The sequence below is a fragment of the Triturus cristatus genome, chromosome 4_2, assembly GCF_964204655.1.
Source record: "Triturus cristatus chromosome 4_2, aTriCri1.1, whole genome shotgun sequence".
NCBI lineage: Eukaryota > Metazoa > Chordata > Amphibia > Caudata > Salamandridae > Triturus > Triturus cristatus.
Genome location: NC_140586.1, coordinates 196,125,756 through 196,269,934, shown reverse-complemented (window position 1 = coordinate 196,269,934; position 144,179 = coordinate 196,125,756). Strand labels below are relative to the sequence as shown.

Genomic DNA, 144,179 nt, shown 5'->3' with positions numbered 1-144,179 from the left:
ATCGGGATAGAAGCCCCACAGCTGGGGGGCGGAGCTAGCTGGCGACAATGGCGGACGCGTGAGAGCGGAGCTCCTCGCCTTAGCCCTCGCAAGATCCGTCCAACGATCCTTACACGCTGAGCCGCCTGGCTGGAAACTCGGGGGAATCTTCCCTCTGCCGAGCGGAGCTATCTGTGGGACCCTACCGACAGGTTGGGGGGCCGTGAGAGCTGCCGTGGGGACCGGAGCTGAGACTGCCTGACAGGGCCGGCATCCCCGGCCTGCCCTGGGGGCGTACCCGACGTGCGTGCCGCGACGTGCGGCGAGAGAAGTGGAAGTGGTCCCGCGGGGCCGGGCCTGCTCCCGGACGCCCTGCCGGGCGAAGCTATCGTGGAGCGTTCGGCTCCGTAGGACTGCGCTGCCCTGGCGACACTGGCTGCGGTGGACCCTGGACCTGGCACGGGCAGTGGCAGGCGACCTGAGATCGGCGTGGTGGGGCCGCCTCGGGCGCTTGGGAGATCTGACCTGGGAGCTATCGTCTGAGGCGAGTGGCTGTTTGGCGCCTTGGCTCCTGGCAGTGGACGGCGCAGCGCCTTGAAGAGGGGCTCCCTGGATAGGTTGTGAGCACTTGAGCCGCGCGGGCGGCCCCGGGGAGCCTTTTGGACAGGGAGGTGGTCGTGCCCACGTGCTTGATTTACCGCCGAGCGTGATACGGGAAGACCGGAGGTGGTGCTGGCTTCGGAGCCACTGCCCGGAATAGCCCTGGCGGGCGTACCCCTGCCCGGATAAACGGCGTGCTGGTGGCCGGCGACCTGCGGGGACCTGCCTGGGCGTTGTGGAGAGGCCCGGCCCGGGGGGCGAAACAGTGCGCCAGGGACTGGTGCGCTCTACGACGCTGTGGGCACTGCTGTGGACGAGGCCGGCCGGCTGCAGGCATCTCCCCCCAGCGGCACGGGCAGGAACCCAGAGGTGAGGCCCAATTGCGGGGTTGCTGAGGCGGTGAACCGGGGGCCGCCCGGATTGCTCCTGGGAACTGCCGGAGGTGCTCTGTTCTGGGGCGCGCCGGATTCGGACTGCAGCCATGGGAAAGGGCGACAAGACGCAACCCAAGCTATCCTTTGACCCCCGCAGGGCGAAGGGGCCGGGGGCGGAGGCGCCGGAGGCTACGGCGAGTGGCTCTGCCTCGGGGGGCGCCGCGGGAGCGGACCTCAGGGACATGCTGGTGGCGATGGAGAAGGGCCTACAGAGCAGTTTGACATCAATTGACACCAAGCTGGACGCGCCCACCTACCGAATGGACCGCATGTCGGAGCGGGTGGACAAGAACTCGGAGCGCCTGGACATGGCGGAGAAGAGGGTGTCGCGCCTTGAGGACGCGCAAACGGAGTGGGACGCGGACAGGAAGCAAATCAGTCGGCTACTCCAAGTCATCCAGGACAAGGCAGAAGATTTGGAGGCCCGCTCGAGGAGATTGAATATCCGCATCACGGGGGTTGCGGAGACGACGCAAACCGGGAAGATGGAACTTTTCGTTGAGAAGCTTCTGCGCACCCTGTTGGGGGAGGACGTGTTCTCCCCCATGTTCGTGGTTGAAAGAGCGCACCACTCGCTCGGCTCTCGCCCTAAACCGGGAGCACCTGCGAGGCCCATCATTGCAAAGTTGCTGAATTACAGAGACCGAGATGCGGCCCTGAGGGTGGCCAGGGAAAAGGGCAAGCTTCAATTCGAAGGTATGGACATATCCATTTTCCCCGACTTCACTGCCAGGGTACAGGAAGAGCGAAGGCAGTTTGCTCCATATAAAAAACAACTCCGTGATCTGGGTCTGGACTATGCAATGCTATACCCTGCGAGACTGCGGATCAACAGGCAGGGCCGTTCCCACTTCTTTACCGATCCAAAGGAGCTGCAGCGTTCTTTGAAGGACTGGTCAAGAGAACAGCGGAGCAGCCCGCGGAGCCAAAACGGCGCTACGGAGGAGACGTCGCGCCTGGAGGAGCAGGACTAGCCTAAGGTGGACGGTCGGACTTAGTGTGCGGAGGAGCTGGTCGGTCTTGTTTGCTGGGCGGGGGGTGATTGATGCCCTGGCACTGGATGGGGCATTGGAGCTGCCCGACGTGCTGTCACTGATGCGGCTGCACATGGGGACTACGCCGCTGCTCTCTGGTGAGACTTTTCTGATATATTGGACAAGTAGGCACTCTGGGGGCCCCGTGACCTAGTAATAACTGGTGGAAAATACATTGAGCCCGCATAAAGGCTGGAATAAGTAGCTTGACTTCTGGGCGCCTTGGGTCCCCCACCCCCCCCCCCCCCCTTTTGGGATGCTGTATGATGTTTGCTTATCAGAATTGGTCCTGAGTTTGCCCGGGTAGTGGGTGGGCGGGTACCGGGGGCCTATTGGGGGCAGCGGACTTGATACATAGGGCGTCTGGCCCGGTCCCACAGGGGAGTGGTTTGGGTTCTTCCCCCCCTTGACCCAGCGGAGGCGGAGGTGGGGTGGCCCACGTTGGGAGATGCTCGAGGGCAAGGCGGGGAGGGTACATTACTACCCGGAGGTGCAACATAGTAGGGAGTGACAGGTGCCTGGTAGTCTCTGCCCCCGCGCTGCTGCTCTACGAGGTCCCTGTTGGGACTGATCTGGGAAATGTCAACGAGAGTTGTGTGTGGTTTTGAGGGGTGGGGGGTGGGAGTGGGGTCCTGTCTGGCCAGGTTGGGGGAGGTCGGCTGTGGGTGGGGGGGGAATGCAGTTGGGTGGGGTTTTTGGAATGTGGGGTGGTTGGGAGCACGACGCACTGCGAGGCATGTGTTTTGGTTAGTCTTGGACGTTTTGGATGTGGATGCCCGGTATCGCTCAGTAAGTGGCATCCTGCGTAAAATTCCTCCTGGGGGCGCGAATGGAATGTGGATGTTGCGATGGCAGACCCTAGAGTGGTGAATGGTGAAAGCAATACTAGCACACTAAGAGCACTCACGTGGAATGTTCGGGGACTAAATGACTTTCGTAAGCTCCGGAAAGTGCTGAACTATTTTCACAGGCACCACATTGACCTAGCCCTAATACAGGAAACACACCTTCCCCCAGGGAGTAAAATGCTCTCTGCACGAGGCTTGGCGGGCACTAGCGTGGCGGCCGGCTTTACAACTCACTCCCGGGGTGTGGTCACGTGGGTAAACCCGACCTCCAAATTGAAGCTGACGGCGCTTGAGGCTGATCCGCACGGGCGCTACTCGATTGCGAGGTGTACGGGAAAGGGCCATGACCTGATGGTAGTTAACGTGTATGGTCCAAATATTGACGATCCAGGGTTCTACGTCACGCTGGCTGCACTTTGTCGACAGTACGAACACGCGAGAATGGTGTGGGGGGTGACTTCAACTTCATATTCGACCCGTCGGTGGACCGCTCATCGGGGTCGGTGAGGCGCCCGGCGGCAGCTGCCTTGCGCATGCAGGCGGAGATGACTAGACTCGATCTGGTTGACGCCTGGAGGCACGGACACTCGGGGAAAGGAGGTTACACGCACTATTCTGCACACCATGACGTGCACACTAGAATCGACTATTGGTTGATATCGCGCTCCCTACTGGCGGCGGTTAAGGAGTGCATGGTCCTCCCGCGTACGCTTTCGGACCACTCCCCTCTTCTGCTGACACTAGACTCCCCGACCAGGCGGATCCCGCCATTCACCTGGCGACTCCCGCCCTACTCGTTGCTGGACGAGGCTTTCAGGGGGGAGTTGGCGGACGACATAGAATCTTTCTTTGATATGAACCTGGGCTCGGTACAGAGTTTCCACACGATATGGGACTCATTCAAAGCTTACATACGCGGCATGGCTATGGCCAAACACTCTAGTGTCCTTAAGTGCATCCGACAGCGTATGCGGACCATAGAAACGCTGTTAGCGCAGCTAGAAAAGCAATTACTGCGGTCCCCGACGGACGGGGTTGAAGCTAGGATTTGCGAGTTGGTCGCGGAATACAATAGCGAGGCAGACAGAGAAGTGCAGCACATGGGCAAGTACGCAACTGCCCGTACGTATGGGGAGGGTGAGCGCCCGGGCGCCTTGCTGGCGAAGATATTGCGTAATAGCAGACAGCCCCTGGTAATAGAGGAGCTTGTCACCCCCGCAGGCACAGTGATCACAGAGTCGGAGGAGATTGCGGCGGAATTCAGGGAGTACTATGCAGACCTCTATTCATCTAAGTCAGCGCAGATGGAGGAGGAAATGGACGACTACCTCAGCTATATTAAAATGCCCTTCTTGTCTAACTCACAGAGGGAGTTTCTGATGCTGCCCATACAACAGGATGAGATCCTGGAGGCATTGGGGGGCATGAGGTCGGACAGTGCGCCGGGCGCTGATGGGCTGACAGTGGCTTTCTACAAGGCCTTCAAGGACGTGCTCCTCCCGCACCTGATCACGCTATTTGATGAGATATGCCAGGAAGGTTATATGCTGGATACCATGAGAGAGGCTCTACTGGTCACTGTACTGAAACCTGGGAAACCCCCTAACATATGCGGGTCCTACCGGCCGCTCTCATTGCTTAACGTGGACGCCAAGCTGTATGCTAAGGTCTTGGCCACGCGTCTGGCACTGCTGGTGCCGGAACTGGTGGCCCCGGAGCAGGCGGGCTTTATCCCATCAAGAAACCTCACATATAATATCCGTACTGTGTTGGGTGCCATGCAACATGTGCGTCCGGAATGCAAGGCCTTGGCGCTTTTTCTGGACATGGAAAAGGCATTTGACTCTGTAGAGTGGCCATTCATGGTGCGGGTGCTTCGCAAGTTCGGGCTGGTTGAACCCTTTCTGCAGATGTTGGGTGCCTTGTATTACCGCCCCACAGCTCGGCTGCGGATCGGAGATCGAGTCACGGACGCCTTTGACATAGGAAGGGGCACCAGACAGGGTTGCCCCCTTTCCCCTCTCCTATATGCCCTGGTGGCCGAGCCATTGGCCTGCGCCATTAGGGAATACCATAGATATGAGGGCATCAGCTTTCCCACTTATAAGATTGGCATTTTGACCTATGCCGATGACACCCTGCTGTATGTGAGGGACCCGGAGGCGAATCTCCCCTCTATTCTTAGGGAGGTGGTCAGGTTTGGGGTGCTGTCTGGCCTTAAGGTGAACTGGGGCAAGTCGTTGGCGTTCCCGTTGTCACCGGTGACGCTGCCGTTCCAAATGGAATACCCCCTGCAGTGGACAACGGATTCGGTACGGTACTTGGGGATTCAGCTGCACAGGGACCCGGAGGTGCTCCTACGGGAAAACTACGGAGTGGCATACACTAAGTTAGTTGAGGATGTGGAGACGTGGAATCGGCTCCCCCTGACATTGCTGGGCAGAATCGCCGTCATGAAAATGGTAGTCTTGCCGAGGTTCCTATTCCTGTTCAATAATATCCCGGTCGTGCTGTCTAGGGCCTTTTTCAAGCAGCTAAACCAAACGCTAGTCACCCTGGCCTGGGGTGGCAAGCAGCCCAGGGTTCGATGGGAGGTGTTGACACTGCCGTACGAACTGGGGGGGCTGGGTGCTCCGGACCTGGAAAGGTACTACAGAATCGCGCAGGCGGCACACCTGCACACGTGAATTCATGCTGACCCGGGGGTTCCCCATGTGATCCTAGAGAAATTGTTCGCGGACCCACTTCCTTTACCGGCAATCGCCTTTCAGCCAGTAGATCGTAGGGTGGGAAGCTTAGACTCCCTTAAGGCCACGAATCATGCTTGGCGGGAGTTAGCGAAGGCCCGGGGCTGCGCGATCCTGTACTCCCCGTTACTGCCGGTGGAGTGGGCGGTGTGGCTCCCCCCGCTGAGAGAAAAGAGTGTGATACGGGCGCTGAGTCAGCTGGGCATTTTACGGATGGAGGATTTGTTCGTAGACGGAGTAGCCAGGACGTGGGACCAGATTGGATCGGCGTTGCCGGCTCCCACGCCCCTACAGCGCTTTCAGTTCCATAGAGTACGCGGTGCGCTCTCGGCCCTCTTGGGGCCGGATATGGCGGACCCCCCGGAGGTGCTGGAACTCACGTATGTAATAAAGACCACGGCGTCAGCCAAGCTGGTCACGACACTCAAAAGACTGGGGGACCAGCGTATGGCGTACCGGTGCGACGCGGCGAGAACGGCATGGCAGACGGATCTTAATATGGAGATCACAGATGAGGTGTGGAAATACTGCTGCGCCAGTACCAAGACGGTATCATTAAACGGCCGACACAGATTGGTGCATTTTAAATTCTTGCAGCGTGTATATTATACCCCGGAGCGATTGCATAGGTACGGGCTGCGCCAATCCGCGGAGTGCGAGCGCTGCCACTACCCAGTGGCGGATTTCATGCACATGGCCTGGTACTGTCCGGGGGTTGCCAGGTACTGGGCGGAGGTATTCCGCGAGCTTAGTAAGATACTGGAGGTGGAGATTCTCCCTAGCCCAGCTTTGGCGTTGTTGGGGTACTCCAGACCCCTCCCGCCGGCATTGCGCCGACTGGCGGACATTGCACTGTTGATAGCCAGGAGAGTCGTGGCGATCTGCTGGATGAGAGGACCACTACCCACTAAAAAGTGATGGGCCAGCGACATGTTGTATTGCAGCACGCAGGCTGAGATATACAGTGAACTGCTACCACCTAAAAGCCGTCCCAAGAACTTTTGGGGGCTGTACAGAGCGACGCTGGCACCTGGGGACCCTGAGTTGGATGATCAGGGGGGGACACAGCGTGTCGAACCCTGTGGACACGCAACAGCGGTGGGGGACCCTGGACATGATCAGGGCACCGCGGAAGTGCGCCTTTGAGGCTCCCCGGCACACAGAGTGGGAGAGGGGGCTGCATGCGGAGTGTGCGGATAGATAAGTTCCTGGTTTGACTGGGTTGGCCCCGCGAATGGCTCACGTTGGGGTGTGTGGGCTGCCAGGATAAATGTGGACCGACTGAGGGAGGACGTTTGGACTGGGGACGCCGGGATGGCGAGATGATGGAAGCGGGCGGATACTGCAGAGCCATGGGAGAAGACAGTGCGTGGGTGGGGTGGGTGGGGGGGTTAGCGATAAGGTTGGAACATACAGGGGAGATGGCAGATCGGCGGAATGAGACTGGCGCATGGGAGCTCCTGACCAGCGCGCGCGCGCTCCTCTAGGGTATGGGGGTAGACGCGGCGCTGGCCGGCGTAGTGACCATGCTGGGGGTTTCTTTCAATTCGGTTTGTAGTAATGCCGCCGGTCCCCTGGGATGTCGGCTAAATGGCTGTGTGAGAGCGCCCTCAACTGCCTGCGCGAGGAGCTGTGCCTTCGCATTGGGAGGGCAATTCTGCCTGTATTGTTCCTTTATGTTAATAAAGGTTTTGGAAACGGAAAAAAAAAAAAAAAAAAAAGAAGCCCCACAGGTGTACGCTGCTCAAGAAACAATACACAAACCTATATTAGGATGGATCCCTAGTTAGGTTGGAGGCAGAGAGGAACACTATGAGGGAGTACACCCTCCCGTGGATAAACACTAAGGGCCTTATGTAGGTGGGCTGGCATTTACCACTTCATAAATACCGAATCATACCGATTCGGTATTTATGAAGTGGTAAATGCTATGTAGGTAATTGGTCGGTAAATATTACCGATTCGGAAAAATTCGGTAATTACCGAATCGGTATTTACCGATTCGGTAATGAGGCATACCTTCCCATTGATGGGAAGGTATGCCTCATTACCGAATCGGTAAATACCGATTCGGTAATGGGGGAGCACATGCAAGGGTGGCAGGGTGTCACATTGACACCCTGTTGCACCCCTGATTCGGCCATGTGTGCACATGTGGCACACATACATGCCCTGAGGGCATGTGTGTCTGCCACATTGCACACATCTACGGGCAAAAGATTGCATTTACACACATATTCGTCATTTACCACCAACTATTAGTTGGTGGTAAATAACGAATCCCCACACACACCACACAGTCCCCGTACATCTCATTTCTGTATTCGGAATTTACCGAATCGGTAAAATTACCGAATCGGTAATTTTACCGAATCGGTAATTTTACCGATTCGGTAAATTCCGAATACAGAAATTCTCCCCCTACATCTCAAAAGCCAAAATACCGGTCGGTAACGGTATAATTACCGAAAATCGGCCGTTACCGACCGGTATTTGGCTACCTACATGAGGCCCTAAATCACTATAAGTCCTCCCGCAATGGACCAGTCAGCAGTAGAAACTCTGCTACTAGCTCAGGTGTTGGTATGCCCTGTTTGAAGTAAATAACACCACCTAGGCGTGGGGAAGGAGGCAAGTCCTTTTGTTAATATTTTCCCTCACACACCCTAGTGGTGTCATGCTTCATCATTGGGACACCCTGACGTCTAAACGTCAGGGTGGGCTCGACCAATATTTCAGGGAGCTCTTGGTGAGATGATTTTTGGCCAGGGGGTATAAAGATTAAAAATCGGCGTCAAACCCCAGTTTCCCTTTATTCTTGGGTTTGGCACTGATGTTAAAAGATAAAGTAAAAGGGATGCTAGGGGTATTATGGTCCTAGGACCCTATTGCCAACATGTTTCTGTCCTTAATGCCCCATAAAGGGTGCACGGACATTCATCAGGGCTTGTGCCCCCTGTGGGTAGGGAAAGAAGAAACAGAAGTTCCCTATACTATTATGCAGTAAGGGCAGATAGCTGCTCCTTATTAAAATGTCATTCCGTATTTGAAATCACTCCATCTGTGAAGAACAAAAAATGACAAACAACATATATAGCGCGTCAGTTCTTTTTGGCAAGGAGACATATCAACATAGGCAATGTGTACGTCTCGGTTCATTCCACATCATCATACGTGAAATCCAAAAGAAAATAGAATGTGCGCGTGATTAAGGCATAACCACTCATTATGTGTGACACACAGCATTTTGGTGTGTATCTAGTTTTTTTGTGTGGCGGAATTTTCCGCATTCTATTTGCACTTATAATTGTGGTGTCAGATTCTTAAGGTGGCGGTTCTGTACCGCATCCTAATTTCACACATCCATTTGAGTGTGTCTACAAAATCACATTTTTTCAAGTCAAACTTCCAATATGCAAACACAAGTTTAAAACAAACCACTCCTTACTCGTACACACGTCATGAATATAATTTCACTCTAGTTTGTAAATTCACTCTAGTTGTATAGTTATGCTTACCCCAATTTAGGAGAGGATAAACGTCTAGTGGGACCGCTACATGTGGGGTAGCCCTGTAGTCACACACTATGTATTCGTATAAAACAATTCATAACATTCAGATTGGTAGGTTCACGGTCAAATACCAGAGGTGTAGGAAATTTCGCCGAAAAATGAGGAGGGAATCCAGCCCCACACACAATGGCCGAAATATGTAAGGGAAACAAAGAGGAAAACAAAAATGAGGTGCGGAGGTCACGCATACGTTCGCAAAAGTGCTACATCACAGCTCGCTCTCCCGTATTCACCCACTACACATTTCAGAGTTACTCACGACACCAAGGGTCCTGCCCCGTATGAGCACCTATTCGGTATGGGTTCCCACCGCTCGGAATCCTTGCCGTAACTGTAGCCATGACTTTTAAGCTTGCCTTGCTTGATGGTTCCGTTGTTTTCCGGAGACTCGTGACCACTCCATACACGGAAGTAAACCCTGCGCATGCGCCGTTATGATCAACATGGGATTTGTAGTTTAGATGCTGACCGGGAGTAGTTTTGAAATGTAGGCTCGTTATTTCGAGTATTACTTATTCTGATCAGCGTTAGAGGTTTTTTAAGGGGGACGATACTCCATCCTAGATGTGAATGGTTCGTTTTTCGGTGATTACTGACAATATCACTAAGAACTACTGCAAGCTCTCGTTCGTAGAAGCGGAGAAGGAGTGTAGGAATCTGCTTGGGTGTCTGGAGAGTGGATCTCCTGAGTACAGTGCAATAACTCAATCCCATTAGATGGCAAAGTGACCATGTTCCCAGGGGTGCATATACACAATTATATATATATATATATATATATATATAAATATATATATATATACACATCTACGCACGGATGTATGAATAATGCATACTTTCCAAAATCGCTAAGTATAAACAGGGGCTCAATCTATATAGAGTTCCTAAGAGTGCCAGTAGCGGATTACGAAGCCTGAATCAACTGCATAGCATCATGTAAGGTTGTTATCATTAGGACCCAAATATGGACATAGTGGTGGGGACATTTTTATCATAGCTTATAGAGCAGTCTGGACTAACGATTTTTAGTCAGTTGGTTCCAAGGAATATGGTCGTTAAGACCAATTATGTGGGTTTTTAATCTGTGGACCCATCTTTGTTCTCGTTGTAAGAGGGCCTTAGACATATTCCCATCCCCTTTGACTTTCTCAATTACTGACCACCAGAGATCACTATCTGAGTGTTTTTTCTCTACGTAATGTGCCGTGAGTCTGGTTGCTGTTATGGATCTTCTGATGGTACTTCTATGTTCATTAATACGAACTTTTATTTTTCTCCCTGTCATACCTATGTATAAAAGTTGGCATGGACATTTAATGACATAGATTACTCTTTCCGAGTTACAATTGGTATGAGATCTCTGTTCCCATTTGTACTCCATACCCAAATCGATCTCTTTTGTGTGTTCCGTGAATGCACATGACCCACATGGATAGTGGCCCACAACGGATGGTTGATTCCATAAAGTACTTTGGTGGGTGGTTTTTACTTTTTGTAAATCCGTATGGATCAATGTATCCCTCAGGCTTTTATTCCTTCTGAAAGAAAACATAGGTTTTTCAAATTTTAATTTACTCGAAGTTAGTATTGGCCATTTCTTGTTGATAATTTTCTTGACCTCGTTGGATGATGCATTAAAGGTAGTTAGGCATATGAGGGTGTTGGGCTCATCCCTTTTATGAGTCTCCAGTAGGACTTCCCGCTGAGTATTCCGGGATCGTTTTTGTGCCTTTTCAATGATTCTTTTTGGATATGCTCTTTCTGCTAGTTTTTTAGTCAGGACTTGAGCCTCCAGTTTGTATTCTGTCAAGTCTGTACAGTTCCTGCGAATTCGTAGGAACTGACCTACTGGTAGATTTTCTCTCAACGCACGCGGATGGGCGCTGTTAAAAGGTAACAAACTGTTTTTGTCTGTCGGTTTAGTGTATAAAGAGCTGACAATACCATTGTTCCTGGCACTGATTGTGAAGTCAAGAAAGGAAAAACGGTCTTGGTCATGGGTCATTGTGAACTTCAGATGTGGATTGAGGTTGTTGAGCCATGTATGAAACTGTCCTAATGTAGTTGTATCTCCTTCCCATATAACCAGGACGTCATCTATGTACCGCCAGCATTTTGTTATGTTGGCTGAGAATGGATTGGGGGTCCATATGTGTTCATCTTCAAAATGCCCCATGTATAGGCATGCTATGCTCGGCGCACACGTGCTGCCCGTGGAAGTTCCGTGGACCTGTAAATAGAGCTGGTCATCAAATCTAAAGAAATTCTCCTTCAGTGCCAAACGTAAAAGGGTGATGACCCAATTCACTGGAGCTTCCCAGGTCCAGTTCTCTTTGTTAAGGACAGTCTGAATCACCTCGATGCTTTCTTCTTGAGGGATGCTGGTATATAGGGCTTCTACGTCTAGACACACTAGTGTATTTTTCTCTGGGTTGTATGGTACATCTTGGAGGATGTTCAAAAGATGTTTGGTGTCTTGTATATACGACCGGATCCTTGTGACTAGGGGTCGTAGAAACCAGTCTGTATACTTAGAGAGAGGTTCTAGAAGGGACCCGATACCAGACACAATAGGTCTACCCGGAGGGGGGGACCTATTCTTGTGTATCTTGGGTATGGTGTAGAAAATAGGGGTTCTAGGGTCCTCACAGTTCAGGACGCGTGTTCCTTGTTGTTGATCCATCCTTCTCCCAATGCTTCCGCTGTTATGGAGTTTATAGTTTTCTTCAGCCGTGTGGTTGGATCTCTAGCGAGAGGTTGGTAGAATTTAGTGTCAGCCAGGAGGTTCAGGCATGTTGTGCGGTAGGCTGTGGTGCTCTGGATAACTGTTGCCCCGCCCTTGTCTGCAGGTTTTATTATGATGTCTTTTCTTGAACTTAGATTTTTCAAAGCTTCTCTCTCTTTTTTAGTCATATTGTTGTATGTGTCTTTCCTGATGGGAAGTTCCTCGATCTCCTTGGTGACGCTCTCTTCAAAAGCCAGTATTTCTGGAGGCATTAGGGACGTTGGAGGAAAGAAATTTGATTTTAACCTCAATGTTGTGTATGTGTTATTCTCATCAGGTTTTTCTTTGTCCATAAAGAAGGCTTTTACACGTATCTTGCGAAAGAATTCACGGAGTTCGCATCTCATCTGGAATTTGTCTATATAGGTTGTTGGTACAAAACCCAGGCCTTTGTTGAGAATATCTGTTTCTTCTTTCGTCAGATGAATATCTGTGAGGTTAACTACTAGTCCCGTTGACTGCTTGTTCCTGCACTGGGTCCCTTCGACGTGCTCCGTGTACTCACTGGTATGTTGCTGTCCTCCCATTGGACTTGTTTGTTTGTATTGTTTCTCCTGCCGCGTCTCCCTCTCCTTCCGCCCTGTCCTAAAAAACGATTCTGGTTGAAGCTTGGTTGGAAGAAAGGTCCCGGCTGAAAAAGTTGTTGTCCTTGAAATGGAGGTGGTGGACCCTGAAAGGATATCGGTCCATATGGTCCTGGCCAAGGGTACATTTGTGGGTGTTGATAGCCACGGTTGAAATTGCCTCTCCTTGGTCTTCTCGATTTTCCTCTCCAGCTTTTTTCTGATCCATCACTAGACCAACTGTCTTGTTCCGGTTCCGAATGACTAGAATCACTTTGATAAGACGAACCGGAATCTGTCTTTTCCTGATGCACGTAGTTCTCTCTAATGTAGGGGTACACCTTCTCATGTGCAAATTTCTTCAAGTCCTTTTGTAATTTGCTGATCTTACTTTGCATCAAAAAGTCTTTATGTTCGTTAATTTCCTTATTGACCTCTTCTAGTTTCTTAAGGTATAAGGTAATTTTGATTTCTGTCATTAATGCATCCTCGCTCGTTTTTATTTTAACCAGGATGGCATCTGGCAGTCTTTTTGCGGTGTTGATGATCAATATAAGCCAATCGCGGGTACATCGCCACGCGATTAGAGACCACTCCTTTTTAAATAATTGGTCATCAAGGAAGATCCTAGGGGCATTATTCACCAGAAGTCCTCTTGGTGCCGCATTACCTCTTAAATATTCAGTAAGGATGGCACCATGTAGGAGAATCTTCATTTGTGTTCGTTTGAGTTCTTTTAATTCGTCCCAATTTTGGGCCTGATTCAAACTTTGGTTTATATTTGTTTCTGGTAGTAAAGATGGTCCTGCCAGAATCGAAGCTGCCATGTCGTCAGTGTATCCCAAACCCAGGGCCTCTGACATGGAGAGTTGGTCTGTCATCTCCCTATCCCTCAAAAGATGGAAATAGGAGGAAGAAAAAAAGGTTTTTTGGTACTAGAGAGGTGGAGTAGGAGAAGGTACGTAGTTCTCAGTGTGTGTTAGGAAGTTGACTGTGGATCGTTGGTGCACTACTATGAATCAAAAATCAGGGATCAAAGATCACTGATCAGACATCCGGAGGAATTGCCCACGGGTTTATTTGTGTGTGCTACCAGTATATATCGGGATAGAAGCCCCACAGCTGTACGCTGCTCAAGACACAATACACAAACCGATATTAGGATGGATCCCTAGTTAGGTTGGGGGCAGAGAGGAACACTATGAGGGAGTACACCCTCCCGTGGATAAACACTAAATCACTATAAGTCCTCCCGCAATGGACCAGTCAGCAGTAGAAACTCTACTACTAGCTCAGGTGTTGGTATGCCCTGTTTGAAGTAAATAACACCACCTAGGCGTGGGGAAGGAGGCAAGTCCTTTTGTTAATATTTTCCCTCACACACCCTAGTGGTGTCATGCTTCATCATTGGGACACCCTGACGTCTAAACGTCAGGGTGGGCTCGACCAATATTTCAGGGAGCTCTTGGTGAGATGATTTTTGGCCAGGGGATATAAAGATTAAAAATCGGCGTCAAACCCCAGTTTCCCTTTATTCTTGGGTTTGGCACTGATGTTAAAAGATAAAGTAAAAGGGATGCTAGGGGTATTATGGTCCTAGGACCCTATTGCCAACATGTTTCTGTCCTTAATGCCCCATAAAGGGTGCACGGACATTCATCAGGGCTTGTGCCCCCTGTGGGTAGGGAAAGAAGAAACAGAAGTTCCCTATACTATTATGCAGTAAGGGCAGATAGCTGCTCCTTATTAAAATGTCATTCCGTATTTGAAATCACTCCATCTGTGAAGAACAAAAAATGACAAACAACATATATAGCGCGTCAGTTCTTTTTGGCAAGGAGACATATCAACATAGGCAATGTGTACGTCTCGGTTCATTCCACATCATCATACGTGAAATCCAAAAGAAAATAGAATGTGCGCGTGATTAAAGGCATAACCACTCATTATGTGTGACACACAGCATTTTGGTGTGTATCTAGTTTTTTTGTGTGGCGGAATTTTCCGCATTCTATTTGCACTCATAATTGTGGTGTCAGATTCTTAAGGTGGCGGTTCTGTACCGCATCCTAATTTCACACATCCATTTGAGTGTGTCTACAAAATCACATTTTTTCAAGTCAAACTTCCAATATGCAAACACGAGTTTAAAACAAACCACTCCTTACTCGTACACACATCATGAATATAAATTCACTCTAGTTTGTAAATTCACTCTAGTTGTATAGTTATGCTTACCCCAATTTAGGAGAGGATAAACGTCTAGTGGGACCGCTACATGTGGGGTAGCCCTGTAGTCACACACTATGTATTCATATAAAACAATTCATAACATTCAGATTGGTAGGTTCACGGTCAAATACCAGAGGTGTAGGAAATTTCGCCGAAAAATGAGGAGGGAATCCAGCCCCACACACAATGGCCGAAATATGTAAGGGAAACAAAGAGGAAAACAAAAATGAGGTGCGGAGGTCACGCATACGTTCGCAAAATTGCTACATCACAGCTCGCTCTCCCGTATTCACCCACTACACATTTCAGAGTTACTCACGACACCAAGGGTCCTGCCCCGTATGAGCACCTATTCGGTATGGGTTCCCACCGCTCGGAATCCTTGCCGTAACTGTAGCCATGACTTTTAAGCTTGCCTTGCTTGATGGTTCCGTTGTTTTCCGGAGACTCGTGACCACTCCATACACGGAAGTAAACCCTGCGCATGCGCCGTTATGATCAACATGGGATTTGTAGTTTAGATGCTGACCGGGGGTAGTTTTGAAATGTAGGCTCGTTATTTCGAGTATTACTTATTCTGATCAGCGTTAGAGGTTTTTTAAGGGGGACGATACTCCATCCTAGATGTGAATGGTTCGTTTTTCGGTGATTACTGACAATATCACTGAGAACTACTGCAAGCTCTCGTTCGAAGAAGCGGAGAAGGAGTGTAGGAATCTGCTTGGGTGTCTGGAGAGTGGATCTCCTGAGTACAGTGCAATAACTCAATCCCATTAGATGGCAAAGTGACCATGTTCCCAGGGGTGCATATACACAATTATATATATATATATATAAATATATATACACATCTACGCACGGATGTATGAATAATGCATACTTTCCAAAATCGCTAAGTATAAACAGGGGCTCAATCTATATAGAGTTCCTAAGAGTGCCAGTAGCAGATTACGAAGCCTGAATCAACTGCATAACATCATGTAAGGTTGTTATCATTAGGACCCAAATATGGACATAGTGGTGGGGATGTTTTTATCATAGCTTATAGAGCAGTCTGGACTAACGATTTTTATTCAGTTGGTTCCAAGGAATATGGTCGTTAAGACCAATTATGTGGGTTTTTAATCTGTGGACCCATCTTTGTTCTCGTTGTAAGAGGGCCTTAGACATATTCCCATCCCCTTTGACTTTCTCAATTACTGACCACCAGAGATCACTATCTGAGTGTTTTTTCTCTACGTAATGTGCCGTGAGTCTGGTTGCTGTTATGGATCTTCTGATGGTACTTCTATGTTCATTAATACGAACTTTTATTTTTCTCCCTGTCATACCTATGTATAAAAGTTGACATGGACATTTAATGACATAGATTACTCTTTCCGAGTTACAATTGGTATGAGATCTCTGTTCCCATTTGTACTGCATACCCAAATCGATCTCTTTTGTGTGTTCCGTGAATGCACATGACCCACATCGATAGTGGCCCACAACGGATGGTTGATTCCATAAAGTACTTTGGTGGGTGGTTTTTACTTTTTGTAAATCCGTATGGATCAATGTATCCCTCAGGCTTTTATTCCTTCTGAAAGAAAACATAGGTTTTTCAAATTTTAATTTACTCGAAGTTAGTATTGGCCATTTCTTGTTGATAATTTTCTTGACCTCGTTGGATGATGCATTAAAGGTAGTTAGGCATATGAGGGTGTTGGGCTCATCCCTTTTATGAGTCTCCAGTAGGACTTCCCGCGGAGTATTCCGGGATCGTTTTTGTGCCTTTTCAATGATTCTTTTTGGATATTCTCTTTCTGCTAGTTTTTTAGTCAGGACTTGAGCCTCCAGTTTGTATTCTGTCAAGTCTGTACAGTTCCTGCGTATTCGTAGGAACTGACCTACTGGTAGATTTTCTCTCAACGCACGCGGATGGGCGCTGTTAAAAGGTAACAAACTGTTTTTGTCTGTCGGTTTAGTGTATAAAGAGCTGACAATACCATTGTTCCTGGCACTGATTGTGACGTCAAGAAAGGAAATACGGTCTTGGTCATGGGTCATTGTGAACTTCAGATGTGGATTGAGGTTGTTGAACCATGTATGAAACTGTCCTAATGTAGTTGTATCTCCTTCCCATATAACCAGGACGTCATCTATGTACCGCCAGCATTTTGTTATGTTGGCTGAGAATGGATTGGGGGTCCATATGTGTTCATCTTCAAAATGCCCCATGTATAGGCATGCTATGCTCGGCGCACACGTGCTGCCTGTGGAAGTTCCGTGGACCTGTAAATAGAGCTGGTCATCAAATCTAAAGAAATTCTCCTTCAGTGCCAAACGTAAAAGGGTGATGACCCAATTCACTGGAGCTTCCCAGGTCCAGTTCTCTTTGTTAAGGACAGTCTGAATCACCTCGATGCTTTCTTCTTGAGGGATGCTGGTATATAGGGCTTCTACGTCTAGACACACTAGTGTGTTTTTCTCTGGGTTGTATGGTACATCTTGGAGGATGTTCAAAAGATGTTTGGTGTCTTGTATATACGACCGGATCCTTGTGACTAAGGGTCGTAGAAACCAGTCTGTATACTTAGAGAGAGGTTCTAGAAGGGACCCAATAGGTCTACCCGGAGGGGGGGACCTATTCTTGTGTATCTTGGGTATGGTATAGAAAATAGGGGTTCTAGGGTCCTCACAGTTCAGAAACGCGTGTTCCTTGTTGTTGATCCATCCTTCTCCCAATGCTTCCGCTGTTATGGAGTTTATAGTTTTCTTCAGCCGTGTGGTTGGATCTCTAGCAAGAGGTTGGTAGAATTTAGTGTCAGCCAGGAGGTTCAGGCATGTTGTGCGGTAGGCTGTGGTTCTCTGGATAACTGTTGCCCCGCCCTTGTCTGCAGGTTTTATTATGATGTCTTTTCTTGAACATGGATTTTTTAAAACTTCTCTCTCTTTTTTAGTCATATTGTTGTATGTGTCTTTCCTGATGGGAAGTTCCTCGATCTCCTTGGTGACGCTCTCTTCAAAAGCCAGTATTTCTGGAGGCATTAGGGACGTTGGAGGAAAGAAATTTGATTTTAACCTCAATGTTGTGTATGTGTCATTCTCATCAGGTTTTTCTTTGTCCATAAAGAAGGCTTTTACACTTATCTTGCGAAAGAATTCACTGAGTTCGCATCTCATCTGGAATTTGTCTATATAGGTTGTTGGTACAAAACCCAGGCCTTTGTTGAGAATATCTGTTTCTTCTTTCGTCAGATGAATATCTGTGAGGCTAACTACTAGTCCCGTTGATTGCTTGTTCCTGCACTGGGTCCCTTCGACGTGCTCCGTGTACTCACTGGTATGTGGGTGTCCTCCCATTGGACTTGTTTGTTTGTATTGTTTCTCCTGCCGCGTCTCCCTCTCCTTCCGCCCTGTCCTAAAAAACGATTCTGGTTGAAGCTTGGTTGGAAGAAAGGTCCCGGCTGAAAAAGTTGTTGTCCTTGAAATGGAGGTGGTGGACCCTGAAAGGATATCGGTCCATATGGTCCTAGCCAAGGGTACATTTGTGGGTGTTGATAGCCACAGTTGAAATTGCCTCTCCTTGGTCTTCTCGATTTTCCTCTCCAGCTTTTTTCTGATCCATCACTAGACCAACTGTCTTGTTCCGGTTCCGAACGACTAGAATCACTTTGATAAGACGAACCGGAATCTGTCTTTTCCTGATGCACGTAGTCCTCTCTAATGTAGGGGTACACCTTCTCATGTGCAAATTTCTTCAAGTCCTTTTGTAATTTGCTGATCTTGCTATGCATCAAAAAGTCTTTATGTTCGTTAATTTCCTTATTGACCTCTTCTAGTTTCTTAAGGTATAAGGTAATTTTGATTTCTGTCATTAATGCATCCTCGCTCGTTTTTATTTTAACCAGGATGGCATCTGACAGTCTTTTTGCGGTGTTGATGATCAATATAAGCCAATCGCGGGTACATCGCCACGCGATTAGAGACCACTCCTTTTTAAATAATTGGTCATCAAGGAAGATCCTAGGGGCATTATTCACCAGTCCTCTTGGTGCCGCATTACCTCTTAAATATTCAGTAAGGATGGCACCATGTAGGAGAATCTTCATTTGTGTTTGTTTGAGTTCTTTTAATTCATCCCAATTTTGGGCCTGATTCAAACTTTGGTTTATATTTGTATCTGGTAGTAAAGATGGTCCTGCCAGAATCGAAGCTGCCATGTCGTCAGTGTATCCCAAAGCCAGGGCCTCTGACATGGAGAGTTGGTCTGTCATCTCCCTATCCCTCAAAAGATGGAAATAGGAGGAAGAAAAAAAGGTTTTTTGGTACTAGAGAGGTAGAGTAGGAGAAGGTACGTAGTTCTCAGTGTGTGAGTTAGGAAGTTGACTGTGGATCGTTGGTGCACTACTATGAATCAAAAATCAGGGATCAAAGATCACTGATCAGACATCCGGAGGAATTGCCCACGGGTTTATTTGTGTGTGCTACCAGTATATATCGGGATAGAAGCCCCACAGCTGTACGCTGCTCAAGACACAATACACAAACCTATATTAGGATGGATCCCTAGTTAGGTTGGGGGCAGAGAGGAACACTATGAGGGAGTACACCCTCCCGTGGATAAACACTAAATCACTATAAGTCCTCCCGCAATGGACCAGTCAGCAGTAGAAACTCTGCTACTAGCTCAGGTGTTGGTATGCCCTGTTTGAAGTAAATAATACCACCTAGGCGTGGGGAAGGAGGCAAGTCCTTTTGTTAATATTTTCCCTCACACACCCTAGTGGTGTCATGCTTCATCATTGGGACACCCTGACGTCTAAAGGTCAGGGTGGGCTCGACCAATATTTCAGGGAGCTCTTGGTGAGATGATTTTTGGCCAGGGGGTATAAAGATTAAAAATCGGCGTCAAACCCCAGTTTCCCTTTATTCTTGGGTTTGGCACTGATGCTAAAAGATAAAGTAAAAGGGATGCTAGGGGTATTAAGGTCCTAGGATCCTATTGCCAACATGTTTCTGTCCTTAATGCCCCATAAAGGGTGCACGGACATTCATCAGGGCTTGTGCCCCCTGTGGGTAGGGAAAGAAGAAACAGAAGTTCCCTATACTATTATGCAGTAAGGGCAGATAGCTGCTCCTTATTAAAATGTCATTCCGTATTTGAAATCACTCCATCTGTGAAGAACAAAAAATGACAAACAACATATATAGCGCGTCAGTTCTTTTTGGCAAGGAGACATATCAACATAGGCAATGTGTACGTCTCGGTTCATTCCACATCATCATACGTGAAATCCAAAAGAAAATAGAATGTGCGCGTGATTAAGGCATAACCACTCATTATGTGTGACACACAGCATTTTGGTGTGTATCTAGTTTTTTTGTGTGGCGGAATTTTCCGCATTCTATTTGCACTTATAATTGTGGTGTCAGATTCTTAAGGTGGCGGTTCTGTACCGCATCCTAATTTCACACATCCATTTGAGTGTGTCTACAAAATCACATTTTTTCAAGTCAAACTTCCAATATGCAAACACAAGTTTAAAACAAACCACTCCTTACTCGTACACACGTCATGAATATAATTTCACTCTAGTTTGTAAATTCACTCTAGTTGTATAGTTATGCTTACCCCAATTTAGGAGAGGATAAACGTCTAGTGGGACCGCTACATGTGGGGTAGCCCTGTAGTCACACACTATGTATTCGTATAAAACAATTCATAACATTCAGATTGGTAGGTTCACGGTCAAATACCAGAGGTGTAGGAAATTTCGCCGAAAAATGAGGAGGGAATCCAGCCCCACACACAATGGCCGAAATATGTAAGGGAAACAAAGAGGAAAACAAAAATGAGGTGCGGAGGTCACGCATACGTTCGCAAAAGTGCTACATCACAGCTCGCTCTCCCGTATTCACCCACTACACATTTCAGAGTTACTCACGACACCAAGGGTCCTGCCCCGTATGAGCACCTATTCGGTATGGGTTCCCACCGCTCGGAATCCTTGCCGTAACTGTAGCCATGACTTTTAAGCTTGCCTTGCTTGATGGTTCCGTTGTTTTCCGGAGACTCGTGACCACTCCATACACGGAAGTAAACCCTGCGCATGCGCCGTTATGATCAACATGGGATTTGTAGTTTAGATGCTGACCGGGAGTAGTTTTGAAATGTAGGCTCGTTATTTCGAGTATTACTTATTCTGATCAGCGTTAGAGGTTTTTTAAGGGGGACGATACTCCATCCTAGATGTGAATGGTTCGTTTTTCGGTGATTACTGACAATATCACTAAGAACTACTGCAAGCTCTCGTTCGTAGAAGCGGAGAAGGAGTGTAGGAATCTGCTTGGGTGTCTGGAGAGTGGATCTCCTGAGTACAGTGCAATAACTCAATCCCATTAGATGGCAAAGTGACCATGTTCCCAGGGGTGCATATACACAATTATATATATATATATATATATATATATAAATATATATATATATACACATCTACGCACGGATGTATGAATAATGCATACTTTCCAAAATCGCTAAGTATAAACAGGGGCTCAATCTATATAGAGTTCCTAAGAGTGCCAGTAGCGGATTACGAAGCCTGAATCAACTGCATAGCATCATGTAAGGTTGTTATCATTAGGACCCAAATATGGACATAGTGGTGGGGACATTTTTATCATAGCTTATAGAGCAGTCTGGACTAACGATTTTTAGTCAGTTGGTTCCAAGGAATATGGTCGTTAAGACCAATTATGTGGGTTTTTAATCTGTGGACCCATCTTTGTTCTCGTTGTAAGAGGGCCTTAGACATATTCCCATCCCCTTTGACTTTCTCAATTACTGACCACCAGAGATCACTATCTGAGTGTTTTTTCTCTACGTAATGTGCCGTGAGTCTGGTTGCTGTTATGGATCTTCTGATGGTACTTCTATGTTCATTAATACGAACTTTTATTTTTCTCCCTGTCATACCTATGTATAAAAGTTGGCATGGACATTTAATGACATAGATTACTCTTTCCGAGTTACAATTGGTATGAGATCTCTGTTCCCATTTGTACTCCATACCCAAATCGATCTCTTTTGTGTGTTCCGTGAATGCACATGACCCACATGGATAGTGGCCCACAACGGATGGTTGATTCCATAAAGTACTTTGGTGGGTGGTTTTTACTTTTTGTAAATCCGTATGGATCAATGTATCCCTCAGGCTTTTATTCCTTCTGAAAGAAAACATAGGTTTTTCAAATTTTAATTTACTCGAAGTTAGTATTGGCCATTTCTTGTTGATAATTTTCTTGACCTCGTTGGATGATGCATTAAAGGTAGTTAGGCATATGAGGGTGTTGGGCTCATCCCTTTTATGAGTCTCCAGTAGGACTTCCCGCTGAGTATTCCGGGATCGTTTTTGTGCCTTTTCAATGATTCTTTTTGGATATGCTCTTTCTGCTAGTTTTTTAGTCAGGACTTGAGCCTCCAGTTTGTATTCTGTCAAGTCTGTACAGTTCCTGCGAATTCGTAGGAACTGACCTACTGGTAGATTTTCTCTCAACGCACGCGGATGGGCGCTGTTAAAAGGTAACAAACTGTTTTTGTCTGTCGGTTTAGTGTATAAAGAGCTGACAATACCATTGTTCCTGGCACTGATTGTGAAGTCAAGAAAGGAAAAACGGTCTTGGTCATGGGTCATTGTGAACTTCAGATGTGGATTGAGGTTGTTGAGCCATGTATGAAACTGTCCTAATGTAGTTGTATCTCCTTCCCATATAACCAGGACGTCATCTATGTACCGCCAGCATTTTGTTATGTTGGCTGAGAATGGATTGGGGGTCCATATGTGTTCATCTTCAAAATGCCCCATGTATAGGCATGCTATGCTCGGCGCACACGTGCTGCCCGTGGAAGTTCCGTGGACCTGTAAATAGAGCTGGTCATCAAATCTAAAGAAATTCTCCTTCAGTGCCAAACGTAAAAGGGTGATGACCCAATTCACTGGAGCTTCCCAGGTCCAGTTCTCTTTGTTAAGGACAGTCTGAATCACCTCGATGCTTTCTTCTTGAGGGATGCTGGTATATAGGGCTTCTACGTCTAGACACACTAGTGTATTTTTCTCTGGGTTGTATGGTACATCTTGGAGGATGTTCAAAAGATGTTTGGTGTCTTGTATATACGACCGGATCCTTGTGACTAGGGGTCGTAGAAACCAGTCTGTATACTTAGAGAGAGGTTCTAGAAGGGACCCGATACCAGACACAATAGGTCTACCCGGAGGGGGGGACCTATTCTTGTGTATCTTGGGTATGGTGTAGAAAATAGGGGTTCTAGGGTCCTCACAGTTCAGGACGCGTGTTCCTTGTTGTTGATCCATCCTTCTCCCAATGCTTCCGCTGTTATGGAGTTTATAGTTTTCTTCAGCCGTGTGGTTGGATCTCTAGCGAGAGGTTGGTAGAATTTAGTGTCAGCCAGGAGGTTCAGGCATGTTGTGCGGTAGGCTGTGGTGCTCTGGATAACTGTTGCCCCGCCCTTGTCTGCAGGTTTTATTATGATGTCTTTTCTTGAACTTAGATTTTTCAAAGCTTCTCTCTCTTTTTTAGTCATATTGTTGTATGTGTCTTTCCTGATGGGAAGTTCCTCGATCTCCTTGGTGACGCTCTCTTCAAAAGCCAGTATTTCTGGAGGCATTAGGGACGTTGGAGGAAAGAAATTTGATTTTAACCTCAATGTTGTGTATGTGTTATTCTCATCAGGTTTTTCTTTGTCCATAAAGAAGGCTTTTACACGTATCTTGCGAAAGAATTCACGGAGTTCGCATCTCATCTGGAATTTGTCTATATAGGTTGTTGGTACAAAACCCAGGCCTTTGTTGAGAATATCTGTTTCTTCTTTCGTCAGATGAATATCTGTGAGGTTAACTACTAGTCCCGTTGACTGCTTGTTCCTGCACTGGGTCCCTTCGACGTGCTCCGTGTACTCACTGGTATGTTGCTGTCCTCCCATTGGACTTGTTTGTTTGTATTGTTTCTCCTGCCGCGTCTCCCTCTCCTTCCGCCCTGTCCTAAAAAACGATTCTGGTTGAAGCTTGGTTGGAAGAAAGGTCCCGGCTGAAAAAGTTGTTGTCCTTGAAATGGAGGTGGTGGACCCTGAAAGGATATCGGTCCATATGGTCCTGGCCAAGGGTACATTTGTGGGTGTTGATAGCCACGGTTGAAATTGCCTCTCCTTGGTCTTCTCGATTTTCCTCTCCAGCTTTTTTCTGATCCATCACTAGACCAACTGTCTTGTTCCGGTTCCGAATGACTAGAATCACTTTGATAAGACGAACCGGAATCTGTCTTTTCCTGATGCACGTAGTTCTCTCTAATGTAGGGGTACACCTTCTCATGTGCAAATTTCTTCAAGTCCTTTTGTAATTTGCTGATCTTACTTTGCATCAAAAAGTCTTTATGTTCGTTAATTTCCTTATTGACCTCTTCTAGTTTCTTAAGGTATAAGGTAATTTTGATTTCTGTCATTAATGCATCCTCGCTCGTTTTTATTTTAACCAGGATGGCATCTGGCAGTCTTTTTGCGGTGTTGATGATCAATATAAGCCAATCGCGGGTACATCGCCACGCGATTAGAGACCACTCCTTTTTAAATAATTGGTCATCAAGGAAGATCCTAGGGGCATTATTCACCAGAAGTCCTCTTGGTGCCGCATTACCTCTTAAATATTCAGTAAGGATGGCACCATGTAGGAGAATCTTCATTTGTGTTCGTTTGAGTTCTTTTAATTCGTCCCAATTTTGGGCCTGATTCAAACTTTGGTTTATATTTGTTTCTGGTAGTAAAGATGGTCCTGCCAGAATCGAAGCTGCCATGTCGTCAGTGTATCCCAAACCCAGGGCCTCTGACATGGAGAGTTGGTCTGTCATCTCCCTATCCCTCAAAAGATGGAAATAGGAGGAAGAAAAAAAGGTTTTTTGGTACTAGAGAGGTGGAGTAGGAGAAGGTACGTAGTTCTCAGTGTGTGTTAGGAAGTTGACTGTGGATCGTTGGTGCACTACTATGAATCAAAAATCAGGGATCAAAGATCACTGATCAGACATCCGGAGGAATTGCCCACGGGTTTATTTGTGTGTGCTACCAGTATATATCGGGATAGAAGCCCCACAGCTGTACGCTGCTCAAGACACAATACACAAACCGATATTAGGATGGATCCCTAGTTAGGTTGGGGGCAGAGAGGAACACTATGAGGGAGTACACCCTCCCGTGGATAAACACTAAATCACTATAAGTCCTCCCGCAATGGACCAGTCAGCAGTAGAAACTCTACTACTAGCTCAGGTGTTGGTATGCCCTGTTTGAAGTAAATAACACCACCTAGGCGTGGGGAAGGAGGCAAGTCCTTTTGTTAATATTTTCCCTCACACACCCTAGTGGTGTCATGCTTCATCATTGGGACACCCTGACGTCTAAACGTCAGGGTGGGCTCGACCAATATTTCAGGGAGCTCTTGGTGAGATGATTTTTGGCCAGGGGATATAAAGATTAAAAATCGGCGTCAACCCCCAGTTTCCCTTTATTCTTGGGTTTGGCACTGATGTTAAAAGATAAAGTAAAAGGGATGCTAGGGGTATTATGGTCCTAGGACCCTATTGCCAACATGTTTCTGTCCTTAATGCCCCATAAAGGGTGCACGGACATTCATCAGGGCTTGTGCCCCCTGTGGGTAGGGAAAGAAGAAACAGAAGTTCCCTATACTATTATGCAGTAAGGGCAGATAGCTGCTCCTTATTAAAATGTCATTCCGTATTTGAAATCACTCCATCTGTGAAGAACAAAAAATGACAAACAACATATATAGCGCGTCAGTTCTTTTTGGCAAGGAGACATATCAACATAGGCAATGTGTACGTCTCGGTTCATTCCACATCATCATACGTGAAATCCAAAAGAAAATAGAATGTGCGCGTGATTAAAGGCATAACCACTCATTATGTGTGACACACAGCATTTTGGTGTGTATCTAGTTTTTTTGTGTGGCGGAATTTTCCGCATTCTATTTGCACTCATAATTGTGGTGTCAGATTCTTAAGGTGGCGGTTCTGTACCGCATCCTAATTTCACACATCCATTTGAGTGTGTCTACAAAATCACATTTTTTCAAGTCAAACTTCCAATATGCAAACACGAGTTTAAAACAAACCACTCCTTACTCGTACACACATCATGAATATAAATTCACTCTAGTTTGTAAATTCACTCTAGTTGTATAGTTATGCTTACCCCAATTTAGGAGAGGATAAACGTCTAGTGGGACCGCTACATGTGGGGTAGCCCTGTAGTCACACACTATGTATTCATATAAAACAATTCATAACATTCAGATTGGTAGGTTCACGGTCAAATACCAGAGGTGTAGGAAATTTCGCCGAAAAATGAGGAGGGAATCCAGCCCCACACACAATGGCCGAAATATGTAAGGGAAACAAAGAGGAAAACAAAAATGAGGTGCGGAGGTCACGCATACGTTCGCAAAATTGCTACATCACAGCTCGCTCTCCCGTATTCACCCACTACACATTTCAGAGTTACTCACGACACCAAGGGTCCTGCCCCGTATGAGCACCTATTCGGTATGGGTTCCCACCGCTCGGAATCCTTGCCGTAACTGTAGCCATGACTTTTAAGCTTGCCTTGCTTGATGGTTCCGTTGTTTTCCGGAGACTCGTGACCACTCCATACACGGAAGTAAACCCTGCGCATGCGCCGTTATGATCAACATGGGATTTGTAGTTTAGATGCTGACCGGGGGTAGTTTTGAAATGTAGGCTCGTTATTTCGAGTATTACTTATTCTGATCAGCGTTAGAGGTTTTTTAAGGGGGACGATACTCCATCCTAGATGTGAATGGTTCGTTTTTCGGTGATTACTGACAATATCACTGAGAACTACTGCAAGCTCTCGTTCGAAGAAGCGGAGAAGGAGTGTAGGAATCTGCTTGGGTGTCTGGAGAGTGGATCTCCTGAGTACAGTGCAATAACTCAATCCCATTAGATGGCAAAGTGACCATGTTCCCAGGGGTGCATATACACAATTATATATATATATATATAAATATATATACACATCTACGCACGGATGTATGAATAATGCATACTTTCCAAAATCGCTAAGTATAAACAGGGGCTCAATCTATATAGAGTTCCTAAGAGTGCCAGTAGCAGATTACGAAGCCTGAATCAACTGCATAACATCATGTAAGGTTGTTATCATTAGGACCCAAATATGGACATAGTGGTGGGGATGTTTTTATCATAGCTTATAGAGCAGTCTGGACTAACGATTTTTATTCAGTTGGTTCCAAGGAATATGGTCGTTAAGACCAATTATGTGGGTTTTTAATCTGTGGACCCATCTTTGTTCTCGTTGTAAGAGGGCCTTAGACATATTCCCATCCCCTTTGACTTTCTCAATTACTGACCACCAGAGATCACTATCTGAGTGTTTTTTCTCTACGTAATGTGCCGTGAGTCTGGTTGCTGTTATGGATCTTCTGATGGTACTTCTATGTTCATTAATACGAACTTTTATTTTTCTCCCTGTCATACCTATGTATAAAAGTTGACATGGACATTTAATGACATAGATTACTCTTTCCGAGTTACAATTGGTATGAGATCTCTGTTCCCATTTGTACTGCATACCCAAATCGATCTCTTTTGTGTGTTCCGTGAATGCACATGACCCACATCGATAGTGGCCCACAACGGATGGTTGATTCCATAAAGTACTTTGGTGGGTGGTTTTTACTTTTTGTAAATCCGTATGGATCAATGTATCCCTCAGGCTTTTATTCCTTCTGAAAGAAAACATAGGTTTTTCAAATTTTAATTTACTCGAAGTTAGTATTGGCCATTTCTTGTTGATAATTTTCTTGACCTCGTTGGATGATGCATTAAAGGTAGTTAGGCATATGAGGGTGTTGGGCTCATCCCTTTTATGAGTCTCCAGTAGGACTTCCCGCGGAGTATTCCGGGATCGTTTTTGTGCCTTTTCAATGATTCTTTTTGGATATTCTCTTTCTGCTAGTTTTTTAGTCAGGACTTGAGCCTCCAGTTTGTATTCTGTCAAGTCTGTACAGTTCCTGCGTATTCGTAGGAACTGACCTACTGGTAGATTTTCTCTCAACGCACGCGGATGGGCGCTGTTAAAAGGTAACAAACTGTTTTTGTCTGTCGGTTTAGTGTATAAAGAGCTGACAATACCATTGTTCCTGGCACTGATTGTGACGTCAAGAAAGGAAATACGGTCTTGGTCATGGGTCATTGTGAACTTCAGATGTGGATTGAGGTTGTTGAACCATGTATGAAACTGTCCTAATGTAGTTGTATCTCCTTCCCATATAACCAGGACGTCATCTATGTACCGCCAGCATTTTGTTATGTTGGCTGAGAATGGATTGGGGGTCCATATGTGTTCATCTTCAAAATGCCCCATGTATAGGCATGCTATGCTCGGCGCACACGTGCTGCCTGTGGAAGTTCCGTGGACCTGTAAATAGAGCTGGTCATCAAATCTAAAGAAATTCTCCTTCAGTGCCAAACGTAAAAGGGTGATGACCCAATTCACTGGAGCTTCCCAGGTCCAGTTCTCTTTGTTAAGGACAGTCTGAATCACCTCGATGCTTTCTTCTTGAGGGATGCTGGTATATAGGGCTTCTACGTCTAGACACACTAGTGTGTTTTTCTCTGGGTTGTATGGTACATCTTGGAGGATGTTCAAAAGATGTTTGGTGTCTTGTATATACGACCGGATCCTTGTGACTAAGGGTCGTAGAAACCAGTCTGTATACTTAGAGAGAGGTTCTAGAAGGGACCCAATAGGTCTACCCGGAGGGGGGGACCTATTCTTGTGTATCTTGGGTATGGTATAGAAAATAGGGGTTCTAGGGTCCTCACAGTTCAGAAACGCGTGTTCCTTGTTGTTGATCCATCCTTCTCCCAATGCTTCCGCTGTTATGGAGTTTATAGTTTTCTTCAGCCGTGTGGTTGGATCTCTAGCAAGAGGTTGGTAGAATTTAGTGTCAGCCAGGAGGTTCAGGCATGTTGTGCGGTAGGCTGTGGTTCTCTGGATAACTGTTGCCCCGCCCTTGTCTGCAGGTTTTATTATGATGTCTTTTCTTGAACATGGATTTTTTAAAACTTCTCTCTCTTTTTTAGTCATATTGTTGTATGTGTCTTTCCTGATGGGAAGTTCCTCGATCTCCTTGGTGACGCTCTCTTCAAAAGCCAGTATTTCTGGAGGCATTAGGGACGTTGGAGGAAAGAAATTTGATTTTAACCTCAATGTTGTGTATGTGTCATTCTCATCAGGTTTTTCTTTGTCCATAAAGAAGGCTTTTACACTTATCTTGCGAAAGAATTCACTGAGTTCGCATCTCATCTGGAATTTGTCTATATAGGTTGTTGGTACAAAACCCAGGCCTTTGTTGAGAATATCTGTTTCTTCTTTCGTCAGATGAATATCTGTGAGGCTAACTACTAGTCCCGTTGATTGCTTGTTCCTGCACTGGGTCCCTTCGACGTGCTCCGTGTACTCACTGGTATGTGGGTGTCCTCCCATTGGACTTGTTTGTTTGTATTGTTTCTCCTGCCGCGTCTCCCTCTCCTTCCGCCCTGTCCTAAAAAACGATTCTGGTTGAAGCTTGGTTGGAAGAAAGGTCCCGGCTGAAAAAGTTGTTGTCCTTGAAATGGAGGTGGTGGACCCTGAAAGGATATCGGTCCATATGGTCCTAGCCAAGGGTACATTTGTGGGTGTTGATAGCCACAGTTGAAATTGCCTCTCCTTGGTCTTCTCGATTTTCCTCTCCAGCTTTTTTCTGATCCATCACTAGACCAACTGTCTTGTTCCGGTTCCGAACGACTAGAATCACTTTGATAAGACGAACCGGAATCTGTCTTTTCCTGATGCACGTAGTCCTCTCTAATGTAGGGGTACACCTTCTCATGTGCAAATTTCTTCAAGTCCTTTTGTAATTTGCTGATCTTGCTATGCATCAAAAAGTCTTTATGTTCGTTAATTTCCTTATTGACCTCTTCTAGTTTCTTAAGGTATAAGGTAATTTTGATTTCTGTCATTAATGCATCCTCGCTCGTTTTTATTTTAACCAGGATGGCATCTGACAGTCTTTTTGCGGTGTTGATGATCAATATAAGCCAATCGCGGGTACATCGCCACGCGATTAGAGACCACTCCTTTTTAAATAATTGGTCATCAAGGAAGATCCTAGGGGCATTATTCACCAGTCCTCTTGGTGCCGCATTACCTCTTAAATATTCAGTAAGGATGGCACCATGTAGGAGAATCTTCATTTGTGTTTGTTTGAGTTCTTTTAATTCATCCCAATTTTGGGCCTGATTCAAACTTTGGTTTATATTTGTATCTGGTAGTAAAGATGGTCCTGCCAGAATCGAAGCTGCCATGTCGTCAGTGTATCCCAAAGCCAGGGCCTCTGACATGGAGAGTTGGTCTGTCATCTCCCTATCCCTCAAAAGATGGAAATAGGAGGAAGAAAAAAAGGTTTTTTGGTACTAGAGAGGTAGAGTAGGAGAAGGTACGTAGTTCTCAGTGTGTGAGTTAGGAAGTTGACTGTGGATCGTTGGTGCACTACTATGAATCAAAAATCAGGGATCAAAGATCACTGATCAGACATCCGGAGGAATTGCCCACGGGTTTATTTGTGTGTGCTACCAGTATATATCGGGATAGAAGCCCCACAGCTGTACGCTGCTCAAGACACAATACACAAACCTATATTAGGATGGATCCCTAGTTAGGTTGGGGGCAGAGAGGAACACTATGAGGGAGTACACCCTCCCGTGGATAAACACTAAATCACTATAAGTCCTCCCGCAATGGACCAGTCAGCAGTAGAAACTCTGCTACTAGCTCAGGTGTTGGTATGCCCTGTTTGAAGTAAATAATACCACCTAGGCGTGGGGAAGGAGGCAAGTCCTTTTGTTAATATTTTCCCTCACACACCCTAGTGGTGTCATGCTTCATCATTGGGACACCCTGACGTCTAAAGGTCAGGGTGGGCTCGACCAATATTTCAGGGAGCTCTTGGTGAGATGATTTTTGGCCAGGGGGTATAAAGATTAAAAATCGGCGTCAAACCCCAGTTTCCCTTTATTCTTGGGTTTGGCACTGATGCTAAAAGATAAAGTAAAAGGGATGCTAGGGGTATTAAGGTCCTAGGATCCTATTGCCAACATGTTTCTGTCCTTAATGCCCCATAAAGGGTGCACGGACATTCATCAGTGCTTGTGCCCCCTGTGGGTAGGGAAAGAAGAAACAGAAGTTCCCTATACTATTATGCAGTAAGGGCAGATAGCTGCTCCTTATTAAAATGTCATTCCGTATTTGAAATCACTCCATCTGTGAAGAACAAAAAATGACAAACAACATGTATAGCGCGTCAGTTCTTTTTGGCAAGGAGACATATCAACATAGGCAATGTGTACGTCTCGGTTCATTCCACATCATCATACGTGAAATCCAAAAGAAAATAGAATGTGCGCGTGATTAAGGCATAACCACTCATTATGTGTGACACACAGCATTTTGGTGTGTATCTAGTTTTTTTGTGTGGCGGAATTTTCCGCATTCTATTTGCACTCATAATTGTGGTGTCAGATTCTTAAGGTGGCGGTTCTGTACCGCATCCTAATTTCACACATCCATTTGAGTGTGTCTACAAAATCACACTTTTTCAAGTCAAACTTCCAATATGCAAACACGAGTTTAAAACAAACCACTCCTTACTCGTACACGTCATGAATATAAATTCACTCTAGTTTGTAAATTCACTCTAGTTGTATAGTTATGCTTACCCCAATTTAGGAGAGGATAAACGTCTAGTGGGACCGCTACATGTGGGCTAGCCCTGTAGTCACACACTATGTATTCCTATAAAACAATTCGTAACATTCAGATTGGTAGGTTCACGGTCAAATACCAGAGGTGTAGGAAATTTCGCCGAAAAATGAGGAGGGAATCCAGCCCCACACACAATGGCCGAAATATGTAAGGGAAACAAAGAGGAAAACAAAATGAGGTGCGGAGGTCACGCATATGTTTTCCTCTTTATTTCCCTTACATATTTCGGCCATTGTGTGTGGGGCTGGATTCCCTCCTCATTTTTCGGCGAAATTTCCTACACCTCTGGTATTTGACCGTGAACCTACCAATCTGAATGTTACGAATTGTTTTATACGAATACATAGTGTGTGACTACAGGTCTACCCCACATGTAGCGGTCCCACTAAACGTTTATCCGCTCCTAAATTGGGGTAAGCATAACTATACAACTAGAGTGAATTTACAAACTAGAGTGAATTTATATTCATGACGTGTGTACGAGTAAGGAGTGGTTTGTTTTAAACTCGTGTTTGCATATTGGAAGTTTGACTTGAAAAAATGTGATTTTGTAGACACACACAAATGGATGTGTGAAATTAGGATGCGGTACAGAACCGCCACCTTAAGAATCTGACACCACAATTATGAGTGCAAATAGAATGCGGAAAATTCCGCCACACAAAAAAACTAGATACACACCAAAATGCTGTGTGTCACACATAATGAGTGGTTATGCCTTAATCACGCGCACATTCTATTTTCTTTTGGATTTCACGTATGATGATGTGGAAAAAACCGAGACGTACATATTGCCTATGTTGATATGTCTCCTTGCCAAAAAGAACTGACGCGCTATACATGTTGTTTGTCATTTTTTGTTCTTCACAGATGGAGTGATTTCAAATACGGAATGACATTTTAATAAGGAGCAGCTATCTGCCCTTACTGCATAATAGTATAGGGAACTTCTGTTTCTTCTTTCCCTACCCACAGGGGGCACAAGCCCTGATGAATGTCCGTGCACCCTTTATGGGGCATTAAGGACAGAAACATGTTGGCAATAGGGTCCTAGGACCATAATACCCCTAGCATCCCTTTTACTTTATCTTTTAACATCAGTGCCAAACCCAAGAATAAAGGGAAACTGGGGTTTGACGCCGATTTTTAATCTTTATACCCCCTGGCCAAAAATCATCTCACCAAGAGCTCCCTGAAATATTGGTCGAGCCCACCCTGACCTTTAGACGTCAGGGTGTCCCAATGATGAAGCATGACACCACTAGGGTGTGTGAGGGAAAATATTAACAAAGGGATTTGCCTCCTTCCCCACGCCTAGGTGGTGTTATTTACTTCAAACAGGGCATACCAACAACTGAGCTAGTAGCAGAGTTTATACTGCTGACTGGTCCATTGCCGGAGTACTTATAGTGATTTAGCTAAATGTCATCGCCAACCAAACAGTGGACACACAAGAATTGATTTTTTGCCACCCTGTTTCCTTCTTTATCTATACTTGTGATACATTTTCCGATGGTTTATTCGGCAATATTTTCCAATGGTTCGTTCGGGAACCATTGTTCCCAAATCGCATAGAGCAGAGGCTTCCTTTGGTCTTCGGCTTGACACTGCTGTTCATACCGCTTTGCTATCTGTTTCTTTAAATCTTAATTTTGAAAACTTACTTCGATGTTCTTTGCCTCTTTTAGTTCGAGTGTACGAGAAGCCATGCATTGTTTACTTTTAGGATTTCAAATTTGGAGAGTCTTCCGCATGTTTTTACCAGCAAATAATACTTTCAGTTTATTCCAGTACCATTCCAAGATGGCGGCCGCATTGAGTTCGATATTATTGGGCTCTTTTGCGTGTTAAGCCTCGCTCTACAGGCGCGGAGCTTGCGCGCTCTGTATTGGCTACGAGGAACCGGAAAACGCCGCGTGGCCCGGAAATACTCGTTGGCCGTTGGTGAGGAGACACACAGAAAGCTCCCCGGTTTCGGAGCTGTGATCTTCTAGTGCCGACATGGCCGACCTGTCCCTGGATGACCTGATTAGGAAGCGGGGGGTAGCTGCTCCGGGCAGGTGAGCACGAAGCCTTCGCAGTGCACGAATGGCCAGTGGTTTACGCAGCGCATGCCCCGCCCACAACCTAAAACCTAGTTCCTTTTAGCGGCTGTACCACAGGTGTTCCCCCTGCTCGGCCTGGAGGAGCTGTCAGTCAACGAACAGACAAGAGGGATACACCATAAAATAAACCCCTGGTGTAAAGCGGGAGCGCAGGAGATCCATGGAGAGGAAAAGGGCTGGTTAATTCTCGGAGGGAGTAGTGAAGCAGAGGATCCTGGGGATGGATGCCAGACATGAACAGAAGAGAGTCGAAGGAGTGGAACGGACAAGTGTCCCTCCTGATTGATGAGGGTGGCAGCCATATGTATGTGATTAAGGTGGCAGAAGTATAAAAGGGACTGTTGGGTAATGGAAGGAAACGTTGTAGGTCGTGGCAGGGAGGTCCTTCGGGTATCTGGGTCGATGGGGAGAATGAGGTTTCTATTACTATTAATAAAATACTGGAAGTAGGTCAGATAATATCAATACAGTAAAGCAAGAGGAGGGCAGATAATTCAGAAGGACAGATAAGGTATTTTCATTGGGAGTAAGCGGACAGTTTTGTCTTTAAAAGCTTTCAAGGAAGATTAATCGAACTAATAAGAGGGAGTTCCCTGGCTGTTCGTGAGAGAGGCGACTCATAATTTCATTCGATAGGGCCCTAGAATAGAGAATTGCATGAATGGGTTTCTGATCGTTCCTTTTTTGGAAAAGGGAACCCTGTTTTGTCAGCCCTTTGCATGTGGGAGGGCCCCATTTCCCCATGTATTGTATTGCAGCATTTGTATAGCGCTTTGCTACCCCTCTGTGGAGGCCTGAACTACTTATCCATGCAGGTATCTCGTAACACTATGTATGTGTGTGGTTGAAAGTGTGTTATCTTTGGTTTGGGCCTATGTGGGAAGTGTTAACGTGTCATGCATTATGACCAGCGAGGTGTGATTTCCATGTTATGGGGCTCATTATTTTACTGAGTGATTGATGAAAAAGTGTGAGAGATTGATGTGGATATTTAGAATTTGTGTATGCTGACAGTGCAGATTAACTCTGCAGTTCCCTTTATCGTAGTTTAGCTTTTGTCTCCTAAATCAGATTTCTTATGGTGGGTATAGTAGGATGTTATCATTTTTGTAATCTTGTAGATTTGGAAGAGGTAACCCGTGTGAAGAGTGTGGGTGTAGGCGATCTTCCTAAGTACACAGTGTTACTGTCCTCGTTTAGATGGCTGCTTTTAGACGTCCAGTAATGAGATTTGCCTAGATGCACTGTTTGATTATTATCTTTTTTGTTATAAGAGGGTATCAGTGCTCAGAGTACAGGACTATTTGGGACATTCAGAGTCTGTTAGTCTTCTGATGACCAGTGAAATGTAGCAGATTTCTTTGGATGTGGTTAGTATTGTATTATTTTATTTATATAGCGCTTGCCATCTCTGTGGGTTAATTACATTCTTGCCCACATGGGCAGCATGCTACTAGTGCAAGGAGTGTGTTTGGAAGGGTGTCGTCTTTGTTTTGATCCTATGTGGAAGTGTTTCCATGTTGTGGGTGAGGACCACTGAAGGTCAGTTATAGTGTTATGGGACTCGGAGCGTAGCAGTGTGATGGTTTAAGAAGTGTGGGAGATAGGCACACAGTTAATAGTTTTTAATAAGCTGACAGTCCTTCAGATCTCTTTATGGTATTTCTTATCGTAATCTAAATAGCCAGTTAATGTACTCGGTTGTTCATTTTGATTTTATTGTTTTGTTTAAAGTTTATGGTCTTGAGAAGGCAAAAGAGGGAGGACGAAACGTTGAATAATTTATTAAGTCGGCCTGTATAGCCTTTTATCTGTTCCGTCTTGTTTCCATGAAAGTTCCATAGGTCCTTTCTTATGTTATCTGCCTCTCCAGTTGATGAGGGATCAGGTAGTTAACTGGTATATGATATACGGTGACATGGATTATATCAAATCGATACCGGGAAGGCCGTCATGTAGACTAGAGTAATTGTCCTACATCTTGTGGTTACAGCTAGGAAGTAGGGTAGACGTTGTTTACTATGTTAATAAAGTGCGGGTACAGAGGGATATATGGTTGGAGTCTTGCATGTCATTTAGCAGATTGCTGGTCTTCTGGCGAAGAGTGGCAGCGTGTACTTCTAGAACTGATTTGAGATGCATATTTCTTGGTTGGGATGGTGGAGTTATTCTATTCCATCAGTATGCCACAGTCGTTGCACCTTTATGTTGGATGGAGCTCCCCAGTATGGGTCGGTGCCTGTTTGTCGTCTGAACATAATGTACTGGTTGGGATTGTTCCATACCTGAGGACTGTGCTTGAACTTATGTGAAGTTATTGTTCATTGTTCTTTCTCTGCATCAGCAGTTGATGTAATTATCATGACAACAACCACGTTTACATTCGTCTTCTGAACTTTAAAGTCTCCTGGATTCTTCGAATCTTGTCTGGCAATACGTTTCAGGGCTTGGTGGTTTATACGGAGAATGCTGTTTTGTCTGTGGATTTCTTATTGTGAGGTACTATGTCGATCCCTGGTACTCGCCTGGAGTACAGTGTTTGTTTATGTGTATTGTTAAAAATGTAATTTGTGGACATAGTGGCCCTTTTACTCTGGTTGTTCTGTGGACTATACTAAGTTCTTTAAACATTGACCATCTAGCTACAGGCAGCCAGTGTGAGTGGGTGCAGTAAGGTATTGTTATCTGTGTTTAAGGCATAGGAGGAGTCTTGTTGCAGTGTTTCATATTAATTGCATTTTTCATATGATGAAACGGGTAGTGCCAAGATATAGGTTCTTGGTATAATTTATTTGGAGATCGCAAGAGTGAGGATAGTAAGGTGAGTCCCCTATTGGGCCCCCTATAGTTCTCTCCTATGTTAGCCTAACTGCACACGCTGTAGGCTGCTTTTGCTTTGCACATGTTACAAAGTAACATGTTTGTTTTTGTGCCACACTGTTATTCTAGAAGTAGGCTGCATACGTTTTGTTTGTTAAGCTCTTCTGCTGGGATTCAGTCTGAACATTTCGTACAAGGTCAAACAACACTGTGCCCTGTTTTTCTCTATGCCGGACACTAACACCTATACATAATAGAGAGACCCAGCTGCTGTTTTTGAGCATGGCATTTGTCATCCTATAAGCCAAGGCTTGCGTTTTGGAACCCGAGAGGAGAATTACTAGCAGAGGATAGATCCCGGGACGAGCGTACCAGCTCTGTGCAATCTGAGATGCAGACTAGCTAACGACAGGCGCCAGGTATGGAGCCTAGTATCACTCCCAGAGATTACTGACCTATCATTGTGTTTATGTAGTGAGGCTAGGCTTAGGCAGATATACCGTTGACATGATAGGGCTTTTCATTGTGTACAGTTTATTAGTAATGCTATTCACACTGTTAAGTTTTGTATGTTTTCTAGTTGCAGCACAGTTGCTTCATAATAGAGCGCAAAAGTTTAAATATTGTAAACTGTTCTTGTCTCATTTCTGTTTAATATGGACATGCATGAGTGAGAAAACGAAAGGTGATGACCTGTTACTGCTGTTCCCCTGGAGGACTACAGTGTTTTGTTCTGGGTGCTTTTATACTTGTTAGTCTGGGAAGTTTAGGAGGGTGGGTTAGTCAGAATTTGTGCCCTTATGTACTGATGTGGTATGGTGACTTAGTCCCTACATACTGACTTTCTGTGATCCCAGGCATACTTTTCCCAAGCAGAATCCCTTCAACAATAGCTTGTTTTGGTGATATCCAAAAGTGTCAGTGTTTTCATTGTGTAGCAGTTGCTCCTTGACATATGGTATCTGGGTTCGACCTGGATCCATACGTACATCTAGGTTTCTCACTTTCCTGATTTACTTGGTAGGGCATGTTTCTTGGTCATATGGCAATATGGTGGTTTTTGTGCCATTGTGCACAGATAGTGATCTGTCTTAGCAGTATTGAGCTTTAAATTGTTTATCATTATCATCTAAGGCACATGGCATTCACCAAGTCTTGACTTGTAAAGGTTTTCTGGGCTATCCAGTTTTAGAATGATTTTGCATATTTGTATCCTGTAACATGAACAATCTCAACAGGTCTGGTGAGGGAGTTAGTTAGCTAGCTGTTGGAACGTAGAAATGATTGACCTGCTCAGGGATGGCACAGTGTTGGCTGTGAGAAGCAGATATGAAAGGTGGTAGGAAAACCTAGCTCTCTTTGTCTTTGAGTTATGGGGCATTTTCACTGATTCCAAGGTGATAGTCTGTGTAGTAGTGTATCTTGGTTAACAGTGTCAAATACTGCTTGTAAGTTCAGAAGCAGGTAGGCAGCCACTCTTCTCTTGTACACACTGTGGTTTCGACCATCCTATATAATTACAGAGGCAGACTCTTTGGTCCTGCCTCGTTGTATTCAGGTAAGTGATGTCATTTTCCTTAGTAAAATTGGAGAGCTAAGTAAAACCGCTCTTTCAAATAGTTTACCTACGAATTAATGTTCTGGAAATTGGGCTGTAGTTTGCTGGATTGATTGGTTTGAGGTAGTTCTTCTTGGGCAGGTATCTAATATTTTAGAGATTTTCAGCTGGGGTGGGAAAGATCCTAGTTCTAAAGACTTAATAGGCCAACAAAGGTTGTGTCCATCTAGCCATCATGGACTTAAACCTGTGTTTTGATACTGTGGACCGTCCTGATATATGGTTAATAGCTAGGTATTGATAGTGCAGTTATCTTTCTTCTTTGTAGACTACATGCATGCACGACAGCCGGTGTTCATTCTAGCAGCAATGGAGACCTCACCGAAGAATTCCCATCAGTAACAGGAGTCAGGCATGGGTGTGTTTTAGTACCAGTTCTCTTTCTAATTTACATTAATTCCCCATGAGAGCACTTGGTGAGGGCTGGAAAAGATATACCAAAGGTCCACGCACGAGAAATTCCTGTATTAATTTATTTAGATGACGCTATTCTCATTGCTTGAACAGCTAATAGCCTTCAGTCCCAGATAGGTGCTTTTAACAGTTTTATGAATAGTTTAAGACTAAAGACAAACCGCACCAAGTCCTATGTAATGAAATGTGGGCCCAAACTATCGAAGACCAGAAGAGTTATGCTTAGTGGTGAAGAAATTATGAAAACTCCCCATTTCACGTATTTGGGAGTTCCCATTGATATAGATTTTAATTGCCAGTTTTTTTTTTTTTTTTTGAAACCGTTTATTACAGAATCCAAAAGATATACAAAGATGGGCCTACAACCTTCAGGCCGGCCGCTAGCAAACAGAAAGAGCATATAATACAAACAGTAGAACACACGCTGCGGCAGAAGAGAGATCACAGGAGTTGAAAGAAGCGTTGGCAGCCACACCATCCGGACCCCACACAACGGTTTCATTTTTATATAAATAACGAAGAAACAAGTCAACCCACAATCGGAAACAATAGCATGTGCTCCCCTGGGGGGGACCCTACCGATCCACAGGAATATCAAGGGGGGGGATAGGTCGGGACGGAGACAAAGTGAACTCAATGCCCAGAACCAGGAAGACATGCAGGCTAAGGAGACGGGGCCGGTGACGGATCAGGCATCAGCGGCGGGGTACAGATTCCCCGACGGTAGGCGTTCCAGGGGCCCCACACTTTCACCCATTTCCCAGGCTTACCTCTCGCAACATACACCACCTTTTCCCGAAACATACACCAATCCATGTTGTCCTTCCACACCGAGACAGTCGGTGACCTCTGGGAACCCCACAATTGCGCAATATCACGCTTGGCCACCATATATCCCAGAGTCACCCACCACGTCTGCGGCACTGAGTAGTCGGTTGGCTCCCACACATTCAGGAGACATCTCCTCGCCTCGGGCAGCAGCGGCACATGCGTAACTGCCTGCAAAACCTCGTGCACACCACGCCAGAATCGCGCCACCTCCGGGCATTCCCACAATATATGGAGAAAGGACCCCAAAGAACCACACCCACGCTTACACAACCCGTCCACAGCATAGCCCATACGCATCAGACTTGGCCCTGTTACATAGACCCTATGGAGTATCTTGAGCTGGACGAAGCGAAGGCGAGCCGGTATGGCCACCTCTTTCGGGGAGGCCACCGCAGACACCCAGCCCTCGTCATCCAGCTCCAATCCATCAGCCCCCCACGCCTCACGAAGGCCAGTCAGCAGTCCCGAGCGATCATTGATGAGTTTTTTGTAAATTAAGGAAATCGTGCCGTCCGGTACATGCCCATCTAGCACTCTATCCTCCAGAGGGGAGTACTCCGGGATGGAGGCAACGTCCGGGAATACGGAGCACAACGCATGACGGATCTGCATATATCGAAAGTACTCCCTGTCCTGCAACTGGAATTCCGTCTGCAGCACGTCGAACGTTTTGAATCCCCCCCTCGTCCAGAGATCGCCCACCCTGCTGATGCCTATCATGTCCCACTTCTCAAAGCCTTTCGAGGTCCACAGGGAGCCCAGCCGCTCAGATGCGTATAGTGGCGTCGCCCGGGTCAAACGATCCTTCCACCCCATCGCCAAGTTAGCCGCTTGCCACACTCGCACCATGACCCGCGTGGGGCCCGTCAGACGTGCGTCGAGCGAGCTAGAATAAAGCGCCCGATTATAGTCGCCGCCCGGCAGTAACATTTTATCCATCTCAAAGGCCGGGTTTAGAGCGGGCCCGTAAAGGCCGTGATTTATCGCAGCCAGCTGGGAGGCCCAGTAATATCGCTTGATGTCTGGGAGGGCAACCCCCCCCCCCCCGTCGTACCACGGGAGCGTCAGCTTCGCCAGGGCGATACGCGGTCTACCCTCCCAGAACAGGCGGCGCTGCAAACTCTCCACCTCGCGAAAGTAGCGCGCCGGGACAACGTCCATTGTGCTCTGTAAGGCGTACAGGAAACGTGGCAGCGACATCATCTTAAACAATGCCGAGCGGCGAGAGCGGCAAGCGCCTCCAACGCGCGACATCATCCTTCAGGCGCTGGAGGGGGGGAAGCAAGTTCTGTTTATACCGGGCCTCCGCATCCAGGGTAATGAAGATACCCAGGTACCTAAATCCCCCCGGGGCAATCTGGATAGGACAACCCCGCGGAAGGATAGGAGCCTCCCCAGAGAGGACATACACACAAGATTTAGCCCAATTGATGACTAGGCCGGAGTTGAGGCCAAATGAGTGCAATACATTAACCAGTACTATCAGCGATTTACGCGGGGAAGCCAGGTACAAAAGAATATCATCAGCGTAAAGAGATACGCGGTCCTCATACTCGGGGGTCCATCGGAGACCACGGATAGAAGGATGCCACCGCAGCCACTCCGCCAGGGGCTCCAATGCAAGCGCGAAGAGGAGCGGCGATAACGGGCAGCCCTGCCGCGTGCCCCTGCCCAGCTCAAACGGAGCCGACACTCTACCGTTTACAGCCACCTGCGCCAGCGGTCCGGAATACAACAATTTCACCCAACCGATGAATCCCGGGCCAAACCCAAACTTCGCCAGCGTCGCCCAAATATATGGCCACTCAAGTGTGTCAAACGCCATAGTGGCGTCCAGGGACGCCAAAATGGCCGGCTCCCGTATGAACGGGACACGCGCGAGCACCCCATGCAAGCGCCGCAGGTTGAGCGCAGTGTTGCGATGAGGGATAAAACCGGACTGATCCTGGTGAATCAGATCGCACACCACGCCAACCAGCCGATTGGCCAACACCTTGGCGAGAATTTTGGGTTCCGGATTCAGCAGCGAAATAGGCCTGTAGGACGTGACCCGGCCCCGCGGCCTCCCCTCCTTGTGAATAACCACGATAGTAGCCAGACGCTGGTCTAGCGGGAGGGAACCCGCCGAACGGGCCGCGAGGAACATAGCACGGAGATGCGGCGCCAGCGTATCCGGTCGCAGCTTGTACAATTCGATAGGAAGACCATTAGGACCCATGGCCTTGCCGGAAGCGACCGAACGTATGGCGAGGGCAATTTCCTCAGATGTTGGGGCGGCGTCCAACGACACTCTGTCCTCCTCCGAAAGGGAAGGCAGCGCGATATCCCTGAGCAGGTCATGGGAATCCTCTTCCGAGCGGGAGGACACCGGGGAATACACCCCACGGAAATATTCAGCGAAGCAATCAACAATTTCTCCCGGTTCAGTGACACACACACCATCCAGTTTCTCAATCGACGGGACAACTCGACTCGCTCTCTCCTTTTTATCCAGCCACGCAATCAATTTCCCAGCCTTATCACCCACATCATACAGTCTCCCCTGTTGCTCTCTACTGAGGCCCCTGGCCGCCTCCGTAACGAGGGCCTTATAGGCCGCCTGCTTGAGTCGGAGAACATGTAATTTGTCATCCGTCACCCCCCATTCTAGATCACCCTCCAACTCGGTTATCTCAGTTTCAACACGGGTCACCTCCTCCCGCTCGCGCTTCCGGGAATGGGAAATAAGGGACAGGGCCTCCCCCCGGAGTACCGTCTTGAACGCCTCCCACAGAGAGACCGCCGATGACACAGACCCCACATTATCGTCAAAATATCGCGTAAGGGATTTAACCAACTCTGCGCGAATGGTAGGGTCACGCAGGTACCAGGGATTAATCGGGACCACCCTACCCTCCCCCCTCGGGAGAATGTCGAAGTGCAACAGGAGCGGGGAGTGGTCCGAAATGCCCCGCGCCAAATGGCGCACCTCCCCGATCCTCCCCGCATGCGCCGCCGGCACCAGGACATAATCTAGCCTTGAGAGACTGCCATGGGCCCCGGAATGAAAGGTGTACTGTTTCTGTGTAGAGTGTTTCAAACGCCAACAATCCACCAGCCCCAAGGTATCCAAGAGGCCAGACAACCACGCTTGGGCACGGGGGAGATCCCTAGGGGGGTGACGGTCCTCAATTCCGGAAACCACAGCGTTAAAATCCCCCCCAACCACTAGAATCCCCTCCGGAAGGCCAAGGAGGAGGCGCCCCAGATCCGCAAAAGTAGTCGTTTGCAACCCTGGCGGGACATAGACAGAAACAAAAACAATCACTCTGCCCTCCATTCTACCCACCAGAACCGTGTAACGTCCCCTGTCATCATGGAGCACCTCATCAACTTCCAACGGGAGCGAGGTTTTAGCCATAATGCCCACACCCCTTGAACCAGACGTGAAGCCCGAATGGGCCAGAAGGCGGTAGCCCCGTCGATTCATAGCACGAAAGGAGTTGCCAATGAGGTGTGTCTCCTGCAGAAAAACTATATCAGGTGAAATTCGTTTCAGGAACTGCAGGACCACACCCCGTTTTATCCTGTCCCCCAGTCCATTAACATTCCAGGACAAAAGACTCAGTCCCCTACCCCCCATCATAGCCGAATGCGATCAATCGTCCCCCCGAGAGCACTTTAGGAATAGCACAACAATACTTTTGCCTTGTGGTACAAATGAACAATACCCCAACCCAACCGCCCCAACAAAACTCCCCCCTCCCTGCACCCCTGCATGAGCCCAGACAGCCCCCCCAACTTGCAGTGTGCCTGTCGCCCCTATATAATTGGAACTAGTTAGACCCCCTAGAGGAGGAAAGAGTACCCCCTCAAGACCCCGCACTGCCTCCAAAGGAGGGAAGACGAGTACAACAAACAAAAGACCCTAAGCTTGGCCGAAAGTGGCAGCATCATCCGTAGTGAGCCCCGGCATCAGAACCTCAGACCCGGTCCGGTGGGCAGTCTCCTCCCGCAGCCCCCCCCCCCCCCCCTGCCCTCCCGAACATGACCCCCAGACAAAGTGTCCAGCCAGTCCCCGGCCGTTTCAGGACGGTCAAAAAAGTGAGTGCGACCATCCACCTCCACCCGCAGCCTGGCCGGGAAGAGCATGGCGTATTTTAAGTTCATGCCTCGAAGCCGCCGCTTGACGCCCAGGAAACTCAGTCTCTGCTTCTGGACCGCTTGGGTGAAGTCAGGATAAAAGTTCACCTCCATGTTCTCCAGCTTAATCGGCCCTTGCAGTCTGGAAGCTTGCAAAATCGCATCCGTGTCCCGAAAGTTAAAGATACGGGCAATAAGAGGCCGCGGAGGGGCTCCAACCTTCGGTCTGCCCCCGGGAACTCTATGGGCCCTCTCCACGGCAAAGAATTTACTCAGTCCTCGAGGCTGGAGATGGGTAGTGATCAGGTCCTCCACAAAGAGATCCGCCGCCGACTCCTCCCGTCCCTCGGGCACTCCGATGATGCGGATATTATTCCTCCGGGCCCGGCTCTCGGAGTCCTCCAGGCGCCGATCCATGAGCGCACTCGCCTGACGGAGCCGGTGCACCTCCGTTTGAAGGGCCGCCACCTCAGTCGTGAGGCTCGACGCGGTGTGGGCCAAAGAATCGACCCGGTCGTTAGTCTTGGAGAGATCAGCTCTCACAAGGTTGACATCAATGAGGACCGCGTCGATTTTGTGCGCTAAAGTGTCGAACTGCTGGCCCACCGAGGCCTTCATTTCAGCAATGGCGCTCATGACGTCTTGCAGAGACAGATCCGTGGGCAAATCCGGGGCATCCGGGGGGCACTCCGAGTACTTGTGCGATCCGCCGGGAGACCCCTTCGGGAGGGTGTAGCGGTCCATGATGTTGGCCTGATGTGCGGCGCCACGCCGGGTTGACTTGGCCTTTAACCGATCCCCATCCTGCTTCGTGGCCACCGTCGCGGGTCTCACACCCGCACCAGCCACGCAGTGGAGAGCAAGCAATCAAGGCCACGAGCTCCGGGGGGCCACCCCAGGACGGCAGAGCGGGCCGCAGCAGGCAGGCAGGCTCTCCCAGCGAGGCCACCCCAACACAAAGAGCGCCGTGATCCCACTTGCGAAAACGGCAAGGGGGCGTGAAAGTGTGGGGTACGCGACTCGCCAGGCCCAGCCCGCCGTTGTTGTTCACTTTGCCACTGGGTCGCCCCCAAACGCGAATCCGGGGTCAGGAGAGAAGTAGGCCGCAAACTTCAAACGGTGCTCACTCCGGCACCCGAGGTCCAATTCGAAAACGGGAAACGGATACCACCTCGGCTCAGGCTCACCGACACAGTCCCCTCAACCGATGCAGGATGAAGACAGGATAAACGTAGGAGGTTGCGGAGGTCCTCTGGAGCCTCGCACCTACGCGGCCATCTTGGTTGCGCGCTAGGCTCCTCCCCCTAACTGCCAGTTTTTAGTGAATATGTGTTATGCAATTTCAAAGGGCAATTGATGCAGTTTTTTGTTTTTCCAAAAAGCTGGGACACAAACCAATCGGTGAGCTGCTTTGCGTTTTTTTTAAAGTAGGTGTGAGTCTGTTGCCTCATAGGGTGTGGGTATCTGGGGTATGCTCATTGTAAATCTTGACATATTGTGGAAAATACGTTTATAAGAAGGCTACTGGCTGTCCCACATTGTACGGCAACGTCTTTTTGCAATGAAGATGTTGGGCTGAACCAAATTGCATTGCAACCCCCATTATTATGCCACAGAATTTGGAAAAATCCAGAAGCCCACTTATGTAGAACCATTTTACTAGACTGCATGAATTGGGATAACTGCCTAGATATTCTATGGCTCAAATACATTAACACAACAAGATGATGGACGGAGTGCTGAAACTTTTTCAAACACTCACTATCAGTCACAGATCTGGGTTTAATCCATCGTTTTTTTTACCCACCATGCCATCCCAGTTGGGACCCTGCCATATGCAGTTCAGTCTTGACCCTGCGCCCAATGGGAACAGTCCAGCCCAAACTGCCAAGCCAAGTCCTCCCTAGACTGGAAACGAGCATCCTTGGACCGGTTTTCAGGGGTGGGGAATTCCTATCTCCCGACGCCCGAGACATCTAGATTTCTTACAAGGGCAAGAGGTTTTAATTTCTAACTTGTCCAAAGGACAAGTAGACAGGCTTACGGTAATCTGATACACAGCAGTTTAACCCTCTTGGTCACAGCCAGTTAATAAGGAGCTCTGAGCAGTTCATTGGCAGTGAAAGGGTCAATTCAAAAGCTGGGGCCTGCACTTAAATTTCACCAGAGCAGAACAACAACATGATTGAGCTGAGCTCAAAGTTGCAGCTCCATATAAAACATGGACAGCACTGTCAGGTAAGAGTCATTTTGCTTTGTCCCCGAGGCTTCCAGGCCCTCCTCTGGCCCTTTCCTTTTCTTCCAGCATAAGATGCAGCTCCAGAACACTCACATCACTGGAATGTAAGAGGCTCGGCCTCTTGGCTCATGCTCTGACTTTAACCTTGTGACCCCCTGCCTTTTATTCTGTGCTTCACCCTTCGGCCTCAAATCGGCCCAAAGATCCCTCCTGTCCTCGCCTCCGGGGGCCTACAGTAAAGCCCATGCTTTCTCTTCTCTTGCAGCCCCTGCACAACCCTCCTTTGCACTGTGCCTTTCCTGTGCACCTTATGTTTCACCCAGTGCCTGTACTTGCTAACCCTTCTCCCCTTGGCCTCTCATATCTTACCTCATCCAGGGCTTACATTAAAGCTCATTAGTTTACCCATGGGGAATTCATGCAATCCTCAGGCGCACCCTAATTTCTCTCCTTGCACTGGGCCTCGCCTTTCACTTTGTGCATGCACCAGGGGCATCTGAACACGCCGCTGTAGCTAACAGCAGCTGTGGAGTTCTTGATGGGCCTCTTCTTTCTACAGTTCCAGACAAAGGTTCATAATTTACTTGAAAAGGGTTGATGGATATATACATGGATGGATGGATGAGTGAAAGGATGGATGGATGAGTGAAAGGATGGATGGATGAGTGAAAGGATGGATGGATGAGTGAAAGGATGGATGGATGAGTGAAAGGATGGATGAGTGCAAGGGTGAATGGATGGATGTGGTGAAAGTGGATAGATGTGTGTGGATGTATGAGTGAAAGGGTGAATGGATGAATGGATGGGGTGAAAGTGGATGGATGAGTGAAAGGATGGATGGTTAAATGAAAGGGTGGATTAATGGATGAGAGAGAGTGAGTGAAAGGATGGATGGTTGAATGAAAGGATGGATGGATGAGAGTGAGTGAAAGGATGGATGGTTGAATAAAAGGGTGGATTAATGGATGAGAGAGAGAGAGAAAGGGTGAATGGATGGGGTGAAAGTGAATGGATGGATGGCTGGGTGGATGTGAAGATTGATTGATGGGTGGGTGGAAGGATGTGAAGATTCGTGGGTGGGTGGAAGGATGTGAAGATGGGTGGGTGGAAGGATGTGAATATTGATGGGTGGGTGGAAGGATGAGTCAAACGGTGAATGGATGGATTTGAGTGAAAGGGTGGATGGATTTGAGTGAAAGATGGAAGAGCAAAAGGATGGATGAATGGAGGGATGAGTAAAAGGGTGGATGGATTTGAGTGAAAAGGAGGATGATGAGGTGAAAGATGGAAGAGCAAAAGGATGAATGGTGGGATGAGTGAAAGGGTGAATGGATTTGAGTGGGATGGAGGAGTGAAAGATGGAAGAGCACAAGGATGGCTGGATGGAGGGATGAGTGAAAGAGTGGATGGATATGAGTGAAAAGGTGGATGGAGGGGGTGAAAGTGGATGAATGGATGAGCGAAAGGATGGATGGATGAGTGGAAGGAGGGATGGCTAAGTTTGAATGATAGATTTGGAGCTGGAAGGAAAGGTTTGGCCAGGGGTGTTGTGAACCACTCGCTTTAGCAGCTACAGCGGGGTGGAGCTCTTGATGAGCCTCTTCTGTCTGGAGCTCGGCAGACAAAAGCCCATAATTAACGTGTAAGGATGAGTAAGTGAAAGGATGGATGTGAGTGAAAGGGTGGATGAGTGACAGGGATGTTGGATGAACGATGGATGTGTTGAAGAAGGAAAGGATGAAAAGATAGATGGGTTGCAGGGTGGATGGATCAGTAAGCGAAAAGATGGATGAGTGGAAGGATGGATGAGTGAAAGGGTAAATTGATGGATGAGAGGAAGAATGGGTGAGCGAAAAGATGGACAGATGGATGGCTATGTTTGGGGATGGATGGGTATATTTGGATATGGATGGGCGGATGGATGGATGGATTGACAAGCAGAATGGTGAAAGGCTGATTAAAGAATGAATGGAAGCTAATGTAAAGGTGAAATGTTAGATATCAGTGGGTGAATGAAAGGATAAATGTGTAGGTCTGCAGAAAAGAGGCAAAATACGGAAATCACTAGTTTTCAAATCTTTCTATACTATGAGCCTGACATAACCAGAGAGGCTATTATCCGAGCTCTTCTATAATGAGTGCTGCCATTATTTGACGGTGCACATCAAGGCACCAAAGGGACAACTGGATTTTATACAGGACATGTAGAATTATGAAGCTACCTGTCCCATGGACAAGTAGATATTTTACTGAATTCCACACCCCTGGGTTTTGGGGTATTACCCCTCATCAGCCAGGCTAGCTTGAATCCAGTGGCACAGTGCACAAGGGATCCACATCTAGACATACCCTGGCCATTTAGGGGGAACATAGCAACGCAACAAGATGATGGATGGAGTGCTGAAACTTTACACTAACCCTCATTCACAGATCTGGGTTTAGTCCATCGTTCTTTTGCTCACCATGCCTTCCCAGTTCTGACTCAGCCATATGCAAATCAGTCGTTCCCCTGCTCCCCATGGGAACAGTCCAGCCTGAACTGTATTGGGGCTAATGTTTGAAATTGTTTTGTTGCAGGGATTCTGCTCTTGCACAGAACTATGCGCAGGAAACCAGGACCTCAGTGAATTGCGGTGTACCAAAAACTCACCTCAGTACCCAGAACCCCTATCCGACTAGCATCAGTGTCTCATTCGTTCTCCGTATCATCTCGAAGCTACCAATGATTAGACAACCCAGAACAAGCGACTTAGAGTACTCTCAGGAATGGTGGGACTCAAACACCTTTTCGTTATTATTCTCATATCAGTCCACAACAAGAGTAATCCGAGACACAGTATAGTTTAAAATGTTTATTATTAACTATATGCCCTAAGATGCAGTACTTTGGCTAACATAAGCAGACAAATGATTAAAAATAAAACCATCAGCATTGTTACAATACCATATAAAATGAAGGGTGAAATCATGTTCTAAATGATAGTGGATTATAGTCCCCCTCCCTTCATAAGAAAGCTAGTATTATTAAACTAATACAAGGTCTCTAGGTTTGAATGGGGAACCCCATACCGCAAAGATCAGCTTAGGTGAATCACATCACAGGATCAGTTCTGCTCTGTGTCTGGAAAAGGTCTTCTCCAAAGTGTCTGAATCATGCTTGCAAACTGCAATATTAAAGGCACTCGAGTTTCAGATACTTGCAGCTGTGTGCGTGTTGTGGCTAGAGCGTGGGCCGATCCACCTGAATTCAAAAGCATACATTGTTATTTGGCCCGGACTGCTTCTGCACACAGTGCTCAGACCAAGTTCGCGGTGCACGTCTAAGGATGTGAACAACAGACCGTTCTCATATGAAGAAAAAGCAAGCAAGCAGTTTTTCTTATAATAACAGCTACCTGCAGTGTCGTGTGCAAAAGCAGCAAAAGTGGCAAGATGGCGTTTTAATTCTAAGACGCTTATGCTAACATAGCAATGTGTGTACCTGGAGCTCCGTCTCTACTACACCCTCCCTTGATCGGACCACGAACAACTAGGGAAACAAATCAGGAACGCAGAGTTCAAGTTCGACAGAGACCGAACCAAGTTCATGTATTGTCCATCCATATAATTGGTAGTGAAGTGTTGGAAAACCACTCCCACACTAGAAAGGGTGGTGGTGGTCTTCCGGACACACTGTGGTAGCTTGGCTCGAGTGGTCAGGAAACAGGCGCAGTGCTAAGCATACAATATACCCATACAAGAACCATGCGTGCATCCGTTCCAAAAACGACTCTACACCGTAAAAATTATGAAAATATTCTTTCTTTATCTTTTTCTCTTAGTTGCTGATTGGAAAAATAAATAAGACAATCACAATATACAAGTTTCAATTAGTGCAGGTCAAATAAATATTGGCTGTTTGATGAAATAAATAGGGGTGATCATAAATAACAGGGCATAAATACAAGTGCAATATATACAGACAATTAAATACTTTGAGGCAATAAATACTGTACCAATAAATATTGTACACCATCAAGTCCTGTGGACCTATAAATATAGTGCAGCAATAAATAGGTAAAAATTCAATAAATACAGTATCCCCAATAAATAATTAAAAGTATACAGCAACCCTCATATAATCAGATGACACTTCAATTCTTATGGGCTGATTTGGCCCAGGCACAGCTTGTAGGGTTGTGGAAGGCTTGAGGGGGGCTACTCCCTGGCTGGGACAAGGCTGAGGCCTAAGCTGAGGTAGATCAAAGGGGGGAATACCAGTGCCCTGGCTTTCTCTCTCCACACAACCTCTCTAGGTTAGTCCCAGTTCACCCCAGGCACAGTCAGGTTGGTTTCAGCACCTCCCTAGCCCCTTAGAGCAGTCTCTCAGGTCTCCACAGGGCCTTAGGCGCCCTCTACTCCACTTACTGCCCTTTTTCTGATGTTCCGACGCCGCTGGAGTCGTGTCGACGCCGTGAGGCGGTTCCGGTTCGGTCTCGGCGGCCTCGGCACAATGTCAGTTCTTTGACGACACCGGCAGGCGGTTCCGGTCCGATGTCGGTGGCCTCGGTTCGATCTCGACCTCCGATTCGACGGCGTCGGGCAGTCTCTTCACGATGTCGACTTCGGGCGGCTCCGGTCCGATGGCGCCCTCGGCTCCGATGACGTCGGCCGGCCTGGCCTCGATGTCGACTTCCGGCGACTCCGGGGTGCGATCCTCACCCCCGACCTCCGGTGCTCCTCCTCACAGGCTCCGGGCGACTCCGGAGTGCGATCCTCACTCCCGACCTCCGGTGCTCCTCTACCTCGGTCTCCGACGACTCCGGAGGGCGGACTTCACTCCTCCGATGACGCCGCTCGCTCGACCTCGGTTCACTTCCTCCTCGACCTCTGGTATTCCTCACGACCTCTGTCGGCGCCCTCTCACGACCTCAGGCGGCTCCGGGTACGACGTCTGCTACTTCAGTCAGCGCCGCTTCTCCACCTCGGGCTCCAGGTCTTCAGGCTACTCGACGCCGGACTCCAGGGAAACCAGTTCTCAGGTCAGAATCTTGCTGTTTTCTTGGTTCTAAGGCCTGTTCCTGCTGTCCAGGTCCTTAGGATAAGTTTCTTCTGTCTTCTTCCCACACAGGGCTATAGGCTGGGATCCATCAGTAGGGACAAGTATCAAGGGTGGGTTTATGGACCCCACTCCAGGCACAAGTTTCCACCCCTGCTGCTTCACTCCTTCCTCCTTCACTGTTGTGCTCCTCTCTCTTCACCAGTCAGGTGCCAACTGCCAGCTCCAACTGTCAACTGCCTCTCTTATCCTCCCAACATTCTAAACGGTCTCCAACTGTCACAGAGTTCTGGAATCTCCTGGAATGTTCTGGAAGGTGCTGGTAGGTTCCAGTGGATGCTGGTGATGTCACAGGTGGCCACCATTTTGTGCTCCAGGCCCTCAGACAGAAGTTTCAGGGGTAGATAACATGGCTCCCTGAATCTGTAGCAACACGAAAAATGAAAACAACTGAGGGAAAAAGGGCCAAGTCCTACATGAAGGTTCGGAAAACCCGCCTGAAAAAGGGGGGGGGAAAAATGTAACATCTCGCAAAGGCTCGACAGAGCCTAGATGTGGAGTAAAAAAACTCAAAAACATGTGGTTTGACTAATGGAAGATGGACAACTTCCAAGGTAATCCATCAACGTGTAAGCACAATAAGTAGCGACAGCTTCCAAGAGGAAGTCGTTATAATGTTCTATAAAAGATTCCGCCATCCAGTCTAGCAAAGTAAATGAACATACATGTTCTTCGATAACTGGAGCCTCTAGCACAATCAGAGGACAACTTGCGTGTTCTTCAAGATAGCTTCTCGCCAAGAAGTCATATGCTGCTGTATAGATATCCCAATTCCCTAGGACTCCATGTGCCGCTCCACAGGCCATAATCCCGATACCAGAACAGTCCAACTCATGAGCTACTAGGGGACTCATCAGTTGATCATAATCCAGGGTAGGAGACACCGAGTTCGACAGGCACAAATCCAGAGCCCATTCGAAAGGGCAATCTAGGCAATGAAAAACAGGTTGCACGCAAGTAAAGTAGGAAAACCGGAAGGACAATCCATAGGCTACGCTTAAAGTGGCCAGTGGTAATGTTCCATAATATTCAAGCATCAGGTTACAAAGTTGGAGCAGCCGGGGCAGGCTGTCGTGTGATACATATTGTGCAGCCATTGCGCAGCAAGCAGGCCAAAAGGAGCACACCGGCCGTGAGGGCGAGAATCAACGGGAGCCCGCCGAAGTCGCCGGAAAAAATAGAATGAAAAAATGCCGCTATCACACCAAAGATTGTCTGGAAGGAGGTCACGAGGCCAGAGCCCACAACTTTGAAAAAAAGCGCTAAGCCAGTTGTTGACGAGGCATTGAATATAGTATGAATCAGAGCACCGAAATGAAGGGGGAGATCCGTATTTAAAAGCGCATGCAGTGCGGTTGTTAGCTACGTGAAGGACGAATGTTTCACGGGAGGAAGTCAGTGCGACTTCTTTTTGAGACAATAGAGCCCTTATTCTGCTCATCTTGTTGAACTCTGCTTTCAAGGTTGGGATGAAAGGCCAGATGGATACATCCAGTCTCCCATGCGGGGGCAGGAAAAGGACATTTTTACAGCATACTACGCGTTGTGTGACAGTTACAATGTACGGAATTCCCACTAACATACCGCAGCATGCCTCATTATTGAAAAGCAAATAACTACCGTTCGCTAATAATGTAAAGGTGGGCGTAATTGCTGGCACAGGATTTCCCTTTAGAATGCAAGCTAAATTCGGTGCCTGAAAGTTGCATACGCCATGCAATTGGATGTGCCTACAGACTACTGAGTGATCAGGTGTGGAAGTGCATTCCTCTCCTTTCAAATAAACTTCTTTACCCTCTCTCATGTGCCTGTATGTAAATGGGAGTGACCAAACCTTATGCAGGAAACCAGTACCCAATGGTTCATATCTGCCTAGGGCATAATGTTTCATACATGAACTGAACTTAAACAATGGAAGCAGCAAGGTGATCAAACCGTGGATAAGTCACGCGGCTGAGTTCGATTCTGCCACAGAGAAAGGTAAAGGTTCTAACTTCTCAATATGCAGTAATGAGTATGTTGCATCTTTCATGGACATGAATTGTTGTTTTGCAGTCGCATTAAACGGCAGGAATAAAGATGATGTATTCATGTAGTCCCAGGGAACTTTCCCAGCCTTCAATGTATGCAAAGTCCATGCAACCTGCAGAATAGAACGCAATGGATTTTGTCCATGATACAGAACAGATGCATCATCCTGTACAATATCCACAACAGATGAAACAATAATATCTAATGTATAAATCCTTGAAGAAAGGGTGTTAATGCTGTTCTCAATGACAGCTAGCACTTTTTCCAGATTTGCCTGGTCAATTTTTTTTTATTTTTTTTATTTTATTTTGTAACTGAAAGCACATGATGACATACACAGCAGTGCGCCTACAACCCTGAGGCCGGCCGCATTCACTCTGAAAGGCACGTCCCTTCCCATCTTATCCCACATCCCGGAGGCCGGGCATCGCTGTGTCTGACATTTGTAGCGCCGTACGCTATACAAATAATACTTTCAGGGCTTGACAAATCCACTCGCCCGCTCGCATTTGCGTGGGAGAATTGATGAGGACGAGCTATTTTTTAGGTCCTACTCGCCCTTTCTGGCGAGTAGGAAGACAAACTAACTTTTGTCCTCTGTCTTTAAAAACGGAGCAAAAGTGACAAGATAACAAGATTTAAAGGCATTTTTATTGCTCACAAAGGGAATGAGCAATAAAGATGCCTTTAAATCTTGTTATCTTGTCACTTGTGCTCCGTTTTCAGAGACGGAGGTCAAGTAGGTTGCAGTGAGGTCGAGGGGATTTTCCAAGGGACTAGACCTGCAGGACTAGTACCCTTTTCCTGATTTTTCGAGCCCTGACTTTGTTATATGTCAAATCCCATATATGTTTCCCATATGGGAATGTAAAGTTTTCTCTTTAATTCAAAAAAGAAACCAACACCCTCCCCATACCTTTCAACTTTGAGGCGTCCGGCCAGTCGTTGTCCTTAAAGCTATCCCCTTACACCCTGCACAGTTGTTAAATCCCGATTCAGAGGTTGCTACACTCAATCTTCCCCATATAAGACCGGTGACTCTCGATCAGTAGCCATTATGTCCCCTCGTTTCCAGTCCCACACACCTCCTGTACCCCTCCAACCTCTGTCTGTGAAGCCCGTCCATCCCTGAACACTGTCCCCCAATCTCCTCGGGGAGCCATCGTGTCGGGATCTGTCCCGTCATTTGTCCCTGTCCCTATACCCTCTCCACCCTCTCTAAGATAATCAGTGTATAGTCCCCAGAAGTTCTTTGGCTGGCTCCGCGGCTGGAGTAGTTCACTAAAATTTTCAGATTGCGTGCAGCAGTAGAGCACGTCGCGAGTCTATTGCGCCACTGTGAGTAAGGGCCCCCGCATCCAGCACAGTGCTACCATGCGCTTTGCCATCAACAATTCCATATCCACCAGCTTGCGCACAGCCCTCGGAAGGTTTCTGGAGTAGCCCAGCAGTGCCACTACTGGGTCTGGGGGCAGATCTAGCGCCACCACCACTCCTATCTTCCGAAAGATGGCTTCCCAGAATTTGTAAACTCCAGGGCAGTCCCATGCCAAGTGGATAAAATCTGCCGACCGACAGCCGCATCTATCACAAGTCGACCCTTCCCGTAAGCCATACCTATGCAGTCGTTCTGGCATATAATAGACTTTACTTGTATATTTGAAATGAATCAGTCTGTGTTTGCCATGCAGTGATATTCGACGCGTACCAGCACAGCAATATGCCCACATGGCATCATCTATTAGTGTCCAGATCCCTCTGCCAGGCCAGCCTGGCCTTAGTGTACTGGTGTACTCTCTGTGAAATTGCAATGTTATATAATTTGGATATTAACTTACGGGGAGATTTAGTTTTGATGAGGTACGATAATTCCATAACCTCAGGGGGTTCGGCCATGTCTTCCCCTAGGTGTTGCCTCAATGCCCCACTCACCCTGTAGAATTGAAAACGCTTCAGCAGAGTAGGAGCTTCCACCGCGATCGCAACTTCGTCCCATGTTTTAACGACACCGTCTGAAAACCGTTCCCCCATCGTGTGTATTCCCAATGCTCGGAGGGCACGCACCACTCCCCGTTCTTTACAAGGGGACAGCCAGACCGCCCAATCTAAGGGCATTCCCGGAGAATATAATAAGGCCCCCCCATGTTTGCTGCAGTAGGATTTCCATGCATGCCTAGTTGAGTTGAGGGGGTCCAAAAACCCCGTTCTGCGATCAACCGGCTCAAAGATGACTGCTGGAAGTGGGAGAGGATCGGCAAACAATCTCTGTAGTTTAAGATATGGAACTGATTCCGCACCGTGAATCCAACTATGTGCCTGAGCTCCCTGCGCCACCCTATAATACAACTCTAAATCAGGCGCACCCAGGCCTCCCATATGGTAAGGCAATGTCAACACTCGCCAGCTGACGCGCGCCTGCTTGCCCGCCGTACTAAAGATTTAGTGAGCCTAGCAAAAAAGGCACGCGACAACACTATATGGACATTAGTAACAAAAATAGAAACATAGGTAGCACCACCATCTTCATAATTGATATCCTACCAACCAGCGACCGAGGGAGCCCAATCCAAGTTTCTACATCATCTTTCAATTTATCCACCTCCCTCCCATAATTCTCTCTAAGAACTGTTTCAGAGTCCATATGTAACCATATCCCAAGATATCTGACCTAGTAGTCTGACCACTGCAACGGGTATTCAATCTCAAATGGTGTGGTGGACGGGGTGAGCGGAAAAGAGTCCGGAAAGCGCCCCAAAGTGCACCACCTCCCGAAGTACCGGAGACAGGTTATTCTCAGGGTCATGGACGTAGAGCAGGGTGTCATCTGCGTATGTGGAGACCACTAACTTGTAGGTAGGAAAACTCACTCCCCTAAGACTGATATTCCCGGAGTGCGCACGCCAAAGGCTCAGCTATCAGGGCATATAGTATAGGCGATAAGGGGCATCCTTGACGTGTTCCCCTAGTGATAGGGATGGAGTCTGTGACCAGGTCACCCAATCGTATCCTCGCAGTAGGTGCATGGTATAGCACCCCAATCATTTGCAAAAAGACCGTACCCAATCCCATTCTAGTCAAAACCTGTCTCATGAAAGACCACTCCACCGAGTCAAACGCCTTCTCCATGTCTAGAAAGACAGCAAGCGCCTTAGAATCCCGCCGGACATGTTGCATTGTGCCAAACACCGTACGCAAATTATAAGTGAGGTTTCTACCGGGTACAAACCCTGCCTGCTCCGGAGCGACCAGCTCCGGAGTTAGCAGAGCCAGGCGTGTGGCCAAGACTTTCGCAAACAGCTTAGCGTCCACGTTGAGCAAGGAGAGTGGGCGGTAAGAGCTACATTCCTCCGGGGGCTTACCAGGTTTGGGGATAGCCACCAGAATAGCCTCACGCAATGACTGTGGCATTTGGCCTGTTACACACATATCATCAAACAACTCCGATATATATGGGAGCAAGAGGTCTATGAAGGTTTTATAGAAAGTCACGGTGAGGCCATCCGAACCCGGGGCACTGTTCGCCTTCATTCCAGCCAGTGCCTCTAAGATCTCATCTCTTTCTATAGGAAAGGCCAGGAATTCCCTATGCGAATTAGTTAGGAAGGGTAACTGAATGTGCTCCAAGTAGTTCAGTATTTCCCCATCCATATCGGTCTGACATGAGGCGTACAGAGTCGAATAATACAATTTGAGGCAATTAGCAATGTCCGCCTCCTCCGTAAATAACTCCCCACCTTCCGATCTAACCTTTGTGATGGAGGTTTTACCCCGCCGGGCCTTGAGAATATTAGCTAGCACTGAACCAGGCCTGTCGCCTTCACCATACACTCGTGCTGTGGCGTGTTTACCCAGATGTTGCACTTCATTATCTGCCGCATCATGATATTCTTCTAACAGTTTTTTTAGCTCTTCTGCAGTGTCCTCTTCATTCCCTGACTGCTGCCTAACTTCCATTTCCCCCAATTTGCGCTCCAGATTCGACAATCTCTTTCGGATCTCTCGAAGCACCCCGGAATGTTAGGTAAGGGCCATCCCTCTGATATACACCTTAAACGCTTCCCAAACCGTTTGAAAACTGTCCACTGAACCAACATTGGTGTAAAAAAGCGTCGCTATCGCATCCGCCATCTCTTCCTTAAAGAGGGGATCCAGTAGAGAGTATGGGGGAAATCACCATGTGAATGGAGGTATGGACTTCTTAGGAGTGGACAAGTCTAACAATATAGGAGAATGATTCAATAGGGTATGCGGCTGAACCCGACACCCACGAACCTGTGACATAAGGGACGTTGACACTAGCCAGTAATCAATACGTGTGTGTAGGTTATAGTAAGCGGAGTAGTGCGTAACACCCCCCTCCATAGGGTTGAGCGTTCTCCACACATCCGTAAGTGCCATACTAATCATTGCCCTATCTAGCGCTTTAACCGCCGTTGCCGGCTTTCTGATCGGACCCCCTGATCTGTCAAGGCACGGGTTCCTAACTATATTGAAATCTCCTCCCCACAGAATTTGAGGCGCCCCGCTGTCTACTACTATGTTGGCTTACGTGGTGAAAAACTCCGGGCAGTCATAGTTTGGGCCGTAAACATTAACCAATAGTAAGTCTAGACCCCTACCCTGGCAGCGTGAGATCACAAACCTACCGCTGCAATCAGCCTTCAACAGTTGTAGCTTGTAATCCGACCTGGAATTGACCAAAGTCATTATCCCCCTGGCGTGTGTTGTGAAACCAGCCGCATTGACATTCCCCATCAAACCCCTAGTTCGCATCATGGGGCTCTGATTCGGGAGGTGCGTCTCCTGTAGGAGGGCAACGTCAATGTTGTGCCGCGTGAGGTAGTGTAGTACTTTACGTAGTTTCCGGTAATAATTCAGGCCTCTTACATTCCAGGTCACCGCTCTTATGGAGTCCACCGGTCTCTGGGATTTGGCCTCACTAGTCACTACCATCCTGTCTGTTACACATTATGTATCGTCCTGAGTCTTGCAGGTGACATATGCAGTAGGAAATTAGAGACAATTTGTCCAGCCAGACTAACCTCTGAATATAAAACTGTGACCCACCCTTTCCCCCCCCCCCCCCCCCCCCCCCCCCCCCCGGCCCCTCCACCCACAGCAGACCACCCCCAACTCGGCCCCGCTGCATCCCTTATAGGGACTTCCCACACCTCCCTCTACCCACCCCCAAACAAATTAGACCAGAAGTGGTGTTTTGCACTTGTGGGCGGAGGTCGCTCCATGCTCAACCTATATAGAGATTTCACTTTGGAGTTAGTCTCGACCTCCGAGCGCAGAATACCAGTCTAGGCCCCACGGCTAAGTCAGAAGCAAATACTTCGTATATCAGTGTGTGACCCGAAGCACCGTGTTGTGTGCCCTCTTAGGTTGCACGCTATGCCGAATGCATCCTGTGGCCTCACGAAGGCCGAAACTAGTCTGTCTGCCTACGCTCTTTTAGCCGCTACCCATATAATAGCTTGCCTACTGACCGGGAATCTGTATATCAATAAATTCCTGCTTCATAACAGCATTATACATCATACCTTCGTACTCCCCTCTAACCCCCCACTTCCACCACCCCCAAGTAGATGGAAACATTCGACACATGCATGCCGTCTAGCTAGACTCAGTCTTGTTCCTCCAGCGATTTTCCCCCAGCGACTTCTTCCCGTAACTGTCTCACCGGATTCCGCTTCTTCTCTTTGTTCCAGTCTTTTAGCGCCTTCTGCAATACCTTGGGGTCAATGAAGATATGGGACCTCCCCTGCCTATTCACTCTCAACTTGGCCGGATACAGCATCGCGTAGTCCAGTCCCAGCTCCCGCAGCTGCTTCTTTAGGGGGATAAACTGCCGACGAGCCTCCTGCACTCGGCCTGTGAAATCCGGGTAGAGGGAAATGTTCGACCCCCTCATTTGGCAGCGTCTGCTTGTCCCTCGCCGCGTGTAGAGCCACATCCCTATCCCGGTAGTTCAATAGTTTTGCTATAATTGGACGCGGCGGAGGCCGGGGGCCCAAGGATCTGTGCGCTCTCTCCACCACAAACCTGTTTGAGAACACTTCAGCCCCAAGTAGTTCGACCAGCAGTTTCTCCACGAAGCGCTCCATGTTGGCGTCGTCTCCGGCAGGCCCGTGATCCGCAAGTTGCGCTTCCTCGACTTCTGTAAGCCGTCGCTCGGACATGTCCAGTCTCTCTGCCTGCTTGTCTAGCCTCTCCCCCATCCGATCCATCCTGTAGGAGAGGGCGTCAATCTTTGTGCCCAAGGAGGTGATGCCACTCTGCAATCCATTCTCCATGGAGAGCAACAAACTACGGATATCCTGTCCTTCATCCATCGGGGGAGTCGTTCTGCTTACTTCCCCCTCAGACGGGTCCTGGGTTTTGGAGCGCCTCTGCTCAAACGTCAGTTTTGACTGGGTCCTATCCGACTTGCCCATCGTGTATACTGCAGCAACCAGGCAGTACACACTACGATGCCAATTGCCCCCAACGGGGCTAGATGATACAAATGTACGAGAAGACTCCTCACCTGAAACAGTCTTCCCAGGCCAACAGTCCTATACCGCTGCTTGGTATGTAACTGCAGCTTCGTCGACTGGACTCTTCATAGGTAGTTTTGCCTGTTACTGCCCGCCTCACGTCCAGACCTCGCACCTCTTCAACCCAGGGCCCGTCGGGGACCAATTCCCAATGTGCGGTTGCGTATCTAGGCTAGTAGAGGTATGCCCTAGGGAGCTCCCCGTCACGTCGGCCACCCGCTCACCTCTCTGCTGGGACCCGGGGTGTAGACACCTCCTCAGCAAGGCACCCCCTTGTCGCAGTGATAATCCGGCAGCAGCAATGCGGCACACCACGCCTCCACTTCAATCCGGCTCTGCTCTTCCCTTCTCGCTACCTCCTATAAAGGTCGCCTTATCCGAGTAATCACCTCCTGTACAAGGCTCCCGCCTGTACTCCGTCTGCGATTATTCTTGTGCGGCACGTCGCCGCGTCTGCTGCCTCACCTCTTTCCCGGTGCTGAGTAGTGCTCTGGGCCCCCTCACCAGCACACCTGCTATTCGCTGCCTTCGGTGCCCTCCTGCTATACCATGTCATTGTGTCCCAATCATTGTGGCAGAGGTGTAGGGAGGTACTGGAGCCACCGCTGCAATGTCTCTTACAGCACCGCACCTTCAATATGGGGCCGACCGCTCAGGCCCACCAGGCACCTGCTCCAATATTTACCGCCTCATCCCCACCTCGCCGCCAGCACCTGCTTTCCTGGTGCCTCTCACGCCGCTCCAACTGCGGGGCTACTCGTGGAGGCTGGCGATGATATTCTTCCTATTGTTAGGCAGCTTAGCGGCTCCAAGCACCACCCCAGCCAGCAAAATGCTATCGCCGTGTCGCGGCGCCATCTAAATCTCTTTCGTGCTACTTCAGCGCTCATGCTATGCTGCATGGCAGCGCTCCTTCACGCTGATCCCGACCCCAGTCTTCTCACACGCGCCGGGTGGGTGGAGGGGGAGCCGGCGTGTTGATGCGCTCTCCGCGCTGGCTGCGTATCCTAATGAGGGCGCCCAGCCCTCACGAAGGCAGCCCCCCCGGCTCTCTGGTACTCCTCGGCGGTGCCAGCGCTAGTGTCGCGCTCACTGCTCTGGTCCAGCACCGGCGAAGGGACCGTCCGACCCCCGTCTGCCAAGCCGCACGCACAATGACGTCGCTCCGCCATGGCCCGTACGAGCGCTTGGGGATCATAGGCCACTTGCACCTAGGTCTACCACAGCAGATCTCCCGGCTCTAACTGCGTCTACAGGCTCCGAATCACCAGCCGCAGGCAGCGTACCAATTCCGGTACTCGGGTCGCCTCCACCGGTAAAGTCACATGCGCTGTGTGGCAGGATTATTGCAGGATAGGTGTTCTTTGCTCCGGAGCCCGAGGCTCATGCAGCCATTTTCGCCGTGAGCCAAGCTCCGCCCCCCCCAGATTTGCTTGATCAATAGCTCTTAATCTGGAAGCATCCTCAATTTGAGATAATTTCCACACTTCGTTATAAATAGCATACACCCATCTTTTGGATCTGCCACCCACAGGACCCTTAACAAAATCATTCAAATCTATTTTGTCATTTAATTTTGATGAATTAATTTTAACAGCTGCTAAAGTGGAATGTTGCAGCCAATTCTGACACAACTTCCCGACAGAATAGGTAGTAACAGAATGAGGAGATGCAAACCTGGGGTCAACCCTAACCTGTGTATAGCCAGGGTATAGACCCAGAAAACGACGTTGACAGGAATCTGAGCTAGTCTGCCATATCAACCATCCTTCAGGATCTAAGTTGGAAATGTTGAAGGATGTATTAGAAATATAGGACTGTAACGCATCGATGGACAGATCTGTGTGATTATTCCAATGTGGATAAGCACCCAGATCAGGAACAGAGGGTGAATTCATCTTTTTAGAAGTAGCCAATCCAAAGCAGATGGTTTGAAAAATGCTAGAATACAAAATGTGGTTTGGAATAAGGCAAGCACGATGCAGAGCCACTGTACCTTGTACCTGCCACGTTTTAGAACCCCAAAGTGATTTAAGATCAATGGTATCTTTCCACAGCTCATAGCCCCCTATAGCCAATGCATCCATAAAGGATTTGGAATATAATAATTTAGTGTGGGTCAGTCTAACCTTAGAAGCTGGCTCCGCAGCCATTTTAAAATAAAATGCTTCAGGTTCAGATACACTGAAATCGGTAAAATATGTACATTTTTTCACTAAAGTTTTAGAGCTGCCTTCAATGGGTGCAGGGCAATGCTCCCATTGTGTGTAATTGACAACATTTCTAAATGTATTTGCTTTATGCAGGAAATGATTGCCATAGTGTTGGTAGCAAAACAACTCCCCATAGTTAGCTGTGTCTAAATACAAATCTTCAGCATCAAAAGCAGCATAATATTTCAAGTCAGAAAAAAGTGCCTCTATGGCCTGGATGTCCCAATCATCAGAGCGGATGTTTTGTTTCACAACATCCCCCATAGAAACACGAAGTACATTGGGGACATTAATCACCACTGTGGGACCATGTATTTGAAATGTAACAGCATCCCATACAATCCCATCCAACACAGGCCAGGCAGTAATATTCACAAACGTCTGGTCCCTTTTCATGATGTGCGATGAGGAGTGGAGGGCCAAAGTTCCATCAATTAATCTAATTGCAGATCTTTCGGTGAGATAGTGTCCATTTACAAGACGAAAAAATACCACCACAAATCCAATGGACATAAACAAAAAAATACTTATGAGCAACAGCCAAATGTAAGTCCAGGGGGAATTAAAAAATGTCTTTTAAACCAAGCAGCAAAAATAGAAATTTTCGATGGGGGGAGTGGAAGTCATAGAGTTAGTGTCAAATGAAAAACGTGACTGGTCAACTGCAGTTGATTATAAACCAGGCAACGACACATCTGTGGGATAAGAATAGTCAGTATCTTCAGGTGGACCACCGGCCGGTGGTGGCAACAAAGGATTAGTAACTGTATGCATCTCGATGGCAATGTCAGGCCTGGTGGTAGACGCCGGAGCCAAAACAGAATTTCTCAGTATCGCTGGACAAGAGACCGCTGGAGTCATACTAAGAAGAATCAGCCACTCACTGTAGTTTGACATTGTCAATGGAGATTTACCTGTTATCCTTGCGACCAGGAAGTGGAGGTAAAATGACTGTTCTTGTACCCTGCACGCCAAGCACTGGTACTGGAGCACGATAAGAGGGGCCGAACTCCTTCTTGTTCTCCTCCTTCTCACAGACCAGGTCACCAACTCGAGGTAGCCAGCCGACTACCGGAATCTGAAGTGCAGCATCAGTCGTGGAGGGCAAGTGTTCCTTTGCAAGACTGTCTCTGGTCTCTTGTAGATTCTGTAATGCAGCACAGTGATCATCTACGTCAAAGGGTGCGGCCGACACTGGCATGTCTAGACCATCAAGGTCCGGAACAAACCTCTTTATGCCAAAGAGCATTTCGTATGGGGTCCGCCCACCCAGAGACCTTCTAGGGAGATTATTATGTGCACGTTGAACGTCCTACAGATGGCTAACCAGTTCCTGCCAGTGCCTAAAACCCTAGCTGTCAGGGATTGCTTTAAGTCACGGTTCATTCGCTCTACAACACTATTACCCTCAGGCCGGTATGGAGATGAAAATTTGACTTGGACTCCCAAAGATCTCATGGCGTCTTTGTACGCCTTAGAGGCGAACGCAGGACCTTGGTCAGAATGAAGGGTACCACACGCGAAAATTCCCACAAAGACACGCAAATCCCTGATGACAGTTCGAGCATTAGCAGTCTGTTTATACAACCCGCGCCACCAGTAATGTTGTTGTAAGAGAGTAACAGTCGCTGAAACGCCGGCATGCGCAGAAGCCATGCCTTCGTGAGTCGCTGTTATCAAGGAAAGTCTGCAGTCCGCGTTGTGAATCAATCTGTCACCAACGTCGTTAATTCTCACATAAGGAACTTTGTCAGGACTTAAATGATAAGAGTATTTAGAAGGGAAACCTCTCGGGTAATTACTTCCCTTCTCGGTTACAGCAATAGCTGCCAAGATGTCATCATCAATCTTACTTTTGGTTCTTGTAACTGCTTCTACTAGATATGTTGCCACTGCTGTTTTCACCACCTCGTCAGCTAAGCTGTTTCCGACAGCGTGGACACCAACTCGCTGGTGCCCAAGAGTATGAATTACATTCACGAGGGGCAGATTCTGTTTAAGTTCTGGAACTCTAACCCAAAGCATTTTATGCTTGATTGTGCTACCCTTGGAATCACGATATTCATTTTGAGACCAAAAGAATAAATTGTCGTTAAAAGACTGAACACAGTAAAATGAGTCACTCACTCAATGATGCGGTCAAGGCGACACAGATACAGCCATAATTCATCGTCTGTGAGATAGATATCAACATACGAGTATGCATCAGGGTCAGTGCCCTCTAACAGAGAGACTACTCGTGCGGCAAAGACGCCTGGACTATTTTTATAGCCTATGGCTAATCTTTTAAATAGTTTCTGTTTGCCGCCAGAAGTAAAGGCTGTCCATTGACTACTAATAGAGGACAGATTATGGCTGTAAAAGCCATTGGATATGTCAAGTGTGGTCTTAAACCTCTTTCTCACGAGACTATCAACGAGGGCAGAACTGTGGGTATTTTGTACAGCACAAGTCCGACAATGAGAGTTCAAATGTTGGTAATCCAAAACTAGGCGGTACGACCCATCAGGTTTAGTTACAGTGAATAGAGGATTATTCATGGGTGACACACAAGTCTCAATAACACCTTGATATTCCAATTGTTCAAGGATTTCTGTGACGTGAGATCTAGCTTCGCGGCGCATGGGATATTGGGGTTGTGGCTGGGGCTTAGACCGTAAAGGAATCTCATGGCTTGGTGACAATTTATCCCACCCAACCTGAGTACGGTACAAAGCCGGAGCAAGCACCTGGGCCCACTCTTCTGCAAAGTTCTGAGCCTGATCCTTCGGCACAGTGTGCGCAAAGGATGGGAGGATTAACTCCTCCCCTCTAGGAGCGGCCAAAACGAAAGCTGGGGGCCAGTCCGCCTCTGCCAATAGAATGCCATATGTGGCGGTCAGATTTTCCCCCAACAAAATCCCTTTTACGGTACGTTGTATGTCACCTTCTATTAAAAGGACTATGTCATATAGCCTGTCAGGGGGAGCCACTCTAGTATCCGCAGTTTCTACAGTAATGAACGTGTCAGTTGCTGTCGCCTCTAAATATGGACGCAATGCTTGCCGCACTACTGTAACCTCCCCCGCGCTGTCGAGCAGCGTTAGTGCCCATGTCAGGTTTTGAAGCTGCTTTCTCACTATCTGTAGCATACCTCGCTGTCAGTGCAGCAACTTTCTTCTTCTGAAACGGGGGACGTTGACGTGCTAACTCGTCCTGCTTACCTTTACCGTCTGGCTGACGGGGTAGCTTAAGTCCTTGTTGGGCACCTGACCTTTGCCACGTTCTCCTCCACCGGACTGTGAGACCGATGTTTCCTGTGAAGAACGAGGAGAACGTTGTTCAGTAACCTGGAATCTATCAGGAGACCTAATTCTAGTGCGATCGCGCAAGTCATATGTGCGCTCACCAGTCGCTAGCACAGGCGATGCTGGACGAGACCCCTGTTTTTGTTGCTGCTTCCCTCGTTTCTTAGCTCTCCAATTTTGTTTAGGAAAAGCTAGACGTTCGTCATTGAAAGACGAACCCATCTTAGTTTGCTGTTGCACAACTGTGGTCTGAACAGAAGGCTTAACACCTAAACTACTGCGGCCTATGGTCCTATAGGCCTCCGCAATAATTTTAGGCAACTCTCTGGGTTTATCGACGTCGTCTACGAGGGCCAGAGCATTCGACACCTGAAAGTGAACCGCATCTCCCTTGACGTTACCAAGGATTAGAGTGGCAACTACATCGAACACACCGACAAGCCTCATCCCCAACTCGACCGTTGCCTCCGGACCGTGTTGATCTTGAGCACGTTTGATCACGGAGGGCAGTACGGCCATAGACGGGGTGCCGAAGCACTTTGCGTAGACCGCTGCAAAAATCTTACCCCAGTTATCACAATTGGCCACCTCTGGGACTAAGTCTTTCTGCAAACTGATGGTGAGTATCCTGTGTTTCTCTACAGGAGTAGAGTTCGGAAATACTGCTTCCAGCTGGTCAAATTTCTCAGCAAGCCAATAAGGCAAATCGTCCTTTTTCTGGGGGTGCTTGCCCATTACTGAATTAACCATGACAGGACTAATAACAATCCCGGCCGGGCCAGCTGGTTGCCCCGCAACAACAGGTGCTCCTACCTGCAAATTGCGCAAAACATATTGTACCAAAGCCCGATGTACTGTAATCAGGGCTGTATGGAGTTGATGTAACTCATTCACCGTGGCATGTAAATAACGAGGATGAGGTGTAAATCCGGCCAACACCAGCCAAGTAGCCCCTAGAATGGACAAAGGGCCCATTCGAATCTGTGTAACCGTGTGAGGGAGGGCGCCATTAAACCAAATACGATGCTGCCATGCGGAAACAGGAATCTCCTGCGTCCTATATGGCGTATAATCCGCCGGGACTGCCGTATGAGTGTAAGAGTGAAACGTATTATCGTCCGCACTCACCGCCGGCAAGGTAACCCAAGAGTAAAACAACTCATAGGGATATGATGCATCGGCACTCACTACAAAGATAATAGACATCCCATCGTCAGGCACCCAGAACTGCGTCAAATGACGCCGGAGAGGTGCGCGGCTATGCGCCGCAATAGCGACTTCAGCCGTAAGGACACAGAGAAGAAAAACAATCTATATTCACAGTAGCACAAAAAGGGTATAAAGAAAGAACCTTTTTAATTGACAAGCTTGTTTGAACCTATATAGTAATTATTAGGTAGGTAAAAACCGTCACTCCTGTTATCCAGAAACAAGAGTGAGGGCGTTGTAGACCTAATATAAGCAGTACTAAGGCGTCTCAAATCATAAGACCAAACGGTGGGTGCGCCATGTTGCAGGGATTCTGCTCATGCACAGAACTATGCACAGGAAACCAGGACCTCAGTGAATTGCGGTGTACCTAATACTCACCTCAGTACCCAGAACCCCTATCCAACTAGCATCAGTGTCTCATTCGTTCTCCGTATCATCTCGAAGCTACCAATGATTAGACAATCCAGAACAAGCGACTTAGAGTACTCTCAGGAATGGTGGGAATCGGAAACACCTTTTCGTTATTATTCTCATATCAGCCCACAATAAGAATAATCAGAGACACAGTATAGTTTAAAATGTTTATTATTAACTACGTGCCCTAAGATGCAGTACTTTGGCTAACCTAAGCAGACAAATGATTAAAAATAAAACCATCAGCATTGTTACAATACCATATAAAATGAAGGGAGAAATCATGTTCTAAATGATAGTGGATTATAGTCACCCTCCCTTCATAAGAAAGCTAGTATTATTAAACTAATACAAGGTCTCTAGGTTTGAATGGGGAACCCCATACCGTAAAGATCAGCTTAGGTGAATCACATCACAGGATCAGTTCTGCTCTGTGTCTGGAAAAGGTCTTCTCCAAAGTGTCTGAATCATGCTTGCAAACTGCAATATTAAAGGCACTCGAGTTTCAGATACTTGCAGCTGTGTGCGTGTTATGGCTAGAGCGTGGGCCGATCAACCTGAATTCAAAAGCATACATTGTTATTTGGCCCTGACGGCTTCTGCACACAGTGTTCAGACCAAGTTCGCGGTGCACGTCTAAGGATGTGAACAACAGACCGTTCTCATATGAAGAAAAAGCAAGCAGTTTTTCTTATAATAACAGCTACCTGCAGTGTCGTGTGCAAAAGTGGCAAGATGGCGTTTTAATTCTAAGACGCTTATGCTAACATAGCAATGTGTGTACCTGGAGCTCCGTCTCCACTACAGTTTAACATTGTCTATTAACTGTTCTTTTTGCATTTGTCACCCTGCGTGGGACTGGTAGGTCCTGACCTGGGTCTCATGCTCTCCATGCCACTGGAGTCAAGCTAGCCTGGTTGATGAAGGGTGAAACCCAGAAATCGGTCCCAGGATGCTTGTTTCCGGTCCAGGGAGGACAATGGCCTGGCAGTTCAAGACTGATTTGCATATGGCTGGGTTTTAACTGGAATGTCATGGGAAGAAAAAAAAACGACGGGTTTATCCCCAAATCTCTGTACTGGGGTGAAGGTTTGACGACATTCAACATTGTGTCCATCAATTGTTCTTTTTTCATTCGGCACCCTGAGTGGGACGGATATGCCCAGACATGGGTCCAGTGCGCTCCATGCCCTCAATGGAATCTCCTTATCCTAACACACTCAACCTCTCTATGAGCACCTCCATTACACAACACAACAGGCCCTCATTCCCACCCCTGCCACTCCCAATCGAGCAGGGATTCCGCAAGATTTTAAGGATGCATCCCCTCACCTGGACCTTCGCATTCCCACCTAACTTCATCCAGACAGCCCTTGAGGTCCCTCCTTTCTACCAGATCCCTCCTCTCATTTTCTATCCCTGAACCAACACTCAGACCTGGCTGCGCGTCTGGACAAGTTATCTCTCCAAGTGAACCTTCTCTCTCAAGAATTCCATGAACTGATAGCCCTCTCGCTTGACCATCTACCCTTGCTCAGTTCTCTTATTTCCTTAGGACAGATGCCCACAGTCCGCGCCAGCGCACCCTCTGGCCTTGACCAGCACTCCTCGCACCTTATCTCTAAAACCTTACCCCTCCCTAACGCCCCCTCCCACTCTAGAAGAATGATGGCCGAGCTTGCGACTAGTGATAGAGAGCATCTACTCCTCTCTTACTCTATCACTCTAGACACTGACAAGATCCTTATGGCCCAAGTTCAAGCCATTCACGTCAACCCACACAGGTAACCCTCTAACAACCGCAGAGTCGTAAATAGCGACAACCTCAAGCAAGTGAACATCACTCAGACTCCTACATCACACACGCCTATACGTCTGAAATGCGCAGTACTTAATTGTAGATCAGCAAGCAAACATGCCTCATATCTTCATCCTCATCCAAAACAATGAGCTAGATATCATCATCATCACAGAAACATGGCTTAAATCCTTTCTCCACCCCGATCTTAGACCTCTTAGTGCCTCCTAGTCATGACCTAATCCGTCTAGACAGATCTAAGAAGCAGGGCGGTGGACTAGCTTGTATACACCGGAACACACTATCTGTTTCCCACATTGAGACCTCCACCTCATCTGCAGTTGAATACCTTTGCCTCAACATATCTAGCAATCACCTCCCAGTTTGCAAACTTCATACTTTCTACCACCCTCCTGGTGATAGCTTCCTCTTAATTGAACAACTAATGGAAATCATCTCTTCCAACGAGGACCCCTCAGTATCCCAAATCTACCTCCGTGGTTTCAATCTTCACTGGTCTTATCCTAATGACCAAGCGGTGATCTGCCTAAACTCATTCTTATCTGATTTGGACCTTACCCAATTCTGTGACCGGCCAACTCACAACAAAGGAGAAATTCTGGACCTCATCATTTCATACGGTAATACTATCACATTGGAGGACATTACCCAGAGCTCAAAAAATCATTACATTTTTACTAGACCTCCAGGCCTAGTAACCTAAAAAATTTACTCAACCTAACTGAAATGCACTTGACCTCATTTTCATGAAGCGTAGAAATGTGACAAGTTAACTAGATTTAAAGGCATTTTTATTGCTCATTTACTTTGTGAACAATAAAGTTGCCTTTAAATCTTGCTATCTTGTCACATTTCCTCTGCTTTCAGAGACAGAGGTCAAAAGTCAGTTTGTCTTTGTACTTGTCAGAAAGGGCGAGTAGGACCTAAAAGTAGCTCGCCCTAATTGAATCTGGCTCGCAAATGCATGCGGGCGAGTGGTTTTTTCGAGCCCTGCATTACCCCATGTGATTGGTAAGACCATAAAAGCATCTTCTTTATTAACAGGGAGGTGATCCGGAAAAGGGATCAACCGAAGAAAATTAAACAGTGGAATTGGGACCTCAGGAATATTAACACAGAATGTCTAGCAATCGAATGTAAATATGCCTTGTCTTCTCAAGATGACATGACTGATGTACATGATTTCACTGACTTCTATAACTCCACTATTTCTGGTATCATGGATTCATTTGCACCTCTCAACAATAAATGCCTCCTCCAAAATCTCCAAACCCTGGTTCAACAACAACCTAAAATCTAAACGCCGCAACTTAAGGGCAGGTTAGATCCGTTAGGAGCTCCTAATAATAAAAACAAAAATCAAGACTACTAAGGCCGATTACTTCAGAGCCCAACTTATTCAAGCCTCGAATCGCCCCAAGAAACTTTTTGAAATTGTTAAACAACAATCAGCAAAATCACCCAACCACTTTGACTCAGGAGACCACTCTCCTTTATGCGACGATCTGGATGTTTTCTTTATGGAGAAATCTAAACTCCTCAGTATTGGCCTTGAATCTAAGAAGGACCTTCTTACATCATATGAGAGTGCGGCTCATCCTGCCCTCTCTGAGAGATTAATTCGTATTAGCACCAAGAACAAGGCCACTTGGGGCTCTTTTACTCCCTTCAGTGAAAACGACATCTACAATTCCATTCTTGGCATCAACCCTGCTAATCACTTCAGAGGCCCGTTGCCACCGTCTCTCTTCAAAGAAATCAAGGATGCCTTCATCCCCCTTTGGACAAAGATTGTAAACGTTTCTCTATCTCTAGCGAAGATCCCCGAATGTCTAAAAGCAGCTCGGGTTTCACCCATTTTTAAAAAAACCTGATGCAGACAGAACTGATCTCAACAACTTTCGTCCCATCTCCAACTCTGGCTTAACTCCTAGAAAAATGTGTGCAATGGCAACTCTGCACGCACATTGAGAATTTCAATCACTTGGATCAACATCAATCTGGTTTTCGGAGCGGTCACAGCACTGAATCGGCGCTCACTCACATTATGGATGACATTTTATAAATGTTAGACCATAATGAATCCTGCCTCCTAATCCTCCTTGACCTTTCCTCAGCATTTGACATGGTTAATCACGATAACCTCTTAGCCATTCTGGAACACAGGATGGGCCTTTCCGGTCTGGTATTGCAATGGTTCTCGTCCTTCCTTCACAATAGATCCCAAAGAGTCACGGTGAATCAACCCCTATCCCAGCCTTCTACAGTCTCCATGGGGGTCCCTCAAGGGTCTGCCCTTTCTCCCATACTCTTTAAAATGTCCCTGGAACCGTTAGCGAATGCTCTAAACTCCATGAACCTTCTTTTTCATATGTATGCGAATGACAGGCAACTTTACCTAAAAATCGCCTCCTCTGAAGACTTCACTTCTCTCAACTAACGGGCTAACTGAGAACCACCTCCTGTTCAACACCGCCAAAACAGAATTCCTTCTCAATTCTCCTCCTAATCACATCCCCAAGATAGACCTCTGGCTGAAACACCTCACTGCCTTCAACTACTCCCCTCTTATCATTGATTCAGCTAAATCTCTCGGAATCACCTTGGACTCGCACTTAAACATGAAGAATCATATTAGCATGGGTGCTAACCACCAAATGAGGATTCTTGGAAATCTAAAACCATTCCTTCCTCAAGAGGACTTCAAGCAGGTGGTTCAAGCGCTTGTCCTGCCGAGGCTAGACTATGGTAGCGGTACACTCCGAAGCCTCCCCAAATATACCTTGGCCCCATTCAGGGCTTCCTTCAATGCTGCTGCCAGATTGATTACTGGTGCAAAAAGAAATGAACACATATCCCCAGCCCTAAGATCTCTAAATTGGTTACTCTACGAAGCAAGAATACTACTAAAGATTGCTTGTTTGACGCACAAAACCCTCCATTTCAAAACCCTTGGTTACCTGGCCCAAAAGCTAGAACTATCGGGAGGGGGTAGACCATCAAGAAGTGCAAATTCTCTCCTATTGAAACCTCAGACCTTCCACAAAAAGAGAACGAGGCTTAGAACTTTCTCTGGTTCGGCACCGAAGATCTGGAACTCTTTTTCCACCGGAAGTCAGCAGAGTCACCTACGTGCCTGCTTTCAAACATGAAGTAAAAATAATCGTGATGAACAAGTTCTTGCCTTAAACGGTCATGGATCATCTGCTTTCTCAGTGACCCCTGACTGCACTCTTTTTGGTCTAACCACTGTAATGCTCAGGGTTGTCTGTCATACCCTATCAAGTAATGTTTATTCTCATCCTGGTACATTGCTATTACTTCATTGTGTCATTCTCTGTTTCTCCCCCCCCCCCCCCCCTGCAATTTCCCCTTTACTTTGATCTTCCCTTCATTATGTGAAGCGCACTGATACCCTCCGGGGTCTTGTTCGTGCTATACAAAACTTTATAGATAAATATATTCCACTGGAGTCAAGCTAGCCTGGCTGATGAGGGGTGACACCCGAAACAGTACCCACAATGCTTATTTCCGGTCCAGGGAGGACCTGGCCTGGCAGTTCAGGCTGGACTGTTCACATGTGGAGCAGGGTCTAGGCGGATTTGCATATGGCTGGGTTTTAACTGGAATGGCATGGGGAGAAAAAAAGACTGTGGATTTAGGCCCAAATCTCTGCACTGGGGTGACTGTTTAATATTGTTCAACATTCTGTACGTCAATTGTTTTTATTGTTTTCCAATACATTAAAACAAGTTTTGAAAGGATGGATGTATCTGCATTCTACCACAAACCGGCTAGTTTATCCAGCATCCCTCTGATCAAAAAGCTCTTTTGTTTGTCTTAATGTGCTCAAAGGACTCGGTCAGTGGATAGATGTAATGGGGTGGGGGTGAACCCTCAGGACCTACCTGCACGCCTGGCACTTTACTTGCAGATTATTGTAAATGAGAGACAGAAGTTCCTGTTGACTAGGTTCTGTCTTAAAATCCGAGTTGAAGGTGGGGGATTAAGGAACAATTGTCATACTAGAGTTCTTGCTCCCCTACAAGCATAATGTTTAATACATTGTCTGTGCTGTGAGTGAATGCCACAGAAAAAACAGAAATTAGTTCACACATATTTTGTAACAGATTTATTATTTTATTACTCTGAGCTTAAATCTGAATACAAGCTGTTTTTTTTTTTATACAAAATCCTAAAATAAATATGCTTCAAAAAAACAATTTTTTCTTTTCCCCTGTTTCATAAGAGCTTTGTTGTCCGGCTCTGAAACGGATCCAGCAAAAGGATCTTCTAGGTCTAAGACAGAGGGTAGTGATGTTAAAATGGGAAGGAAAAGGATAGGGAATGACCTTCCATTTGTAATACGGAGAAATCTGCTTGAATTGAAGCATGCCAGCAGCCTTAATCCAAAGAACATTGACCAGTTTGATATATTTTTTTTTCAGACTAAATTCAAGACCTGTGGCAAGTGGTATCCGCTCACGCATTGGGGTTGCACCGCGCTTTGGAGTGCCGCCACGTGCAGGAGTCCCAGTGCGCACTGGAAACTCCCAGCCCACCTTCAACAGAGCAGTTGTTCCCGCTACTGGTTTCCAACGGACGTTTGACGCCCGTCAAAAGATAGGCATCACAGATGCTCGCCAGCGGCTGGGTTTGAAAGATGCCCGGGAGAAGTTGGTACAGAAGGATGCCCGTTACCGCATTCAGGGCAAAGTGCAGGACGCTCGGGAGATGCTCAACTCGCGAAAATTGCACGGTGACATCAGTGAGCCAGCTGGGAAAATGTTGGATGCTCGTGAGAAAATTGGCTTCAAGCGTAACGCTCCTGCAGCCATCATCAGCCCCGCCGTGGCCTCAGGCCCCTCTAACATGAAGATTACAAAGACCATCCAGGTGACTTCCCTTGCGCGCATCCTAATCTTTGCTTGCTCAGTGTACCCTATGTTTTTTTACATGTGGTAATTACATTGGAGAGTATTAGCAGAATGTTGTGCTCATAGGTAGAAGTAAACTAAAAGCACACTTCCTTGTGAAGATCTGTGATTATTTCTTTTCTCTAACATAATGCTAAGAGGAATTTGAAGACGTGATGGAGTATTCGATGGGGGCATTCAGAAATATGTGGTAATGGGTCGTTTTCAGCAAGATGTGTGAGGGCTGTCAGTTTGTGAGTGCATGTTGGATCTACGAGGTGAAAGCGCAGTTATGTGGGTGCCAGATGAAGGGTTCATTTTAAAATCCGACAGTGCACTAGAAATGTTTTTCATGGAAATATACAAAGAAAGGATGGCAACTATGAGGAATACACCATCCTCATAGTGTTGGGAGGAAGCAAGCTTTAAATGCTGTATTCAAACTCCCAGCACATCTGTACAGTACATTCAAAAACGTTTATGAACCAATCTCCTTCCTGGATTACTGTTTTGAAGATTGTCCATGCTGAAAGCTTATAGATTCCTTGAGGTGTTTTGGGTTTCTAGGGGCAGGTTTGTGAGATGAACCCAACAAAAGGGGCGCACTGATGCCAGCAGGAGGTGTAAAGTCAGTGTAGGGGAAGGAAAGCATGTATATTTAGTGGCTGAACTCAGTTGCGCAATGTGAAAACAGAAAACCTGTGATGAATCCAGACTTCTCCACTTGACCAAATTGTGTGACCCTGGGCAGTTGTTTTATTTCAATTCCCCTCCTTTTTCTTCATTATCACATATAAGAGGAACTCAAGATACATGATTTCAGGATGCGTGCTGTTCAAAACCATCTCCTGTGGCTAGGATGTAAACACTAATGGCATTGTAGTGGGGGGGGGGGGGGGGGGGATATAAATGTTTCTAAATTAATGTTTGAAAACCATCACTTAAAAAAATACTTCTTAATGCACTGCTTTAATTTGGTTTACCAGGGTGAAATGGTTCTACAGGTCAAATAAATATATAATTAAAAAATAATAATAATTTTGGAGACTCGATTTTTTTTTACATGTTTGCTGTCTTTAAAAATGAAGGTGTTCTTACAGTTAAGAGCCTAGTTACTTCCTTTCCCTAACTGCAAATAAAACAAATAATTAAGTGCTTGCTGTATATTTTTAGGTGGAGCATTCGAGACCTCTTGTATATACTTTAGTATATACTTTAGTTTATGCTTACATGTGTCTGTACCTTATGGGCTCTTGGGAACAGGCCTGGACCTTGTCTGCTTCCGCTTAGGGACTTTTTTTGTCTGTTCAACTGACTCTATTTAACTGTATTGATAGAAAATGATCAGCAGAGGCCAGTAAAATACCAGAATAGCTTTCTGCTGAGGGACTTACTTTTTTAAAAAATTTCTGGCAACTGCCTCTATCTGTCTTGATAGAAAACGACCTACAGAGGTCAGTAAAAAACCAGAATCACTTTAGCATTCTCTAGATTCATGTCCATAGAAATCATCTTCTACGAGCACCCGTAGACTATAATCTGTTTTTCAAATCTTGTATTTTCAATGATATGACCACTGAAGGCCCTGCTTTTATATAAAAAAAACAGGGCTTTGGACCATACATACCATTTCCCGCTGAAAGGCAATATTTCTCTCCATGTGTTACCATACCTGGTGTGTCATGCAGTTTGGTGCTTACTTTCCCTCCATGTTAAAGAACAGTAGATGTTTCAGCACCCAGGCTAATGTGCTGCATAGATCAATACATATAAGGTCCCAAAGGTGAGACCGATTGCATTGCAAATGCTTGTTTTTAAAAATGCCATGTTAGTGCTGAGTCGAGCAAACAGCAGCCCAGTGCTGCTGCCACTGCCCAGCGGGCCACATGTAAAGGTAAGGAGGGCCACACTTTGTGAATCACTGATTTAGGGGCATCCAGTGCACATTTGTCCTTGGCTCTGGCGGTAGTTGCTCACATAGGATGAGAGTGATGTAGTCCCGTTGATAGCTTTTTTTTTTTTCTTTATTTTGAGATGTTTCCTCCCAGTCTACTTCTAAGTTCGGTCTTAGACTTAGGAAAGGAAGTTTTGGTGAGGTCTCATATCTGCTACATTTTTAGTATGAAGCCATTTTTTCCTGAATTATTTTCGACAGGTTGTCTAACGTACCCTTTTCTTGCAGTTTGTGCCTTTACAATGCAAGAGACTGCATTGTAGATTAGCCCACAAGAGGTACTTATATACCAGACTAGATGAGATCCCTGCCAACTCCTTGGAATTACTGGCTACAACCTCAGACAAGGTACTCAACATGACCCAAAACCTTGACTGATGCAGTAACGGCTATCCGAGACAGTGCCACTCTGACGATTATCAAAGCATAAACTTCTTGCTCCCCTTCACCTTAGGGCTACCCATGCTGCCCTACAGTAACTAAATTTGCTGTTCATCCTCCTTCAGTTTCAAAACCCTAAACCATGACAGTTCTATATTTGAAATTCAGCGAGAACTTTGAACAGAATTCCTAAATTCCACTGGTACTCAAAATATCCCATCAGACAACTAATAGTCTGAAGTGACCTTGAAGATCTTTTCTTCAAAAATTAGGTATCTAAATGGATGTAAGGGGTGTAGAGCTCCCGGATGACTTGTCGACTTCTGTGAACTCATCAGCTAGTGCCACTTTCAGGAAACCTCTGAAACACCATTGTTCAGCCAGCCTGTGAAACTCCCTGTTCTTTAATCTTTCTCCCTTGTTTCCACCTTCCTCCAAATTTGCTTTCCACTAGTGTCCTGTTGTTCCAGTGGCCTAAGTTGTACATTGGCATGGATTGCTGTACAAATGTTATAAATAAGTGATGCCAACTCAAACAAACTGTTCACTGAGCTTGAGTGAAGCTTCCTTGAATTGAGCAAAAATTGTTGACGTTCTCTTGAAATCCTCTGTCCGAAACAAGATTTGGTGAATCTAGACCCCAAAGAGGGCACATGGACAGACTCGTATCTAGGGGAATCTCCTTTGAGACCGGATGTTTTTCAACCCATCATGGAACCCACCTAAAATCTCTGACTGGGACCACATTTATCTGGAGACTGGTGGGAACTGTAACGTGCTCAGAAGTTTCAGTACTCTAAAAGGTGTTGGTAGGTCATGCTGTTTGCGACCCAAGCAAACTTGTTTTCCCACAGATCCTCTCGTACTGCTATCTATAGTTGCCCTCTTTGCTCTGACTGACCCCTGACATGTAAGCTTTTTGAAATTGTGTTCCTTTGTGACCCTAATTTTACACCTTGAATTCCTTAAATAGCTGCAAGGGTGAACACATATTTGCACTCTGTTTTCATGCTCGTTAATTATTTTGATGTTTACGACATGTTATTTAGTATAGGGCTAAAACTTAAGAGGTGTTAACATGAAAATGCACTGTTATTGATAGAAATAAACGTGGAAATATGCTAATTGCAGCTTTATTTTTCATAGAACCCAATATAAAAATTAATAAATATAGATAATTGAGAAAAAATATATATGGATAAATTCAGACTGAAATGTTAATTACCATAAAAGTGGGAACCCCAGTATATTCTATTTGTACCAGTATCCACTAACATTGTGATGTAAATATGACACAATATAATACTTTAGCAATTTTCAAGTTTCAGAAAACTAGCAATTTTGCTGCAGACTGTGTTATGCAGAAAGGCTAACGGCTAAACCAGTGGTTTTGCCCAAAGTTTTGGACCTATTCCAGGATTTTAGATTCTAACTAAATAGTTAGTTAATTGTCTTTTTTGTATATATTGACCATTTGGATTGGATCATGACCTCCTGGACTTGCACTAGATACTCCTAGGCTAATCTGTGATTTGGTATAATGAATTGTATGTACCACACCCTTAAGACAATGGTTCTTGTGTCTCTACTGTAGCAAAATCTGCAATCACTCACCTGGGAGCTAGTCGCTGCCCCTGCCCCCTGATTTGTAGTTAGAAGTGCCAAATGCTTTTGGTCTATTCTGTGGTTAATTTCAACCTTATTCATTCCAGATGGTTTATACCCTACCACTATATAATCTATATTGCCCAGCTTCAGCAGTGCACAGTGTTTTGTCTAGCACATAGACTTTGAAGGGTTGGGTTGAAAAAGGAGTTCCAAGCAATGGATATGCATGGTCAGTCCTTTCGCTGACCTCCTTCCTCCAGTAGATTACTCTGCACATCTGGTAATCTAGCTGAGTACACTTGCATCTGACTCTATCACCAGATACAAGCTAAAGCTGAAGATTGCTCTGCCGTTCCCCCTCCTCCATGTGGTCCAGCCACCAAAAGATCCTGTCCCGGTTGTCTTCCTACAGGAACAGCTGTTCAGATAATGGGAGACCATTCCTCCAGAGAGGCCTTAAGACAATATAAAGCCACGTAATTGAGAGGGCCATTGCAGTTGCGGTTATATTCTGCAGATTTTCCATAGATACACAAGTCTATTTTTTTGACTCCCTAGCACTTAGGACTCAGTCAATGTCCCTACCAGAATCAGAAAACCAGTTGTACTGCATTCATTCTACAACCCACTGAACTCTATTTGAGCGAGATGCGTTTCAGCTAACAATCAATCCCTTGAGATGTTATAGGGGTAATTAGTGGAAGTCCCAAAACGTCTCATTAAGGAATAGAACATTTGGATACAAAGGGTACATTTCAAAGAGTTATTTTTAAATCCAAATTCTAGTCTAGTGCATACAATATGAAATGTAACCACAGTGGGGAATAAAGGTAAATTGTTCACCAAATGTGTGAATTAGAGGAGCCACTGTAACATGATTGCTGTTGTAAATCTATAACAATCCTACCCTCAGTCTGCTACTTTTAAGCAGTAAATGAAGGCCCATGTTGAGTTACAGAGACGGTACACATCCGCATACCTGTTTGAAAAATAGGAGTTCTTTTTACAGTGAAACAGCGAGGTATGCTGTTCTCTTCACTCTAGGCCATCTTCACTGATAGGTCAGCTGGCGAAGTCTAAGTGCTTCCTGTCCTGGTAGCCTTCACTTGAAATCGGAGATATGATTTGAAATATGGTTCTTTATGACCTGCCCCAGTGTAACCTGGTGTAAAAATTATCCTCTACCCTTTACTGTCTGTGCTTGACTTTTATTACATAATCTCATTGTTAGGAACGCTCAGCAAAAGCAAGTAACAGAAAATAGCCTCTCTTTATTTTCCTTCTTCGAGATTGTGTTCTTTTAGATGACAATAAACGAGACACAAGTTGTCAACCATATCAAAACTCTTAAACATCCACAAATTTATATAAAATGAAATTGTTGGTGTTGAGATTAAACACTCCAAATATATTCATGCAAGCTGATTGACTGGCACATGTAACTCTAGCAGGTAACTTACCAGAATAGAAAAGGCACAATATTCATAACAATGGCTTGAATTGAAGATGTGAGAAGGCTCACCAACCATGCAAGTTGCCTCAGAAATCTTGGTTCATAGCAACGCTGTGTTGACTTCCATCCTGCTCCACACACTCATCCTGTTAGCGAGTTTCAGTGTTGCTCAGACTGAGTCTATGACAAACCTTGGGAAAGATTATCCTTTGACATGGGTTTAGCTCTGAATTCTCTTCGATTCATAGGCTCTGGAATGTTGTGGCCATTGTCTGCAAGAGATCTTGAAGGAGTATTGTGACTGGTCTGTGATAAAGATGTCTTTTAAGTATATTATTTGTCTAATTCGTCTGGCTCTGAGATCTCCATTACTGGACGCAATACTTTTGTAAAGCACCCTGGTGCTGCAAAAAGGCCAAAAGATAGAGCCTTGATTTCAAAACCTGGTGTTACTGGAGAAATCGCCGGTGAGGAGGAAAAATGGGTATAGCCCTGTAACCATCCCTTGGGTCTAGACACACCGGCCAGTGTTGAGGCCAAAGGATATATACCGGAGTCAATGGATTCCCTCCATCCTGAAATGAGTGACAACCAATCACGTATGGAAGTTCTTGAGGTTTATCACACGGTAATGACTTTTGTCCTTCTTTCGATCTATAAAGATGTTGCCCAGGAACCCCATAGGCTGTTCCACCGAAGGAACAGTTGCACTTTGCATCACCAGCACTCGCATTTCCTGGTCCATCAGTTCCTAGTCTGAACCTTAAAAAAGGTGATTGGCCTTGCTCTCTGCCACTGCCTTGGTGATTTAATAGAATTCCAAGTGGAAGCTCTTGGTTGTTTGATGTACACCAGCATTGCTGGTCATTCTCCACCCCCCCCCCCCCCCCCCCATTTGTTTGTAATCGCAGCCAACCCCCCCCCCCCCCCCCCCCCTCCCACATTTCGTACACAAGAAAAAGAAATCAGACATGCCAGTGAGAGACATGGCTTAATTGTTGGTTCCTCTGGAAAATCATGTCCTCTTTTGGGCCCGCCGGATGAAAAATTGCCAAAACTGACTGGTCTTGCCACTGACCTTGACTCCAGTGTAATATCCTATGAGGGCCATTATTTGAGAGCCTCTCCACAGTGATGCTGCAATTTGCGTTTCCCAGGCATAATATGGCTTTCTTAGCACAACCTTATAGGGTCTCCAGGGAAATGACACGTTGGCCTCTTCTGTCATGTCATATGTTAGGGGGCCAAAATGCAAAAAAGCTTGTCCTGGCAATCCCCAGGACTTATCCATGCCCACCGTCTTGTCTTTGACAAATTTTGCTGAGAAGGTAGCCATCCATCCATCTATTCTGCTGTTGTTGCCACCTTTCCCTCCACCGTTGGTTGGGGACTTTCCTCCGCGAAGCATCCACTAACCTCTTTGACCAGGGATTTCCACAGACACTGGCCATCTATCTTGCCACCTCTCAGGCCAAAAACCATTGGGAAGACTGCAGACTGTAAATTTCCTCTGGATCCAGCATACCTGGAGATGTCTTATCCTGCTCGTCTTCAGCCTCCCTCCCCGTGTGGCAGTTATGCTCAAGGCTCAGATGCCGTGGTCCGACTGCTCACTCAAAATTCTCTTGGGATTCCTCTTCATCTGTTGCTTCGTCTGTGATAGGAATGAGATCCGAGCATGACTTGGAAATCTGAGCGGTAGTACCGTCTCCGTCTCGGTCCATAGGGGATCTGGCCATTTTGTACCACTCAGTAAAGGCTTGCCTAAAGCGGTCAAAGACAACAGATGTTGAGGATTGCTCACTCTTTTCTTTTTTCCTTAACCTTCTCTGGATTCTTACCCTGAATCCTACGGGATCCCGCCTATGGAGGGGTTCAGGATTGTTAGTTGCTGCCCGATAGGCTCTAGGGCCGTTCTCACCACTCTGTATTGATGCATCCACAACCTCAGAGAAATTTCTATACCATTGGATGTACTTCTCTCTCCTCCTCCGTTAGGGAATCCTTTTATCCTCTCTGAATAGTGCTTATGTTCAATATACACAATAACCAGCAAATTAAAGGCCCTTGAATCTGTTTCTGTAGGTATCTGTAACCCCCCCTCAATGCAGATTAAAATGCCTTTCCAGGCTGTCCGAGATTTGTACTGCTGCACCATTTGGTCTAAGGTAACATAACACTGTCAAACAACACCTCCAACAGTCAGTCAGTATGGTGAAACTCCTGTAATATACTGTGCCCAGAACGTAAATCACTTACTAGTGGTACAAATCGGACAGGCATCCTACACTGCACGCTGACCGGGCTTTTTAGCCGCATGCTCTCATTGGTGCTCGGACAAGCTACGCATCCCCACCAGACGTGGCAAATGCTGGCCGCGTCATAGCACTACTCCCAATGCCCCCCGCTCCCAACCACTTTTCTAAGTAGTTGCCTGGTAATGCATCACACTGCATGAGCATGATTCCCCTCTGCGGCTAAGGACAGAAAAAGACTGCCATGTGCAGTACAGTTATGAACATTCAGGCATTTGCTCTGTTATGGTACTCTGGGGGCAAATCTATATTACAGAAGCCGCAAGAGCAGCTTGTACGGTCTTTTCTGCAAGACATACTGCATGAAAGTGAGTTAGCAGCAAAAAAGCACCAACTGGCACCATCGGCAGTTCTGTCAGTATTTGCAAATGTGCTTTGCATTGCAGACTTCAAGGCCCGCAAGAAGGCGAGGCTCCCAAACAAAATTATTTGCAGTAAGTGAACGACTGATATGTTATTCTAGTGTACTGTTTCCTGCACATAGACTTACTCGCTTAGTTAGCACGTTTATGGTAGACAGTGCTTTAAAGATCATGCCTACAGATAGGTTTTCCCTGTCTTATCAAAGGCTTATTCTGGTCAAAACGAATGCATAGAGTTGGTGTTGGATGAGCCTATTACTAATGAGTGGTAGTCTTTCTCATCAGTCTAATTTGTTTGCTTATTATTTCATGGGGTTCGTTCCTCTTCTTGTTGATTGTCCCTCACCTAAAGAATATGTGCATTACCATCCTTTGGAATGGATTACTACTAGCCTTTCAAGGCTCACATCGGGGAACTACTTTTTAGGTCTCGCCCATGACTGCGTATGCGTTCTCGCTTGCAAGAGATCTATGCAAGGGGCTTATAGCCCGCCCATTGCTTAACATTTCCTGGTTTCATTGTCCCTCTTATTTGCTGCCAGTTGGCCAGCACCTGGCTGGCTTCACTTATCTTCATTCGACTAGAGCATGGACCATGTACTGATTGCTTCAGCTTGGTTGCTGTTCTTCCATTGATGGCACTGTGATTGAGGTATTACTTTTATTTTTTCTTCTTCCCTGTTGTCCTTGTTGAACTGCTTGCCTTTTGTAGCGATGTTTTACTGTGCCACACAAACTCCTAGGAAGCTCTTTTCTCCTTTGAAATGGATGTTTATTATGACAACAGAGGTTGTCTGCTTCCATCTGTATTTTTACGAAGAAACAGACATATGGGATCAAGTGCGTTCGTTATGTCATAGGATTTTTTGACAAATGTCATGTTTCTTGTTTTCCATTTCTGGAATGATTAACTGATTTGCTTACAACTATAAGGGAGTTGTGCTGAGACCTAACCAGCATTGGCAAATCGAGTAGGTTTAACTTTTGAGACTATTATCTCTGCAATTGACATTTGTTTATGCTGTATAGCATGGACATTGCCGACTTTGCAAGTGGATTGAAGCCATGCTGTATAGCAGCATGCCTAAAATTGATGCTAATGGGACTATGATGCATCCAGATCTAATGCACTTTTTTCTTTAAAAAAAAATAAAATAACCTTAGCCCTGTCTGCATCCTACCACTTTTTAAAAATTTAGTTTTAGCCACATCGCAACCATCTGCGCTGCTGTACAGCATGGGTATATAAAACCTTGCCAAAGCCAGTAGCCCTCATAGGTGAGACCTATTGGCTTTGCCCATGCTCGTTTCTTTTAGTACTCAATGGAAGTCCATGTATTTTCTTTCTGTTTTCCCCTCTTAGCACCACCCCTAGCACTAGCCATGTCACCACCACCAGCTCATCTGTGGCTTCTCTTGTACCTTCTTCTCCTGCGCCTCTTTTTTCTTTTTTTGTGTGGCTTTTTTCTCCAACACATCTCCTTTGCTGCTCCCTCCACATTCCCATGCTGCTCCTGCCATACAGCAGACTTTACCTTGTATCCCCCCAGCAGTTGCATTATTAAAAACAAGCATTGGCATAGCCAATAGGTCTCGCTTTTGGGACCTTTATAAGTATTTAGTTATGCAGCACAATATCCTTGGTGCAATAACATCAACTGTTGCATTGCTAAAAACTTATAAGGTCCCAAAGGCGAGACCTATTGGCTATACCAATGCTTGTTTACCATCACCATCGGGGTGGAAAAAAAAATCTTTACTCTGCAGCATGGGCACCCTTCACTGCCTTTGAGATAACTTCAAAGAGTCGCCTAGCTTGTTGTAGGTAATCTTACTTAGTGTATTATATATTTGGACTCCATCACAGAAGAAGCAAAATGCCAGTCAGGCGGCGCTCTATGCCAAGCACATAGTTTTAGCTTATGCGTTTTAAGCCACGCACCATTGAGACCCCCCCCACACACACACATACTTTTTTAAAATCCCACTTAAAGTCCTGTGCGCAAAGAAGATGCGATAAATGTAAAATAGTCACCATGCAGTTTAATACAAGTGCTTAAGTGGAAGTGTAAAGGATCAACTGAGTGGGGGTGTAAAGGATACACTCAGACAGCCAATGGAATTAGGTGAGAAATTGTTTCTACACTAGTCTGAGCCAAGACATGAATGTCTAAGTCTAAACTAATGCCTGAAAAAGGCTGGTCGAAGAGAGCCAATGGTTGAAAGGGACAAACTCAAATCCCACTCTAAGCAAGCAATGGGTTCCAGCTGTGTTAAACCCCACACTTAAAACACACACACACCCATGCCACATCATCGCTCGCTCTCCACCATAGCTCCTTGAAGGTTATTTGGGCACGCTGCGAGGCAGCCCGCACCTCTTCTTTCAACGCTGCTGCTGAGGTGGAGCACAGGGCTTAGCAGGGGTGGAGAGCTGACCAAAGTCTGCAGAGGGGAGCGCCCTGCCACCTGACTTGGACCTCGCGGTTGTCCCCCAGAGCATCTACAGGTGGTTACAATCTTTTCACCCTGTATAATGTTGTAAGAGACTAATCAGGGCGTTGTGTAGCTCACTGCTATCTTTGAGCGGGAAAAGCGGGGAATCGCATCAGCAAATCTCGCAGGAGTGGCTACAGACCTCTATCTGAATGATGCCGAGCAAGAACAGACCAACTACTGGAGCTCACTGCCAGAGAAGACCCCCATGCACACACACACAACAAATCCTCACTAAACGAGAAGCATCTGTCTGTACACAGAGCCCCACTGATGAGGCTACTCGACATCCATCAGTCTCAATACCACAAGAAACTGCACACCACAAACCCTCACAGAAAGAGAACTCTCTGCGGGGGTATAAAAGAACCTCACTACAAGAACAACCCTGCAGCCTCACTGAGAACAGCCACATAGATCAATGACCTGTATGAAAATTGGTGCGTACAAAAGAGGGACACTGACAGAAAGCACTGAAAGCAGAAAAGGGGCACTGAGAAAAGGCGCGTCCGCCAGCAAGGCCTGCTTGGACCACTATGCATAGAGCAGAGCATCACTGTTGCTCTCACCTTTGTGATTTTTAATAACTTGTGTGTTATTTGTTTGTTTAGCTGTTTTTAGATAGCGCCCTTTACCTGCACCTTAATTGGCCCCCGCACTGCCGTTTTGGCGGATTTGGCTCTGGGGTGGGTGTTCGTTTTGGCAGCCATTTTGGAGTGGGGTGGGTGTTCGTTTTGGCAGCCATTTTGGAGTGGGGTGTGTGGATAGAGGTGTCTCTACCCTCCAGCGCTTCAGTGCGCAGGAGCAGCCTGGGAACACCTACTTAAGGCGAGTCCCTCCTGAAACCGCCCCTGACAAGGTAGCTGCGTGAGCGCTCTGCGCGCATTTGCTCTCACCTTTGTGATTTTTAATAACTTGTGTGTTATTTGTTTGTTTAGCTGTTTTTAGATAGCGCCCTTTACCTGCACCTTAATTGGCCCCCGCACTGCCGTTTTGGCGGATTTGGCTCTGGGGTGGGTGTTCGTTTTGGCAGCCATTTTGGAGTGGGGTGGGTGTTCGTTTTGGCAGCCATTTTGGAGTGGGGTGTGTGGATAGAGGTGTCTCTACCCTCCAGCGCTTCAGTGCGCAGGAGCAGCCTGGGAACACCTACTTAAAGCTCCTCCCCTAGCGCAGCGGGATCGCGCAGCGGGCGTGTCCTCGCGTGGCCGGAGTCGTGCCAGAGTCCTGCCCGTCTGCGCCCGTCCGCGCTAAGGACGCGCTGGACGTCGCGGTACTCTGTGTAAGGACTATCATACCATCCTGGGTCCACCATGCTGACGTACTCGCGGGATTGCCTGCTTGCCATCGGTCAGGTAAGCCGCTGTTGCACCCTTTCACCGGTTCACCCATTGCGTGGCCCATATCATTGCCCTTGTAATGGGTGGGCTCTCGATTCTCCGCATCCTCTCCCAAGGTCTATTTCCTCGGAGACCCGCCGTATTACAGACACTCGCACTACTCTGAAGATTTTGAATTTAAACGTCAGGTCTGCGCTGAAACACTATCAGCACATCTATGACCTCATTAAGGAGGAAGCTCCAGACGTATTTGCCATGACGGAAACATGGCTACAGGACGCTGATACCGCTATTACTAATCTAGCCTGCCCACCCGGTTATTCTATGTACACTCTGAATAGGCTGTCTAGGGGTGGAGGTATCGCGTTAGTGGTAAAATCTATCTACCCTTGCGTCTGGGGTGCCCTAAACATCTCCGGGTGTGAAAGTGCCATGTTCAAGGTCTCTGTCAGCCCTGAGTTTACCCTGTCCGGGATGGTCGTCTATCGCCCACCCGGCAGTGATGTGGCGTTTAGAAATGCTTTCCCTGACACTGTTGGCCCTTTGGTCGCCGACTGTGCCAACTTCTCTATCATGGGTGACCTAAACCTACATTTCGACACCCTCTCTGGCCTGACAGTGCGTTCCATCTCTTCTGACCTGGAGGCCTTTCAACTTCCCCAGATGGTTTCCCAGCCTACCCATCTGGGGGGGCATATTTTGGATCCCCTGTTTACCAATCTGTTGGGGATTCAAATTACCTCTGTCTCTCCGGTGGAATGGACAGACCACTTTTTGGTGTCCATCCTCTGCCCGGTCTCGGCCACTCCCTCCATCTCCTCGGCTAGAAGGGTTCAGAAGAGGGCTTGGAAAAAGCTTCGGCTAGAGGACTTTCATCGTCTTCTATTAGAGGAGCCGCTGGGCCCTTTGACGGATGTGGAAAGGGGGTATGACCTCTTCTGTTCATGGATAACTAGGGCCTTGGACTCTCTGATACCCATCGTCTCAACTAAAATCAATTCCAGAGAGTCGAGTCCCTGGTACGATGGCACTCTCCGGGCCCTAAAGGGTGCCTGTAGACGAGCAGAGAGGGCTTGGAGGAAAACCTATGGGGCTGATCTAAAAGCTGCATACGCCAAGTCCGTTAAGCTCTACCATCGAGCTATCTGCCGAGCCCGTGCGGCTTTTTATGCCATCGAATTCCGGAACAGTCCGAATCCGTCAAAAACTATTTTTAAGGCCGTAAAAGATCTTACAGTGAAGCGGACTACCTCTACGACCGTGAGCTCCCTTTCCCATTGTGAATCCCTTGCATCTTACTTCTTGGGGAAGGTCCAAGCTATATATAGGACATTCCCTAGCATAGGGTTCACTGAGGAAAGTATAAATGGGGTCCATCATCAGACTACACTGCTTGTTTTCCCCCCCCTTACCTTGGATGGTTTTGGCAAACTTGCGTTGCAAGTCAAATCTGGGTCCCCATCCGATCCAGTAAGGCCTGCTCTCTTCCGAGATCAAGCTTTTATGGGGCGTACAGCCGTATGCTCCCTTGTCAACCTCTCCTTGGAAACGGGAACTGTTCCATCTAAGTGGAAACAAGCTGTGGTGTCCCCGATCATTAAAAAGCCCACCCTGGACCCTTCCAAGCCTGAGAGCTATCGCCCCATCTCGTTGTTACCCTGGCCAGCCAAGATCACGGAGGCCCACGTCAACCTGGCCCTGTCTGAACATCTGACTCGGACCAATGCCCTCGACCCCACACAAAACGGATTCCGTGCTGGGCACAGTACGGAAACTGCGTTACTTGTGATGGTGGAACATCTCCGGGCAAGGTTGGATGCTGGTCAAACGGCGGCGCTTATTTTGTTAGATCTTAGCGCCGCCTTTGATACGGTAGACCACAGCATCCTCCTGCGTCGGCTCGAGGAGACTGGCATTGGCGGTCAGGTGTTGCAATGGTTCCGCTCCTTTTTAGATGACCGCTCCTTCTGTGTTGCCATCCCTCCCTTCAAGTCCAACTACCAACCACTGGCCATGGGGGTTCCGCAAGGGTCCTCGCTGAGTCCCACGTTGTTTAATCTTTACGTGAGACCGCTGGCGGATGTCGCTAGGCAGTGGGGCCTTACTTTGGTCTCATATGCTGACGACACTCAGCTGGCGGTTACTCTCAGTGGGGATGCGGAGATTGAGGCCCCCAGGTTTCAGTCCGGACTGAAGGCGGTGGCTAGTTGGCTGACAGGCAACTGCCTTCAGCTAAACGCCACTAAAACAGAGGTGATGGTCGTCGGGAAGGGAGTGGAGCTGTGGGGTGACCACTGGTGGCCCTCAGAGTTGGGACCTACTCCGATCCCGGTATCGGAAGTGAAAAATCTGGGGGTATGGCTGGATGCGGGCCTCTCCTTTGTAGGCCATACTAAAAGAACCGCGGCCTGTTGTTTTGGTCTCCTGAGGGGCTTGAGACCTGTTCTCAAGTTCTTTGACGCCCCGACCAGGCAGCTGGTGATCCAGGCTACCATCATCTCCCGCCTGGATTACGCCAGCTCTCTCCTGGCCGGGGCTAACCAGGCTGAACTAACCCGCTTACAACGGGTTCAGAATGCTGCGGCGAGGGCGATCGTTGGCTTGCCCAGATTCTGCTCAGTTACAGGTGTCCTTCGCTCCCTACACTGGCTTCCGGTTAGGAAGCGCATCCTCTTCAAGGTATTGTGCCTTGCTTTTAAAATCTTGCGTGGTACAGGCCCGGAAATCCTGTCGAGTTGTCTGTCTTTCTATGTCCCTGCCCGTAGCCTTCGCTCTCAGGGTCTGGCCCTCGCGGTGGTTCCCAGATTTAGGCTTAGCCGCATGGGAGGCCGCTCGTTTAGGGTAATGGCTGCGTCAGCATGGAACTCCTTGCCTGTTGAAATCCGCGTGCTGGAGGACCTTCTGACCTTTCGGAGGGCTATAAAAACCTTCTTGTTTTAGCTGTCTTTTTGTATCTGTTTTTAGCCTGTGGTTGTGTTACGTGCTACCTTGTCTCTGCGCCAGGACGCTCCTTGGCTGGAGTATCTGTGCGCACAATAAATAGTCGTAACATAACATAACATAACTGTTACAAAACACTGTACCCAAAGCAGAGCCTCACTGTCAGAAGACACTACAGAGCAGACAGTGCATCACTGGCAGGAAGAACACGCATCAGAGTCTCGCTGACCTAACAGCATACATGGGCCCCAGCTGCAGAGAAAACACCGAAGTACAGCAGAGCCTCACTGTTGTAAAACACTACACAGAGCAGAGCGTCACTTATAGGAACACCCTTACACGCACCAGTCTCACTGACTGAACAATAATAATAATAATTGTCAAGACCACACTTTGGGCAGTCTGCCACAAGGTGGCGCTGCTCATGTAATTTAGAGATTAGCAGTATAACTGTGTTTAGGAAAACAATATACATAAAAAAATTACTAATGCCTGCCTCCCCAGCCATACCTTTAGCAACCTGTAATAATCTGAACTGTCCCATTCACATGCGAGAGAGATGGTCAGTTGTTGTTTTGGCAGCGGTGACCGGGGCGATGGGTGGTGCAAGCTGTAGTGGCCTCCTGGTCAGAGCCCTGGCACTTCATATTTTACAAATTAAGCACTGCTCCATCTTGTACGGTGTTATAACGTTAAATCTGGCAAGGGGACGCTTAACGAAAACACGAAAATAGGATGTGAAAATGGTTTCAATGCTTATAAATTAGACATGGATTTGTGTGGGCTCGCATAAGAAAAAGTGCAGGCGTTCGGAAAAGGGCCACGCCTAGGCCAGGGGATTATTGCTCGGAAAGCATTACACATTAGGAGACAGTGTGGACAGCCGCCAGGCAGAGAAGCAACAGACGCAGCCTTTGCTCAGAGGGCATGAACATGCCTGTGGTCTGACAGCCATGCAACAGTACAGATGGCAAGAATGGCAGCACAGAGAGGCGGCCGCAAGCTGACGACCTTGGAACTGGGAAGCACACGATATTGTGCGGCCTCCGTGCGTGTTGCTGCTTGCACTTAACGTGCGTACCGCAAACTGAATATCTCCAGGCGTGGCCTTTTTCCACCTTGCGAACAGAGAACAAGAAGCCACGGCATATTGGAGAGTGAGCAAGGGGGAGGGAGTGAAAAAGTGACGCGCTCGTGTGGGAAAGAGGAATCCGTGACAAAATTGGCGGGGCATGTTCTGTCAGGACAGGAACCGGTGCTGGTCTGAGAGGGACAGAGATAAAGGCCCGGGAGGGATAAAGAGAGAGAGAGATGATTCACAGGCAGTGCATGAGAAAGAAGGTGTGGGTGCGCCAGGATAGAGGGGAAGGCAGGGACTAGGGGAGAAACAGCAAGTGACAAATATAAGGGAAGCAAGGCGAGAATCAGAGAGAAGGGGCGGTGCGCAGTGCATGTGAGGGGTAGCAGGGCTAGAAAGAGGGGAAGAGGAGAAAGGAGACAACCACCATGGGTTGGCAGTAACATAGGGACCATGGTAACGATATCAAGAGTGGACAGGATCTCACAGAAAGCTGCATTAAAGTCAAATGAATAAATATTGAGCATAAAGGGAAACTGAGCGCAAAAGAAAAACCACGATGGAAGAATCAAGAAAAGATTTGGGGCAACAAAAGAACATGGAAAAATAAGAGACAAGCGGCCGTGAAAGTAATCGCGGTAAAGCGCGGCGCGAGTGCCTGCGCACATGCACTGTACCTCTAGGCTGGCCTGGTAGCACTTTTTGGAGCCCTCACAAAATGTCTTGCCAGACCAGCGCATGCGCTAGGTCAGGCGAGACCTAAAAAACGGTTTTGTAGAGCCTAGTGGCTCTTTTCTAATATTGTGCACACGTTTTATTTATTTATGTATTTTTAATTTACTGCTCTTTTTGCTTTCTGCCCATGCTCCTCATCAGTCATCAGCATTGGCAAAGCCATGTTCAGCAAATGTCTTTAAATGGCGAGCGATATTGGCTTTGCACATGTTCTTCTTGGACATCATCCTTCTGTGTCTTGAGCAGTGATGTGCCAATGAATGTCTTACTTGGAATTTGTCCCTGTAACTCCAGTCTAAAATGTGAGATTTAAATTATTCTTAAACTCCCGACCTGTGCTAATTATTTGGCAGTTGTTTGTGCTGGATCAAGGAATGACTTTTGAAGCTGTGCTTTTTCTTCATGTTCATGAGACTGGGTGCACTGGCCTCCGCTTTAGGCCATTGGCTTTGCTTCTGTCTAGGGAGAAAAGCTGTGGAATTGATATTGTAAGCAGTGCAGACGTAGCTCAGTGGACACCTGTTTTACTTCAGGAGAACCTGTTAAATGGGGTCTTGCGGTGTTAGTTGGTATGTCCTAGTAACCCTGAGAGCTCTTGTGCCAATTGTAGTTTTTTAATAACCTTTTTATTCTGGTTTATAGTGGGCTAACATGGGCAGATTATTGCTTCATTACTGTGGTTTGTCAATGTTTCTATCAAGAAATCTGTCTGAACCGCTTCCTTCTATATCAGTATAGAATTTTGTTGCAGACTACACTGCAGAAGAATTGTACGAACCTAGTCGCATGTCATTTGTCATCCTAAGTTAATTCTACCAATAGTTCACATAATTGTCATGTTTATTTTGAGTTTTTGTCCCTCTTTAATTACATAATATTTCCTTTTGTTTAGCATCTGAATTGTTTACATTGAGTGTTCCTCTGGAGCAAGGGTCTTTTTGTACATGTTTTGTTTTTAAGACTTTGTTACACTTTGCCTTGTTGGCAACGCTGACTCTAGTTTCTGTTCCTAAGTCTCACTTTCCAAGGATTCTGTGCTTAAATTCTTGTCAAATATTTTTGGGATGTGTAGTCTTGACTTTGACGTTAGAGTTTCATGCTCTGTTTCAACCAGAGCAATGTCTCTTTCAGTTTCTTTGATGGCAGATGTATTTGCGGCAAAAGGCTTTTAGATTTCATTCGTTTGCGGCCATTAGTGGAGTTTTGTTCATGAATTCGTCTGAAGTTGAAGTACATCACAGCTTGCTTTTACCTTCACTCTTCTGGGGTCAAAGACCTGACCTCTTTCTAGGTCTGGTGTTTTTTTTTTTTATGCCTGACATGAAACTAGTTCTCTTTCAACGAAGCTTCTACATCACCATGGCTTGAGATATTGATCTTGGGCCAATCATATTGATGGCTTCCTGCTTTTCAAAGTTCTGTAATCTAGTTTAGAGTCCTGTAAAAATCAGGTTCTTTGAGATGTATGCAATTGGTAACCCTTTGTCCTCATTTGAGTCCCTCTCGACATTGTCTTTCGCCTCTCTGAAGAAGAATACATATCTGACTGTGGACTTGGCTTGCCAGCTGCTTTTGCTTCTGCAACTTGAAGTTTTAAGGTTGTATATGAATCTCCCACAAGCTGTACACCTGGTGTTATGGTCTAATGCAAACATCTGTTACAAATCCTGTGTGAATGGATTGTCAAAGAACCGAAAATTATGCTATTGGACTAATCTTAGTTGGAGTATTTTACGGAGCCTTCTACCACAAAAGTTGTTGCCAACCTCAGAATGCACAAGCAAATTATCTTGTCACCAGTTCCTATAAATTTGTTGAAAAATTGAGTTCACTTTGACTCCGTTGCTTTTCATACTCTGTTTAGGGTGAACCTTTTGCATTTTGCTGCTCTGTTGACCAGGTTGATGGTAATGAAAAATTGCTGTGGTGCACAGCAGAGACTGTTATTTCTGATGTTGGCAGATTGTCAAAAAGGGCATTTTGGATGTAGGCTGAGGTCCCAAATGACAGTGATGAATGATCTCCGGTTTATTTTAACCAGCTACTGCTGAGCCTGAAGAGATTAAAGGCAATGTTTAGGGCATTCACCCCCTAGCACCATTTTGTACCCAGATTTAAAATCCATCCTATTAACTAGCACTCTTCTTCAATGCAGGTCCCGCAGCACAAACCTTTAAGTGTGAACCTGCCACACAGTCCGGCAAGCATGAGGATAAATGTGGTGAACCACCAGCCGCTCAACCAGGTACCTCTACATACAATACATTGTGTCTCAATCAACAAACTCTCTAATTACATACCATCCTTATGTGGGGTTATGCTTTTCTTTTCATTCGAACATCTTTCTGTGCCTATTTCTTCTTTCCATGTTTCTATCTCTCACCATCTACCTCTTTCGCCCTTCTAGCTTCTTGTCCATTGTGTCGTCTTCGATATGTCTGCCTCTCCCTTCTTATCTTGCATCCATCTTTTTTTTTGCCTTTCACACATTTGCTCATCTCTGTGTCCTTCCTTGGCTTATTCCATCCTCTCCTTTTGACTGACTCTTTTTCTTTTCTCTTTTCTGTCTTCCACCAATATCCTTCTGATTCCTCTTACTCTCTTCCCACTTTTCTGCCTTTCTCTTAGACTGCTATTTCTGTCGCTACCTTTCAGCCTTTCTCCCACTCTTGCTATTTCTTCTGTTCTACTTTTCTGCTTTTGGTTCTCTTCTGTATGCAACTCTTTCTGCCTCTGTTAATGTTTTCCTCCTTCTCCCTGTGCTTCTTCTATCCTTTCTCCTACACTGTCACTTTCTCCATCGATCTGTCTCTCCTTCCTTTGTTCTACTCTCAGCCCTGTGCATCGGTGGCTCCTGTGCAACTTGCCTCATGTCTCCCGCTAAAATGCCTTTGCCTTTGTCTTGAATTCTACGATTGTCATCTGTTCACTTGCCTCCTAAAGTGGTTCCTTGCCAAGGGTGTCATCTCTCAGGCATGACTTTATCTCCCTGTGCAGAGCCTAGAAGACCTGGAGGAATATGAAGATGAGGATGAAGAGCTGACCACCCCTATTCCCAGGAAGCAGATGAAGGTGGGCCCAGCGAACAGCTTCCTTCAAAACCGGGTATGTGGTGGTGCTGCTGTATGACCAGTAAGGGCCTCTGACATATTATACTCATTGGGCAGAAAGGTATTGGGTTCTACAAGATGGCCACTGAATAATATCATATGTTGTAACAATTTAACTGAAAGCCTAATATATCAAATGCAGGGCAGTGTTACTTTGTAACTCCAAAAGGTATCTGCTGTCGCCTCGCCACTCTGAACCTATAGAAAGCGTTCATGAAATCACCGAATGAGCAGAGTTTGTCTGCGAGATGAAGTTCTGCTACATTAACCTGTTGCTGCTTCTGAGATTATTGTGAGGTGCTGGTGTTTGGTTTAGGGGCATATGGGTACCATTGTGGGATGTTTACCCCCATCCCAAACCCTCCGCGATTGTTCAGAGTGCTCCTACACCCATACCTGGCACATTCCAGTTCGGCCGCATTCTCCCTTGCACAGTGACTAAAATGTTTGTGACATTCTTCCCTCTAGGTGAGGACTGTTTTTTTTTTTTTTATTTTTTTTTTTATTTTTGGCTTAACAGCAATTAACTGAACCAGCTCCTGCTAGCATCTGACCTCTACTTTGAAGACTAAAGCAAGTCGCACTTAACTAGTCCCAGTCGATGATGTTGGGCTTTGGGCCTCTGATAGCTGCTCATGCGTACAGTGTCCATGGGTTACTCTGTTTAAGGTTGCATTCACAACTGGTGTCAAACTGGATGCAGCTTCATGACTTTGTGAAAGCCTGGTACCAGTGCACCTCGTAGTCTGAAGGCAGATGTGATTAAACAGATGATTAAATCAAATTCACGGAAAAAATAACACTGATATTCTACCAAGGTGTCCTTGCACTAAGAGAACGCGCTAATAGCACCAGGAGAAAAAGATAATTGATCCAAATAAAAAAGCCAGGTCCTAAGTTTTTGTTCTGTAAAGTAGGATAATTAAAATCGTAACATGGAGGAGCTAGAAGATATGGAAAACAAGGTCTGTGGCTTCAGTCACTGCATGCAATGTTAGACAATAAAAATACTTTAGGACTGGAAATAGTCTGCTGGCCTTGTGATAAAAAAGTAAAAGCTGATTGGGTCAAGAGGCTCAACATAGTTCTTCTTGGCATATCCACTTATGTGTTCAAAGTGGAACAAGAAATACAAGATATTGGAGGGAGAAAAGACTTTCACATTGTGTAGGCCAGGAGGGTCAAATTTTCAGCTAATTAGAATCTTACAATGATCCAAGTACTTGTGACAGTAGCGCTTTGAAATTCTGCATAAGTGGTTGCATAGATCAGGCTCTGACGGGCAAGGATTTCACAAGCAACAGCAGGAAAAAGCCAGTCTTTAGTATCAGTAAGTCCTCTCTTCCCATTCGCCAAATGTTCCACACTTTGGTTCGTTACACTGTAGTTAAAGGGCACATTTAATTTCTGGGATTTCGGCTGTTTTCCCTTTTGTTACAGCCTCCTATGTGTTCCTATTTCAATAGATGGGGTGGTTTGCAAAAACATTGAAAGAACAGTTTATGCATTGCATAAACAAATTCATTTAAACTTGCACAGAACCAGAAATCAAGCTTGAATTCTGTAAACGATAATTCCTCTTCTGCACAGAGGCGGCAGTATTTGCACCATAGACTTCCAGGGAAATGTTTTCCAAATCTGATTTGCCTACCACACAGAAAATGTCTTGAGTTTGTCGTAAGACCTCCATACTCCATTTACAGTAACCTGGTACAGGGCAGAAGTCTGCTTGAAATCCTTCTTGAAATGCGCAGGTTCTGGTTGTAGGACCTTTCTCTTCACTTAGGTCTTGCTTTATCTTTCATGCCTCAGAATTGAACACTTGAGGTGCCTTAAGCAATGGGTTGGAAGCTCCTGCCATATTTCCTCCCTTTGAGGTTGTGCCTTTGGTTAGGGATAGAATGTTATTTCATGGGCAAGAAAATATTAGGATTGTTCCGCTATTTACAAATGATAATTAAGCAAAAATGACTGTACTGCCTATTGCTGAAAGATATCCAGCAAATCTCTGCAGTAACACCCGGTTTTAAGATAACATTCAACGGTTGCAGCAGAGCCTACTCTGGATAACTGTGCACCCAGGTGTGGTGTTGAAGTCTTCTGCGTGTTGTATATGGACTCTTTAAGGTGCCGGCTGATCCATAAGGGTTGGTGGCATCCTGTTGAATGTTTTGCCTTTTAGCAATGACCCTAATCACAAAAGGGTTACAAAAATATTTTCATGTGGATTGGCTACAGAGTGCTGTCAAAGAGCCAGTTCATACTAGCATTCAGACCACGTCTGAATGACAAATCAACTGATAGAGTGCATCCCTCTTTGCCACATACAGGTGTGTGTGTGTCAGTCATAAACCCCAAGCTCACCCTCTCTCCCCTTGGATATTTGCGGTAACCACAACAAAAACCTAGCATTCGGAGGAGGAGAAATCATGTGAAGAATGCCAGTAAGAATACATAGCTGTTTACAAATCTTCAAACAATAGGAACAAGACCAACAGAGGGAAATGTCCTTGGGATATTACAGCACAATTATAGTAGGGATATCACAATGCAGACTGGTTGAGGCTTAGGGCCATATAGAAACTCTGGTTTGTGGTCAACCACTCACCAGGCTTAAACAATACGTAGGCTGCAATAGGCATTTAAATGGTGGGCATGGGGGTTCATAATAACACTTAACCAAGACTTGTGTCTTTACTTTTAAGGTTTTCCAAAAGGGACTTTTTATTTAATGTTTCTAACAAGTCTGTGTCCCTATCAGAGCACAATATCGGGCCTCTTTCCACAGCAGGTTAAAGAAAACTTCGCAAGGTGTATGTCTAGTGTTTAGACTTTTGATGGTTTGTGCACAAAGCTGTTAAGAAGCATAACCAAATTCATTGTACCTGTCGGTTGCAAAGCTAAAGGCAATGCAGTTGCAAAAGAGACCATGCCATGTTAATTATTCACTGCTCTACTAATGTAAAGGAGTTTGTTCCTCAAGGAACATGAGTTGGAGTATTGCAGAAGCTACTAGTTTTTAGGTCGAGCCAGGAGCAGCGCATGCGCTGCTTGCTCGACTTTTAGTAAGGGGGTTTTCAAAGTGCTACCAGAGGCTTTTGCAGGCCTCAAGCTTGCGTGCAGTCACGGGTAATTAAGTGCATCGCGATCACTTTCACTTTCGGCGCCCAATGCTTTTCACGCGTGCTTGTTTAGGACTTTTGCCCTGCCCTTGCCAATACACACCTGACTCCCCGCTCACCCGAAACCTCGCGTAATAGCTTCGATCCTAGATCCCCAGCTCACCTCTCCATGCCAACCACCCCCCCCCCCTGAACCCCCCCGCAGACCTCCAGCTCAAATTCAGCCCCGCCGCAACCTAGACCACCACCACTCACTAGAGTAACCACATCTCCACTCAGTACCACGGCGGTTCATTTGCTTTACCTTTTCTCAAAGCCAAGGGGGTGATCTTCGGCATCACCCAGCCTCGCTCATCCAGTTCACATCTTTGCTGGAGTGCTTAGAGATCAGCGAAATGCCAGCTTTAATGCAGCGCTTTGTGAACACTGCTTGGAACCCCTCCCTCTAGCCCCGCCGCAGCCAAGAATAGATCATGTCCATTAGTGCACCGGGAGATTTCCGGTCATAGGGTCCTCAGAGAGATGACGCTCTTAGCCGGCCTAAGCTCTCCACGCCACAAATAACTTGCCCTAATAGTCAGACCATGTCACATACAGATATCTATCTGTTCTACACACGGTCAAGCAGAGCCGAGCTTGCCCGGTGGCTGGAAGTCGAGCCTGAACCATAGCAGGGGGTTTCCAGCGAGTCTTTGGAGGCTGTGAACAATCGATGTCCATTTGAGTGGTGTGAAAAACCCGGGACATCAGCAGCAACTTTGTTAGTGTTTTTCAAACCGCGGCGTGACGATTCGTGGGGGGTGGGTGCAGAAGCCCCTCTTCGGTAGTTCTTGGCCCAAGGCCTAGCCCCCTCCAAAGCCCCTCCCTCTCTTTACACAATGGTTTAAATTCGGGAGGTCTGTAACCATACATGGCAATAGAACCAATTTGGGGTGGTGGGGGGGGTGGTGGGGGCGGGGGGGGGGGAGAGTGCCGATTTTTCAAGCCAAAAATGGCTTTATTTTAGCTGTCTCCGCCGGAAATTATGTTTTCTGCAATAGAAATCAATGGGGAATTTTCATTCTCCCGATATTTTATTTTAAATCTCCCACGTCCCTGTCCTGAAATGTTGGCATGTATGTCTGTAATATACTTGCATGCCCCTGTTTTTGTAGAGAGATTTCCGTGTAGCATCTTTGAACGGAATTTTAGATGTGCAAATTCTAAATTGACGGCTGCCTCCAATTTGGTGCATCACACAACCCATCAAAACATTCAAACTAAAGCCATAACACAAACACAATGTCCCTTGCCCAGAGGAAACAAACTCCAGGCAAGGCACCAACGTATGATCGCATCACCCATAACCCCAACCCCTTTCAAATCACCAGACAGCACAACAGCTGCAACACTATTGAGGTCAACTTCGAGCATACAACTCTGAAAAATCTAACCCAACAACTGTAGTAGAGGACACATTCCTTTCAAAGCACCACGACATCAAGAGGAAGGAAACAAAAATGGTAATTCGTCAATGCGAGAACCATGAACCAAAAAACTCAACAAAAAAACACTTCATATTTGATCTTTTCCCAGAAACAGCACTAAACCTCTTCATTACAGAAGCATGGCTCAGAACCTTACACCTCTATGCCATGAAGCCACTGCCCCTGAATTTCAGATCAGCCCAAAACGTCATATTGGAAAAGAATTAAGTCCTACCAGCCATCTGTTAAACAAGCATTAGCATAGCCAATAGGTCTCACCTTTTGGGACCTTATAAGTGTTTAGCTATGCAACAGTTGATGTTGTTGCAGGAAGAATATTGTGCTGCATAACTAAATACTTATAAGGACCCAAAGGCAAGACCTATTGGCTATGCCAATGCTTGTTGTTGCTTGAATTTAATCCAAGGCAACCTCATGGACATCTTTATAAACCTTCAATAAGCACAACTGTGTGGGCCCTTGACCCCAAATTCAAGAATTTGATGGTTCAGAAACTCTAGCTCTGCTGTAGGTATTGATGTTGTAATTGAGTAAACATGTGATGCATGTTTAGCAAAAACAAATGGCAACGTAAAGAATTCCATGTTTTTTTTGTTTGTTTTTTTTGTTTGTTTTTTTACAGATATTTCTGGGAGGATTTTATCCTCATTTTTGTTTGTGTCATTTTTAGGACTGTCAAGTTTTGTTTTTATGAGCGTAATGATCTCAGGGATTTAAAAAAAATAATATGCTTGGCCCTTATTTTTTCTTTTCCAGCCTGGCCTAAGTGGTCCTAAATTCTCATTGTCCAAAACTGTTCCTCTGACAAAGGTTGTTCAGAATGACGCATACACAGCCCTCATCCCTCAATCCCCTACGCCGGCTCCCCTGCACTCAAAACCTCTAACCAACATGTCCCGTACGCTGGTGAATAGAGAAGAGACCCCAGCACCTCTACCACTCCCAGCAGAGGTAAGATCTGAAGTGGTCTGTGTTGAGGTTTGGGCATTTGATATTTTGTGACTTTGCAGAAGCTACGTCATTCATTAATTTGTAGAGATTGTCTAAAGGGGCACGGAGATATGGTACTGGAGCTTTTGCGTTTTTTACCGGGGTTACCACAATCGGAACACAATGGACACAGGAATTTGTCTATGTGCCCATTTAACTTCCATTCTGGGTCGCACATGCTTTTCTTAGGACTCTAGTCTCGCTTTTCATTTCTCTGCTTTTTAATTTGTCTAATAGTAATATTTGTGTATGCACAATAGCCGTGGCTTCTCTTAAACGTATATGGATGAAGGAGGACTACTCTACTGTGGAAACTGGGAGACTTTTTACAGTTCAATTCGATCTGAAACACTAGTTTGGCTCGTGCGTATACATTCCTGCATCTGGTCACCTGAAAGCATCTAGTTGTGTAATGTTCACAGGATTTGGTGAGTCATTAATGGGTAGAGTGGGTAGCGTCCAGGAGTATTTCATCCCTATACTACTCTAACCTCCTTGTCATCCAGGTTGGGATTTTGCTCATTCACAAGATTTAAATAATCCTCAATCATGAGGAGGTAGGTACTGCTTATGAATATGAGCATGTCGTAAGTGCAGACAAGAAAAGTCTCCTTTTGTGTGGGTATGCATCCACGATCTACAAGCTGTGCGTAGTCCGTTCCCTTGAGGAGGCCCACACAGTTGGGAGTATTTGAAACTTGTGAATCAGAGGACAAGTTACCATTTACCTACACAATTCACTTTTATTTTTCTGCTTTCTTCCAACAGCCTGTATACAGCCCCTTGGAAGGCACCAAGATGACTGTGAATAATCTGCACCCGCGAGTGACGGAAGAGGATATTGTAGTGAGTATCTGTGTAACACAAGGCTTATGGGAGGCAGGTGGCTAAGTAATCAGACCAGGCCGATCCCTCTCAAAAACATTTGGCGAGGACCTTCACTCCTCCTGCCCCAAACCATCATTGGGTAACTCCAACTTAACCTCTCTTGTGCCTCCTCTGGGTGTCACTCAGTTTCTACCTCGGAGTTGCCTGCACGTGGCATGCCTTCTCAGTCAATATATCCATTAAGGTAGCTCACTGTGCTGCTTGGTCACCTCTGGCATACGCAATGATCTGACGGTCACAAGACTGCCTTCGGGCATGTCAAACCCAGCCTTTCAGTATTTCAGTGGCTGAAAACGGAGTATCATTAATTGTATAATATCATTAATACCTTTTTTTTTTACAGTACTGAGAAATGGCAGAAGTACAGTGGAAAGTGCTTTATAGAAAAAAGTAATTTATTACGACGGAAGGGTGCTCCACCTATAGACTGTGCTATGACTCCTAGTATTCCTTCCTTGTTCCCCTTTGGCTTGCATACACTCCATACACTAAAATCGCCCATGAATCCTGACTAAAACACCAATCACCCCCTTTCCCTTTGGTCCCTTAAAGCTCGAAATGTAACACCTTCAATCCCCCCCCCCCTTGTTGTTCATCTGTCTTATGTGGCTCCAGAATTCACACCTCACAGTTGCAGTTTCACTCATTGGCTTTCCCCCAGATGTGCCTGTTGTCCTACATGGCTCTCTGGCTGACCTCCAATCATGACTTTATGCATTCTCCATAGGAGCTGTTCTGTGTGTGCGGAGCCTTAAAACGTGCCAGACTGGTAAACCCGGGTGTGGCAGAAGTTGTATTTGTGAAGAAGGATGATGCTGTCAGTGCATACAAGAAGTACAACAACCGCTGCTTGGATGGTGAGTTGCTTGCATGGTAGCCAGGTATGGGGGGGACAACAGGTGTGGGGGGTTGTGGGTTTGAGGAATCATGTTTATTGGGGGGGGGGGGGGGGTAGGTGTTTTTTTGTTTTTTTTAATTGCTTTGGCTTTGAGCTTTGAGGAAGTGATTGCCTATGTCATCAACCTTGCTTTTGTGGTTTGTGAAGTTGAAGAAGGTCAAGGAACAAAAATGTCCTGATCATTGATTTCTTGGTAGCATACTAGGTGAAGCTCCAAAGCCTTCTCTAGTCTTAGGAGGCCAAGGGTGGCAGTGTGGGAGCATTATGGTCTGGAACGTGCTACTGTCTTGCTGGGGAGTTCTGTAAGCTATAGTTCCGGCAACAAAGGAAGGAGGGGGTGTTGGAGGGTGTGGGCACTTTTTGCCCATAGCATTGACCTGGAATGATTGGGGGGAGTGCCGGAGAAGTGGAAGCTGACAGTGTCGACACCCCTGCACAAAGATGTTTGGTGAGCAGTGAAACAACAATGTCTCAACCAGTAATCATTACACGGGGACAATTACAGTAAGTGCATAAGTCACTGAGGGAGGGAAAACAGGAGACCAAGTTAAGAGAAAAGAGTGGTTATTATTGAACAAGTAGTTATAACAGCACTACATTACAATTGGATTAAAGTAACCATAAAATAACAACCAATTGTGTACTGATCGTGCTTAGTGCAAGTGATGGGTGCAGTGACACAAGTGATATGTACACAGCGTGATGCGGCGCAAAACAATAAAGACAAACAATAAACCAGGATCAAACCATATATATACCATAAATAGTTCATTTTTAAATATTTTCTAAAGTGATCCTGTGGTGGCCATAGATTACACTGTAATGTCGACGGCGTTTCGACCTTGTTGAATAAAGGTCATCAGGACAATGGCTACAGCTTTTACGTAGTGCTGAAGGCACGCAATGAGTGAATCAAACAAAGTAATCGCAGGAATGACGCAAAATGATCACTATCAATGAATGTGGGATGCAAACCAAGGGAGCATCAGGACTGGAAGCGCTTGTTGCCGTTATCCATGAATAAAGCAATGTGGTGATCTGGCCAGGTGGTCCAGGGGTCAAGTTAACTAGTAGAACGTGGTACCAGCTGCTCCGGTTGTGGCGCGAGGGTAACAGCTTGCGGTGCAGGTACTTCTTTATGGGAGCGGGAGGTGATCGCAGGCAACGTTGAATACAATTACAGGGATCAATCGCCGACACGAATAAAGCGTGTATGGGGGTGACAAGGCAACTTCTAAATGAGGCCAATATCCGAAGTACGCGGCATGCGATGAGGTTACTTCTTTACTAATAGGGGCAGCGGGAGGTTTCGCTGATTGATTCCTGGTCGTGAATTTAACGCTGCTCACAGCTGCGATTACCTCCCGCGGCCCCTATTAGTAAAGAAGTAATCTCCCCACATGCCGCGTACTTCGGATATTGGCCTCATTTAGAAGTTGCCTTGTCACCCCCATACACGCTTTATTCGTGTCGGCGATTGATCCCTGTAATTGTATTCAACGTTGCCTGCGGCTGCGATCACCTCACGCTCCCATAAAGAAGTACCTGCACCGCAAGCTGTTACCCTCGCGCCTCAACCGGAGCAGCTGGTACCACGTTCTACTAGTTAACTTGACCCCTGGACCACCTGGCAATATCGCCACATTGCTTTATTCATGGATAACGGCAACTAGCGCTTCCCGTCCTGATGCCCCCTTGGTTTGCATCCCACATTCATTGATAGCGATCATTTCGCATCATCCCTGCGATTACTTCGTTTGATTCACTCATTGCGTGCCTTCAGCACTACGTAAAAGCTGTAGCCATTGTCCTGATGATGACCTTTATGCAACAAGGTCGAAACGCCGTCAACATTACAGTGTAATCTATGGCCACCACAGGATCACTTTAGAAAATCTTTAAAAACAAACTATTTATTGTATTTATATGGTTTGATCCTGGTTTATTGTTTGTCTTTATTGTTTTGCGCCGCTTCACGCTGTGTACATATCACTTGTCACTGCACCTATCACTTGCACTAAGCACGATTAGTACACAATTGGTTGTTGTTTTATGGTTACTTTAATCCAATTGCAATGTAGTGCTGTTATAACTACTTGTTCAATAATAACCTCTCTTTTCTCTTAACTTGGTCTCCTGTTTTCCCTCCCTCAGTGACTTATGCACTTACTGTAATTGTCCCTGTGTAATGATTACTGGTTGAGACATTGTTGTTTTGATATCACAGTTTACCCGGTCTCAACTGGGTTAACGGATCTACTCCTGTTCCACGTTTTCCGGTGAGCAGTGAAAGCATTGGCGGTGAGGAGGTACACTGATCAAAATGCAGAGGTCTTTGTGCTGGGGAGGTATGATGGGGCGTGCTGTAAGGTAGAGGCTGGACGTGGCAGCAATCCTGAGTCCCTGGCCTGGAGGCAGGGGGGTAAGGTATCTAGACAGTGTTCAATGACCCTTTCAGTGATGTTGACCATAGGTTTCTCTTCTGCAGGCCAGCCCATGAAATGTAACCTTCACATGAATGGCAATGTCATCACATCAGACCAGCCCATTCTTCTGTAAGTATATGGGTTTCTCCAGGTTTCAGAGCCTGCTAGGCAATGGAGGGTGGCTGGGTGAGGAGCATGAGCTGCGTAAGAAACTAGGAGAGTAATACATGCACCTTTTGATAGATGAAAAATGTGTTCTGCAGGCTAGCTGAGGATATTGGAGCTTTTGAGGTGTGCTGAAATGTGTAAAGGAGTGACTAGGAGTGGCAACTGGATGATGAATTATATTCAGCTGTTCAGTTTCTGATATTTGCATGCTGAAAGCTAATTGGTCCATTCTTCTTTTATGGCAATACCCTGGTGCCAGAATTGTGGTAAGAGCTATAAGGGACTTGAAAATGAACATTGCTCAAAATGCAGCACCTTAAAATCTCTGTATGTGTGTTACTTACTTAGCAAGTTATCCATCTCTATGCTTAAGTGTACTGAACCAGAATGTGCTGTTCCTCTGAAACCTAAACAATGAAGACCACCAACCACGTGCATTTCCACCAAAAATGGTTACCTGCTTTGTCAGACCAGTTTTTCTTTTTTTTTTTGCTCCTCCGGGCTCAGTTGTCTCGCTGGTGCAGTTGTGCTGTTAGATAATGTAATGTGCTTTACATTTGTGACCAAATGCTTCACCTTCAGACTCCTCCTATAGAGACTGATCACACTGAATAAACCCTGTGAAGGATTAACAATATGTACAGTCCAGAGATTATGTATTATAGCGCTCAATGAAGAAGTCGCTTTTTTTATGGCTGCCTTTGATTTCACAACTCAATATCTGTTTAATTTTTGTAAGCGTTCGTGTTGACTGTAGCTCCACAGCTGCCACCTTCAGAGGTTGCTCAGGACCGCTTCAAACACAAAACTGTTCTAACATGCTCTTTTTTCCCCTAGCGGTATAATAAATGCATGTCTGTACCTGAGATAAGCATCCACCTTGAGATCAAGTTATCCCCCTCTCACCCAAACCCAGGGAAGCTGCTGCCAGTTGAAAGACTGCCGGTGTAACCACATGTGCACATGGTGAAGTGGTAAAAGTGGGGAAGGTAGGAGGGCTTAGAAGCATACTGTTAAACTTTCAAGTGCAGTGATTTTTCTCAGATGTCAACCATTACTCAAAACTCACCCGAGGAGAGAATAAATGCTGCGATAGGAGGGAGTGGTGTGAGAGGAAGCCTATAAAACAATGGAGGAGATCAGCGTTGGTGCACCACATTTCAAGCTTACATAACCAGAAAAGTAACCCCCCCCCCTGCATCCTCTGATCATTATACTTGTTGCAGCAGGACTACAGGGCAAAGACCATATCCTAACCGGAAGTATGGTTCTTCGCCCATTTAGTAACTATCTTTATAATTATTCATTAGGAATCGAGCTGCATTCACATAATTTTTTTCTTTGCTGTTTTTATATCGCATAAACCCGACCAGAAGTTATTGGATCGCTTTACACGAGCACCAGTGATATTACACAAGGTCACATTCAATATTTAGGCTTGAGGAGATTAAGTGATTTGCCAGAATCACAGGATGTTAAAGCCATGCCAAGACTCAAACTCCTTCTTTTCGGACACAGTCCTCGCCTCCTGTCATTCTGTCTACCTCCATGCATCTTTTTCCTCACTTACACATCCCTGCTCTCACCTGAAGTGGTACAGCAGCATGTCTGGAAGTGTCCTTATGTGGAGCTCGCTGTCTCCACAGAACTGTATCCCTCAGCCTCCCTATCACACAAAGCCAGGTTTGCAACCAACCCAGTGCATTGTGTGGGTTCTGATTAAACCTGCACTTGCTGCCAGTAATGACCTTACCTTTACACCTTGGCCTAAAATTGACACGTTGTTCCTCAATATTTAGAGTGCATGACTTTCATCAGGCATTCACTTGTGTAGGGAACTTCTTCATCGCTGGCACCCTAAATTGTAAGGAGGATCCACTCCTTTTACCTCACTAGCAGTCACCACAGATTCTCCTTTCCTTTAGGTTTGTTTCAGCTGCCTCTCTCTGTAGCTGCATCACAGAGTCACATTCTGGGAGACTCAGGGCTTTGTTAGCAGGTCATCAGGTGGGGAATCGCCACATGCTTGTCCTTGTATTTTGTGTTTCCCAGCCTAAGAGTAAGTGTATTGGAAAATGGATTGTTCAGGATTCTGCTAGTGTTTTTCACTTGAGTGATTCCGTTTTACAGTTCATGGAATAGTTGTTTCTAATTGTCTGCTGAGAAGTAACCCTGATATGTGATGAAAGAACCATGCTTACACTCTCGTCCCATCTCCAGCCACTAGCTTCTGTGTGCCTGCACTTTTATTTAATCTTGTAAGGACCATCCTCAGAAAATAAGTTTTTGTTTCTTGGAACACTGAAGTTCCTACGTCTTACACCATGCAGTAAAGGGAGCTCTGACCACATGAGCCATGCCATGGCCATTGGTTCTTTCACCCTACGGAGACCCACTGTAAACCACTTTGTATCTATTTCAGTCTGTGGTTCTGGACTTTGTGTGCCTCCGCCAAGAATAGAGCTTCTGGTCTCCCCTCTGAGGCATGTTTTGGAGGAAAAGTATTGTGCTCTGACTGCCTTGACACAGCCCCGGCACAGTCCTCCCACACTGTCCTAAACTATTTAAATGATATCAATGTTATATCTTCATTCTCCAGTTTGTGATGCGCTTAATACTACATAGAATATTCCTGCTTACTACTTCCTTTTCTGTGTAAGTGCTGGTACGTTGGGCTTCACTCAGACCAGAATCCCTCTATATATACGGTTATTCAGTTTCAGTCCTGTGCGCGCTGAGCCTACGATCTTTGGGTGTTTGTCCATTGAGTTTTCTTTTTCTAGAGTAATAGTGTCGCTATCCATCTAGAAACTAATAATCGTTTTGTTCCAGCCTAACCTAGGTTTAGCCGAATCTCCACTCTGGCTTTGTTACTTTTCTCATTCAACTGCAAGAACATGCCAACCATCATGTGCCTTGGTTGATGCGAAGTTCAATTATTTTTACAAAAACCTCTTGTTGTTCGCTAAGAGCAGGGAAATTCTGTGCAACATATCACATAATGAACTGCCTTGTTGTCCGCTTTTTTTTTGGGAGTAGCTGATCTTCATCGTGAACATGAGCCAGCAGTGTGTAATACAGTTTGGCTGCTGCTACTGGCAACAACCACCTAATCCGACATAGCAGGTTTATGATGTGGTACTACCAGCAGCTTCTGGTTGGCAGATTTTAGGCTCCGGTTTGGATTGTCTTTTGAATTTAAATGATAAAAACTAGGGGTCCCTTGTCATTGAAAATGTTCTGCACTATTTCAGGTGCTCTAAACACCACCTATTTCGTTACTGACAACAGTGTATTCTCTAGAGTGTTCAGGGAATGTATTGTTTCTGCGTCCCTGCCGGTGGCATTTTAGACTAACGGAAGTCGAGTCACTGTTCTATCCTGTGCCCTGAGATGGGCATCTGTCAAACCCTGTTCAGGGTGCCACGGGGCAGGCAGGGGCTAGTGAGCCTCAACTTTGGGAATTTAGGTCATTTGCTGCTGATATCTTTGAGCCTCTCTGAAGAAATCTCTACACAAAGCACAGCCCTTTCCGCACACTACTTTCGGCTAAAAAGGCGCAGGCTTTTCAGGGAGACGATGTGATGCTAGAGTTCAGATCTCAAGTGTGCCAACAGACCCAATTAAGTTAATGTCCAGCCCAGTGCTTAACACTGCAAGAAAGAAAAGTATTGCAGCGTAAATATTTTCTGAAATTGACATGCTGTGCATTATTCCGACATGTAGTAGTTGGGTCCAAAATGATGTCTTTCGCATTTGCTTTCCTCCTCCCACCCCCCCTGTGCATCATCATTGGCCAACGTTTGGTCATCAGTCAGTCCCCTTGTGACGTTAAACTTGTATCCTGGAAGTGGTTACTATCTTCATATTCTTTTTTTCCACCATTGGGCCTGTAAGCAGGGCAGAAAAGCTCTGAAAAAATCACCAGAAAACTCTACTGAAGAGCATCCGACACAGAGGAAGCCGTGACTAGTTATTTTCGTACACTAAGGAAGACTCGTTCGATAAACAGCACGCCCGGAAAATGCACAAAGGTGAGAAAAGCAAGGGGAAATAGAGAAGGTCCCCCTTAAAATGTGCCTGTGAGGCCACCACAAGTTTGATCAGAAAGACAACTCGAAATCTGCATCCTCTGCCTCCCTAGAAAAGATACCACCAAAGGGTGGGAGACCTGTGCAGAATTTCAGCCAAAGAAGCTGTAGGTAAGTTTGGGACCACGTCTGGCACACTATGCCATGGTCGTCAGGCAGCAGAATCAGCCCTCCCTTACTCAAGGAGCTGGGCCTGTCCATGGCACTGAGCTGGCACAGGGAGTTGAGTTTGATGCCGAAGAAAGGGTGTGACACTGAAGGGTGATCAGTGTCGAGCTTGGAAGCTGCAAGGTGAGTGCCAAAGGAAGCAGACCAGAAGAAACTGTAGAAGGTAACTAGTCAGCCAAAAGGTTCTGTCTTGAAGTCCTCAAACTGTCTTGACTGTAAACAAAAGCAGCCAAGTGGGTCTAAGCATGAGGATCCAATGGGGGAAACCTTTGATGTAGAGAGGCGTTCGGGAAATGGTGAAGAAAAAAAAACACCTATGGCCAAGGAGCCACCAACTCCAAAAAGAAAGACACCGCCTAAGTACAAGTGCTCAAGGTAGCACAAGAGTGGCCGTTTAAAGGCTGAGATAGCGGCACTCTTTCAGTTGGAGTGTAAGAAAAAGGGCTCTTTGCAGGTTTACCTTTACTTTTTGCCCCCATTTGACTGCTAGATACTCATTTAATGTCTTTAAAATACCCTGATCCTGCTAAACAAGATTCATTGCATGTGCTCTGACCCTTAAAATGGTGTATGCTTAATTGGCTTGTTCCCCATTGGCCTTGCCTAACTTACTTGTAAGTCCCTAGTATATAATGCCAGAAGCACCCAGGGCCTTTAAGTTAGTGTGTCCCCAGGTACTGCAGCACTTGTTGTGCATCCATGAGGACCTGGTAAAACCAGGCTCCCAGTCTGCCATGGCCAACTGGAAGGGCAGTTTATAACTGCTAACTCGACTTTGCAATTTAAAATAATGGCAAAGCCCAAACCTTCCTTTTAAATGTATGTAAGTCACCTCTATGGCAGGCCTAACTAGTCATAAGGCAGGGTTCTGTATGTCACAAAGTGGAACATGCACTTTTACATGTTTCAGCAGTAAAAACCCTAAATTGTTGTTTTTACTGTGGAAAGGCTGGTAGCCCCATTGGCCAAGTACAGAGTTACTGGCACCGAGCCAATTCTCAATGGGACTACTAAGGTTTGTACTGTTTAGTTTCAAGAGTCGGTGCATTAAGTCCGATTTAATGGTTAAAATCGAATTGAATGTCACTGGTGTGCGAAGTGCAACTTTAGAAGTTGTCACTTGAGTTACCCATGGTTTCCAGTACTCCTAAAGACTCCCAGGAAAGCACACACTAGGGGCCTGCATGGGAGAGAGGAGTTACCTCCCTCCTGCAGGAAGCTACATGGTTGTTAGCCCAAAAGGCGAGCTTCAAAGGAGAAGCTGCCATTGAAGAGCAAATTGATAACATTTCAGGGAGGGGCTCTCTGTTTGGGCAGACAGGCTGCCACTGGAAACAGGAGAGAAGAAGCCAGTTGTCAAACCCTTTTTTCCAGGCGCATGTAGCCCCTTGGTAGCCACATCTCTAGCAGTGGGCTGAGGAGCTCCAAGTGTCAAGAGAGAAGTGTCGCCATCTTGGGGGGTGGGCAGAATGTGGCATCCTGGGATAGCCACTTGCCACACTTCCCAGAAAGTGGTAATCGGGAGGTAGGGAAACTAATAGCCCATTGGCTACCAACCACATCCTACCCTGAGAGCATTTTCTGTAGGTCAATAGGGCACCCCGAACTCTGCTCTCTACCGACTTTGAAGAAGGACCATAGGACTACCCTGCTGCACCGAGGGACCATGAAAGAGACTGCACCGACGAGGACTGCACCTGGTGGCTAGAGAAGAGAGGGACTGTGCCTGCCCTGCCGTGCCCTGCTCGAAGCGGATGGTATCTCTAAAGCCCACTCAAGCCAAGAGAACTCCAGGGGCCAGCTGACTGGCCGCCTGTTCGCAACACAGGGACACAACAGCTGAAGAAGCCTGCTGAGGTTAGTTGGTAGCCTAAAATCTTCAAGCCGCTGCCACTGCCTCTGTGCAGCACTGAGGTCCAAGAGCCAGCACACAGAGTTGCACCCAGGTTTACCGAGCCAAGGGTGCTTTAGGAACATTTCTGGGACCCTCAGAAGGCAAGTTCTCCAGTATTAGGGTGTCTTTCATAGATTCACATGCTTGAATATTCCCCGTCGTCGGAGTGGGAGTCCCACGGTAAATAAAATAGCAATATATACATATATATATAGTAAAATATATACATAAGTAATCATATAATTAGTGCATATAGGTGTAAAACACACATAGTGTACCTATAAGAGAAAAACTCCATAGGAATACAATGGAGAGAGACAAAAGACCTTTGTAGTCTATCTCTGTCATTATGTAAGTCCGAACTCCAGCCAATCAGGCGTCAGCCCCTCTCTAGAACCTTCTCCTCAGAGCTTCTCACCTCTGATTTTCTACCGCACGTCGTGTGACAGGGAGTCTCCCTGAGCTCTGCTCAGTTTTTGTCAGTGAGGATGTCTTCTAGTAAGAAATCTTTGTTTAGACCATGCTCTTCATGTGGAAAACTGCGTTTGTTCTCTGAGGACCCACACAGTAAGTGTATTTACTGTTTATATCCTGACCATGAGGTGGCAAAATGTAAGTTTTGTAGAACTTTTTCTACAAAAACTCTAAAGGACAGAGAAGGCCGCTTGCTTTTATGGCTACAGAGACTGAAGGACAAGGATAACTCTCCCTCTGATGTGGAAAGTCTCTTTTCTGGTCGTTCTCAACCAGCCTCTAAGCGCAGTAGTGTGCAGGAGTTACCATCTCCTTTCCTGAAGAAAAAGAAGCTGGCTTTGCCTCTGACAACTGCCACCTTTGTGGTTTCACCTACTGCTTTGTCGCCTAGGGGACACTGTTCTCAGGCTGCTGAGGCGTCTACTTCCCATTCCTCGGGGAAAACTTTGTCAGCCTCGTCGACGATGCTCCCGACGACGAGATCTGCTGTTTCTACCTCGTCGACGGTGACCCCGACGACGACGTCAGCTGCTTCGTCGTCGACGAGCGTTATGTCGACGTTATCCTCGTCGACGATTACCATCACTTCTTCAAGGGCGGTGACTTCTGTTGTGCCCATTACTTCGACGTCGACGAAGAAGGTAAAGGTTCCGTCGACGAAGACTGTGTCGTCGACGAAGACGTCGTCGAGCTCGTCGACGCCCATTCCGTCGGCGAAGAAAAAGAAGATCCCGACGACGACACTGTCGACGGTGGTTCCGTCGACGAAAGCCTTGTCTACGAAGACCTCGACGACGGCTCCGTCGGCAGCGGCTCCGTCGACGGTGGCTCCGTCGACGGTGGCTCCGTCGACGGCGACCCCGTCGACGGCGAATCCGACGACGGCAATCTTGTTGCCACAGACGTCGTCGACGATAATTCCGTCGACCATCATTCCTTCGACGACGGCTCCGTCGACGAGTACATCCCCACAGACATTCGTAAGGGTACGAATACGCGGTGTGGCGACTACCCAGAAAACAAGAAGGGAAGGAGTTTCTTGGACACCATTACCTCCTACTGTGGGCTTGGAGAGCCAGGAACATAATATTCCTTTGGGAGTTGCACAGCCTCCCTCACCATTATTTGCTACAGATTCGGATCAGGAATCCGAGGGGTTACCGGAGTCTTTCGGAACGGCACAAAGTCCATCCGACTTGGTTATTAAGTGCCAGGACGTCAGTAGTGAGGATGAGGATCCGGTATTTATACACCAGGCCCCTCCGAAGCATAAAACGGCGACTCTTCCTCTGTCGCTCATTACTAATCTCCAACGCATGTTGGACGACTACAACCAACGGTTCCCTCTATCCCCTCAACGTTCAGAGGTTCCGTCAACCCCGGTGATTCCAGCAATTATTCCACCGGTACCTATTGTAAATCCTGCTCCACAGATGCCGCCTGTACCTCCACGACAGGTTCCGGAAAGGGTGTTGCCTCATTATGAGCCTGTAGAGGAAGGCCCTCAGGACCCAGAAGAGGGTGAAATCCCTGATGATGATGGGGATGTAGATGACAATGATGATGATATGGCGGAGTGGGACAATTACCAGGCACAAACACCATCCCCCTCACAAATAGTAACAGGGGATTCACCTCCAGTGGACATAGCCAATTTTCACCAACTGATGGAAAGGGCATCACACCGTTTTAAGTTAACAACGGAGCGCAGGGAGGAAGATTGCTTCCTTTATGATTTCAAGAATCAACCCTACAAACAGACTCATGCTATTCCCATAGTTGAGTTTATTTGGGAAGAAGGCAAGAAATTAATGCAGACACCGAATACCTTGCCAGCTCAGGTGCCTCGATTGGAAAAGAAATATAAGGCACCGATAGGAACCCCAGCATGCCTCACGGGTCAGGCTAAACCTGAGTCGGTCGTTACGCAGGCAGCGCAACGTAAGGCGAAAAATCCGGCATCTTCCATCACCTCGCCTCCGGATCGTGACGGACGTCGGATGGATGCCATAGGGCGTAAATTCTCTTCTATGGCCTCTACGGTGGTTAGAGCAGCTAATGCCTTGGCCATCCTGGGACGATATGACAGACAAGTTTGGGCTGATATCTCGGATGTGGTTCAGGAGTTACCAGAGCCATCTAAGGTGGAGGCAATGAAGTTGCTCCAAGAGGGAGAAGCGGCATCGGCGGAAATAATCGATTGTGCAGTGGACATCGCCTGCATGGGTTTCCGTCAGCTTGCCGGAGCGGCTGTTCTGCGTAGGCAAGGATGGTTAAAATCTACATCCTTTCGTCAGGAGGTTCAGTCTATGATCTTAAACATGGCATATGACGGCGAGTCTTTATTTGGGAGCCACGTCGATGAAGCTCTACAGTCCATAAAGAAAGACACTGAAACAGCTAGATCACTAGGAAACCTTCAATTTCAGCGGAGTAATTTTCGTGGTGCACGCGGACGCGGCACCTCCTCAAGTTTTCGAAGAGACAATAAACAATACAAACCTTACAATCAAGGGTCCAACCGTTACTCTTATGGACAGCAACAGCAAACATCACGGCAGCAAACCTCCAAGTCATATAGAGGAAAATCCTCATACAGAGGATCCGCATCAAAGAGACAGTGACTCTTACCGGACAGACAAGGTTGGAGGTCGAATCTCTCTGTTCTTTTCCCAATGGTCCTCCATCTCAAAGGACCGTTGGGTTTTGGACATTGTGAAGAAGGGACACGCCTTAGAATTCACCAAATTCCCTCCTCCCACTCCACCCTCCGGACCGCCACCAGCTCACATGAAAGAACTGTTGCATCAAGTCCGACTTTTAAGGCAAAAAGGAGCTATAGAACTGGTACCAGTGTCTCAGAAGGGAAAAGGTTTTTATTCCCGGTTCTTTTTGATCACAAAGAAAAACGGAGAGTGGAGGCCCATCCTCGATCTAAGAGCACTAAACAAATATATAAAGAGCCAATCCTTCCGTATGATGACGCTGGTAGACATCTTGCGCTTACTCTTGCAGGAAGATTTTCTGGCGACTATAGATCTCCAGGATGCCTATTTTCATATCCCTATTTTACAGCGGCATCGAAAGTTCCTGCGTTTTCGAGTGGGTCAACACGATTACCAATTCAAAGTGTTACCATTTGGCCTGCGCTCAGCCCCTCGAGTGTTCACGAAGGTACTGGCTCCAGTAATAGCGTATTTGCGCCTCCAGGGAGTGCAAATATTTCCATACCTGGACGATTTTCTCCTGAAATCTCAGTCAAGCACTCACCTGCGACAACACACTCTTCTGTGCCAGAACGTGTTTCGCTCTTTAGGCCTGTCCGTAAATGTGGAAAAATCCCAACTTCATCCGTACCAACAAAGAGATTTCCTGGGCGCAACTCTGGAGACTGTGTCAGCGAAGGCATTCCTCTCCCAGGAGCGTCTCAAAAAGATGCTGCGACTGGTGGCTCTGATCAGATCAAGAGAGTCAGTTTCTGTGAGACTATTAAAATCATTTCTGGGGATGGCGTCATCATCCATTGCCTTGATCCCTCATTGCCGGCTGAGGACACGTCCTATCCAGGAAGCTCTGGATGCTCAGTGGCGTCAGGTAACGGGATCTTTCCACGACATGATATGTGTCACAGATCAGATAAAGTCAGCACTCGCATGGTGGGCAATTCCAGCCAACTTGACGGAAGGCATGTCCTTTCTGTCGCTGCCACCGGACAGAACACTCACAACAGACGCCTCATTGGAAGGATGGGGCGCTCATTTGGAGGATCTCTCTGTGAAGGGAAGATGGTCCACACATCAAAGATCTTGGCACATCAACAGGTTGGAGCTCATGGCGATTTTTCTGGCTCTAAAATCGTTTCTGCCTTTGCTCCAAGGAGAGTCAGTGCTAATACAGACAGACAACACAACCTGTATGCACTATGTCAACAAACAGGGCGGAACAAGATCCCCAAGTCTCTCCAGGCTAGCTCAAAGAATTTGGGACTGGTCTCTCAGTCATCAGATCTTGCTTACGGCAGTCCACCTGCCAGGAGTATCCAATGTCCTAGCGGATTCCCTGAGCAGGTCCTCCTCGTCGACCCACGAGTGGGAGTTACACCAACCCACTCTAGAGAGGATATTCCAACTATGGGGCCGTCCGCAACTCGATCTCTTTGCCACGCCGGAGAACCGGAAATGCCGAAATTACGCAAGCTGGCATCCCCACAAGCAATCACAAGGGAATGCCCTTTTGATAAACTGGTGCAATCTATTTGCGTACGCCTTTCCTCCAATACCCCTCATACCTCGGGTTCTTTGGAAGATGAGGAGACAGCCTTGCCACCTGATCCTAATAGCCCCGCGCTGGCCACGGCAAGCGTGGTTCTCAGAACTGCTCCTCCTGTCCCAATGCCAGCCAATCCTCCTGCAACATCGGACGGATCTGCTTACCATGAGCGAAGGGAGAATTTGTCATCCAAATCCCTCCTCACTGAGCTTATCAGCATGGAACCTGAACACCATGAGTTCGCCCACCTAGACATCCCCCAGGATTGTAGGGATATTTTGGCCCAGGCAAGAGCACCTTCTACAATCAGGACGTACAAGTTTAAATGGAAACGATTCTGCCATTGGTGTGCTGCTAACGGAGTTCATCCGATACATTCCACGGCAGAGCAATTGCTACCATTCTTCTTGCACCTAGCCAGTTCTGGACTGTCGCATGCAACCCTAAGGGTTTTTCTAGCAGCCATTTCCCGTTTCCGGCAAGATGGATCAAGTTCCCTTTGTTCCTCAAGAATAATCCGCCAATTCTTTAAGGGCCTATTCCGGAAATTTCCGCCAGTTCGGCGTCCTCCTCCGTTGTGGCACCTCAACGTTGTGTTGGCACAATTGATGAGACCTCCGTTTGAGCCCATTCACAAGGCCGACCTAAAATATCTCACTTGGAAAGTAGCTCTACTTCTGGCACTAACGTCTTCTCGTCGTGTCAGTGACATCCATGCTTTTACCATCAAACCTCCGTTCCTGCAGTTCAAACCGGATGCTGCAGTGTTACGCACCAATCCATCATTTCTACCCAAGGTGCCTACTGACTTTCACATTAATGAGCCAGTAATATTAAAGACCTTTTTTGCCAATCCTCAGACACCTGCAGAACAAAGATTACATTCTTTGGACGTCAAGCGGTGTCTTAAGTTCTACATCAGTAAGACAGCTTCTTTCAGGAAATCCGATCAACTTTTTATAGCTTATGGACGCTGTCATAAAGGACGTCAGGTTACTAAACCAACGATTGCACGCTGGATCTCGGCAGCTATTGTCTTCTGCCACCAAAGGGCAAATAAACCTCTGCAGTCTCCAGTGAGGGCACACTCCACTAGGGCAGTGTCATCATCTACTGCCTTATTTGCTGGAGTATCTTTGCAACACATCTGCAGAGCAGCTACGTGGTCGACCAGACACACGTTTACTAAGCACTACTGCTTAGCAACTTTAAGCGAGGAGGATGCTGCGGTGGGACAGGCAGTGCTGCGCAATCTTTTTAAGTAAGGTGAGCCTCTTCCTCCCGCCTCCATATTGTTTCCATATATATTATGCATTTACAATGTTACAGTTGTTCAATACTGTTTTTATGCATAAGAAGATTGATTATCTATATATGTTGAACCTATTTGGCATGGAAACAATGGTGATTGTTACTGCTAGCTATTCTATATTCAAGCATGTGAATCTATGAAAGACACCCTAATACTGGAGAAGAACAATTGTTACTTACCTGTAAACAGGTGGTTCTCCAGTATTGGTGTCTTTCATAGATTCACATGCGACCCTCCCTCCTCCCTTCAGAGGCTCTCTTCTCCTCATGCACTTTACAGTCACTCTTGTGCTACGAAAATCTGAGGTGAGAAGCTCTGAGGAGAAGGTTCTAGAGAGGGGCTGACGCCTGATTGGCTGGAGTTCGGACTTACATAATGACAGAGATAGACTACAAAGGTCTTTTGTCTCTCTCCATTGTATTCCTATGGAGTTTTTCTCTTATAGGTACACTATGTGTGTTTTACACCTATATGCACTAATTATATGATTACTTATGTATATATTTTACTATATATATATGTATATATTGCTATTTTATTTACCGTGGGACTCCCACTCCGACGACGGGGAATATTCAAGCATGTGAATCTATGAAAGACACCAATACTGGAGAACCACCTGTTTACAGGTAAGTAACAATTGTTCTTATCGACCCTGGAAGGATTGACCTGTAACCGCGACAATGGGTGACAGGTAGTCCATGGCGATTGGACTTGGGCAGACCGGAGAGTATTTTGTGCGGCGTCGCCCTTGCAACCAAGACCCATTCAGCTTCTTCGTGGACTGAGGAATCCCTGCAGGAAGACCACCGTCGACCATGTCGCATCTTCAGCATCCTTCATCCCTTGCATCAGGACCACTCCATAGGAATCTATTGCAACATGGATAAAATGCCTGGAACTGCTGAAGGACTGCTTCACTTGTGAATGTAACTGTTCTTGAGGACCTTGCTGGTCCCCCTGACTAGCTCCCTGCTGGAGTTGGTCGCCCCAAGTACTTTTAACCGGCTACAGCAACACTTAAAGTTTTCCTCGAATACCTTTTCAAGTGTCCATTTCATTGATTTTGCCAAGGCTTTTTCACTGTTGACTGAAATTGTACTGATTTTATTATTGCTTGTAAAATGTATATCTCTGGGACCCTCCAGTGGATTTTTGGTCATTCTACTGTCTGAATTCTTATACATTTCAGCCTATTTTTGTAAATTGGTGGTGTATTTCTTGAGTTTTGTGTTAAATACTTAACTCTGTTTTCTCTGTGTAAGCCTTACAGCTCAGTGCCACAGCTACCCCAGATTGAGCTGATGCTTTAACAGATGAAACCCAAGGGTTCTAAAGGGGTTGATAAGTGTATTATACAGTGAGGTTGCACTACCACACCATATAATACACCCCATTTCCTCACAGGGAGAATGGCTTGCACAACTCACTAAAGGGATTTCGGATTACATCTACACCGCCTTGAGTCAGAAACAGTCGAAAAAGAACAGCCAGACATCGAGCCACCCTTTACGTTGGAGCCTCCTGTAGGGGGAACAGGAGGTGTTGTTAGACTACAAAGGCTTAAACACCGCCATCTCCTAAGAACAGGAACCACTGGAAAAGTCCTGGCAAGACCGTGTCAATACATATCCCTCAAGGGCTCCACTGCCACATGACCTGGCAGTTTCCAACATGGTCAGAAAGAGGGCAGCGGATATCTGCAGGGTACACCTTAATGAAGGCCATGCAGAATCATGCTTTCTGCTTGTGACTCTGATGCCTCTGCAGAAGAGAAACATGTGCTTGACCATGTTCCAGAGCATCCTTGACCAGAGAAGGAAGGCCTTTCAAGAGCCAGTCACCTCAAAGGCTGTGACTTCAGGAGTCAAGAAGTCGTCCAGATATTCCTCACAAGACCCCAACTACATTATGGGGTAAGCCCTACTTGAGCTCAATGACATCAGCAGTGTTACGAGATAAAATAGCTCATGTGACCTCTTCCAGAGGAAAGTAAGAAGAGGTCAAAAATTATGCAAGCGGGTAAAAACATCACTAACACCTGCCTCAATTCGGCCCTCTGCGCAGCGGACACAGACAGCTAAAGCAATGGGGGCATTGCAGCTTTGAGAGTCCTTCAAGAGGGCAACCATGCTGGCCAGAAGACCACCAAGTGGAGGGAGTTTCCAACACAAAGCAGTCCCTCAACAACCGGGGATCAGCCAGGCAGCAGCATCACAGACCACAACCAAAAATGTCAGCCTTTTCGAAGAAGAGGCAGTGGAAGAGGTCAGGCCCCAAGAGGAGTGGGGCCAGCAAACCGGTGACTTCCACGGGTCACCCCTGGCACAAAAACCACTGAGCGGGCAGCTTAGGGGAATTTCACCATGAATTGGGGGTCAGTCACCTTCGACAAATTGGATACTCAACATAATGAAGCATAGCTACTGCATCAGACTTATCAAGAAGTCCTCTTCAATAAAACCAAGTGAGAAGTCCTACTAAAGGGAACAGTTACTCCAGCTGTCATTGAAAAATGAGGCATAGAAAGAGTTCTCCTAAGAAAACTCAGAAAAGGGACATACTCACTGAAGTTCGTGCCAAAGTAATATCTGACCTTGAGACCAACCAATCCTAGCGCTCCGACAACTTAACAAGTACAAACTGTTTTAAAATGACAATGTTGACAGCAAGTCATTCCATTCCTGAAGAGAGGGGATTACGTAGCCACAGTAAACTTAAAAGAAGCCGACCTACACATCTCCATGAATGATGAGTGCAGGCGATAATTCAAATTAGTCATAGACAAGGTACACTACCAATTCAAAGTGTTTATCCTTAGCTAGACAACTGGCTGGTAAGAGTTCAAAACTGCAATGTCAGCAGAACATGCAGACTGTGATGAAGACACTACACAGACTACGATTCACAGTAAACCAAAAGAAAATAATCTGCTTCCAGAACAAAAGCAGGTGTTCTTGAGATCGACCCTAAACTTCAACAGCAAGGGCCTGCCAAATACCCAAAAGAGTCCAGGTACTAGCAGACAAACCTCCCCTACACCAAAAGGAGCAATCTCGTACAGTGATGACAATGATGAAGTTAATGGGTATGAAGTCGTTCTGCATTCCACTCCTACCTCTCCTGTCAGATATCTGGATTAAATCCTTTGTTTTTTGGTCACTATGCCACCCCAGTTAGACCTAGCCGTATACAAATCCGTCTTCACCCTGTTCCAGTGGGAACTTTCTAGCCTGAACTGCCAGGCCAGGTCCTCCCTGGACCGGAAACAAGCATCCTGGGACTGGTTTCGGAGTATTCCCCCTAATCAGTCGGGCTAGCTTTATTCCAGCCTTATAAACACGAAAATGCCTCTGACACCATAGATCACACTTTTTCTTTTCTCAGCAATCCTATTTGTTGACTGCGAGTTTAAATTCAATTATTACGTTCTGCTATTATTTGAAACAAGGAGAACACTTCTTCATCTTGACAAACACATGTCCTTTGCATAAAACGTGCAAAATTCTTTACATTTTTCACAATTTTAACACATAACCTTGAGACATATCATACATACATAAATAAAGTGCTTTAAACAAATGAGAGAATTCTTACACTACAGTACTTAGATATCCGATTTGATAAGTTGTCAGGACCCTAATTTGTTTGGTCCTCGACGTAAACTGCTTTTTATGGTCCTAAGCAGGGTCAGAGAAAGTTGTTGCAAAATAGTTCTAGAAAGAGCGATGACTGGATTGTTATTTCTGCTCTTTGGGAGGCACTAGTCAATAAATAGGATTGCTGAGAAAAGAAAAAGTGTGATCTATGGTGTCAGAGGCATTTTCGTGTTTATAAGGTCATAGTATAGATTCCGGCCTCTGAAATCCTCATAGAATCTATCCCCTTTCTTCCATACCCAGCTTTATTCCAGCGGCATCATCTTTTTATGTTTTCCTGTATCCAGGAAAGGTTGCACAACAATGGTCACAGTCCACTGTGAGGTGGGAGGATGTAGTGATTGTCACAAGTCATTCAGGAGGTACTAAAGTGGTGGAGCACAAAGCATGTTACCGTAGGGACACCTTACAATGTACCAACTCCTACAGTGACCATTACCATGGATGCATCCTACACAGGTTGCGGGGGCACGCATTGGAAGCCACAAAATCATGGGCCTATGGAACCATACAGAGGCAGTCAAACTGAGAGATCTGTTTTTACTCAAGACTTTGTTCCATGCACTGAAAGTGTTCCAAGTACAAGTAAAGGGCAAAACAGTGCTGATCTAAACACACATTACAATAACGGTGTTATACACCAACCAACGGGTTCGGAATGAGGTCTTACCTGCTGTCAAAACTATCTCTGGATGTATGGAAAAGAGTGATTCAAATACAAGTTTGGTAGAGGTGCACCTATTGGGCATTCAAAACCTAGAATTCAACAAACAAATGCATCCAGCGACTGGGAACTAAAACATCAAACACCAGACTAAATTTTCCACACATAAAGCACCCCAGGCAAAGATCTGTTCACAATCCCAGAGAAAGTAAAATGCTGAGACTTTGCTTCCTGGTATCCACATCACTGATCCAGAGGGGATACCCTATTGATAAGCTGTCCGGGAAGAATGTATGACGTTACAACGCGGTCTTCACACCGCGATACGTTTACAGCGCAGTCATAACAACGCAAGTCGTTACAACTTGCGCTAGAGGCACAGGGCTTAGGAATAGCATGATTTACTATTCCAACTCCAGCCTACGTAACAGTAGGGAAGGTGTTGGAATAGTAATTCATACTATTCCTTAGTGTATAGCGCCATCCAGCGCAAGTCATTGTAACGACTTGCGTTGTAATGGCCACGTTGTAAACGTATTGCGGAGTAAAGACCGCGTTGTAATGGATGTCTCCCTTCCAGGAAGGTTAGTATATGCTTTTCCATCAATTCCGCTGATTCCAATGGAATCTGCTCTGGACACTCTCAAGGGCCATCTGTCTGCTATTCCTGCCTTCTTACGGCTGCCAGACCAATCCTCCCTTTTAAACTCTCATGTTTTAAGTAGGTTTTTGAAGGGTTGTGTACATTTCTTACTTCCTTCCCCTTTCATTATGCCTCAGTAGGACCTTAACTTGGTTCTCACATTCTTGATGTGCGCTCTTTTCATGCCTTTGCACAATTGTCCCCTCAGGCTGCTCACCATCAAAACAGCCTTTCTTATGGCGATTATATTGCCCCAAAGAGTGAGTGAGCTGCAGTCTTTATCTTCCAATCCTCCATTCTTCTCAGTTTTTTCAGACAATCTGGTGCTTCGCAATAAGGCCTCTTTCCTGCCGAAAGTGGTAACACCATTTCAAGTGGGCCAACCTGTCCCCTTGTCCACTGTCTACAATCCTCCACATCACTCTAAGGAAGAGGGGCGACTCAAAAAGAGCGTTTGTCATTCTATCTTGACCACACACATGAGTTCCGGGTGGACAAACAACTCTTTGTGGGGTATGTTGGTGCAAAGAAAGGTCGGGCGGTACAGAAACGGGCCATCTCTTGATTGGTCGTTCTCTGCATCAAGTTCTACTATGCACTGGCCAAGAAGCAGCCTCCGGAAGACTTACAGGCTCATTCCGCTAGGTCAAAAGCTGCGACTCTGTTGGTACGTAGAGTCCCAGCTCTGGACATCTACCAGGCAGCAACGTGGACTTCCCTGCACGTTACCAAGCATTACTGCCTGGAGAGTCCGGTCCGCAGGGATGAGCATTTCGCTGGTTCGGTCCTGCAGGACTTCCTAGTTTAAATCTCTCTGCAGACCCTCAACCGGGGATGGTATTGCTTGGGTATCAATTCAAAGGTAAGGAATCTGCAGCTAGAAGTCTCTTATCAGATGAACAAGTTACTTACCTTTGGTAACACCTTATCTGATAGACTATATCTAGCTGCAGATTCTTCACCGACCCAGCCATCCTCCCCGCTCTGTGGACAGATCTCTAGTGTCAGGGCTGATCCGTCTTAGAACCCTGGTTTAGACACACCAGTGTGGGTGCTCGTTATTGCTCTGTGCTTCTTGGCATGAAAAGTAACTGACTTCAGCACGTTGAGGTGGCGCCTATGTAGATGACATAGTTGTCACTTCCGGCGTGAACTACACTGTTGTGCGGAGGTGACCAACGCCACCTACCGACGCTCAGGGTGACTGCTCATGAAAAATCTTCCGAATCCAGTCTGACACTTTGGAAAATTCAAAGTTAAGAAATGTACGGCTAGATATAGTCTCCACCTGATAAGGTGTTACCAAAGGTAAGTAACTTGTTCGTCAGGGTCATATATGTGTGGCAGGTATCAGGCCGACTCCAGCCTTCATTGCACTGCAGCCCTCTAAGTACTCTGCAGAGCACTCCCTTCCTTGATCGTAGAGAACTTGGGCTTGAACAGAGTGGTGTGCTTTGGGTTCCACTTTTAAATACAATTTTCAGGTAGGAGATGTGGATTCTCTGTATCAAACTGTAGAACCAATTTGGGTTTGTTCTTGTTCAAGTGTACTTTCAAGGCTGTTGTCCAGGTATACCCTTTGTGGAGAGTTGTTCTTCTCACAGAATGGTTGTCTTCACTGTGCAACACACACAACAGACACAAAGGTGTGTAGTTTCTGCACCTGGCTTTCATCACTCCAACGGAAGGAGACTGTGTCTAGGTTCATCTCTTCAGCTGCAGTAATGTAAGCAATTCACTGTCTGGGAGTACAGTCCTATTCCTACATCTTGGGAACACCAGGCCAGGGCATCCAAATGAATCCGCTTGCCTAAATTACTCTGGCTCTCCTACACACTTGCATGTGCTACTCTGAGCACACACACGCACTTGGGATGTTAGTGTAAGGAAACAGGAGACAGACAGACACACACTCATACGGTCTCTCTTTCACTTGCATACTCACTCCACACTATGTTATTGTAATGAACCGGGCAATGTGCACAGAAGCAAAACTTTGAGTGTTGGGCTGGTAGGCCTCCACTCCAGCGACCCAGATAAAGATCTCGTCATGCTATTGATCCTTAAAACTGGGTATTCTGCCACCACAGTACTGTGTAGTAAACCCACTATATGGGGCTGTGGTCATCTATCACACGAGACACGCTTGGTGTGTTGCTCCAGACATTGTGTAAGTTCAGCACCGCTCTAAGTCAGGGACAGTCCTAGACATCTTTGCACACACTTAGATTAGCATAGCGCCAGAGCAAAATATAGAAACTGCGTACCAAATATACGTAGTTGCAGTGAAATATGCTCGTTAGGAAAGGGACACTTTCATCCAGACATATTGACCTGAACTTAATATAGTTTCATTCTTTTAATAGCTTGGTGAAGTCCTCAACTAACTATGACCATACACCACATTTTCTCCTTCACCTCAGTATGTCTATAAAGAGATATAAAGCACTAATATGGAGGAAGATTTGGTAGTGGAACGATTATTTTTGTTGATACTTTGTCTGGCAGGCATAGATTAGCAACACTGTATAGTAGCAACTGGTTTTTGCATGACTTTTTGCAGTGCATGGTTGAAAATTGTGTTAGTTTTAATTAGCCCTATGTGGAAAGTGTTAGATGGGGGGTGTCAGGATTGGAGAAGTGCTCCAATTTTGGAGTGGTAGGATCACTTTGCGTACGCATGAGATGTTCAAGAATAGTTTGCGAATAGATGAAGTTGCCTAAGCTTCTAACCACCTTTTCTTTAGGAGACATTGGTGCATGGGAATAAACAGGTTTTTAACACTTGTAAGAATGTGGGATTGTTGTAAATCATTCTTATTCTAGCAGGGATGAAGACCGTGTCCATAGGGACCGGCTGGGGTGAGGCGGTCATACTGGCTCTCTGGAAAAATGTACTCTCCTGCTAGTTAGGAATCTGCCTTTGTGTGGGGACACCATGGCTTTCTGAAAGAAGAACTAGATATTACCCCAATGCTGAAATATGCAGGGATTTTTAAAATCCATTAAGTTGCCAGCCACTTGAATACAGAAGGAACATTTCTGAATATATGAAAGATATCAAGACGCAGAAAGTGTAATAGATGAGTAACTTTTTTGTCTCCTTTGTGAGTTTTGTCTTTGGAGCCCTGTGCAAACTCTATCTCCCCGTTTGCATTTTGGTGCAGTATTGTACTTCAAGAAATAAACAAACCAGACCTGAAGGTCCCTGACAGTGGAGCGTGTAAGTGGCAGGGGAGGTTTGGTATGAGTGTACTCCTATTGATGAAGTTACAGAAGTCACACATGGTTAATATAATCCCTGGTTTCTCTCTTTTTAGGCGATTAAGTGACACTCCCTCTGCTACTAAGAAGGAGACTGATACCCGCCGGCCTGGCCCTGCACCCTCTAAGCCTGCACCGGAGGTGGACCCTGACACTATCTTGAAGGCGCTCTTTAAATCATCAGCAGCTGCCACCACCTCTGCTTCAGCCACAGCGTTTAAGATCAAGCTCTAAGGAGTAGGCTTGCAGCCTTTTGGTGTGGTGGAGGGAAGAGTTATCACTGGGCAGGAGTGTGCGAAGCAGCCCCCTTGCTGAAACATAGAATGAACCCTGGACTTTAACGGCCAAGCAGAGTATGGACTGCAGACAACTGCCGAGAAGGGTGGGGGAGCAGCAGCGATATAGAAGAGATTTGAGGCGGGCATGGCAACAGCAGGACGAGAAAAAGACATGGATTTTGTTTTTCTTCGACCAATTTTACGATCACTTTTTTGTAAAAAGTTTTTTTTTGTTTGACTATTCTCACTTTTAACCGTTTTTTTGTTGTTGTTGTTTTGTTCCTCTAAAATGAACTGAAATTGTATCCCAGGGCCTTGGAGGCTCTCACCTCTCATTGTTCCTGTGTGTCTGCTTTCTATACGCCCTAAGGCCTCCCAGTCTATTATTTGGCCAGTTTGTTCAAAACGTGTTTGTAGTAAAAAAAGAAAAAACATGTTAAAAAAGCGTTACTTCTGTTTTTAATGGTAGATTGGATGATCTACTCGTACTGTTGTTGCATTGCAACAAGATTTTTTTTAGTCTGTCCTGCTCTATTTGAGTCTTTTGGGTAACCTGAAACTCCCTCCATCCAGATCCAAGCACTAATATTAAGTGTTTCTCCAGTATTGGATCTTTCCTAGATTCAAATGCTCGAATCATTCCTCATCGTCAAAGTGGGAGTCCCACAGAAAGCAGTATTCCATGTTATACATAGTAGTTAATTTTAAAAAAAAGTGATTTTTCTTTGATTGAATTCAGTATTTGAGTAATTTCAGCAGTATTAAGCTAGGGGTGTAACAGCATCGTTCTTTCTGGAAGTAGTATTGCGCCTTAAGTTAAGGCACCTCCCATCTTCATTGATTGTGATAAGTTTGAGTTTCCCTAAAAAGAGGTGCACCATAGAATATTTTTGTCTCAATTGTTGCTTTGTGCAGTATAGGGGCTTCACTCATAGCTCTCCTCCACAACCATTCATAAATCCTTTCAAGGATCCCAATGCTGTGAGATCTCTGCGTGAGTTCTATAAAGGAGCCATCCAGTACAGACCAACAACTGTTTTGCCTCTCTAACAGTCACCTACAATAGGAATCCTAGAATATTGCCTTGTTTGATGTTTGCTGATATTTTGGACCCAATTGTGAACTTAAACACTGGATGGCCTCTCTGTGGGATGTTTCCTATCTCAGCTTTTTATCTAACATGGGTCCTTAGTATCCTAGCTTCTTTCTTGTTCAGTAGGTGGCCAGTTTATATACCATATTACATTCTTTTATCTTCAGACTACCATAATCAGTGTCTAGATTGATTTGATATCTGTTCATTTAAGTATAATCATTTAATATGTCTACAATCCTTGCAGATTGATTGCTGACTTACACCAAATACTTGATAGTATGCATATGCTGGCTATAAAAGGGGTGTGACCCATATCCTACCGGATGTAAATTTGCTGTAATCCGGATCTAAGGCAAATCTTCCTTAGATAGAAAGATAAGATGGGGGGGCAAGGAAGCAGCCATGTTTCAAATTGTTATGAAGTTTGTGAGGAGAGTTGCATTCCTCTTGATAATTTAACTGTCAGTCAGGAGATGGATATTTGTAAAATGATGGGGTTTAATTGAATGCTTTATGACGGAGTCTGTTATGGCAGCACCTTTCCTCCACTGCTTTTTGTGGTACCTGGTATTTTGAATTTAATGGCAGACATGGTATCTGTAGTGCTTGGTAGGCTGTCTCTTGCTCACTTTTGCATGTATATGTATGAAACTTGTCTTCCAGTTGATCCTTTACACTACCCTTAAATTATTAACGTGACGGAGATACTGCAGTTGTGTCAGCTCCATCATTCTCAGACATTGCTTCACTTTTTTACCGGCAACTATCCCTGTGGGAACAGTTGTAGTTGCACAGATGGTCAAATTGCAACTGCCCACGGGGTTTAGTGCAGTGCTTCCCAGTTGCATTTGTTGGTGCTTGTGTCCACAGGTATTGTGAAATTTAGCTGTCTCCATGACTCAAAGCCTCCTAGGATAGGACAGTAAACTTGACCCCCATCACCTTGGGTATTCAGTACTTTAATGTCTGCCCGTTTGAGTGTGTCTCGCAAAGCCTTGATTAATATTGTAGATATCCCTAAAACTCTGGGATATTATATGGCTTTTTAACTGTATATATTTTTTGGGGGGGGTTTGCAATATTTTAACACATCTGGCATGTGTGGCTGCAACTGTGCCTGGGGGGTATGTTTCAATGACCAAACTAAATAGAACTGTACATAATGCAAAGATTCCCATCTTGAACTGGGATACTATGGGGGAGGCGGTTTGGGAGTAACAGTATACTGGTTCACAGACTTAATTTCTGACTTTTTACTCCACTTTAATCTTTGATGTGAATTAGAAGTAATCTTTGATACTCAGGCATCTGATTCAGAGTTCTGGCAGCAAATTAAATACCTTAGAATTATCCTCAGACATTAGACTGGATCCGGAACTTTTTCTTGAGCATACTATAGCAAGAAACAGGGTTTTCTCTTGTAGGGGATTTCCATGATAGTCATAAGCATGTGAGTAGTCCCGCCCATGTGCGTGGACCCCGGAGCACTTCATTAGATGTATCTTCTTAAGTTGTCATCTTCTGCCTTTCTTCAGGAAGGCCTGTATAGACACTTAAGAGATAAAAAGACAATAATGCAGCTTACGAAACTAGGCTACACTGGCCATTACTTAATCTTGAAGTGAAAAAAATAGCCAGTTTAACTTTGTTTAGTAATTTACTGAGTTTTACACATCGAAAACTCTCCTTCACAAAACTCCTTTTCCATGATAGAGATGAAAGGAATGGATAGAGAAGCCCCCATAGGCTGCCATTATGTGTCTGCAAATGGGTACCGTGCCTTTAAGAGTCTCCAGAGACCCCCGGTATCCCATGAGGCACAGCCAGAGGCATTTACTTCCAGTTTTTTTCCGGCTCCTGCTAGCAGAACACTGGAGCATTGAGCTCTACCTTTTTTGGTATTTCATAAAAGTTAGTGATTATTTCTGGACTTTTAGGAGTTTCACTCGACGTCTTTGGCCTTTAGCTAACTACTGCTGTAGTTTTTTGGCAGTATTTCTGCTGTTTTCTTGTCAAAATGCCATCTCTATTTGACAAGTGCCCTGAATGTGGTAGGAAGAAGGCCAAGTCGGATTCCCACAGAGTTTGTATCCTGTGCTTGCCTGTGTCCCATGTTCCTGACACCTGTGCCATTTGTAAGACCTTTTCCAGGCACAGGGAGAAGATTCTGCTCCAAGGCATGGAGCAGAGGAGACAGAAGGCAGCTTCTTCAGCCTCAGGGAACGGAGAGGGTCCTCTACCAAGTCCCATGCTTCGACCTCGGGGGGGTGGGGGGGGGGGGGCTCCCTAGTGGGAAAACGGCAGAAAAACGACACCGTTCCCGGTCGGTGTCGAGGACAGCGACTATGGCGCCGAGAGCAGGTAAGACTATGATATGCTCTCCGTCGTCCCAGGGCTCTGGGTCGAAGCGACGTCGACGATCAACGTTGAGGAGAAGAACGGCGAGATTACCGTCGAGGGGTTCCCCGCATTTGACGTCGACGCAACGAACTTCGCAGTCGAGACATCATCTGCGTCGATCTGGGTCTCACAAGCGGTGGTCGCTGCCAAAGCGCTGTCGCCGATCACCATCGACGTCAACGCGAAGATCGAAGTCAAGGAGGAAATCAACGTCTACAAGAAAGTAGACGTCAAGGAGAGGATCAAGGGAAAGGTTGATGCCTATACCGGCGTTCGACGTAGAGGTCCCGTTCCAGGTCTCGCTCAGTGGTGAGCCTATCGTCCTCGACAGGGACTTCGCGTTCCGGGCCATGTCGACGCTCGACGTTGAGAAGTGGATCGACGTCGAGGGGGACTGATGGAGTATCCAGGGTACCTTCCTCATGGCCGCTCGGAAAAGGAGGTTGGCCTCTTCTCCCAGTTCGGAGTCTTAACGTACCTACTAACCAACTAGGTCGACTCCTGCTCCGCCTCAGAGGTGGTCCTACCAGGAATACCACAGCCAATACCGAGTCCTCCTCCTCCAGCTACTCCTCCACTTCCTCCAGTGATTCCTCCTCCACCTCGGCCTCAACCTGGGCCCGTGGCTCCTCAGCCCACGCGCCCTGTGGAACCTCGACGACCAAGAACACTGTCTCGTTCGAGACATCGGTCACATAGACGCCTCCGGTCTTCACAAGATCACGTCGCCGCCATTATGAGAGGTCTCGGTCCCGGCATACAAGGGATACATCTTCCATGAGTACAGGGAGGTACTCCCCTACTCTCACGGGTTCTACCCCACAAAGGGTGTCACCGGTTGATGATATTTCTACCTTCCAGGAGGTTCTAGTCAGAGGGGCTGCGAAACTCAGCATTCCCCTGTCTACCCCTGTGCAACAGACCTCTGTGATATTTGAGACTCTACAGAAGAGACACACATCGCGTTGGTTGCTTCGGTTGGTGCCGGGGCTGGAGGAACCAGCTATGGAACTGTTCCTAACACCGTCTTCTATAAAGTCTTCACCCTCGAGGTTGCAGAAGAAGTATCGTCTGCCAGATTTGGATCCTGCCTTCCTCCGGCTAGACCCCACTCCGGACTCTGTGATAGTGGTGGCTGCATGGAAACAGAATGCTACGGCTCCGACTTCCATGGTGCCCCCGGATAAAGAGAGCCGTAAGCTGGATTCAGTGGGCAGAAAGGCTTGTAACACCGCAGCGACTTGCATGAAGGCGGCCAGCTCTACGGCCTTGCTGGACCGTTACGATAGATCATTGTGGGAGTCCCTTCAGCAATTTGTGGATCTCATACCCAGGGACAAGAGGGAAGACTTCCAGGAGATTGTGAATGATGGTCTCTAACTAAAGCGGATACTTCACTTCTGGCAGCCCACGGGTATTGCCATGGTATTGCTCTACCACGTCATGCTTGGCTTCGTCTCACATCTCTGAAGCCTGAGGCGCAGCAGCGAATCTCCCGTTCTCTGGCACAACTCTTTGGTTCCCATGCGGATGACGAGCTGGCCCGTATGAAGACCGAAATGGAGACGTTGAAGGCTGTAGGTTTGGAGAAACCTAAGGAACAACGTAAGACCTTCCGTCCTTTCCAGAGGTGTTATTCCTCTCAGAGGTTCCAACGATCTCAGGGTTGTCAGTCCAACCAATAGCAGCAATTCCAGCGATCTTTTCAGCTGTTTCAAAAATGCCAACAGTGAGGAAGATCTAACCAGCAGTCTGAACAGGGGAACAAGGCTCCTGCTGGTTCGAAGCCCTGAAGGGTTTCTTCTCCCTCGTCCGTTGTCCACTCCGGTGGGGGGGGAAGTATTCAAGAACATCTGACAGAGTGGCAGAAAATAACTCCGGACAATTGGGTGCTGAATATTGTTTGCAGTGGATACTCTATACGTTTTATAAGCCCTCCTCCAACAATCCCTCCAACTCTATCAAGATGCATGCTGCGCGAGTTGCAGAAGGAGGCCAACACCCTCCTAGAGAAAAGGGCGGTAGAACCTGTCCCTCTAAGACAGAAAGGAACAGGGCTGTATTCACGGTTCTTTCTAGTTTGCAAGAAAGACCAGAACGAGTTCAGACCCACTCTCGACTTACGACAAGCCAACAAATGGGTTTGAAGAGAAAAATTTCGGATGTTGTCCTTGCATCAGATCTACCCTCAACTTCATCAGGGAGACTGGCTATGCGCAATAGATCTGCAGGACGCATACTTTCATGTACCCATAGCGAGGAAACGTCGCAAGTTTGTGCGTTTCACAGTGGGCAACAACCATTTTCAATACTTCGTGCTGCCCTTCGGCCTGAAGTCCTCACCTCAGACTTTTTCCAAATGCATGGTAGTGGGGGCTGCGCATTTGAGGAGGAACAAAATATTAGTCTATCCATATCTGGACGATTGGTTGATCAAGGCTGCTACGTTTCAGGAAGCGCAACTGCATTTCAATCGGACCTCCAATCTTGCTTCGTTTGGGACTTCACATCAACCTCACGAAGGCGGTATCAACTCCTGTTCAGTGTCTTCAGTACCTAGGAGCTACGATAGACACGCACTGCAAACGTGTGTCCTTCGGAGGAGGGACGCTTATCGATCCTTCGGAAGGCTTAAGCTCTTATGAACATGCCCGCCCCAACGGTGAGGAAAGTATCGTCTCTCCTGGGCTCGATGGCGTCCTGCATCTTCCTCACTCCAAATGCACGCCTCCATATGAGACCTCTGCAGGAATGTCTGGAGGATCAGTGAGACCAGACACTGGGGGACTGGGAAGACAGGATTCAACAGGCTCGTCAGTCCATCCGATGGTGTTGCTCTCCACACAATCTCCTCCAGGGGATTCACTTCCACAAGGAGATACCCACACAAACAATAGTAACGGATGCTTCTCTCCACGGATGGGGTGCACATTACGAACACCTACAGATACAGGGCGCATGGATCCTGAAAGAAACTAAGAACCACATCAACTTCCTGGAACTTCGAGCAGTTCATTTGGCGCTGAAAGCATTCCAGCAGTCTTTTCACTCCAGCTCCTTGCTTGTCCAGACGGACAATAAGACAACAATGTTCTACCTCAACAAGCAGGGGTGCTCCATATCTCGATTGCTGTCTCAGGAAGCCCAGGCCATCTGGCACTGGCTGTTAGCCATGAACCTGACCATCACGGCAACTCACCTTCCAGATATTTAGAATGTTTAACAGACGCGCTCAGCAGACTCATTCACAAAAACCACGAATGGGTCTTAAACGACGAAGTGGTGCAAGACATTTTCGACAGATGGGGTACTCCAGAAGTCGATCTGTTTGCTACCGCAGAAAACAGCAAATGCCGTATCTTCGCCTCCAGGTTTTACCAACCAGGGACTCTGGGGAATGCCCTATGGATCAATTGGTCAGGCGGCTTTCTCTACACTTTTCCACCAATTCCCCTGATTCCGACAGTGCTGATCAAGCTCTCCCAATCATGGGCCAAGATGATCCTCATTGCTCTGGAGTGACCTTGGCAGTGGTGGTTCACAGACCTACTCCACCGGTCTCTTCTGCCACATCTCCGGCTGCTGTGCAGGCCGGACCTTCTAACGAAGTTCGGCAGACAGATGGTGCACCCCAACCTCTCGTTGTTGAATTTGGCGGCATGGCTCCTGAGCTAGTACAGTATGGACATTTGAATCTCCCTCTGCACTGTATGGAGACATTGAAAGAGGCCAAGAGATCATCTACACACACATCCTATGTGTATGACTGGAAGATATTTTGCATCTGGTGTGCGTCTGAGGACTTCGATCCTACCTCCTGTAAGGAAGATGTCATCCTTCCTTACTTGTTAGACTTGGCGCAATCTGGCTTTTAGTTCCATTCGGTCAAAGTTAATCTGGCAGCTTTGACTGCGTATAGGAAATGTCCTTCACAAACTTCCTTTTTTTAAATCAGTCATCAGAGATTTTCTAGAAGGATTAAAGAAAGTGTTTCCTCCCATCAGGCGTCCTTCGCCTCCCTAGGAGTTGAATGTAGTCCTTTCACGACTAATGAAGGAACCGTTTGAACCCATACATAAGGCTTCTCTTCAGCATCTGTCCTGGAAGACGGCTTTCCTTGTGGCCATTAAGTCTGCTCGCAAGGTTAGCGAACTTCAGGCTTTATGTTGTAAAGAACCTTATACAGTCTTTCATTCCTCTAAGGTAGTTATGAGGACGCAACCTAAGTTCCTTCCTAAAGTTGTGTCGGAGTTTCATGTAAACCAGACTATTACATTACCTACATTTTTCAAAATCCATCTTCTCCTGCGGAGAGGTCACTGCATTCTCTTGACGTTAGGAGAGTCTTGAAATTCTATTTAGACAAGACTAAGGATATCCATAAACAGACCAGCATTTGTAAACTATGGCTCCGTTCGAACTGGTCTAGCTACCTCTAAATCCATTTCTAGGTGGATTGTTTCATGTATTCAGCTGTGTTATCAAAAAGCAAACAAACCTTTGATTAGTAAGCCTAGGGCTCACTCTACTACAGGTAAAGCAGCTACTGCGGCTTTACTTCGTAATGTACCTATTTCAGAAATCTGTAAGGCTGCCACCTGGAAGTCAGTCCACACATTAACTAAGCACTACTGCCTTGATACTGATGCTAGGGCAGATGCTCAGGTTGGACAGGCTTCACTTCGAAATCTATTTGCTTAATAGTGCGGTTGTTCTCTGTTCTGCCACCGCTGATGATTGTTTTGGGGATGGGCTTGCTAGGCTGTTCACATGATTGACTATACACGGAAATCCCCTACAAGAGAAGGAGTAGTTTCTTACCTGTAACTCCAGTTCTCTTGTAGGGGTATTTCCGTGATAGTCCTAAGCAACCCGCCCTCCTCCCCGGTGGCAGATACAGATGTCCCCAAGACTCGGCAGGCTCTGCTTATTTACGCCTTCAAAAAGAACTGAAAGTAAATGCCTCTGGCTGTGCCTCATGGGATACTGGGGGTCTCTGGAGACTCTTAAAGGCACGGTACCCATTTGGAGACACATAATGGCAGCCTGTGGGGGCTTCTCTATCCATTCCTTTCATCTCTATCATCTCTATCACGAAAAAGGAGTTTTGTGAGGGAGAGTTTTCTATGTGTAAAACTCAGTAAATTATTAAACTTAAGTTACACTGGCTATTTTTTTCACTTCAAGATGAAGTAATGGCCAGTGTAGCCTAGTTTCTTAGGCTGCATTATTGTCTTTTTATCTCTTTAGTGTCCATACAGGCCTTCCTGAAGAAAGGCAGAAGATGACAACTTAAGAAGATATATCTAATGAAGTGCTCTGGGGTCCACGCATATGGGCGGGCCTATTCACATGCTTATGACTATCACGGAAATACCCCTACAAGAGAACTAGAGTTACAGGTAAGAAACTACTCCTTCGTAAGTAGGTAGAAAATGGCTCCTGCCCAGGGTGAAGCGCGATTCCCTTAGTCGAAATGGTAAGACGGTGTGTCCAGGAAGGGGTTAACCCGGAACCCCCTACCTTTAAGACCAGAGGTCTTAAACATGTGAAAACAAGCCTTTGGACACGTCATAAGAGTAATGCAGAGAAAGTTTCCCTATCACAATCTAGCAATACAGTACAGGTATATATTATATGAAACAATCACCGGTTCAAAGTTTAAATGTTTTCTTTTATTCTTCGAAGACTGCCCAGCCAACACGTGTTTCGTCTGGGTGAATACCCCTGGACTTCATCAGGGCTGGAGACAAGTGAAGGAGATCCAAGATCTCTCTGCCGGTTGTACTTCTGTCTCGGCTGGCAAAGGAGGTTGAGTAGAACCACGAAATCCGTATGCGGCTTCTGAAGGTAAATGACAATATAATTCACTTCAAATGGTGATTAGGTTCAGGTCACAGGGATAAGTTCAAATAGTTATGATGGCAATAATATGGTCCATGTAAAGAGATCCGATTAAAATGGAAACAGCCAAAGGGCTGGTAAGGCTGACCAGCGAGTACATTAGAGCAGCGAGGACGATCACAGTGTCTGAGACCTGTGCCTTATCACCATTTGAAGTGAATTATATTGTCATTTACCTTTAAACTTTGAACCTGTGATTGTGTCATATAATATATACCTTTACTGTATTGCTGGATTGTGATAGAGAACTTTCTCTGCTTTACTCTTATGACATGTGCACAGGCTTGTTTTAACTTTTTTTTTTAGCAGTACCCCTGCGCATCGGCAGGTGGTGGTGTTAGGCTCCTCATGGCAGAAGTGACATATGCAGTGCCTATTCAGGCGCCACATCAGCAGGCTGTCAGTTCTTTTCTTTCCACGCGAGTCAGTGCAGATCTTGGAAGAGCGACCCCCCCCCCCCCTAGTCATTTTTTTGACTGCCCATTTTTTACTTTTTGTCAAAGCGTTTTGAGGGGTTTTTTCTTCCTGGTGTGGCTGTATATGTTCTCCAAAAAGGCCGGGTTCGAACCCTGTGGCGCCTGTCAGCGATTGAAGTCTGTGACGAACCCGCACTTTGTATGCCTGCGGCTAGATTGTCTCTACCAGATAAAGCGTTACAGAAGGCAAGTTATTTGTTCATTATTGCTTGTCAACCTTCTAAATAAGTAGCAACAGAAATTAGATTTGTTACTCCAGTATTGGAGCCTTTCATAGATTCACATGCCTGAATCATTCCCCGTCGTCGAGACGGGAGTCTCCGGTACATAAAAAAGCTTTGCTTAGTATCATAGCAAACAGAAAAAAGGCCTAGGCCCATTTTCCTTTGCAACCCATAACCTTCGTTATGTAAAAAAGGACTAAACCAGTCCCTGAGCCAATCAGAGCCTCACCCTCTAGAACACTCCTGAGAGAACCTTCTGCCCTCAGATTTTCTACCGCACGTTGTGCTAGGGAGTCTCCTTTGAGCTCTGCTCAAATTCTACAGTTGGTTTTAGATTGAGGAGATTTTTTCTACTGAAATTTCTACATCATCTAGGAGAATGGCTGATAAAGAAAAGAAAGGCTTGTTTAGGGCCTGTGCCACCTGCTCAAAGAAGAGATTATATACTGATGATCCTCATAAGGACTGTATATACTGCCTTTACCCACACCACCAGGCGAAGGAGTGTAAGGTATGTCGCACCTTTTCTAATAAGACTTTAAGGGATCGTGAAGGCAGACTGCTAATTTGGCTCCAAAAACTTAAAACCAGGAAGGACGTCGTGTCTAGTGACAGTGAGGAGGCGTCAAATGTTTCAAGGAGATCTCAGAAGAGAGGCAGATCTCCTCAGGCTCATACCTCAGGGGAGAAACCTGAGAAGGCTCTTAAAAAGACCACTGCTGGGTCTTCAGAGCGCAGTCCCTCAAAATCTCCTAAAACTAAAGAAAAGGAGAGCAAGGGTCATGCTTCAGGGGTGGAACAGCCAAAGAAAACAAGTTCTGAGCCTTCAAAATCACCCCTTAAAATTAAACATGCGCTTAAAAAGCCAGCGTCTACTTCACCTGAGGAGAAATTAGGAAAATCTACATCGTCGACGGGATCGTCGACGAAGAAGGTAGCGTCGTCGACGACGAAGAGTGAAGTAAAAGTCATTATTAAGCCTGTACTCTCGTCGACGATGGCATCGTCGACGGCAGTGTCGACGACGAGAGCGCCGACGGCGACGGCAATGACGACGACGACAACAACTACATCGTCGACGGCACCGTCGACGACGGTGACAACTACATCGTCGTCGACGGCGGCAACGACGACTATGTCTACAGCGTCGACGACGGCATCGACGACGGCGGTTAAAATGGCAATCTCGTCGACGGGCTCGTCGACGAGGGAAAAAACCCCGGAAAAGCGGGGTTTTGACAGGAAAAGAAGGATTACCCCGGATATTACGTCTCCTAGTAAGGTAACGCCTCTGGTTCCATCCCATTTATTGGAGGAAGAAGATTCGCAGGAAGAGGATAATGAGGGCCCGTTTGGCTATGCAAGTAGCCCCTCTCAGTTGCACGTTAAATGTCAGGAGGATGACTGGGAGGATGAGTATGGGGGTTATCAGGACCCCCCCCGACAACATGAACAGGAAGAGATGGTGAGTGTTCCAGCTTCTCTTCTGACGGATTTGCAGTTCATGTTGGATGATTACAAGAAGAGGCATACTTTGCCTCAGTCTACCCAAAGGATGCCAGTGGCTCCGGCGCACTCTGTGCCATGTACACCACTGCGAAGACAGGAGATACCGGTTCCGCGGCCACTAACACTTTTGCCACAGCCGGCTCTGGACACTTCTGAGGATGAAGAGCAGGAGGAAGGGGAGATAACAGATCCTAGTAAGGAATGGGATGAGTATTTGATTCCGTCCCCTTCATCTCCGTCACCAAGACCTGTGGATTCCCCTCCGGAGGACATTGGAGGGTTCCATAATCTGATGGAAAGAGCCGCGCAGAGATTTGCGCTCAGTATGTCATCAGATAAAGCAGAATGCTTTTTATATGATTTTAAAGAACCGTTTCGCAAGACTGTTAGATCTCTTCCAATTGTGAGTCATCTATGGGAGGAAGGTCTCAAAGTGATGGAGACGCCGGCAACGGTTACTCCAGTGCTGTCTAGGCTGGACAAAAAATACAAAGCGCCTTCCGATGCTCCGGCTTGTTTATTAGGTCACCCCAAACCGGACTCGGTTATAACTCAAGCGGCGCAGCAAAAGTCGAGGAATCCCTCTGCTCCAATTTCCACGCCACCGGATAGAGAGGGTAGGCGCTTGGATAATGCAGGAAAAAGGTTTTCGTCCATGTCTGCTCTTCTGGTCAAGGCAGCAAATGCACTAGCCATCCTGGGCAGGTATGATAGGCAGATGTGGTGCGACCTATCACCATACATTGATAGCATACCTGAAGCGGACAGACAAGAGGCTAGAAAAATCCTCCAGGAGGGTGAAAGGACTTCGGCTGAAGTCATAGATTGTGCAATGGACATTGCGACCACGGCCTTCAGATCTCTGGGAGGAGCGGCGGTTTTGCGCAGACAAGGATGGTTGAGAGCAACATCTTTTAGGCCTGAAGTCCAGAATAAGATCTTGGATCTTCCGTTCAATGGGGAAGATCTGTTCGGAAAACATGTGGATGAGGCCTTACAGAGTATAAAAAAGGATACGGAAACAGCGAAATCTCTGGGAACATTGCAGTATAGGAAAGTTCCTTTTCGTGGCTCACGTGGTAGGGGCCAGCCCTCTTATAGAGGGGGTTATCAACAAGGCCGTTATTCTTCCTACTCCACATCATCTCAACCATATCGTCAACAACAATATTCACAAAGAGGAGGTTTCACAAAATCTACTCCTAGAGGTCGAGGAGGTCGTCAAGGGAAAGACACCACCCGAAGACAATGACATTCTGTTGACACTTACTCCTCATATGTCACATATTCCCCTGGGTGGAAGAATTTCCTATCATCATCAAAATTGGCAGCAGATAACGACGGACCAATGGGTCCTCCAGATAATTCAATTCGGTCATACTCTAGACTTTCTGGAAAGCCCCCCTTGTTCACCTCCAAGATTTCAAGAGGTCAAGTATTTGCATCAGATGCGTCAAATTCGGACAATGCTCCGAAAGGGAGCAATAGAACCGGTACCGAATTCCCAGAAAGGAAGGGGATTTTATTCCCGGTTTTTTCTGATCAAGAAAAACATTCTTCAATGGCGCCCCATTTTGGATCTCAGATCCCTAAATACTTACCTCAAGGATCAGACCTTCAGAATGATTTCCCTCCAGGATATTCTGCTGCTGTTAAACCCAGAGGATTATATGACCAAACTGGATTTACGGGATGCATATTTCCATATTCCAATCCATCCTTCACACAGGCAGTACCTTCGGTTCGTGGTGGCCGAAGATCATTACCAATTCAGGGTGCTTCCTTTTGGTCTGAAATCGGCCCGAGGATTTTTACAAAATGTCTGGCTCCAGTGGCAGCGGTACTAAGGAGACAGAAACACCAAGTGTTTCCTTACCTCGACGACTGGCTAGTCAAGGCTCCATCGAAAGCGTCAGCCCAGTTGTCAACAGAGGCTTGCATAGAACTATTTGCCAGTTTAGGCCTCACTCTAAACGAGGAGAAGTCGACTCTACAACCTTCAAGAAATATAACTTTCTTGGGAGCGATTCTGGATACGGAGGTAAACAGAGCGTTCCCCTCCGAGGAGAGACAGCGCGGAATAATATCTCTATCCCAGGCGTTTATAAAAAGAAAGTCTCTTTCAGTACGCAGGTACAAGTCTTTGCTGGGAACGATGTCATCTTGCATTCCCCTCGTACCTTGCTGCAGACTACGGATGCGTCCGTTACAAGAGCAATTGGATCTTCAGTGGCATCAAGCGACAGGATCCTTCGAGGATATAATCAAAGTGACGCCGATCATGGTCCACGCGGCGACATGGTGGACCCGAAAACGAAACATCTCACAGGGTCTTTCTTTCCTGACTCAGCCAGCTCCATTGGTCATTACAACAGATGCATCCTTGGAAGGATGGGGAGCATTCCTTCAGGATCTGCAGGTCAGCGGTCGTTGGAAAGCGGACGAACAACAATTGCATATCAACCTTTTGGAGCTCAGAGCCGTCCGCTTAGCATTGTTAGCGTTCCTGCCAAGGATTCAAGGTGCAGCCGTGTTGGTAAGAACAGACAACACAACAGCAATGCACTATTTGAACAAACAGGGAGGCACAAGATCTCTCTCCCTGTCTCGGGAAGCCCAGTGGATATGGGAATGGGCTCTACGACACGAAGTATCCATTACAGCGGAACATCTTCCAGGGGACCAGAACACCAAAGCAGATACTCTAAGCAGACTAAAGTCTGTCTGTCACGATTGGGAAATCGACAACGGGATTTTGGACAACATCTTCCAGAAATGGGGAACTCCAATAGTAGATCTTTTTGCGACAAGGGAGAACAGAAAATGCCGGTTCTTCGCAAGCTGGCTTCCCCAACGGGGATCTTGGGGGAATGCGTTTTTGATGGCATGGTCAGGCATCTTTGCCTACGCCTTTCCTCCAATTCCCCTCCTGCCGCGGGTTCTTATGAAGATCAAGAAAGAACCATGCAGGTTAATCCTGATAGCTCCGTGGTGGCCCAGACAGCATTGGTTTGCAGAGCTTCTTCTACTGTCAGAGGAGCGCCCGATTTGCCTGCAGCCGATACCGTCTCTGCTGACAATGTTCCAGGGGGAAGTGCTGCATCCGGATCCGAAATCTCTGCAGTTAGCAGCCTGGCTCCTGAATACCGTGAATTTCAACATCTGAATATCCCTACGGAGTGCAGAGAGATTCTATCTAGAGCTAGAGCGGATAGTACAAACAAGACATATCGGATGAAATGGAAAAGGTTCTGTTTATGGTGCAAAAGGTCTAACATTCATCCGCTGCTTTCAGAAGCTCACGAGATTATTCCATACCTCTTGCTTTTGGCTAAGTCTGGTTTGGCGCATGCGTCTATAAAAGTACATCTAGCTGCAATTTCACGCTTTAGAAGAACGGCCTCTGGTCCATCTCTGTGGTCTGCTAGAGTCATCAAGCAGTTTATGAAAGGTCTGTTCCGAGTTTTTCCTCCAATAAAACCACCACCACCTCTCTGGCAATTGAATGTCGTTCTTTCCCAGTTGATGAAACAGCCCTTTGAACCAATTCACAGGGCGGAACTGAAATTTCTTTCCTGGAAAGTTGCGCTTCTCATTGCACTCACTTCAGCCAGGAGAGTGGGAGAAATTCAGGCTCTCACGATCCAAGAGCCTTTCTTGCAGTTCAAGGAGGACAGGATAATACTCAGGACTAATCCAAGATTCATCCCTAAGGTTCCAACTGACTTTCATTTGAACGAACCTTTAATTCTCAAAAGATTTTTTCCACAACCATCAACAGCGGCGGAAAGAGCTCTCCACTCGCTGGATGTCCAGCGTTGTTTGAAATTCTATTTGCTGAAAACTAAGCCTTTCCGCAAGTCTTCACAGCTTTTTGTGGCCTACAGCGCACCCAGAAAGGGTTTCCCTTTGTCAAAGAGAGGAATTGCCAGATGGATATCAAGTGCCATAGGGTATTGTCATCAGGCAGCTGGCCGACCTTTGAATGCACGAGTCCGTGCTCATTCTACAAGAGCAGTCTCCACCTCTACTGCTCTATTTGCAGGAGTACCGATCCAGGATATCTGCAGGGCGGCGACCTGGACGAGTACACACACCTTCACCAGGCATTACTGCTTGGATGCAGCCACAGAGAGAGATGTGGGAGAAGCGGTGCTGAGGAACCTTATCCAGTAACGGTGAGCCTTCTTTACCATCCCTCCTTCCTTTGTTATGTACGTTGGCACATTTTATGGTTGTTTATTGTATTACCATTTGCAAAGAAATTTTGAGAGGTGGAATTTGGTTTACAGATACCATTTTTATCACACTGTATATGTTTCCTGGATTCACTTTCTAGGTAACAAAAAATGTGCATTTATTTACTGCTCGCTATTCTGATTCAGGCATGTGAATCTATGAAAGGCTCCAATACTGGAGTAAGAAAACAAGTTACTTACCTGTAACTGTAGTTCTCCAGTATTGGACCTTTCATAGATTCACATGCAACCCACCCTCCTCCCCTGAGAGGCTCACCTCGGATTTAGCACAAAGAGTGTTATTGCACAAGTGCACGAAAATCTGAGGGCAGAAGGTTCTCTCAGGAGTGTTCTAGAGGGTGAGAGGCTCTGATTGGCTCAGGGACTGGTTTAGTCCTTTTTTACATAACGAAGGTTATGGGTTGCAAAGGAAAATGGGCCTAGGCCTTTTTTCTGTTTGCTATGATACTAAGCAAAGCTTTTTTATGTACCGGAGACTCCCGTCTCGACGACGGGGAATGATTCAGGCATGTGAATCTATGAAAGGTCCAATACTGGAGAACTACAGTTACAGGTAAGTAACTTGTTTTCTTTTGGTCTTGCATTAGCAAAAAACATTTGATTTTACTAAAGTTATTAGATGTAGTGCTAGCTCAATATTTCTGATGTTACTAAGATTATTTTTTAAGTTTTGTGATGACCAAGACCTTTTAATTTTAGTTTTACAAAAATTAGATATATAATATACATACTTATAGGTCCTTTCAGCCTCTTTGTCCGTACATCTGTTGTCATTCAAATTTTTCTTCTGCCCATGACCTCATACTGTCATGTAGTTCCTATAAATCTACATAGGATCTGCACGTTTAGAGAACATAAACTGTTGGACTGGTGTCCAGACTGATTCAAGACACCCCCACCGGATATCTTCGATCATATACCAGCTAGCTCACAGTGCCACTATGGACTCCTCTCACTAAGAAGAGAATAGTTTCCAGCAACTATTGAACATGACAACCCTGTCCCCTCAGGGATCGTGGAAACCGTACAGTACTTTTTGCTCAGCTACTTGTGCTCACTTTGTCTGAGAGATGCACAGAATAATTGATGACGGGCGCTTTCAATAAGTATTTATTAAACCAGCGTCATTCTAGCGTAAAATGTGTGCTGCAATAACCATATGTCAGAAACATGTATACTGGTAGAAGCACCAATACAGTAAATAGATGGTAGAATTCTACCATAGTGCTAAAACAATGGATATATATAGGCATATAAATACATGACAATAATAATGCATACTCCTACGATGCAAACCCTAACTAGATGTACCTCAGTGTACCTAGCAAGTATGAAGGTGTTTGGCCATGAATCCCCTTCAGATAGAGCCAACCCCATTACCTGATGTGGGAGAGCGAAGGATCCAGTCTAAGTCTTGGGATGGACACACCGCGAGGGATTTCAGACCACTGCGTTCTGGAGTGTCTGCATGCAGGAACCTCAGCGTCTCGTGTCAGCATGGAAGTCTTTCTCCTCTGCCTGCCCCAGCGAAGATATGATGCTTATATACCCAAAAGGTACCCTCAGGGTTTCTACCTTGCTGTGTCTTGTCAGTCGAGGATGACAATGGTGATGAACCTTCTACACAGTTATTATACAGAAGTTGGTAACCCTGCTGTGTATCTCACAGTCCTCATGCTTAATAAATGAGGTCAGTTTTCAGAGGAAATCTCACATTTATGCTCCACCTAACTAGGTTAAAGGTCTGTCCAAAAAACATTATGTAGTACAATGCCAGGGTAAAGTAGTAAAAGGTTAGGTGACTATCCAGGCCTATATTGGGGTACATTACAAATCATAACATCCACTCCTCATCCGGCTGGATGATATACTAAAGAAAGAAATGTCCTTCTAATCAACCATTAAACATCGTTCAATGTTCAATAAGAAAAATTTGAAAAGTTATAAAAATGTTACAAATCCTTTATATGTGGTAAAAAAGCTCTAGAAAGTCCTCTGAAATATGTTCATATATAGGGTGAGCAACTGAGTATGCCTGAAAGCCATGGTGCTCAGTGAGAGTGAGAAAAGAAAAAAAAGTTTTAAAATTCCACTTTCTGTTTTGGAAAAAAGGCAAAATTGTTCCCAGCACACGGAAAGCCAAATGTTTGTGTCCTGTGTGGGGGATGCAACATCACTGCTGCTTGTCTTCGCAGACGACGGTCCCTGTAACACCTCTCAGATCAGGTTAATCAAGCAAAGGTGCTCTACTTCAGTTCCCAGCTGATCCTGAGGAAGTATTTAAAACATCCGAAACCTGTGTGCCTGTAGTAGAGCGGGTATCCATGTGCTGAAGCATACCTTGGTGGCTCAAAGAATGCCAACATCAACATGGGAATGCACTGAGGACACTGCACTACGTGGGACTTTAACAAGTCCAACAATACATCCATATCCGGAGGCGCAACCTATGGAAGTGTTAGACAGAGGTCCAACATGCATTCTTGTCTGCGGAGAACAGGCAAAACACAGTCAATCTAGACTGGTCTCTGAATAATGGGAACCATGACTCGCTTAGCTCCCAGAGTCGAGGTGTGCCCAGATGGAGATTCATGCGGTCACTGTAATGTCGCTCCAAGATTTTTTTCCATCTCCTTGGTGACTGGGACGTCTGTTTTGTAGCAGAAAGTTTTTAATCTGGATACCCACTACCAGTAGCAAGATTAGCGGACGCCCTCCGAAAACTCTTCCCAACATGGAGAATATAAAAGCTGGAATCACTCTGAAGACTGTCTGAAAGGTGCTTAACAGCCCCGAAACTATGGTCAGAGATGTGTACTATACCCTTTGTATCAGAACTGTTAAAGAGAAGTTGTACCATTTCTCCTAAATGGAAAGAGCAATTTCTTCGTACCAGTGCCTGTATCTCAGCTGATGACCTTGCAACCTGAAGATCAAAAGTCTCTTGAGCTGAGATTAAGGGCACATTGTTCTGTAAAAGCATGGCTTTCAGTCGGCTGAGAGAATCAAACCGTATAAAGGAAAAATTCAATGAAGGCCAGAACGGTGCCTCCCTGACTTTGTGGGTTGGTGGAAACAATACTTGCATACAAGTAACCCTAGAACTTACTGCGGCTAGATATGATACCTGGAAGCGTCCCACAACAACCTTAATCATTCAGCATTAGGTAACTCCCATTTGAGAGCAGCCTGAACACTGGATTAATCACGGCAGCTGGGGATCCCCTTAAATGACGGGATAAATTTGCAACTGAACTGTTACAAGCCCTGTGAAGCATAATATTCTGGCATATTAACGACCTACTAAATGAAATCTCGCAGTCTGTAAAGCTGAGAAACACTTCAGTGTCCCCATTCTTGCATCTAAATCTATACGGTAATTCCCAAGATTCATGGATGAAGTCCTTACCCATGTCTTCATATCTGCCTAGCTGGTGGTGTTCTAGGTAATATTGAAATTGAAGTTGCTACTGGCAATGTTATATGGCCATGAATTAACCACTCTGTGGATGGTGACTCTGCCACTGCAAAAGGTAATTGATCTAATTTTTCAATGTGCAGCAATGTATATTTCGCATCTTTGTGCCATTCTCGTTGGCCTTTCCAATAGCTAAGCAGAAAAGAGACTTACTGTTAATGTATTGTCAAGGCACGTGACCAGAGCGCAATGATTGTAGCCTCCAGCTTAAAAAAAAAAAATTCAAACAGTGATTGTCCGTGCTGTAAGATGAACAGATCCTGTTCCATTATATCTATTGCAGAAGACACAATGTTGCCAAGTGAATAAATCCTGGATGTCAGTGTGTTCATACCATTGTCAACCACAGCCAAAGCCTTTTCTAGGTTAACTCTGTCAATTTTACGCAATCTCTCTGCAGCTTCCTGTTGAGATATTTTCCAAATGTCATTATAGATAGCATATAAAAAGCGTTTACAACGTGGTTTCTGGGGACCTAGCAAAAAATCGCTAAGATCCATGTCCTCTGAGAGTAAGGGCAAGTATTGTTTCACCTAGGACAGTGTTGAGGTTCTCAACCAATCTAGGCATAACTTCCCAACACGGTAGGATGTCACCACCCCGGATGTTCTCGTTGTACATAGCGTTTGTCAGGCCTATGAATACTAAACCCTTCGATGCTACCCTTGAATCATGACTGACTCCTATTTGTGTCGATAGGCCAAAACTAACCATCCCTTCCAACTGGGGTCTGATGAATTTTATGAAACGTCATGCATGATGTCATCTAGTGTACACTCACTGTGTTCTGTAAAATTTTGCCATCCCTTAAAGTGTGAAAGTGAGGGAATTTGAGGTGTGCTCAAGTTCTTAATCTTGGCTAACCCAAGACAGGAAGTCTGTTGCACAGTGTCGTTCAGTAAGATAATCTGCTGTGGTATGAGGCATGCTCTAAATAGTGTCTCAGTTCCCTGAACCTGCCATTCTTTAGTCCCCCAGACTT

At 46.4% G+C, this 144,179-nt stretch overlaps 1 protein-coding gene across 2 annotated transcripts; it reads left to right on the top strand.

Annotated features, from left to right (window-relative positions):
* Positions 1 to 33,597: 33,597 nt before the first annotated feature.
* On the top strand, positions 33,598 to 124,295 carry POLDIP3 (DNA polymerase delta interacting protein 3). 2 transcript variants are annotated; one of them, XM_085601171.1, is made up of 9 exons: positions 33,598 to 33,766; positions 72,920 to 73,367; positions 92,202 to 92,291; positions 93,044 to 93,151; positions 98,522 to 98,716; positions 99,524 to 99,601; positions 100,371 to 100,500; positions 103,030 to 103,096; positions 123,630 to 124,295. In XM_085601171.1, the coding sequence occupies exons 1-9, from the start codon at positions 33,708 to 33,710 to the stop codon at positions 123,805 to 123,807; spliced, it is 1,353 nt and encodes a 450-aa protein (XP_085457297.1). In that variant the 5' UTR covers positions 33,598 to 33,707; the 3' UTR covers positions 123,808 to 124,295. The 2 variants fall into 2 exon arrangements, with proteins under 2 accessions (XP_085457297.1, XP_085457296.1); XM_085601170.1 differs by lacking the exon at positions 33,598 to 33,766 and adding an exon at positions 33,922 to 34,115.
* The last annotated feature ends 19,884 nt before the right edge of the window (positions 124,296 to 144,179 follow it).

What these genes read in the sequence shown, in the direction of transcription:
- POLDIP3 (XM_085601170.1), top strand. Translation starts at nt 34,036, where the DNA reads ATGCCAGACATGAACAGAAGAGAGTCGAAGGAGTGGAACGGACAAGTG. An exon ending in TGACGGAAGAGGATATTGTA is followed by an intron (nt 99,602 to 100,370) that starts GTGAGTATCTGT and finishes CATTCTCCATAG; the next exon opens with GAGCTGTTCTGTGTGTGCGG. An exon ending in CAACAACCGCTGCTTGGATG is followed by an intron (nt 100,501 to 103,029) that starts GTGAGTTGCTTG and finishes TCTCTTCTGCAG; the next exon opens with GCCAGCCCATGAAATGTAAC.